Source organism: Adiantum capillus-veneris, chromosome 25 (assembly GCF_014529385.1).
Source record: "Adiantum capillus-veneris isolate H3 chromosome 25, ASM1452938v2, whole genome shotgun sequence".
NCBI classification, from domain to species: domain Eukaryota; kingdom Viridiplantae; phylum Streptophyta; class Polypodiopsida; order Polypodiales; family Pteridaceae; genus Adiantum; species Adiantum capillus-veneris.
The window spans coordinates 4852707-4996885 of record NC_140955.1 but is presented as its reverse complement, the minus strand read 5'-3'; the positions used below and the strand labels follow the sequence as shown (position 1 = coordinate 4996885).

The 144179-nt window shown below is 42.3% G+C and overlaps 4 protein-coding genes across 4 annotated transcripts; 3 read left to right on the top strand and 1 right to left on the bottom strand.

Annotated features, from left to right (window-relative positions):
• Window positions 1–13946: 13946 nt before the first annotated feature.
• LOC147424352 (uncharacterized) lies at window positions 13947–14468 on the bottom strand. The gene has a single exon (XM_086500861.1). It carries the CDS (start codon window positions 14466–14468, stop codon window positions 13947–13949), a length of 522 nt encoding a protein of 173 aa, XP_086356987.1.
• Window positions 14469–62645: 48177 nt separating this feature from the next.
• LOC147424351 (uncharacterized) lies at window positions 62646–63311 on the top strand. The gene has a single exon (XM_086499408.1). It carries the CDS (start codon window positions 62646–62648, stop codon window positions 63309–63311), a length of 666 nt encoding a protein of 221 aa, XP_086355534.1.
• Window positions 63312–65044: 1733 nt separating this feature from the next.
• On the top strand, window positions 65045–119392 carry LOC147424349 (uncharacterized). Its single transcript, XM_086500821.1, has 10 exons — window positions 65045–65584; window positions 66076–66234; window positions 66325–66372; window positions 66464–66523; window positions 66856–66942; window positions 67088–67192; window positions 67866–67979; window positions 117910–118010; window positions 118645–118756; window positions 118850–119392. Exons 1-10 carry the CDS (start codon window positions 65099–65101, stop codon window positions 118964–118966), a joined length of 1389 nt encoding a protein of 462 aa, XP_086356947.1. The 5' UTR covers window positions 65045–65098; the 3' UTR covers window positions 118967–119392.
• LOC147424350 (uncharacterized) lies at window positions 75833–77139 on the top strand. The gene has a single exon (XM_086500444.1). It carries the CDS (start codon window positions 76387–76389, stop codon window positions 77137–77139), a length of 753 nt encoding a protein of 250 aa, XP_086356570.1. The 5' UTR covers window positions 75833–76386.
• Window positions 119393–144179: the final 24787 nt, after the last annotated feature.

The window sequence follows — 144179 nt, the reverse complement described above, 5'->3', positions numbered from 1 at the left end:
TTGTCATTAGAAGGTCGAGTAGGTGATTTGACACCCACCTAGTTGTTTCCATGCGCCTGCGGGTCAAGCTCCGTCCTCGTCTGACAAATTCTGTTGTTGGTTGAGTTCTCGCTATTTAGCTTCCGCTAGCGGCGTAACCGCCTTAACACACACACTCTCACACTCTCTCTCTCTCACACACGTACACACACACACACACACACACAAGGAGATGGTGAAGGAGAAGGTGGAGATGGAGCAAGAGCAGCTTCTATTGCACAATGAGAGAATGAGTAAAAATTAGGTTTAGTGGCTTTTATATGAGCTCACCCCATTCACACTTGGGCGCCCATACTTAGCCAACTAACTCCTTGAATATTCCAGTTAGAGTGCGCCTGTCATCGGCGATCACCCTTACCCTGTTCCTATTGGTCCGACAAGCCCGGTACATGACTCTAAATAATACAACGTTTATAGATCATAGGGTGTCCGTGTGCCGTGAGGGTTAACATGCCCCCCTTCCTGATGTAGATTCCGTCCTCGGAAGCTATCCAGTTGAAGCTCGTTCGTCGAGATGGGAGAGCAGTCGACATGGATGTGCGTAGTCTTCTTCAATCACTGCAAAATCAAACAACATTGCCACAATAATTGCATTCTCATATACAATTAAAAATCATATGCAATAGACAGACAAATTGATTGGTAACAGAATTTTAGACAATTTGTCAGCAATAAACATTAAATTGCAATATAATCAAATGCATAAACAGTTGTAAAGGTAAAAAATTAAACAAGTCCGGGGTCGCTAATTTAACGGTCAAAAGGCACTAGAGCTCGACTATTAATACCATGGGTAACTTCTCAATTTTTATTGGTCAATTAAGTTGTTTAATCGCGAGAGCCAAGTATTTGATGTTCGAGGGCTGACTAGAGGCTATACCTAGAAGACCTTGTAGTTAAGCTACGATAAAAGGAATTTCTCATGAAATCATCGCCTGACTGATTACCTTTTCTTTGACCCCCCAAAGTCTTTTCACATTGATTCAATTTTGATGTGTGTGGTTATTTTGTATGCCTTGGGTTTTTTGCTTTTCAAGGAAAAGCGCCCACGCTGGGAACCTCTAGGGCTCTAGTACCATAGGCGATACATGTGAGTGAAGTACCAATTTAAGTAGGGATTTCTTTTCCAGCTTAAAATTTTACATTGTGGCACTTTGATTTTTTTGTTGGTTCATTTTCAGCATTTTAATTTTGTAACTTTGGGGGGTCATATAACACTGTTACCCTCCCCAAGCTCATCACATTAGTAAACTCCCTTTATAATACTTAAGCTAAAGGTCAATAGGGTTAAGCCCACTAGAAAGTTCTAGTACATTTCACACAATGCTGCCTAAATCGGATTAAGAACCTAAGTAACCATTGCGTATTAGGAAGGCATTCCTTATGGTATTAAGAGAAGATTTCTAATACCTAGCTTGGTCAAACTAGATTAGTCGGACTGCTTGATTTTTAAACCTAGACAAGTGATTATGACAAAACATTACATTGAATTAAATGTTTGATACTAAGCAAATGCGCTGAATATTATGCTACCAATCACAATCAAAGCAGACAAACATGGATGCAAAAAGATAAGGGCAATGTTAATGGACATAAAACACATGTTTGTGTTGATGATCGCGCTTGATTTGAAGTGTGAACGAGAGAAAGGTTCCATGAAGGTCCAAATCCTATCAATAGCAACACGCTCCTGTACACACTAGGAAACAAAAGGAATACCTCCAGGAGGCACATTAGTGGGAAAAGGTACCAACACTTATTGAACACAACAAAAAACATAAGGAACCCTAACCTAATTATTTGCACTCCCCCTAAAGAGTCAAGGGAATAGGATATTGTAGAGGTTGGGGGGAAACCCTAAGGCTAAACCCCTATCCTCGTCCTCGAGATAAACAAAGTCATCATCCATGAGACCATATGTGCCATCCGTGTAGTCATGTAAATTTTCTTCTTCATCATAGGTGCCCATGTTTACTAAGAAGGTCACTAGACGCCTATAGTCATCTTGGTCAAAAGGATAGGCTTGTGCAATCAGAGAAACGCTCTCTACTAAGTATGGATCATACGTGGTCAAGAGACGTATCAGCCATTCTAACTCCTCAAAATTTCTCTCACATGCTAGCGTACCTATCAAATCCCATTCACATGCAAGCACTGGAAAGACCATGTGAAATATTTGTGAAAAGTAACGAGGGTACCTCTCACCCAAGGCAGGAGTGGATGACTCTAGCGTACTATCCATATCTGTACACGCAAATAGATGATGGTTAGAGTGCAAATATTACAAGGGTCGTTTTCTTGTGCATAATTTGTTTTTTATGATTTGTGTGATGGCTCTTGCTCTTTTACTTTTTTATCTTGTTTTTGTGAGTATAAGGCTTTATATATACATTCCCTAAGATCGGAGATTAAGAGGTCAGGGAGAAAGGTTGAGAGGGAAGCAAGTGAATGATGGATGTCCATAAACACTCCCCCCTTCGTTGGGTAGATCATACCGTTTGAAATGAGCTTGTCACCCTTTGAAACCAATTGTTCCAGTTGGTAATAGGTGAGGATTTTTGCCATTAGTTTTCTATTACCCTAGGTGCCTCGTCAAGTTGCAAGGGTGGTAAGGTACTCTCCCAGGATCGAACTTGAAGTGGTTCATCAGGTGATTCTGGAACACTGGGAGGTGTGGATTCTTTTGTAGCTTCATTGAGGTCCATTACTATAGATGGAGGCTGTGTAGAAGCTTTTACCTCTATGGATGTATTACATGAGGAGCTAGAAGCTTCATGGAACTCCCCCCTTCCTGAGCTAGGTGGAATAAATTGGGTTTGCCTTGGAGCCCAAACTAGCTCTGGACTAGGTGTGTAGCATTCTGTGATCTTTCCCTTCCCACGGTCTGCCATTGGCTTTAGCGTTACAATGTTTGACTCATATGGGTTTGTTGTCGATAGGGAAGGACACATCTTACGTTTAGGTACCCAAATTTGCTCATTTCCATCATAGTATCCTTGGGCTTTTAATAGTCGTTTAGGAATCCAGCGCCACGTTTTCTTACATTTCTTGGAGCGAGTGGGATGTTTCTTACGAGGCTTCTGTTTTTTAGCATCAGCCATGGTTACTAAAGAAGCTTTAGGGACCCACTTGTATAATTTCTTTGTTATATTAGGATGGTTCTTGTGTGTCTCAAGCTTTCTTTCAACTACATCAGTTGAAGATCTAGAGAGTTGGGCTATGGGGACGTATGGTTCAACCTCCTGGACATGCAATGTCTTGGGTTTTATTTCCTTAGGCAATATCTCAGGGACTATGGCTTGAGTGGTAGGGATAAGAGTTGGTTTTTGCGTTGTGACACCCCCAGTCCCCCAATCAATAGTGCATTTGGTGGCTATCATCCACGTGCGTCCTAGGTTTATATTACCCTCCATAGTTCCAGTAGGCATGACCAAAAAGTCTTGAGCTACAATTCCATTGTCATAACTGACAGAAGTGTGCCAGATTCCAAAAACCGTAGTTTTTTTCTTGTTGACACCCTTGACTTGGATAATACTCTCAGATAGAGGTGGCTTCCCTAACTGACACCACACCCCATAGGATAGCAGATTATATTTAGCACCCGTGTCCAATAAGGCGTTATATAGCACTTTTCCATAGGCACTATTTAACTCAATAGGGTATCGTAGAGGTGTGTCAGAGTCCAACCAATCCTCTTCGATTTCCACGTGGAATGCATTTGTGACTCCAAGGTTAGCCTCTCGTTTTTTTCTTATACGTTGTTGTCGCTCCTTAGCCTCAGCTTGAGCTTGTATCTTGTTTAACTCGGTTTGTGCTTTGGCGGCCTTCTTTTGATGAATGGCCCGTAGTTCTTCTTGGCTTAAAGGATCATAATATCTTTTGAATTTACTCCCATTGAGGAATCCAATGGTTTCAACTCCATCAAGAGTTTCCACACGAAAGGGTACCTTGTGGGGTAATTTCACATACTCTATATGGTCCTTTACCAGCATATTTCAACTTTTTCTTCTCTTTACGTACTCCATACATAAGGACTTTATCACCAACTTTGATGTCCTTGTCCTTCACATGGCGATCAAACCACTTCTTTCTCCTATCCTTTTCCACAAGAGCATTTTGCACCGCCAACTGTCTCTCTTTGTCTAGCTTTTCTAAGATATACAAACGCTCGGTTAAGGGGTTACCATTCCATCCCTCTTGCGAAGCTACCCTAAGACTAGGAATGACAAACTCCCAAGGCATAACCGCTTCTTGGCCGTATACCATTTTGAATGGCGTACAATTAATAGCCACTTTATAAGCAGTACGATAAGCCCATAGAGCAGATGTCAACTTCAAATCCCAATCAGTGCGATGAGCTTCTACCGTCTTGGTTAAAATAGAGATTAGAGTCTTGTTGGTGCTCTCGGCTTGTCCATTAGCTTGCGGGTAATAAGGTGTAGACTTATGGTGGGATATCATAAAGGTCGTGGTAAGCTCTCTTATTACCTCATTTATAAAATGGGTACCATTATCACTAACAATTTCAAAAGGGCAACCAAATTCTGTGATAATGTTCTCAAAAAGAAACTTATCTGTTGTCCTCGCGTCAGCTTTTTGTGAAGCCTTAGCTTCAGCCCACTTTGTTACATAGTCCGTAGCAACTAGAATATATCGAGATTGAGTGTTGCGAGGTGCGGGACTAATTGGACCTACAAAGTCTAAGCCCCATTTTTCAAATGGTTGGGTTACTTTAATAGGATGTAAGGGCATTCTCTCTTTGCGTTGTGTGGTCTTGTAACGTTGGCACTCATCACACCCTTTTGTAAAAAGTGATGCATCCTTAAATAAAGTTGGCCACCAATAGCCTGATTGCAGCACCTTTCTAGCAGTCAGGTCTCCTGAAAAATGTCCTCCTGCTATGCCCATATGTGCTTCTTGCAAGATATACAAATATTCATCCTCGCGGGCACAACGCCTAAGAATATCGTCCTTGCCTAGTCTATACAGAGTTCCGGCAATCAAACAATATGGTTCACATTCTTTTACTAGCCTTCGAGCGATATCCTTACGAAGTTCCTTGGGTGGAAAACCATTAACTAAAAAGTTAACAATGTTCTCACTCCATTCAGGCATAGTCTCAACTATGAATAGGGAAGTATCGGGTAATTCATCATCAACTCCTGTAGGGGCTTCACCATTGGGTATGCGAGACAAATGATCAGCCATGACGTGCCTTTTACCGGGTCTCACTACAATCGTGAAATCAAACTCCAGAAGAATTAACAACCATCGTGTGATTCTTCCTGTGGAGCATGGCTTGTTTACCAGATACAGCAACGCTTGATGATCCACATAAAATACAAACTTGTTTGCCAGAAGGTAGTAGCGAAATTTCTTTACTGCATAAACCATTGCTAAACCTTCTCGCTCTGTAGTGGTGTAGTTCCTTTCAGCATCGTTCAATTGACGGCTTGCAAAGCTAATGGGATAGTCCAATTTATGTTCTCCTGGTTGAGTGAGAACACACCCAATAGCAAAGTTTGATGCATCAATATGCACATCGAAAATGACATCCCAGTTAGGTGTCCTTAAAATCGGAGCACTTGCTAGTGTTTTCTTCAATTGTTCATAGGCCTGGTCACACTCTTCAATCCATTTAAATTCAATGAGAAGCTTGTACAAAGGATGTGCTATCTCAACGAAAAATAAAATAAACCGTCGATAATAACCCACGTGTCCCATGAACCTTTGAACTCCCTTGTAATTGGTTGGTGGTGGTAACTCTAGAATCACTTTAATTTTGCTCTCATCGGTTGAGATACCATTCTTAGATACTATATGCCCTAAAATAACTCCATGCTTGACCCAAAATTGGTATTTGAACGGGTTCAATGAGATACGATATAACCTACACTTTTCAAACACCTTTCGCAAACATGATAGATGTTCTTTCCAAGAAGAGTAAACACAAAGGTCGTCTAAGAAAGCTTCACAAAACTCTCTCAAATATTCTTTAAAAGCAGTGTTTATTAATCGTTGGAATGAAGCAGGGGCATTTGTTAAGCCAAAAGCCATCACACGAAATGCAAACATGCCAAATTCTGTGATGAAGGCAGTTTTAGCTTGGTCCTCTAGCGCTATCGTGATTTGGTTGTAGCCTGAGTACCCATCTAGAAAGCTATAAGCTTCCTTGCCTGCAACTCTTTGGAGTACATGTTCGGAATATGGTAGGGGGTAATGGTCTCTTCTAGTAGCTGCATTAACTTTTTTGAGGTCCACGCACACCCTGAGTTTCCCATTCTTTTTTGGCACGATAACTATTGGAGACACCCATTCAGAGTGTTCAATAGGATATATGAACCCACATTTGATAAGCTTTTCTAGTTCTTCTTGAATGATCTTTGCGTACTTAGGATTCATCGGGTAGGGTCTTTGTTGTACGGGCTTCGCAGTGCTAATCATAGGGATTGTATGTTGGACCACAGAAGGTGGAACACCTTTCATATCATGGTATGTCCAAGCGAATACGTCCTTGAATTCCTTGAGAAGCTCTTTGAGGACCGCCTCTTCAACTTCTGTGAGGTCTTGGGCAATAAAAACAGGTTTTGATTCTTCACCGGGGTCGGCTAATTCTATTTCTTTAACTATTGCCGGACCATCATAGATTCCATTATTCCCATCGATAGGTATTCTTTGGGCTTTTGTGTACACAACCTTTGCTTCCCCTGTGGTGTAAGATTTGAAATGTTCTGGTGCAGGATGCAAGTCTGTGGATTCTGGTTGTGCTTTGGTCTGTGCTTCCATTTCTGCTTTCTTGTGTTGTCGAGCTAACTCTTGGTTTTGATGCCTCCTTGCAGTGCGGCTCAACTTTGGCTTGTCTATGATCTCTAATTGGGCTATGTCATGGGGTCGTGGTCTACACCACATAACATTTTGGAGATATTCACCCCAATCGTCTGCCAATTTACGATGAGCGTCACATGCTCCTATATAACTGAGCCATTCTGCTCAGGATCTCTTCTTTTTTATCCTAGCACATACATTGGCTCGATATCGACGCCTCTTAAAGTTTTTCTTTTTCTTATTTGAGACCTGATTTTGATTTGCATTTAGATCTGGCTCACTAAAGGAGTCCTCGTTGGTGTCCTCTTCACTCTCGGAGGAGCTATCATCGGTTGATGTGCTCGGTCCTTCCGAATGTTTTGACTCTGAACTTGTTCCACTCTCTAATTCATGAGATTCAGAATCCGTTTCACTCTGGGAGTCAATGTCTGAGTCGTGTTGGTCAAAGTCTTCTATTGAGCTATCGGTGTCACTGTCAGATTGGTCTACAATTGCCTTGCCCTTAGAAGATGCATGTATGGCACTTATCATGTTCAGAGGTGCAATTTGTGGTACCTCTTCCCCCTCTGGTGTGACCCAAGTGGTTCCTCTATTTCCCCAGGTATCTATGGTTGCAGCTAGGTGTACCCAGTCTACGTTGTCTGATTCCGTCATACCCGGTAATACATCCATGTAAGGAGAATCTTGGCCAATGTCTGTATCCTTCTTACAAGTGTAACAATATTGTAGTGGGGCCGAGTGAACTGTGGTGTCAGAGCGATGATCAATAATGGTTTTACTCCCTAAGGGGTGTACCTTACCAGTCACCAAATCCACTCTAAGGACAGAGTCTTGGAATTGCAAATAGACATGATTTTTAGACCAATCATGAACCATTTGTGCTTCCCTCATGAATGGTCGTCCTAAAATCATTTCATATGACATAAGGTGTTTAGAGAAATCCATTACAATGAACGTATGTCGTACCTTGTGTCCTAGAACTTTGATCTTAAGATCCTTGAGCATCCCCATAGGTTTGGCTATGGTACCATTTGCCATCTTTACCACAATGTTAGTAACACTGAGGCGGGGTTTTCCCATGGATTCCCAACAATCTTTTGTAACGATGCTAACTCCCGCACCACCATCAAGAATTCCCTTTATAGTTAATCCCTTGGTAGTGATGGGTAGGGTCGCATTAGACTCGTCGCCTTCAAAATACTACCCTAATTCGTTAATGGGTACCTCGATCACAGACTCGTGTCCATCTAACTCAAGTGATTGCACATGGTTTTCCTCATCAATCATAATCGAGTCAGGCCTACTTGGTTGCGCAAACTGCGGTAATCCCGTTCGTAGCTCTCTGTTAAGGAATGCTCGAAGTGCAAGGAATAACTCAGGATCTCCATACAGCTTTGCTATGATCCTGGTTCGGACCTCAGAAGACATGAAGTCCACTAGTTTGGCAACATTCATTGGCATTTTGCAGGGTGTAGGTCCTTGACTAGGAACTGGTGAGGATGGAATCTCATATTCCTCAATGGGATCAGGTATTCCTTCGTTAAACATCCTTTCCAACAAGAAAGGTGTATGCTCTGATGTCCCGTCCTCACTCCCTTCTTGGATGATACTAGATATGGCTAACGGTCTATGGTTCATGTGGGGTGGATGAACTTGCGTGGGAAACACTGTGTCATGAATTTTGACATGCATGGGTTCTGGTTCTAGTTTCCTTTGAGTCTCCTCCACTAAACCTCTTAGATGTTTCACCTACTCAATCTCGTCTACTGGGTTTGGGTACGTCCCAATCTTCTTTTTACGATTCTTCCCTTTTTGCCCCTGCGGTTTATCTTGGGGGTCTTGGATTGGATTTGGAAACACTTGTGGCGTTTTCAGAGGCTCTTTATGGTTTCCTTTTATTCGGTTTTCATTTGGTTCCATGTTACGGTTTTCTTGGTCCGTCTTTCCCTTTGTGGTATTGGTTCTAGTCTCCATTGTCTCGACTGAATCTGAATCATCCTCGAGGTCATTCATATACACGGGGTCATCTCCTGTTCCTATGTTTGTTTTGGAACTTGGCTTTGAATTTCCCGTATTCTGCGACCTCTTCCTTCGTGTCTTCTTTTTCTTTGCTTGGATAACTGACGCGATATCTCTCTCTTCGAGGATATGGCCTGGCCCTTGAAGCATGGACCGTGTAATCGCATAAGCGGGTGCGACGGGTGGTATTAGCGATGTCACACTAGCAATTTCGACCAAATTTAGGGGTGTGATTTTAGGCGCATTTGGGTTATAGGGGCATTGGGCAATCAAGTGATCTATGCCACAACGATTACATGTGAGTATTTGCATTGCAGACGTGCTCCCTTGATTCATTTGCATCTGTGCAGCATTCTTTTGCAGCCTAATAGGGCACTCCGCTGCCCGATGTGGTCCACCACACTTGTAGCATTGAAGAGGTGGCCTCCTAGCCTGGGTGTTGATATTTTGACCTCTAGATGCGAGAGCAGCAGCTTGATAAACCGGCTTGACTTGCCCCCAACAATCTTCCATGTAGTATATAGGACACTCTTCCAATATATCAAGTCCGTAGGCAATACTAGTGTCTGTTTCCTCCTCACAGCCATCTGCATAAGCATTAGATGGCTCGCAACCCACTTGGTTCATAGGGGCGACTCTTGGATGCGGGGGCTGCGGTCCTAGCACAGGAGGTGGTAGCGGTGTAGCTTGTACAACATTTTGAGATCTAGGGACCATGTGTTGTGGTAGTTGCTCAACAGGTGGAGCAGGCATCAATACAGGAGCTCGAGGTGCATCCGTCCAGGCTACAGGTGGTCTATTTGCCATCATACGTTTGATCATTAAACAATCCTTAGCTTGGTGACCATACCTACCACATGCGTTGCAAGTTCCATTAAATTTTACTCTAAACGTAGGGCACTCACTAGTGCTATGTGGACCCAAGCAAATGGAACACCATTGTTGCTCCCTTCTTGGATACATGTGACTATTTTGAGGGGGTCGATTATCCTTAAGAGACTCTTGGATTGCCTTGGTGAGGTCTGTCAAGAATGTCTCAAATACCTTTGGCTCATTGGCAATGGGCTTTGCAGTCATGGGTTCATACTCAATGGCTTGTGAGCTAGTGGATCTCGTGTCAGTAGACACCCTCATGCCTGCTATCATCAAGTTGTCCTCTAATTGGATTGCATTGGCAGTGACATCTTCCCAGGTTGTGATACCTCTAATCACTAGTCCATTATAGATTCCTTCATTCCTCAACCCTCGAATGAATCGATCAAGCAGTTGGTTATTGTTGAAGCGCTCATTTACAGGGCAGCGAGAGTTTAAGTGCTTTAGACGACTAATGAAGTCCCTTACTGACTCTCCTTCCTTACGTTCGGCCTTCTGTAGCTGAGATGCTACACCCCAAAGCACACCTTCTCGTATGTACTCCTTTCAAAACAACCTTCGAAGGGTAGGGTAGATTGTTTTCTCGTCCACCCTTAGGGTTCTATACCAATCTCTAGCCTTCCCACTTAATGTCAAGCTTAAGGCATTGCACTTATGTAGTTCGTTGCGTTCCCCTAAGGAATCACATACTTGTTCAAACACTTCAATGTGTTTTCTAGCATCTTCGTCCCCATTGAATTTTTGCGTGAGTTTGGCAATTTGTACTGCCTTACTTCTAGGCTCTCTATCAGATGCATGCCGCATATTTTTCGCGATAGATCGACCTATGGTTTGAGCAAACGCTGCCAAGTCACCTATGTGAGGAGGCAGGGCCGGTGGAGGTACTCTTGGAATCATATGTGGGAGAGGGACGGGTACCGGTCTTGGCATATGTGTGGATGATGCAGGATATGGAACAGAACCGGGCATAGGTCCACTCGGATAAGGGCTAGGGAGCGGCACTCGAGGAGCATAAACAAGTGGTACAATCGGAGGTGTGGGGGCCATGTGTGCATAAGGGGCTAGAGGCACATACGGTCGAGGCCCCATATTAGGTACTACGACACTAGGTAGTGGCACTTCGCTAACCGTAGATGTCATCGGTACATTCTCTGTCAGGCCTATCCCTGGAGTGAGCACTGTGTTCCTTAATAGAGGGTTGAGCCAAGTTAGGGAAGCTAAAGTTGTCGCTCGGAGGCTCAGATTGCATAGAGACCCCAGGTGAAATGACGTAAGATGGGTCCATGGGGCTCATTAGAGAAGTCTCCATTTGTGATAGAGTAGGCTGTTGAGCCTTGCTCGTATCCAGAAATCTCATGGGGCCAGTTGAGAGTATATTTACCCCTCGGTTTTGCCTTTCTGATTGAATAATGCCATGGATAACATTACAGATCATTTTCTGTTGATCTTCGATGCTCGTGGCACTAGAGGTGGATTGTACAATCTCTATCCATCCTACATGGTAGGAGTGGCCAGAGTGTAGATCCGTCAACACCTCAGTGTGGAGGTCGTATGTCCAATGGTCATTAATGAACAATCCTTCTAGAGTCGACGTGTTAACGGTTTCTTGTGAGGTAGAAGCAATGTTGCTCCCCGTGGTTTTACTTGTCACCAACGGTACTCTAGAGGGAACTTCTGAAGGAGGCAGCTCAACAGGGCCTTGTTGGTAAGAAGTTGGAAGGATATCCACATGGACACTCTTTGGGGGTGTAGGGTCCACGTGCGATGTGAAAGGAGAGTCCACTTCCCCACCCCCTTCGTGTGCTTCATTTGCATCAGGTTCCGAGCGAGTAGCTCTACCTAATGTTTCCATGAAACGGCTAAACATACTAGTACTAGGCTGTGGAGCTTCGGGAGGTGCATGGCCTTCTCTCTCAGTGTTTTGGGTAGGGTATGCTTCCATGATTTCTGAGTCGGAGGAGGAATCACTAGCGGCTATTTTAGGGTCTTGGGTGGTGCTACCTTGTGTCCCCACTGAGGGTCTAGAGCCTATCGTGGATGGGTAATGGGTGTCCGTATGAACAGAGGCACCCTCAATATTCTCGTGTTCTAGCACCCGCCCAGAGCGTAAGTGCATGTGCTTTTGATACCCTAAGGTGTCAAAAAGCTGCTCTAGGAGGCCTTGTGACTAGTTTTTTGCGTGTTTTTTGTTCGTTTTTTTGATAGATTTTTTAGAGCGTGTCGTGGAATGGGCCGTGTGATAGCTCGAAATGAGCGTATCGCTAGGAGGGACGCGCTATGCTTTACAACCCATCGTTTGGTTCTATTTTGCTCCAGAAAAGCCCGAAACAGTCTTTTCCTAGCTGGGGAACTAGGCTCCAAATAGCAAGTCTAAGGGTGCAAGTGGGAAGAGAAGGGAGGAGAGTGGAGGACTTGCCCCACATGCTCTCATTCCCTCTTGAGGGGGTAGGGTATATATATAAGAGTGAGTCTAGTATATATCATAAGACTGAGGACTGAGGCCTGGGCCTAGGCTTAGGCTTGGGCTTGGGCTTGGGAAACGATCCCGATCAAAATTTTAGTGATCCCCCCAGTCACTCACGCTTTTCGATTTTTTCCCGTCCGTTTTTATAACCTCCCCCTCGCTAAATTTATTTTCTTTTTTTTTGCTTTTATTGCTTTTCCTATTTCTTATGCTAGCAGACAATTGAATATGGTAGAGAGAAACTACACAACCACAGAAAGAGAAGGATTAGGGATGATCTATGTCGTAAAAAATTATAGATATTACCTATTAGCTAACAAATTTGTGTTCTTTGTGGACCACCAATCCTTATTGTACTTGGTCAACAAGCCATGCAACACAGGAAGAATAGTGAGATGGTTCATAATTCTTTTGGAATTTGATTTCATTGTAGTTGTGAAAAACATCAAAGAGCAGATCATTTGTCAAGAGTTATATCTGGAGAACCACCAAAGGGAGTAGATGATGATCTACTGGATGCATATCTGTTCTCCATGGAAATGGTATCTCGATGGTCGAAAAACATGGTATCCTTGATGACCATAGCTCAAGTTTTTTTTTTTGGATATTGTTTGGTACGCGTTTTGGTGCGCGTTGACCTCACCTAATTATTTACAGTCCCACCTACCTACTGACCTGCTAATCACTGGTTCACCTAATTACTAACCTACTTAATTAACTAACTGTGCGCCTACCTGTGCACAAACCAGAAAACACAGAAAATGCAGAAAATTGAAACTTGACAGAACTGTGCAGTGCAAACCAGAAAATGCAGAAAACGCAGAAACGCAAGAAATCCAGTCAACAACATTGTGTCTTTCTCTACTGTTTTTGCATAACAACAATAATCAAACTTAATCCGCGCCTTTCCTACATAAAAAATAGCTTCAATACAATTTACAGGTCGCCATTGGAGCTTCACGCGCAGCAGCTCCCCGGCAATGGCGCCAAAAATGTCACGGCTAGGGACTTGCTACGCGCCGTGTGCGAGCCACAAAGGCTCCTAGCACACAGTCATACAACAGACAAGCTCACAAGAAAGAACGGTGTGTCACTCACCTTCCTGCGTAGTTGCGAATGAAGGATTCCCGCGCCGCGAAGAAGAGGGAGACGCCGCTACGCCGCGCTCAACCGCCTCGCCGCTGTCGTGCCGCCGCAACGCTCGATCACACACACACTCTCACACTCTCTCTCTCTCTCTCACACGTACACACACACAAGGAGATGGTGAAGGAGAAGGTGGAGATGGAGCAAGAGCAGCTTCTATTGCACAATGAGAGAATGAGTAAAAATTAGGTTTAGTGGCTTTTATATGAGCTCGCCCCATTCACACTTGGGCGCCCATACATAGCCAACTAACTCCTTGAATATTCCAGTTAGAGTGCGCCTGTCATCGGCGATCACCCTTACCCGTTAGAGTGCGCCTGTCATCGGCGATCACCCTTACCCTGTTCCTATTGGTCCGACAAGCCCGGTACCTGACTCTAAATAATACAACGTTTATAGATCATAGGGTGTCCGTGTGCTGTGAGGGTTAACATATAGTGAAGCATGTAGGGAACACCAATTCTCAATTAAGCTTGAGAGTAAATTATTTATCAAGAGTCAGTTTCTCTTCCAAAAAAAATCAACGTCTTCTATTGATGTAAGAATACCAATGGCCTTATTACAAAATGTTGTAGTAACCCTAATCCTCAGGTATATATTTGAAGCTGTGATATTCTTGGGCACTCTTTAGGAAGAAGCGCGGAGGATTTTCTATAGGGGCTAATAGTCGATAAGTGGCGGGGAGTTGTGGTAATCCTGTTGTCCATCCCTTGCCCGAGAAGTGGCTAGTTCTTCCTATAACAACCACTCGGTCTTTTGGAACGACTGCAATGACCTTGTCATAGACCCACCGATTGAGGTTGACGCTTCCATCTGCCACCATTGCTTTGACATCGGTTGGCCAAAAGGTATAGTAATGGACCAGCCTTAGCTCCTCGCACCATTTGATGTGATGAAGATCATTATTTAAATTCCCTAAGCTTCCAGCCCTGATGGTAAAAGTACTCCCACGAAACCACCAAGCTCGAGACCATCCTCGTTGGGTTCGAAAACGTGGCGGAGTGGTTGATATCTCAAGGATCCTCTTGACTGATGCCCGAAAGTCGTAGTCATTTGATCGGCACGCAGACATGTTAATGATGTTGAACACCTGAAATCGCATGTATGCCTCATGCTGATCCTGAAACGTGTCATATATAAATACGTAAGAATATAAGATCATTTTAATAGCGTAATTTAGAAACAAAAGTAGCATTAGTGGAAAAAAAACACATTCCTCCCCTACATTCCCCCCTTAACGTTGGGTTAACCTCTGTTTATCCTTGGCTCTGATACCAACTGTAAGGTCCCCGTCCTAAAAGATCGGGGCGACTTGGAAGATAGCCTTCTTTATCCTCTAAATTTGTTGACGACACCCTACTCCGATAATGCGAAGCAAGGATACGAGCAACGAAAGAGAAGAAGACTTCCACCTGATGTGTTCGTAGTTACAAGACTCTACGCCACAAGCCAGGTCGATGAGGTTAAAGGTTCTATGGACTCTGGATCCTACATTATAAGAGAAGAAAATCCCTTTCACATATTAAGGATTCAAAAACAACGCCTTTTTCCCTGCGTTTAAGAGGCACAGCCGCCATCCTTAATTCCAAAATATGACAAGAGATAAATCTATAACTAACTAAGACAAAGTGAAAAGTACTTGACTAATCGAGTCCACCCATCCTTGACCGGCAACCTGAGCCGGTCCCCACTTTCCACACCGCACTCACCCGTTCTTTTAATGTTATCTAATTACTACCACGACATATACAACAATGTTCCTTAATTAATTCTTAACACAAGTTCTTTAGTACAATCCTTTCAAACATCATCAAACAATTCTTCCATAACCAGAGTTAAAGAATTCTATAATCCGCAAAAAAAAAGAGTCTTTAGTTTCTATACAAGTTTTGTCGCTAACCACGGACTTTCTCTGTCTAACCGACAGAGCCTTTGCAAAGGTTTTTCCTAATCGCTAACCGCGAGATGCGCATACTTCCCTTTTGCTAACCGCAAGGCATCTTGCTACCCTCAAGGCATCTTGCTAACCGCAAGGTAAAAGAAAGAAAGTTGATGACCTCAACTTTAATTTTCGCTAACCGCGAGTTCCATCTGGAAACAAGATTTTCTTTCAGTATTTCATATTCCAAATGTTTCTTTCAACAAGATCAATCAAAATCATATTCTCAAACCATAATCAACAATATTTCTAAACAATAACAGTTTATAAAAACAATACTTTTACTACTTTATGAAACATATGCTTGTTTCATGTGATTGAACAATCACGTTTCCGGTCGGTTTAAGGTAAGGTTAGATCTAAGTTCATCTTACCGGTCAACATGAATACCATGCATAATTATAAATTTGTTTTACCGGATTTGGAGCGTGTGCGGCTAACTCCTATGTTGGTGGTTGGACGGCTTCGACTTCTTCTTCAATTGATGCTTCCGCATGAGGTACATTCGAAGTTGACACCTTTCTTCCCACCTTCCTTGGTGGTGCAACGGCATGGGCGTCCTTAGAACTTCACATTACACGCTTCGGAGCCATAGCTTCGGAATGGAGAAAAGAAAAGCTCGTTGTTGGAGAGAGAGAGAGAGAGAGAGAGAGAGAGAGAGTGTGTGTTCACAAATCGGGTGACGGCACGTCAACGATTGGAGATGGAGATGGCTTGAAGGTGAGAGGTTAAGGGAGAGAGGCTTCCTCCGGCGCTTCGTTGCGAGAGAGCTTCCGCTTCTGTAGATGTGTGTGTTCAAAGTGAAAGGAGAAGGGTCCTTTATATAGGCACTAGGGGGGTGCTAAAAATACTGAGAGGTTTCAAGAATAGGAGAAGGAAAAGCTCGCACGTCGTCGCGGCCTCTAAAAAAAATAATTAAAAAAAAATTATTATTATTATTAAAAAAAAAAAAAAAAAAATTTGGCGTTCGCGAATCCTATGCGCGATTTTAAAAAGCTCTATACTTACAAGTTCCCATTCTATTTTGAAAGAGATAAGAAAGAAGTATCTTAATTTTGACTCACCTCTCTTTCTCTCCTAAACATACTATCTCTAAGCTTTTTCTTCACACATAGATTAGGTTCCCACATAAACCTATGGTTCCACCTAAAGAAAGATCATAAATAAATGGATTCTGAACCCGATTTTCAATCCGATTGCTCTTATAAACTCATGATGACTCACAAAATTGAGAATCTCAATTACTTTGCAAAATATCTGAAATGATTTATATGGATAAATGTTGGGTACATTACATTTATGTGTTTCATTTTGGAATGAAACATGGGATTCTTTGCTAAAGCAATGGCACTCTAACTATCACAATACAACACTGGAATCTACTAACCCTTGTCCAGAGATCACTAAATGTGCCAAGCACAATGCTTCCTTATGGGCCTCTAATGTTGCAATGTACTCAGTCTTTGTAGTGGAAGAGAACATAAAATTTTGAGGACATGATCTTCAAGATATATCAGTGCTTGCAAATAAGAAAATATAGCTAGATGTAGACTTCTGTTATCTACATTTCTTGCATAATTTTTATCTACTATTCAACAATGAATGCATCACTGTTCTCAAAGCATAAGCATTGTCATCTTACCTTTCAAGTACTTGAGGATATGTTTCATTAGATCCCAATGTTTTTTATCAGGGTTGGCCATGTAATGGTTCACCTCTCCCATTGTGAATGCAATGTTTGGCCTCGTTTAGCCATCATAGCATACATGAGACTGTCCACTATTGAGGAATGTGGAATCTTAGCCGTCTTGGCCTTCTCAACATCAAACTTAGGAGAATCGTTCTTGCTAAGTTTCAAATACGGTGGCATAAGGGTACTTAGATGCCTTCCCCAACTTCTCCCAAATCCTTCATGGAAAAAGTCCAACTCAACATTTGCTTCAGATTTGAAACCTCATAAGTGTTTTCCTTGGTGATTAGCATGTCATTGACATATAACACTAGAAGAATAAACTATCCATCACGGAGCTTCTTTGTGTATAAGTAGTGATCTTCATGTCTCCATTTATATCCAAGAGGCTGCATGAAAGCATCAAATTTTTGATACCATTACTTGGAACCTTACGTTAAATCATACAAAGATTTCTTGAATCTACATACAAGCTCTTCTTTTCTTAGCTTAACAAACCCTTTAAGTTACTTCATGTACATATTTTCTTTGAGATCTCCATGAGGTAAATCAGTCTTCACATCCATTTGGACTAATTCCAAGTCCTATAGAGCCACTAGTCCAAGCACCATATGTAAAGTAGTCATAGGGAAAATATTTCATTAAAATCTATATCTTTCGATGACTTGAACCTTTAACCACGAGCCTAGCTTTGTACTTAGGGTTTGTATCTCATGACATTACTTTTTCTTGCAAACCCAAAGATGCTTAAATGATCATAGTATGGTTTCACTCAGCTACAAAGATAAAATCATCTTTTACATAAGACGCGTGGATGGAGTAAAGAGTACCATGCTTGTAACTTTTGAGAACCACAAGATTACCTTTCTTTATCATCCAAGAATTACCTAAAGACTATAGTGTACCCCAAATCAGCTAGCTGTCAGTCGATATCAAGCTCTTTGCTAGCTCAGGTACATGTTTGACATTACATATAAAATCTAAATCATTATCCCATACCAATTTGACATCTCCGACACAAACTATATCAAGCGCACAAGAGTCTCCAAGCTTCACCATTCCTTGGGTTTTTCCATAAGTAGAGAATAAATCTTTATGTGGTATAAGTTAGAAGCTCACACTAGAATCAATGACCCAATTATGTGCAAAAGTGGCATCTTGTGCGATTTCCTACAAATCTCTTTAGTGACTAGACTACTGACTACATCATTGTAGACCAACTTACCCTTAGGTAAATAATTACTTATGGCTTTGCAAAAAGTGTCCCTTGAGGAAGGTAGAGAGCATAATTAGAAGATAGGCAGCAACTCTTCATCAACATAGAGTCCCTATGGTGTCAACTTATTGAAGATTATGTTGAACTCATTAAAGTGTCCAAAAATGGTGCCATATTTTTTCATATGGAACTCATATATGTTCTTTCTCAAGTATACTTTAGTACTTCCACTTTTTCTCTCACACATACAACACAATTTATTCCATAGGGGGCTTTAGAAGTAACTTCCTTAACAACGGAGAAATACACTAACTCTGCAAGGTGTAGACAAATAGTGGATCCAGCTTTGGCATCAAGCACTTTTCCATGTACATTTTGTTGGGGTGGTAAAGCCCAATGTGCCGCGTCTAAGTGTTGGGCGGTCGGAGACTATTGGGAACTAACATTGACCATTCATTCTACATAAAAGAATAAGGACTCATAACCCTAACACTATTGTGTTTGGAGTCCACCCAAACTTGTGTTTCATCTCTTCTCCATTGCTGCACACACACACACGCGCGCGCGTGCACACGCGCGTGCACTTCAACTAGTATGAGGGCTCAGGGATTGGGAGCACCATTGGAGCTCAGAGGGAGGCAGACGGAGAAGAAGTAAAAAATGCAACATGTTTTTGCAGATTTGTTTTGGCCTACCAAAACGTCTTCATTTAAGCCGATTCCTTTCACGCATATCCGGTTTTTTGTCCTCTTCAACTTTGCAGAAGAAAGTTTTCTCAAATCTTCACCAATTTTGAGATACGTCACTCAGACTGCCTGTAGGTCGTGAAGTAGAAGCTGCAGATTTTTACAGATCTATTTTGACCAATAAAAATAGCTTATTTCATGTCCATTCCCATTGTCCCCAACCTTTTTTGCATGGTCTACAACTTTGCAAAAGGAAGTTTCTGCAAATTTTGTACAGTTTGAGAGATATTTAGTTCAAACAGCAGGGTCATCTACCTTCGTGGGTTCTTCTATGTACAAGTTTTCATTACATACTCTTTCTGCAATCTCTATCACATGCATATTTGATGTAAAGTCTTGAGGGTCTGTTAAATCAGACAAACCGCCACAGCAGTTACAGAAAAGGGTTTATGTGGTTGATATACGATCTTATGCGGTTATGTATTGTGATGGAAATATGCAAAGCCTATTGTTGAGCGTTGTGGTAAGGTTTTATTGAGCTGGGGGATTCTCAAATGTGGAGATCCTCTCAGTGATACAGGTTTTGGAGCGAGCCCCCGACATCCCCATAGTTTTGGCGTCGACATAGGATGTATGTTTATGTGGTTAGTGCAGTATTGGTGTGCATCTGCTGACCCGCCATTGTTGGCATTGCTTTCATCTTTATGCGTATAAGTTTGACAGTGTTTAGTTGGTCAGAGACACTCTTCTAGAGTTGGAGACATTGACAGTGACAGTTCTTTGAGATTCTATCTTGCCGGTTCAACCACTTTGATTAGCGTTTCAGTCATTGTACACATTTGTTTTGGGTTCAGAAGTTAGTTTTGCAGGGGTGACTCTGTCGAAAAATTTCAGGTTTTCTATCATCTTCTTTAGTGCAGTGGATCTATTACTTTTGTTCCTTGTTGAGTGATGGCTTCATCATTGGAGAACTCTTTGTTCAACATTGAGAAGTTCAATGCAGCCTGTAAAGGTCGTGTTCGTCTTGGCAATGATTTTGCTTGCGACATAGTTGGTGTCGGCGATGTACAACTGAAATTTCCGAATGGTTCTTCATTCATGCTCATGAATGTGAGACATGTGCCGAAGCTTACCAAAAGCTTGATTAGTACATGACAATTGGATGACGCAGGATATTACTGCACATTTGGTGATAGTTCGTGGAAGATCACCAAAGTTTCTTTAATGGTGGCACATGGTTCAAAGTCTAGGACTTTGGACATGCTACATATCCAATGTTAAAAACCATGTAATTTGTGTAACCGAGCAGCCAAGTGTTTCTTTGTGGCATCGTCGGCGGTTAGGACATATGCCTCAAAAGGGAATGAAAATCTTGTCTTTTTTTCGTTATGTTCCTGGCTTCAATTTCTGAGACTTTTCAGTTTGTGAACATTGTTTTTATGGTAAACAAACACAGTCACCACACAAAAGGGGAAGCACTCTAAAAAGTGAGCCATTAGAGTTAGTGCATAGTGATGTTTGTGGACCTATGCCTAACGTATCCATGGGAGGTTCATTGTACTTTGTTACATTCATTGATGACTTCTCAAGGAAAGTGTGGGATATCCTCTCAGGAAGAAGGATGAAGTTCTTTCAAAATTTTAGAATTTTGTGGCATTAGTGGAGAATCATTCTGGCAAGAAAGTCAAGTGCTTAAGGTCATGGTGAGTATGCCACTAAAACTTTTTAAATTTTTTGTGATTCCAAAGGCAACAAAAGAGAGTTGACTGCTCCATATAACCCTCCACAAAATTGTGTTGCTGAGAGGATAAACTGTACCATACAAGAGAAGTTACATAGCATGTTGTCTAATGCAGAGTTGCCTAATGGATTTTGAGCGGAAGCGTTAGCAACTGCTTTCCATCTTATTAATAGATCTCCTAACAAGGCTTTAGATGAGAAGGTACCTGAAGAGCTTTGGTATGGGAAGCCACCTTCTTACAAGCATCTTAGAGTCTTTGGCTGTGAAGCGTATTGTCATGTTCCAAAGGAGTTTCGAAGCAAGTTGTCTCCTAAGTCAAAGAAATGCATATTTCTTGTCTATGGCAACCTTGGCGAGATGGGATTTTGGTTATGGGATCCTGAAGCTAAAAAGATAGTTTGCATTAATGATGTATACTTCAATGAAGAAAAGATGCATAAGAAGCCTGTGCATACAGTGGAGGTTAGGAGAGTTATCTTCCAAGAAGATGGAATTGTCCAGGGCTGAAGTGCCTAATGTCAGACAGCAAGTACAGAATCCTCCTGTAGTACAAGATGTTGCTAAGGGACAACACGCTCAAGCAGTTATTAGAAGGTCTACCAGAGTTTCAAGGCCTCCTGATATATTTACTCCCTCATTGGACTACATTATGTTGACAGATTGCGGAGAGCCTTCCTGCTATAAGGAAGCCATGTTGATGGAAGACAAGGAAAAGTGGGAGAAGGCTATGCAATCAGAAATGGGCTCGTTGCATAAGAATCAAACTTGGAAGTTGGTTCAGTTGCCTAAAGGTAAAAAGGCATTACCATGCAAATGGATGTATAAGCAGAAAATTACACCTCATGATAAAAAACCCAAGTACAAGGCACGACTTGTTGATAAAGGATTTAAGCAGCAGCAGAGTATTGACTTTGATGAGATCTTTTCTCCGGTTGTCAAGATGACTACTCTGTGGTGTGTACTTGCATTGTTTCCTAAAGACGACATGAACTTGACCAGATGGATGTCGAGATGGCGTTCTTGCATGGTGATCTTCAAGAAGAAGTTTATATGCAGCAACCAGAAGGTTTTGTTGAGAAGGGCAATGAAAACTTGGTGTGTCAGTTAGAAAAGACTCTTTATGGTCTAAAACAATCATCAAGGGAGTGGTATCGTAAATTCTACTCATTCATGCTCTCTCAAGGCTACAAACATAGCGATATGGACCATTGCCTCTACACTAAGCGAGCTAAAGATAGTAGTTTGCTGATTTTGGTCCTTTATGTGGATGATATGTTAATTGCCGAGAAATGCAGGGATGAGATTTCAACCTTGAAGTCAGAGTTACATGCAAACTTTGAAATGAAAGACATGGGTGAATCAAGCCATATCCTTGGCATGCGCATTAAGTGAGATAGATGCAAGAAATTGGTCTATTTGTTTCAATCTGAGTACATTGCTAAAGTGCTCAAATGTTTCAATATGGAGACGGGGAAGGCATTGAGTACTCCATTGCCTCCATATGTGAAACTTTCTAAAAATGATTGCCCTAAGTCTAAAGAGGAAAAGGCTAAAATGGCACAAGTGCCTTATTCATCCGAGTTGGGAGTTTGATGTATGCTATGATTGCTACATGTCCTAATATTGCTTTTATAATGGGAGTTATTAGCATATATATATCAAATCCACGCAAGAAACATTGGGAGGCAGTGAAAGGGTTATGCGATATTTGAATGGTACAAAAGACATGTGCATTTGCTTTGGAAGAAAGGAAGCATGTGTAATTGGTTACACGGATGCAGATTATGCAGGAGACTTGGACAAGAGAAGGTCCACTTTGGGCTATGTTTTTGAATTCATTGAAGGTGCAGTTTCATGGCGATCCCGTTTGCAAGATTGTGTTACCTTGTCTACTATAGAGGCTGAATATGTTGCAGCTTCAAAAGCTTTCAAGGAAGCTATATGGCTTGATCGGCTGGTGGGAGACTTGGGAATCAATGTTGAGATGCCTGTGTTACATTATGATAGCCAAAGTGCTATACAATTGGCAAAGAATCCAGTGTTTCATGCAAAGACAAAGCATGTGGATGTGAAGTATCACTTCATTCGTGAGGTGCTTGAGGACAAGTGATTGCAGCTTGCCAAGATTCACACCACTGAAAACCCTGTTGATCTTTGAACAAAGGGCTTACCTTCAGATCGGTTTGCACATTGTCAGGCACTCATGGGCATTGGGTAGATGATCATGGTCATTGTCTACCTATATTGTATGTATATATACATTGTCACCCCAGCTTAAAGGCACATTGTCCTTTAAGTGGGAGGTTGTTGGGGTGGTAAAGCCCAATGTGTCGCGCCTAAGTGTTGGGAGTCCAGAGACTACCGGGAACTAACACTGACCATTCATTCTACATAAAAGAATAAGGACTCATAACCCTAACACTATTGTGTTTGGAGTCCACCCAAACCTGTGTCTCATCTCTTCTCCATTGTTGCACGCACACACACACACACACACACGCTCTCGCACGCGCACTTTACATCCATGTAGCCATTTCCCAATTGGTGCTCAAACAGTGGCTCCAACTGATCTTTCTGGATCAAAATGTCCCGAATCTTCTTTTTCCATATGAAAAAAATTGTGCCATCAAACTTCTTGATGTTATAGATGTATTTCTCAAAAGAAGAGGCCATAATTGCAAGAGGTGAACACTATGTCAAGAAGAGGACCAAATTTATGGCAAGCATCCTATGTGATAGATAGCATATTGAACTTTAACTTACATTTATTGCCACTCACATAGATGAATAAACAATATTAGAGAGAGAGAGAAAGAGAGATGTGTTACCTTACCTTAACTAGGAAGATTATATCATGCGTGTACGCGGTCAATGGATATTTTAAAAGGAAGGTTTTCATTAGCATTACATTAACCTTGAAAAAATGAAACATTAAAATGTTCAGTCACCCACAACATGGAAAGATGATTTTTTTTCATCAAAACTGGCCACACTAAAAAGACATATACATGTAAAACAAAACTAATGTTTCATCATTGGGAAATACAAAATGAGTATAGGATGATTGCCATAAAAGGTTGCCACAAATGTATCTATGCTCCCCAAAGGCATGCCTATCTAACCTAATCATCTCTAGAGTAGGTGTACATGTTGAGGCTCATATATGTTCTTTCCCTTGACAATGCATTGAATATTAGTGCTTCCCCAATAATTGGCTAATGGATAAATATATTCTCGTTTTGAGTTAAACCTAAAACACGTAGAAATACAAAATTTAGGTGTCTGCATTCAAGACAGGACCACCTTCATGCCACACACTTTGTGAAGTCTAGACACATGCACAATGGCTCATTGCAGATCTACAACCCGTACAAGAAGGATAGACTAAGGTCAAGGGAGATTTGGTATTAAGCTATGATAACACTCTTGAAAATCAGTATACACCTCTACAAAAATTGTAAAGCGATGAATTGGACTATATGTTGTCCAACATGTAAGCGACAATGATGCCTACAAACTATGTGAATACTACAATAGCAAAAGAAGAAGAGACGACTACTTATACTTTGAGTGGGAATGCTCCAAAATTGGATGAGACTTAATCCTTGATGAGATCATCAAGGGATACATGAGCTAAATTTGAACCTAAAAAACTTGAAGAAAAGATGGTGGCACCTAAAAATAGTGCACCAAACCAAGTGCAGCCTCAATAGAAGATAGCAGGTTTTGGCCCTAAAAGAAACTATATATGGTGTGATGATGATGATGATCATGACCAAAAAGACTATAAAGACTTTCGTGATGCCTATAAGAAGAACTTAATGTTTTGGAAGGACATGAAGATACATTCAATCCAAACAGGTTACCTCTTCAAACCAATTTTCACCAAGGTGGTATGAAAAAGATTATGGAGGAGTTGTTAGCCAGTTCCTCTATCGAATGAGCATCAACATATGGCCTAATGGTTAATGATAGCGGCTCAGATGATGAATCTAAGTGTGAAAAAGCTCTTTGGCTCTCTTCCATGAAGACCAAAGACAAGGGGAAGGTTGCACATGAAACCCTACACTAAGGTAGGGAACTGCACTAGGAAAACAATGTGGTGGGAATATCGAGTTGTTTCTCTCTCTGTATGTGCCTACATTGCAAAAGCACAAACACAAGAAGCAGTTGTGGAGGAGAAGAGGAAAGGGAAGGTGATACTCCTAGCACATCCAAGAGGGTAACAAGGGCTAGCGACAAGAAAGAAGAAGAACCAAAGAATACTCCAAAGGTTGAGATGTGTGATGCTCAGAAGAACAAGAAGTCATGGAAACCTCGAGGGCCTGCTTATAAGTTGAAGTCGCAGATAGAGATTACAAGAGATTTGCATATGATTTTTAAGGAGAGAATTCTCAACATCAAGGTGGAGCTAAATCTAAGGGAACTTTTCAGCATAGCAAAGCCTCAATTTCATGCAAAATACATCGATGTTGTGAAGTAGACATAGTGCCAGAGAACGCCCACTTCTAACTATTTATGAATAAATGGTTGTTCCGTGTGGGAGTATCCGAAGGCATCCAAGGTCCATCTCCCCCCCTAGGCACCATATTCACGGTGCTCAATTCGTCCTCTACACTCTTTATCTTTATCCTCAATCAGTCCATTGCATGGTTAACCTTTTTCTCACTTGCCTTTTCTATTATTGCTTTTGTGTACACTTGTTGGACATACAAGAAGTCTTTTCTAGCTCTAGCTACCTTATTCCTCAAATAAAGATGTAGGTCCCTAACCTTGGCAAAAAGAATGAACTTTTCCCATTACCTGTTGTCAAAATGTAGAGGAGTGCTAATGTGAGAGCATGGCCTGCGTTTCACAGCTGTGGAGATACTTTGTGCATGACACTCCAACTCCTCATCACCCAGGTCAACAAGATTTTCCATGACCGGGGATGCCAATTGTTAATTGTCTTCCATTTTTTTTGGTGACCATCATGGTATCCCTTCTCATGAAAATTTTGCAAGTGCTATGAGCATCAAACTCTGCCCAATGAAAGATGGCCTTTGAGTGTGCTGACACTATTGCAAGACTAATTTCTTGACAAATCCCTTTGCAAAATCAAATGTAATCTCTATATTAGTTGGTGACTTTGGTAAACTATGTGATGGAAGAGTAGGATTTTGGAATACATGTTGTGACGTATATAGCTACATTTCATGCATTATTGATTGCTATCGTTGGCTTGCCCAAATGAAGTAAACCAGTGTGCATATGTGACGTGCTCCCATTTGACAAGCTTGGGGTATGCATCTTCCATCAAAAGGCCGTATGCAGTATGGAAATCCACCATTATTAGGTAGAACTTTGTTTGCAGTGGACAAAAAACTTTCAACAACTGAATTTATGAACACACATGCAATTCTAGACCCATACACAGATAGACATGTATAGATGCGAACGAACACACGTGCGTGCATGCACGCACACACACACACACACACACACACACACACTTCAAAATCACAAGCACGTAGGCAATAGAACAACATGTAGAAGTAGAGCACTTAGGGGTGCACCTCAAACAATGTTAGTGTACCATGTGTGTTCAAAAGGAGGTATTTCAATTTAGAAACTTTATTTTATTTGAACCATTTTACTAATAAATGAGAAAAGGCTCATAAGTTTAACAAGAAAAAGGGATCGTTTTATTGCCTCACAACATGTAAGTATAAGGGTTTCTTTGATACAATTTGAATGCGGTGGTATAGATTGTTTCTTATAAGTGCACCACTTGAGGTAGAGCATGCACAGAGAGGGGAAGACGATGTCAAAGGAAAACAAAGTATGATTCCTACTAATTCAATGGTGGTTTTTATTAGTGTGGAATTTAGAGGCAACCTCACCTTCTTTTGAGGGGATGCAGAAGAAGGTTTGATTGGGTCTTTGCTTGCGTGAAGCTTTCTATGACGTGGTAGCTTCTCACAAGAGGAGTCATTAGTAGGTTTCTCCCTCAAAATACTGTCTTCGAGGCCATGAGAATCAATTTCTTTGCTAGCTTTCCTTAGGGATGCTTCTTTCCCCTTGCATACAAAGTGTGTGTTGGGTTAATGGCCAATATGGCTAGACACATCCATACTAGCTCACAACTAATCTTATTCATATATTAAATATGATCAAGGAGTTAGTGGTGCTATCTCACTACAGACTCCACCATACATTGTGTGGTCCTCCTTACTGCATGAATGCATCTCTCCTCACACTTTTTCAATTGCCATCAAATCTTGGATGAGGCTTGGTTATGACAATACTCTCCTTTCTTGAGTGACCTCCCTCTCCAATCAAAGCTCAGGCCTGCAGCCTTAAGTGAAGTACACACAAAGATAATTGAAATAAAATTCTACTATGTGTATTGTGCAGAGAGTGTAGCAGGTGAAGAGCTCACACAAAGGCAATTGAGAGGCATAAGGACCAGATTGAAGGTGAGTCCGAGAGTTGAGCATTTTTGTCCTTTTTTGCTTCCGCACGCACACTTTCAAGGCGAGTTTTGGTTTTAATTTCTATGGCAACAATGCTCATCATCTTGAGAGTATTCCTATCAATCATCTTGGGGTTTTACCTACCTTTCCAAGCTGTTTCCTCCCTCAAAATCTCCATTTGCATAGCACATCAAAAGGTAGTTTTTTGATAGCTATTTTGGAGCTAAGATGAGCCTATACATCACCAAAGCAAGAGGTGAAGACAACTACTCGGCATCGGATTTGGACATGGCGAAGGAGTCTTTTGGCATTGATACACAAATAGAATCAATTCTTGTTGACATGTAGGTACAAGTGGTTTGTCCTAGAGGATCAAACCCAAATTCGACATCAATAGTACAGGTTTATTAGGTTGGGAGCATCATTCTTTGCTTTGCTCAGTGTCACCGGCATGTAGTGAATTCTCTGTTTATTTTGAGAGATTCTTTGATTGGCTATATGTGTTCTTTTGGTGTACGTATGCCATGTGTTTATCATTGACAAAATGATTTGCTATAGCCATAATTAGCTTCATGTTATTGGCTTACAAGGACTGCTAGATATACGTACAAGTTTCCAAATCCACTTTGGCAGGGTTTTGCATGAGTTTATGTTTTTCAGTAGGAGTATGGATATTTTTGTGTGTCTATAGCAAGCACTTTTAAGTACTATGAACTCTTTTAAGAGCGAGATCCGTACTGGGATTGGACATTACTGCTTGCATTACTTGGCACTTGTTTGTGCATAATTTTTTGCTATTATTAGTAGTGATTATACTTTTATGTACATTGTGTTGCGGTTTCTACCCTAGTATGCTTTTTTTGAGGCATTCTTCGGCACTCTCTCACACACACACACACACACTCAATCAACTATACAACATATTAGGATACAAAGAATTAGCAATATGTTGACAAAATCAATTGCATAAACACATAGAATAGAGGGCAGTGAGAGAGAGAGAGGGAGAACATGCACAAGAATGGCCCAATATTAAACTCAAAGTGCACAACATAAGTCTCTTTGCACTTTAGTATTTGATAATTTTATTAAAGTAATGTGCCAATTCTAAGCCCCTATTTACACACATGTCATTCTCATCCACATATTTATAAGAGGTGCTTCCCATAAGCATCATTTTTAAACTAACTTATTGAAAGCTAAGCTATGTACAAACCAATTTATCGGGTGGTAGCCATGATGGCACGTGCAACAAAATGATGAGGGTACTCCACAAATCTCCTTCAGCTCCATCTCCGATTCAATCATCCATACATTAGCTAAACTAGAAACAACAATGAAAGCAAGCAATTATAAAGAAGTCCAGCTATCCCTATTTACATGATGATACTAAACCACACCGCCTTTCCAAGCATTCCAAGTCCACCACTCAAGAGGACGGACAAAATCATGATATTGAGCGTGCAAGCAATAGCAATTGAGGACAATTGCTCATAAAAGAAATCAAGTAGCCAATGAATGATGGAAGATGGAGAGATGATTAGGAAAATCTCAAAGGAAATTTTTAGGCATTCAATGGGCATCTTCTCTAGGGTGACCTTCAAATGCTAAGAGATATCTTTTATAAACTTTTCCAGTGTGAGTAATGGAAGTTTCTTGATCTAAGATAGTATCAAGGATAAGTCTTTCTTCTTGGACAACAAGGAATGGTAGTTCATCATAGATTGGATTAGGTGGTAGGGGTCCTTTAAATGTTCTCAATAAAATAAAATGAAATGCATTGTGTAGGTCCTCCTGAGAAGGCAACCCAAGTTTAATTGAAACATCATTGATGACATATGAGATGCAAAAATGTCTATAAAGCAAGGAGAAAGTTTAAGAAAATCATTAGTATCAACACTTTGAATCCTACTCTTTTCAATTCTCAACATAACATAATCTCCTTCTTTGAAACATAATTCTGGCAGTGCTTGTTTGTATGCGTAATGTATTTTACTTACCAGAGTAAATAGATTGGAAATCAAGATCAAAATAAGTAGCAATTGGAACAAAGTTAGACAATTGAGGAGCTGATGTAAGAAGTGAATGCCCATAAAGAACTATAGAAGGTGATTTCCTAGTGGTAGAATGTGTGGCGTCTTTATATGAGAATTGCAAAATGCAAAATGTGTACGTAATCATTCCATTTTTTTATGTTGTGATTGCACATAACAACCCAATGATAGTGTGGTATGTCACCAATTTGTCCATTAGATTCAAGACAAGAAAATGATGTGAACTCAAGTGTAGTGCCCATATTTTCAAAATAGTCCAAAATGCACTACAAAACTTTGGATCATAATTTTAGGTAAACCATGATGTGGAAAAATAGATTTTAAATACAAGAGTGCAACGTGATGTGGAGTGAGAGTTTTGTTACATGGAATGACATATACTTGCTTATTTTGAAGATCAATCACTATCCACATCATATCATGCTTATGTGCAGTAAGAGGAAAACCATTATTCTCAAGGTTTTTCAGGAATAGGCAGTGGATGCAAAAAACCTAAACTCTTACAGGCAGTTAACTTAAATCTTTTGAAAAATGAAACAAGGTTCAACATACTTCTTAATGTCAATGTGCCTAGTAGACCAAAAGAAATCACGACACATGTTTTGATAAGTAACAGCCAAACCTCAATGACCAATATATGTTGGTTTATGAAATTCTTCAATGATCATGAGACAAAATGGTTATGCAACACAAAGCTTTTGCTTGAATACAAAAAATGATCTTAAACGGTGTACTCTAAAAATGAACATGTATCATGCTAGTCATGTGCAGCCATGTAATCTAAATTCTTCATCATGTGCTTTGTATTAGGCATGCATGCAAATGATATACTTTCAAGGATAGACAAATAATTAAGAGAGGATCTTCTTCTCAAAGCATCATCCACAACATTTTCTTTCCCAGGTTGGTATCGAATAATAGGCTAAAATCTCTGTATGAAAGAGGTCCACTTCATGTATCTATTGGAACTTAAAGGCTAAGAGAGCAGATACTTGAGGCTTTGTTGATCCATTTTAATGAAATAATTAAGACCTGTTAAGTAATGTTTTCAAATTTTAAGTACATGTACGACAACTATGAGTTCCGTGTCATAAGTACTACTATAGATAGTTTTAAAAGGTTTAAACTTTTGACTTTCAAAAGCACTTGGGTTGCTATCTTTGCATAAGTGTAGCACCTATACCTTTTTTACTAGCATCTATCACAACAACAAAAAATAGACAAGAAGAATTGACTCTTGTTAAGAAAGGTGTATTGGTTAATGACTCTTTCAAAGCTTGATAAAATTGGTCATACAAGTCGTTCCAAAAATAAAGTGTGGTTTTCTTCAACAACATGAGAGAATTTTCCTTGTATGCAAAATTCTTGCAAATTTTTTATAATAACTAAATAAGCCAAGAAATTATCTCACTTCATGCAGATTTCTAGGAATGTTGATAGCCTCAATTTTTGTGAAGATCCACATGAATTCCATCTTTAGAGATTATATGCCCAAAAAAACCAATTTCATATTGAAAGAAAGAGCTCTTTTCAAGATTCAAATACAATTCATTCTCCACAACAAATAAAAAAATATGTGTAAGATGCTCTTTGGGTTCATCCATAGACTTACTAAAAACCAATATGTCATCAAAGAAAGAAATTACAAATCTTAATGATCAATGAAAATGTGATTCATCATACATGTGAAAGCAGCACAAACATTGGTTAACCCTAGTGGCATCACAAGAAATTCACAGTGCCATGCTCGAGTTCTAAATGCAATTTTGTAAATGTCTTCTTGTACCATTTTGACTTGGTGATATTTTTTTGAGGTCTAGTTTACTAAAGATGATAGATCCTTTTAGTTTGTCTAAAAGGTTATCTACGTGAGGAATAGAGAATCTATTTTTGATTGAAATCTTATTCAAGTTTTGGTAGTCTATACACATACCAAAGTTCTTCTTGACATCTTAAATGAATATTTTATGTGATGAAACCTCCATAAAGATGTCATTTGGAAAGAGAGAGGTGAGTGTCCTACACTCCTTGTCCTAGAAAAAATCAACAATGCATGTACCATGTGTTGGGTTTCAAGCCCGTGGCCGGTTATGACTGAGCGAGTGACCACCCACTTATTATTTGGTTCATAAAGATAATAAGGATTGTGAGAGCTATCCTCTCAAGAGCTCCACCAAAGGGTTTGTGTACTGTGTTCTTCCATTCCCCCTTCTCCTTCCCTCTCTTTCACACTCCGCACTAGCTTCATCAATTGGTATCAGAGCTTAGGGCACCCGACTCGAGCCCCGGCATCTCTCGCTCCCTACCCGCATGTGCTCAAACCCCAAGCAAAGGAGGAGCATTCAAGATGCTGCAGAGGAAATCAATTCTGAGATTGGGAGCTTGAATAGGAGAAGAGCCTCACAAAGAAGCATCTTCTTGGATGCAATCAAATCCATCAATCGGCCAAAGCAGAACCAGGAGCAGTTGAGAAGACACACATTGTGTCTGTGTAGGGGCAACTAGGCTTGTGGGCATCTGCAACAAAAAAAATAAGGGAGAACTCGGGTAGCAAGGAGAGAGAAACCAAGGCTAATCCGAAGCAAATTGAAGGCTTGGTCAATAGGGCTTCAACCCAAGCAGTCGGTGAGCAACAAGGAGATAGAGAGAGAATCGAGCAAGCAGGAGGTGGGTCATACAGAGCAAGAATTGAGCATTAGAGCCGAAGTAGAGAGCATCGACGGCTGTTTGGTAGTGATCTTGGCCGGGCATCAGAGGCTTCAAATACACAGTAGATCATGAGCTTGCGAGCAGGGAGAGATTCCAGCATTGCACACCCTTGCAGGGCCGAGCAGGTGGGGAATTACATTCAAACACCCAGATGCAGTCAGACAGTCAGAGTGTGTTACAGAGAAAGTAATTTTTTTTTATAAAAAAGATTGATCCTTAAACAAACTTTGTGTGTGCAAGGGTGCAATCCCGTGACGGCCATGACTTACCCTCCCCCCAATCCTCTGACACCCCGACTAGGCGATTTCTCAACCGCTCACACCCGGGCAACTTGAGTAGAGAGACTGAGTTTGAAAGTAGACGATCGAGAGAGACATAAAATTTCAGCCCTCTTTGTGTGTGAAGAGAGAGAAAGCGAGAAGATTTGTGAGAGACATTTTTCTCGAGAGAAACAAAGTGAGAGAGATAGAGGGAGGCAGAGAGAGAGAGAGAGCACGTTGACAGCGGCTTCAAGCATTGACGACCTTGACCTCGGTGCGCCTACGACTATTTGGCTACCCACTCCCGTCCGGCGCGACAGGAGACGACATTGAAATCGGTGATTAGAGCCGTTTCGACACCGATTTTTGCGTTTTGGCATCGTATTTGCATTACTCCCATTATGGGCAGGTTTTCGACATCCGACTTGACACCGATTTCACGCGGATGATATTTTCTCGCGATCGACCGCTGCACTTGCCACACACACGGGTGAGGTGCCACTACCATAGAGGAGTTATACCTGACATTGGCACCGAGCGCACTGATCGCGCTGTACATCACGATTTTCGGCTACAACACCTTTGGCGGCTACACGCAAATTACAAGTTACATGGGGCTTTTTAGCCTGTTTACACACAAATTCTCCAGGTTTCCAGACACAACGCTTTTTCATGCGATTTCAACAATCTTTTCGACAACAGTTTCTCTGCGAACAGATGCATTGACAGATGCATTTTTGTGTGAGCACATCTACTGCTACTGAGCTCTTGTGAGAGCAGATATCCCCACAGGGATCACTTATACTGCATGCAGCAGTTCTTGGTGTCTATTTCAGCCCGGTTCACCCGTGTATGTTGAGTTGCGGACACTACCCATTGTACTTCGTGTGGAGCCATTTTTAGGCTAGCTTGGCAGTTTTCCCAACTATTTCTGAGACTCAGGCCGGAAGAGCCCTTTTAGAGACTCTGGCTAGTCCTTTTGTGTATGCATTAGCCTTTGTAGGGTCGATAGCGTCAGCTTTTCTTTGAACTGGGGTATTCTCAAATGCTGAGATACCTTCGGTGATACAGGTAGCTGGAGTTCCCCTTTACGGTACCCTCACCATATGACATGTATCTGAATGGTTTTTTTTGCTTTTGACACCTAGTTGACGGTCACACAGCAATGGTTTTGTGCGGTATATGCCCAATGATTGTTATTTTGAGTAGTTTATGCGTTTTTGAGTTGAATTCTGACTCCTCATACAAAGGAGACTCTGCCAGATTTTTCTCGCAAGTCTGTCTTATGCATTCTTGGCAGTTCTAGTTGTTCTTATGCAGTGATTGTACTACATTTTGGTTTGAGTTTTTCTCTTATTCTAGGGGAAACTCTACTAAAATTATCCCAGGCAATTCACCATAAGTTTTTGGCTACATTCTCTTAATCATGGCTGTGAGTAGTGCTTCCAAAAGAGAAGAGTACTACATCAAAAAGTTTGATGGCTCAAACTTTGTCATTTGGTGGCAGCGTACGCAAGATGTTTTGATCAACAAAGGCTTGATCGCACCCTTGCGTGAAAGAAGAGAAAATCTATACACTAATGATGAGTGGGATGTTTTGAATGAGCGTGCTATGGCGACCCATTCACATGCACCTTGGTGAATCCATTTACTTTATCATAATGGATAAGACCAATGCCAAAGATTTGTGGGATGCTCTTTGTCAGGCTTGGGATGACAACAACGCCTAAAACAGGGTTTTCATAATGAAGAAATTGATGCGCATGAACGTGAAAGAAGTCAGTAATGTTAGTTCTCATTTGAACGAGTTCAACAACGTGTTTTCACAACTTACTTCAAAAGGCCTCAATATCAATGATGAAATGAAGGCTATTTTCTTGCTATGTTCGCTACCATTGTCATGGGATACTTTCAACACAACCATAAGTAATTGTGTACCCAATGGCAAGCTAGATTTCAGTAGTATTGTTGGTGCGTTGCTTACTGAGATGTCAATCTCTTGATGCAAGTGGGCATGGTGATGCATATGTGGCTAGTGGAAATCGTGACAAAAGGGAATTTCAAAAGTAGCGTGGTCATAGCCGCGGTCCTTCACAAGATCACATGCAAGGTCGTAGCAAGAGTCGCGGTAAAGACATGCGAAATGTAGAGTGTTGCTACTGCCATAAAAAGGGACACTTAAAGAAAGATTGTCACACAATGCAGCGTGGTAAGGGCAAAGAGAAATCAAAGTCTAACAAACATAAAATCAGTGTGAAGATTGAAGAGCTTAATGTGGTTGAGTCTCTAGCCATTGAAAAAGTTTCTGAAGTATCAAATGATGTGTTAATTTTCACATAGAATTTGAGTCTTGATGCATTGTTAGCTTATGATAAGTGTTATGCGCAGAACTGGATTGTGGACTCAGATGCTAGCTTTTGTGTGACTCCTCACAAAGAGTGATTCTCTACGTACATTACCATGCATGGAACTGTGAAGCTAGGCAATTCTTATGAGCTTGATATATGCGGTGTGGGTAGCATCGGGTTCTCTATGCGTTATGGCAGTGAATTTATGCTACATAATCTCAGACATGTACCCAAATTGACAAAGAGTTTGATGTTAGTTGGACAACTGGATGATTTGGGTTACACTACCATATTTGCTCATGGTTCTTGGATCATCAAAAAGGAAAACCTGATCATGCTTAAAGGCCAGAAGTTTGGCTCATTGTACTCACTTTATGTGTCTTCTGTGAAAGAGAATTCTATTTGTGTAGCTGAGCTTCCGTCTACAGAGTTGTGGCATAGCCAGCTAGGACATATGAGTCAAAAGGGAATGAAAGTCTTGCAGTGTTCTGATTATATCCCTGTGTTAGATTACTCTAACTTCTCTTTATGTGAGCATTGTATCTATGGCAATCAAACTAGGTTGACATCAGTGCCTTTGGACAAAGAGTTAGGAAGTCCTCTAGATCTCACACATTGCGACTTGTCCGGACCTATGCCAATCAAGTCTCTAGGGGGAGTGCCAATCAAGTCTCTAGGGGGAGTGTTACTTTCTAACATTCATAGACGACTCTACTAGAAAGGTGTGGGTTTATCTCTTGAAGCAAAAGAGTGACGTCTTTAGTGTCTTTCAGAAGTTCTTAGCATTAGTCGAGAACCAATTGGGTAGAAAGCTTAAAGCTTTGTAGAGTGACAATGGAGGCGAGTACATCTCCTCCGAGTTCAAGGACTTTTGAGGACAGTTTTCCACTCCTACACACCCACCCAAAACGGTGTGGCTGAGAGGATGAATAGAACCATTCAGGAATGGGTTACTTCTATGTTGTCTACGACTAACTTACCTCAAGAATTTTGGGGAGAAGCTGTTACGGCGGCTACTTACTTGATCAATCGGTCACGTAGTACACCACTAAAGTATAAGGTTCTGCAAGACATGTGGATGGGCAAAGAGCCCTTTTATGACAGATTATGTTTATTTGGGTGTGAGGCGTTCTCACATGTGTCAAAAGCGCTTAGACAAAAGTTGGACCCCAAATCACACAAGTGCATCTTCATTGGATATGGTGTAGACGAAGAGATGGGATATCATCTCTAGCACCTGGAATCTAAGAAGGTCATATGCAGACCACAGGTGATATTCAACGAGTCTAAGATACATAAAAGCCAGTGAAAGACATTGAGTATCGCAAAGTTTGGTTTGAGGATGGTTCCTCGCTGCTAGTTACACATAATGTTGGACGTGCTAGTGATGTACCTTCCACTAGTACACACACACATGTTGCTCAGAGAGAGCGCAATCTAGAAGTTAGGCACTTTGGAGATCTGCTCGTACATCTTGTGCACATGAGCGTTTTGAGCGAGGATTAGACTACTTGCTAGTCACTGATTTCGGTGAACCCACTTGCTACAAAGAGGCCATTCAAATGGATGATAGCGTAAAGTGGGAATAAGCTATGCAATCTGAGTACAACTTGATTTTAGCCAATGAAACTTGGGAATTGACAAATTTACCTATGGGTAAACAGGCATTTCCATGCAAATGGGTGTACAAGAAGAAGTATATCACAGATGATCCCGAGCCTAAGTATAAGGCCAGATTGGTTGCTAAAGGGTTCAAGCAAAACGAAAGGCGTGGATTTCGATGAAATATTTTCTCTAGTGGTCAAGATGACTACATTGCATCTTGTGCTTAGTCTAGTAGCCATCGAGGACTTGGAATTGGTCCAAATGGATGTGAAGACAACGTTTCTTCATGGGGACCTTGAAGAAGATGTTTACATGAAACAACCAGAAGGTTTTGCAATAAAGCCTAAGAAGCCAACAAGGGTAGAGTTGGTGTGTAGACTCAAAAAAGCTTTGAATGGATCAAAGAAGGCTCAAGGCAATGGTACATCAAGTTTGATAAGTACATTCAGTCCTAGGGTTACATGCGGAGCCAAAAGGATCATTGCTTGTACACAAAGAGGTTGAATCATGGTTCCCTCATCATTCTCATTTTGTACATGGATAATATGCTCATAGACGGGAAGTCAAAAGATGAGATTGCACTTCTCAAGGATGCCTTAAGCAAGCAGTTTGCTATGAAAGATTTAGGTGATGCACATCACTTTCTTGGTATGTGTATAAAGTGAGATCACAAACGTGGTATACTTGAACTTTTGCAGGAAGAGTATATTCACAAGGTCTTGCAACGTTTTTAATATGCAAGGGAGGAAAGCATTGAGTACCCCTATGGCTGGCTGCATATGAAAAACTTAGCAAGCATGATTGTCCCAAATCGGATGCTGAAAGGAAGAGATGGAAAAGGTGTTGTATTCTTCGGCAGTTGGCAGTCTCACGTTTGCCATGGTTAGCACACAATCAAACATTGCATATGCAGTGGGAGTGGTCAGCACGTTTATGGAAAATCCAAGCAGAAAGCATTGGGAAGCACTGAAACACACATCTTGAGATATGTCAAGGGCTCAACTGGCAAGTGCTTACGCTTTGGGAACATTGATGCATCCATAGTTAGATACACTGATTTGGATTATGCAGGTTGTGTGGACGCTAGGCGATCCACATCTAGCTACGTTGTCTTGTTCATTGAAGTTGTAGTTTTTTGGAGGTCATGTATCCAGCATTACACTTCATCTTCCACCACTAAGGATATTAAAGTTTCTAGTTCCACTAAGGAAGCTATGTGGTTATCCCTTCTAGTGGGAGATTTTGGCATACACCAGACTCCACTGCTACATTGTGACAATCAGAGTGCGATTGCGTTAGCAAAGAACCCTGTGTTTCACTCCAAGTCAAAACACATAGAGGTCAGGTATCATGTGGTACGGGATATTTTGGCTAGCAAACGCATTAAGTTAGTCAAAGTTCACACAGATGAAAACCCAGTGGATGCTCTAACAAAGAGCCTAGCCTCAGAGCGGTTCGCACATTGCATAGAGATGATGGGCGTAGGGTGAAGCTACAATCATGCTTCACGGTTTTGTATATTTGTACATAGTAGCCGCTCCATTCTTTAGCCATTTGGGCCATGTTGGCCTTCAAGTGGGGGATTGTTGGGTTTTAGGCCCCTGGCAGGTTATGACCGGGCGACCACCCACTTATTATTTGGTTCATAAAGATAATAAGGAGTGTGAGAGCTATTCTCTCACAAGCTCCACCAAAGGGTTTATGTACTGTGTTCTTCCCTTCCCCCTTCTCCTTCCCTCTCTTGCACACTCCGCACTAGCTTCATCACCATGAATAGTACATAAGCACCATTAGCCTATAGCCCCACCGTAAGACCCTTGCCCATAGGTTGATTGATCCATCTTAACACTTTAGACACTTGCGCCATGAGCAAGAATCATTGTGATATTCTAGGAACCTTGTCCTCGATGTATCATTTAATGGAATACATGCCATGCATGTACCATAGAGCATAGCGACTGAATGCTTAATTGTATAATGATAAGAAATAGGCAAAAAAAAATTCATAGGAATTCATTTGCTATGATTTATAACCATGCATAAGAGAAAACATAATCTATTGTGTGCATACGAGTCGTTGTTGGTCCATAGAGAGAAAGTAATTGCCTAGAAGAAGATATCAATATCCAAAACATAAAATAAATATAGGAATAAATAAACATCATTCAAAAAATAAAGTGTAAAAATGCATATATCCTTGTGCAAAAAATCATAGGCACCCTTGTGCATACTTTGCATATCTTAACAAGAAACTCAAGTTTCAAAACATACAAAAATCACTGCATTTTGTCATCGTCTACATGCTCTTTGCATGGAATGTCATAAGCTTCATGCACTTTGCAAGGCCTTGCTCTTTCGATTTATTCACTTTGAATGGTACGCCATGATCAGAGAATTGGAAAAATAAATGCCTTGATTGTTTGAAAAGTCACAAAAAGGCTCATTGCTTCACCAACTATGCTATGGATGTCAAAACATAGGTGCACCTTTGCACATAACCCGAGATTGTATCACTGATCTTATCGAGCAATAATCTGCAAAATTTCATTAAAAAAATCTATGAGCTTGTATGTAGAAAGGAAAACATGGGTCCTTTCTCCTCATGCATATATCTTTGTTCTTCCTTGTGTCCAAGCTCCTCCAAAAGGGTGACAAGGGCCTTTTAAACTTGCTTTGCATCATCCGCGTAAAGACCGTGTATGGATCCTTACTCCTTGAAATTTGAACAATGCTTTGCATAATGCCTTGCATGCCTTTTTTCAACTTGCTCATCGTGCCTTGATATGGGCTTTACATAGCCATAACTCCTCGACTTCAAACTTCTCCTTTGTGCATGGCTTTGCATAGACTTTGTATGCAATCATGGAAAAATCAATCTTCTCTGTCAATAGCTATGAAAGCCCAAAAGTGCATTTTTGTACCACTTGTTAGTTTACACAAAATAACTCTATTGGTGTAGAATCTAAGAAAACATTGTTCTACAAAGCTGGAGACCATGATGAATGCAATATCTATAGTAGGTTGAATTATTAGGATTACCTTCTATATGTAGATATTTTAGATCTTGAGAAGATTTGCAAAGTATAGAGAGAGACATTCTCCTCCTTCCTATGCCATAGCTCTGATATCAATGTGAGACTTTGGGTTATGGCATACAACTCTCCGCCCATTCGACACCTTCCTACACCATAGCTCTGATATCAATGTGTTTGGGTTATGGCATACAACTCTCCACCCATTCGACACCTATATAGCTCTTGCTATGAAAGGTTCCTTGGCATGCCATGAGGTCTTATAGTCCCTTGCCCCATTATTGCCTAAGACCCTTGCCCTCACACACAAATGGTCTACAAATGAACACTTAACAAGGTCATTAACCACTCAAAACTCACAATGTCCATTGAATATGAATAGTCATGATATGATGGAAGCCACTAAGAGACCTTTTATAAGATGGGAACACACAATTTCCATTGCATGCAATGAGAATGAGCAGATTACTCTTTTCTAGACAACATAATAAATTCTTATAGCATTCCATCTTCAAAGGGAATTTGTAATGGAAATGGCCTATGAACTTTGAGATTAGCGGAATTAGGAATTTAGATTAAGCACTTTTGTGAGGTTACTTTGTGAGCATAGTGGGTGAACTTAATTGATGGTAGCAATATAAACATGGTACTTAGTTAACTTGGCTTGAACAATACTTTTGCAAGAGAGAGAGAGAGTTTAGAGAACATGAAAAAAATTGAGGACCGGATTGATACAAAGTCGCCCCCCCCTCCAATAGGCATTTGTAATATAGTTTCTCCCGTCAAGAGAGACTTGGTACAATACAATCTTTGTCTTCCTTGTGACCTTGGTGATGCAATGAAGATGGAAAGCTTCATGCATCACAAGCATAACATAAACTTTGTAGAAAGCATTAACTATCCCAAGCCTCAGTCCCAAGGCCTCAAACACCTTCAGAGGTGGAGAGAGCTAGCGGGGAATGAGGGTAGAGAAGAGGAAGAAGAAACATTCCACAGGAGAAAGAAATAGTTCCTCACTTATCATCACTCTTCTTGCTAGCATACATAATAGCATAGTAATGAAGATGGAGAAGATGGCAAGCTTAAGCATTGAAGCATGGCTCTTGGTTGGATTTGCATTCCATAGCCAAGAGTGTTGGTGTAGGCTCTTACTTCTCACAAGCTTGGAGAAGAAGGTGGAGTTCCTCTACTTTCACCAAGTAAGAATGAATCCACAAAATGAGTGTGCGTGTGGTGTATATCCCCCCAGCACCCCCCTTGCTTGCTTGGGGCGCGTTGTAGCTTTTACACATGTTTCAAGCTCATTGGACCCCTCTTCCCCCTAGCCAATCACATGCAACATGCATTCAAGTACATGGGTAGTCTTTGGACAAGTGTCCTCCTTACCCCTTAGAGAGAGAGAGAGAGAGCTTGAAAATATCTAGATATTTGTTGGATGGAGCTAGAAGCTCATTGGGCCCCTCTTTAGCCCAACCAATAGCGTTCAAGCACACCATGTGGTTAAGCATAGGGAGAGTCTGACATGTGTCCCATGTGCCCTTTGAAAAAGGGGTGCCCTTTGGGTGAGTGGAAACTTAAGTTAAAGATTCCCCTAACTTTGGGACTTTCATGCATAGGAAGCTTCTCAAGCACCTTCCTCATTAAGTTTGTAGGGTCTCTTTTTGACTCAAGCACCTTACCCCCCATGTATGGGAAGCTTCTCAAGGACCTTCCTCATTAAGTTTGCAGGGGCTCTTTTTGACTCAAGCACCTTACCCCCCATGTATGGGAAGCTTCTCAAGCACCTTCCTCATTAAGTGTGTAGGGTCTCTTTTTTACTCAAGCACCTTACCCCCCATTAAGTATGACAAGCACCTCAAGTACCTTAGTCATCAAGCATGACAAGCACCTCAAGCACCTTAGTCATCAAGCACGCACCTTAGTCATCAAGCACAACGAGCACCTCAAGCTTAGGTCGGGTTCCCACCTCAAGCTCAGCCCTAGCTTGCCTAAGTTCAAATGACTTTTAACGCTAACCATTGGAGGTCTTTAATGAAGCTAACCCTAAGGTCTTTTAAGCTCCATTAGATGCATGTTGCTCTTTGATAGACTACCTCCTTTTGGACCCCTATTGAGATGCAACCATCTCTCCTTTTGGTCCCGTGTTGACATAGGTCTAGAACCACATGTCTCTATTCTAACTCTTGTGCCCGTTTATTCTCCCACATTAAATGATCAGTTTAATATGAGAAAATCATTTGGTATAGTTAGATATTATATTTTATGACATTACCTCTCTCTTGAAATCATAGTCGTCCTCGACTATGAGGTAAAAGAGATAAAGCCATAGTCATTAGTCGATTGGTCTTAGCGCGTAGAGGATCCCTTTTTACCCTACGATATCGTTCCAAGATGGATGACTAATCCATTTGGTGCTTGGGAGACATAGTTGCCGTAAGCATGTCTGCTCTTTACTCCATATCATACTTCCAAAGTAGGGTGACAAGCTCTACTTGGTGTGTGGGAGACGTCGTCACCACAAACATGATTCTAAGCATGCATACTTCTTAAATTTTTGCACAATAAAAAGAGAACTAGTCTTATAAGACAAAAACATTGTTCATTTAAAATGCATTTTCATATGCTTACTTTAAGGCATGATTGTAAGGATTGACAAGGTTCATATTATCCTTAAGCTAGGTTCTTTGCATCCATCTAGCATCTTTAAAAGAATAATTCTTAAACTTAATAAGATATCGTCAGATAATCTTACCGTTTCTTAATACCTTGTCTTCATGTCATAGGATGGACTCAGGTTGAACTACTTCTTCTCGATCTTCGATTTTTGGAGGGTGTGCAACTAATTCTTCTTTTGGTGGCATTCCTTTGTAAGGCTTACGTAGGCTCTCATGGAAAACATTCTGCAGCATGAGCCAATGGTTGGGAAACTTTAAGTGATAAGCCATCTCATTGATTGGCTTAAGAATTTAAAAAGAACCATAGTATCTTTTTGCTAGTTTAGCATAATACTCTTGGTGGCCCAAAGGATTCTTGCTCATAGTATGCCTTAGATGAGCCTTGAGAAATTTTAGCAAGACCCAATCATTTTACTTAAAGGCTAAGGCTCTTTTGTGCTTATTAGCAGCAACCCTTTTTGTCTTTTCTGTGAGATGGATATAACCCCTTTAATCTTTGGAAAAGATTCTTGTAGGTCTCGGCTATATTCATCAGCAGCGAAGATCTTCCTATGTACTTTAGCATACTCTATAAGAGTTAGGTACTTCTATCATTGAGAACATTGATCTACTTTCATGACATAGGCTTTTAGTATATCAAGAATCATTAGATTAGTTATTTCACTTTGGTCATCCGTTTGTGGATGATAGGCAAAAGGAGAAATTTAGTCTACTTCCTAGATTCTCAAAGAGACCCTTCTAGAACTTACTGGTCATTCTAGGATCTTTGTCCGACACTATGGGTGTTGGAAAGCCATGATGCTTGAAAATTTGAAATCTGAAGAGGGTTGCCATTTGATGTGCCTTAATAGTCTTTTTGACAGGCATAGAGTGTGTTTGCTTGTTAAGCCTGTCGACTGAAAGTTGCTTCCCTTGATCAAATTTCAACTTTTGGTATACCACACATTTTGAAACATACTCTTGTATGTTTACTTTTCATGGTAGACCAGCAGAAATACATTTCTACTGCTCGAAGATAGACTATCGAATCCCTTTTTGCCCCGCATAAGGAGAAGTATGGGATTCATACATGAATTCCTTATTGTATGGATGAGTAACACATAGCCTATTGCCGTTTGGAAGATAACCATCCTTCAAGGTGAATGGTTCTTTTTTCTTCCCTAATGCAACGACTGTAATTACATACTTAAAGTCTCGGTCAGTAGCATACTCATCTATCATAAAAGATAGATCATTGATATAGACACCTCATTTACCCTTGGTCGTTGTGAAAGTGCATCGACCACTTGATTGTGCTTGCCAACAATGAAAGCAATATGAAATTTAAATTGCAAAAGAAAATTTGCCCACCTCATTTGTTTGTCGGAGAGCTTGCTTTGCGTCATGAAGTTCTTGAGGCTTTGTGATCCATTCGTAGGATGAATGGAGTCCCCAAGAGATAGTGTTTCCACGTGTTTAGGGCATATATAATAGCTAGTAGCTCTTTTTCGTATTTGCCCAATACTCACTTATCGAAGTTGAGTCTTTGACTCTCATATGCTATGGCATGCCCTTCTTGAAGCAAAATAGCTCCAAGGCAATATCCACAAGCATTACATTGGACCTCAAATGGCTTTGAGAGATCTAGTAGTGTGAGCACACGTTGAGAGATAAGATTCTCCTTAAGCTTCTTCAAAAGATTCTTGCACTTTTGCAGTCCATGAATACTTAACGTTCTTTTTTGTTAAGTCATGTAATGGGCACACATACTTACAAAGTTTCGTACCCCTTGTAGATTCTTTGGATTAGGCCATCTTTTTATTACCTCTAACTTTGTTGCATCCATACAGGTGCCATCTTTAGAGATAATGTGACCTAAGTGTTGAATCTCTTGTAGGAAAAATTCACTTTTCTTTTCCCTTTTTCCACAAATTCATGCACTTGCCTCATGATCTCCTCTTGTTGAGCTTGTGAAAATCGATAAAGAGGCTTGTTAGGTAGTGAGCTTCCTGGTAGGAGCTCAATTGCATGGTCATCATCCCTCATTTTAGAGGTAGCTCACTAGGGATGTCATCAATCAAAACATCTTGGGATCCATTTAGGAAATTAGACAACTCTAATTCCTATTGATTCACTTTATTGCAAGGATATGGTGTTTCCCGACTCATTAGCATCTATGTACATGCTCTTTTCCCTATAGGTGAAGTAGATTCTCCTTTCAAGGAAATTCATGTCTCATGTTTGAGAGGGGAGATAAAGAAATCCTTTTTGTCCACATAGCTTTGGACATGAAGCCTCAATTTTTCAATTAAGAGAGTAACTGAGATGTCTTGTCCCTTGATAAATCCATCGGCTTTTAATGTATCTCCCATCTTGTGGGCTTGTATGCCTAGCTTAGTGGTCAACTCCGTGGATATGAAGTTGTGAGTTGAACTAGGGTCATACAAAATAAAGGCATCATGCTCTTGCATCTTTCCCCAAGCATAGGAAAGGAGAAATCCTTGGCAATGAGCATCCTCTTTTGGAGCTTCAAACATAGAGGCTCTAGGAGTCTCATTGCGGGCAATTCTCTTGGGGCAAGGACGATAACCATGGCCTTGCTCTCCACACTTAAAACATTTGTGGTCCTTACAAAAAGCTTCTAGCTCTTTAGGAGAGAGCTTATATTTACCTTTGTAAACTCCCTTCTCCTTGGATCGATTGTTGTTGTTGTTGTTGTTGGAATGGCCTTGGTAAGAATTTTAAGCATTGGTTTTCCTCTTGGCATCACGTTTGTCTTTATTTTCCATGGGCTTGACATTCCATCTAGCCCCTTGTTAGAAATTGATGCGCAAAGCAACCATGGTGTGGTGGATTACTTTGGTGATAGAACTAGGCTGTTGATAGTTGACATACTCGGCTATGTCTTTGGGTAATCCCGCACAGAATTGTTGCTTTTTCTCGGCAAAGTTTGTCTTTTGAAAGACAGTAGCCTTGAGATGTAAATCCCAAAACTTGTCCACATATTTGTGGATAGACTCATGAGAGAGAAGCTTTCAACTTCACCAATTGGTAAGCACTTTGTCCTTTGCATCACTTGCAAGGAATTGCTTCATGATGGAAACTCGTAAAGTTTTTCATGTCATTGGGGCTTCGTCGTTGCCACAAAGGCTAGCCCACCATCGACAAGCCGATTTTTGGAAGTGCATAGCTACATGGCATAGATTGGAGGACTCCGTGAAGCCCTTGTCTCCAAAGGCCGCATCAAATTGTTGGATGAAGGCCAATACTTTGTCGGTAGCACCAAAGGTGCCATCATAGGTGAGAAAAGAGATACTCTTTCCTCCCTCTTTGAACTTCTTGAGCTTTTGTGACCTTTGCCATGTAGGGTAAGATTTGCGATGTCCTCCCCTCTTGTATTCTCTAGGAGAATAGCCAGAGCTTTCATCGAAAGAGGAGGAAGGCAAAGAAGAAGGAGAAGAGGGTGACCTCTTTCTTGCTCTTTTCTTCCTTTGTTTCCTCTCTTCCCTTTTGGAGTGACGAGGAGAAGGACTATGGGTTAACCGTTTCCTCTTGGGAGGAGTTGGCGATCGTTTAGTCGGCCATCTTCGTGGAGCCACATCTTTGCAGGAATTTAGGGATTCATTACTTTCTTAATCTTTGGATTCCTCCTCTCGTATGGGAGAGAGTCTTCTTTTGGGGGTCTCATCAAGAGGCCTCCTAAGCTCTCTCTCCTCTTGGAGAGGAAAGGAAATCCCTTAAGCACGAAGTTGTTGTAACTTCGGCTTGCAAAGCGGGGTTGCCCATAGCTTGTTGCAACCTAGTGACAAGATAATTAACAAACATGGGGGCATCATCATTAGCACCTTTATGTGCAAAATCCTTCATTCTACTCTCTGGGTTATTGTCAGCCATGTTAATTGAACTTATGTGTTTACTTAGTGTATGCTTTGACAATTCAAAACCTAAGTTGCTACTCTTCTTAGCCTTTGAAAATAGGCACTTAAGTATCTACACCCACGGCTCGAATTGGTTAATTATAGAGAGTAGTGGAGTGAAAGTTGCCGAGGCATAGCTCCTTTTGGACGTCTTATGGCTCAATAATGGTGAAGCCGTAGGCAAGTCTAAAAAGACTCCATTATTAAGACCAAAGCTCCCGAGGTGTGCACCATATCCCACTAGTGGGCTCAACAAAACCGATAATAGATCCGAGTCCCACTTACCCTAATATAATTAACAAGATCAACCATTAATAGGCTACTTAAGGACCTCTCTTCTTAAGAAAGAAAAGAGAAACCAAATGCTCTGATACCAATGTCATGGAAATGGCCTATGAACTTTGAGAGTAGTAGAATTAGTAATTTAGATTAAGCACTTTCGCGAGGTTACTTTGTGAGCATAGCGGGTGAACTTAATTGATGGTAGCAACATAAACATGGTACTTAGTTAACTTGGCCTGAACAACACTTCTGCAAGAGAGAGAGTTTAGAGAACATGACAACAATTGAGGACCGGATTCATACGGAGCTGGTCCCCCCTCCAATAGGCATTTGTATTATAGTTTCTCCCATCAAGAGAGACTTGGTACAATACAATCTTAGTCTTCCTTGTGACCTTGGTGATGCAATGAAGATGGAAAGCTTCATGCATCACAAGCATAACATAAACTTTGTAGAAAGCATTAACTATCCCAAGCCTTAGTCCCAAGGCCTCAAAACACCTTCGAAGGTGGAGAGAGCTAGTGGGGAATGAGGGTAGGAAAGAGGGAGAAGAAACATTCCATAGGAGAAAGAAATAGTTTCTCACTTATCATCACTCTTCTTGCTAGCATACATAATAGCATAGTAATGAAGATGGAGAAGATGGCAAGCTTAAGCATTGAAGCATGGCTCTTGGTTGGATTTGCATTCCATAGCCAAGAGTGTTGGTGTAGGCTCTTACTTCTCACAAGCTCGGAGAAGAAGGTGGAGTTCCTCTACTTTCAGCAAGTGAGAATGAATCCACAAAATGAGTGTGTGTGTGTGTGTGGTGTATATCCCCTCAACACCCCTCTTGCTTGCTTGGGGCGAGTTGTAGCTTTTACACATGTTTCAAGCTCATTGGAGCCCTCTCCCCCCTAGCCAATCACATGCAACATGCATTCAAGTACATGGGTAGTCTTTGGACAAGTGTCCTCCTTAACCCTTACAGAGAGAGAGAGAGAGAGAGCTTGAAAATATCTAAATATTTGTTGGATGGAGCTAGAAGCTCATTGGACCCCTCTTTAGCCCAACCAATAGCATTCAAGCACACCATGTGGTTAAGCATAGGGAGAGTCTGACACGTGTCCCATGTGCACTTTGAAAAAGGGGTGCCCTTTGGGTGAGTGGAAAGTTAAGTCAAAGATTCCCCTAACTTTGGGACTTTCATGCATAGGAAGCTTCTCAAGCACCTGAAGGGGATCGGGGAGCGCCACAGACGGAGAGTGAGAGAGAGAAGGAGACACACGACACACAGATATGGGTGGGGAGACTCAAAGAGTGAGCAGCCCCCTATACACTTATGCTATGTATAAGGTATACAAGTCAGTGGGCGTCCAGACTCTGGGCGGCCGGGCAAGGCACAGGCGCCTATACCCCAACAACCTCCCACTTAAAGGCGACTGTGCCTTTAAGCAAGGGAACATAGTCTAAATACTACAAAAGGTGAGAGAAAACCGCTCTCAACCGATGCCCACTAGCTGGCTGTGATCGTGTGCATCCGGCTGTCCTGCTCCAATGTAAGTCCATACACCACCAGAAATACCGCACACGTATTGCAAGTATGTACGCAATACCTGCATATCTCCCTCGTGCACTATGCCATCATCAGTCAACAAACGACTGACAACCCCAACTGCAAATGCTCCCACTGCAGCTGCGATATCCGGTCTCAAGATCAACATCTCATACATGAGACCACCGAATGCTGATGCAATGCTAGCGGGCCCTGCTAGCTCTACGGAGCATGCATCAACATATATATCCCTGGCAATAGGCATCTCTGACTGACAAGGCGTGTCAGCCACATGCATCTCCTGACTGTCTGCAAAAGACGCATCAACCTGTCGTGCAACCTCAAAGCAAACCAGCTGCTCTAGGTGTTTGCTGGAAGACATATCCTGCACAACTATATCCCCATGCTCACTGTCGAACATAGAAAGGAATGACTGCATAATCGCTGACATCTCAGCCTCCTCTGCAATCATCCACTGTAAACATGACCACTCAATCTGCTGTGACTCACTAGAGCTCTCATGCTCCAACTCCGTATGCATAGACTCTTGCACAACGTCCTCCTGTCGTGACTCACTAGAGCAAGACCGCTCTACCTGTCTATCCTGCATAGAAGTATCTCGCACAACTAACTCTCTGCTTTGCTCAGTCACTAGCAAAGCATGCATGTCTGACTCTGTCACCTCTCTGTGTGACTGCTCAAGTCGTGCCCCAACTGTGTGCACAACGAGCTCACTACTCTGCACCCCATGCAAAGCACCCTGCAACCCATGAGCAAAAGAGACTCGCCTGCTCTCTCGCTTTCTATGTGGCTACATGATCACAGAGACAAAACCGTCTCTCCCGTGATCCACATGCAATGGGTAACTTGTACCACTCCTGGCACCTCTCGCAATCACTAGCGAACCCAAATGCATCACAAAATCTCGCTCTCGTAGCGAAATCTGACATCCACAATCTCTAAGCTGACCAATCGAGATCAAACTCACTGTCAAATCTGGTACATAGCGCACATGTCGTAACAAGTAAGATGCACCACTCGGTAATGACAGTCTCACATCTCCTGCACCTGCTATCGCATGCACTGATCCATCGGTCAAACGTACACTGCCAAGCATCCCGCTAGAATAGCTACAAAACCATGCACGATGCGGCGTGACATGAAACATAGCATCTGCGTCTAGCAACCACTGCGAAGGGAGTGTACTATCCACATGTATAGCATCTCGTGCATAGCTCGAGGTAAAAGTGACATCCCCATCAGTAGTATACTCCGACACTACATGTGCCTCAACTGTCAAAGCAACTGAGTCCATGGCATCACTACATACATCTCTGAGACTGCCATGTCTCCTACGATGTCGCATATGACGAAAACAACGCCGTCTAACGTGTCCAGAATGACCACAATACCAACATGTCACCTGTCGGCGTGCTCGTGAATGTACATGTCTCACACGAGTCCGTGATGACTCAGATCTATCATACATATCATGTAATCTGCGCCAAAGTGCTCGAAGTAGTCTCATACATAACAAGAGCATATAAAGATTCCGCAAGGTGCAAAGAGAGCGTAGATAGTGCCATCTCCTCTAGCTCCTGCCACTGATCGTCAGACATGTTTGAAGGTCTACCTGCATCACCACTCAATGGTCGATGCAACTCTTGCTGTGTCAATGCATCAAGCATACACTCTCTCCATGCTGCAAAGTCTGACCCATCAAACACGCGCATCTGTGAGAGGTCACAATCTGATCGATCACCTGTCTCTGCCATGAGCACAAGTAGCAAGCTAGATAGCAAAACCACCTCACCAACAACACCTGGAAACTGTCTACAAATATGGCCAGAAACACAATGTAAAACCTGTGAGACACACTCCAAAATAGAGCTCCCGCAATGTCAATACAAGCCTCACATGCTCTAGTATCACACTGCAATCTGTGAGCTAATCACCAAGCCCACACTGTGCGGTATCAATGCATACACACGCACAAATCTCCCACCTGCAGAGAACACCGCACGCAAATGCTGAGTGCAACCTGCAATCTCTACCTAGATCGCATAAATGATACGCATAAAACTCCTGGGAAAATTTTGCCAGAGTTTCGACGCACAATGGCTATCAACACAAAATAACCATTGTCCTGCAAGCTCAATACAATGAGCAATCAATGCGCATCAAACTACACTCAACATACATGCATAAGCTCTGCAAAACTATGGCAAACAATGCTCGAGATCACAAGACTCTCCCACCGAGCAAACCACTGTCTCAAGCAAAGAAAGATACACAACTCCTCACTCTTGCGAGAGTGGATACAAAAACACAAAACTGTGTCCAAACTGACAAAACCTGTCAAAGTGAGAGTAAACACTCGATCACAAACTATGGCGAGAATCTGGAAAAAATCCGACAGAATTTCCCCTGAAAACTGAGCAAAAAACTCAAGTACAATCTCTACCATAAACCATAACACTACTCAATGCCAATGAGTAGAAATGCTAAAATGGCTCCACATTTTCACATACAATGGCAATCCGCACTCAACGTACATCAACGGAGTGACTGCGTATAAGAAAACGCCAAAAGATTTGCAATCCGGAAACTTGATCAATGCGAAAACAATGCTCTCAAGAGAGCTTACCGGCACTTGAAAGTGCTCGCCAAAATGCATATATAATGGGCATCAACCATTTGCCATAACCATATGCAAACCATCCGCAAAGACCATGAATCCAAGCACAACATCACTGCCAAAGTATGTTGTGAAAACCAGTGAAAGAAGCTCCACCTGTGTGCTCCAAAAACCTGCGTCTCTCAAGAGACCGCTTCGGTGGTGTGTAAACGCCTCCGTACTTCGTTGCCCAAGTCTACCAAAAAACCCTCAAACCACAAGCTTAACACAAGCTGCAATTGCATCTTCAGCTCAGAATTTATGCACTCAACTTCAAGCATCTCCCGTGCTTCCAAAAGTGCATCAAACTCGCACACAATGCGACAACAGAAAATCTAGAATTTCTGTATACAGTCAGTCTGAGCTGAATATCAGCATAACGGTGAGGAATTTGCAAAAAGTTTCTTCTGCAAAGTTGTAGACCACGTCGAAACGGATGGGTGCAAGAGGACAGAATTCTCAGATCTGCATTCTACAAGGAGAAAAACGAATCTGAAAACTGTGCTGCTACGCACACAGTTTTAGGGCAGCACCCTCACTTACACACAATCTTCCACACTCCTTTCTGAGCTTCCACAAGAGCATACATCACTCTCAACTGAGCTCACAAGCTCCCATTGCATTCTCACAAAGCTTCCAAGATTTCTTAATCTCTCTACCGTCGAGAGCGAGCGAGCTATCGCTTCGAAGCTCTCAAAGCCGTCGTGCTCTCCACGGTCACCATAGTTCTGATACCAATTGAAGGGGATCGGGGAGCACCACAGACGGAGAGTGAGAGAGAGAAGGAGACACACGACTCACAGATATGGGTGGGGAGACTCAAAGAGTGAGCAGCCCCCTATACACTTATGCTATGTATAAGGTATACAAGTCAGTGGGCGCCTAAACTCTGGGCGACCGGGCAAGGCACAAGCGCCTATACCCCAACAGCATCTTCCTCATTAAGTTTATGGGTCTCTTTTTGACTCAAGCACCTTACCCCCCATGTATGGGAAGCTTCTCAAGGACCTTCCTCATTAAGTTTGTAGGGGCTCTTTTTGACTCAAGCACCTTACCCCCCATGTATGGGAAGCTTCTCAAGCACCTTCCTCATAAAGTGTGTAGGGTCTCTTTTTAACTCAAGCACCTTACCCCCCATTAAGTATGACAAGCACCTCAAGTACCTTAGTCATCAAGCATGACAAGCACCTCAAGCACCTTAGTCATCAAGCACGCACCTTAGTCATCAAACACGACAAGCACCTCCAGCTTAGGTCGGGTTCCCACCTCAAGCTCAGCCCTAGCTTGCCTAAGATCAAAGGACTTTTAACGCTAACCATTGGAGGTCTTTAATGAAGCTAACCCTAAGGTCTTTTAAGCTCCATTAGATGCACGTTGCTCTTTGATAGACTACCTCCTTTTGGACCCCTATTAAGATGTAACCATCTCTCCTCTTGGTCCCCTATTGAGGTAAGTCTAGAAGCACTTATTGCACATTGCTCTTTGATAGACCATCTCCTTTTGGACCCCTATTGAGATGCAACCATCTCTCCTTTTGGTCCCGCGTTGAGATAGGTGTAGAAGCACATGTCTCTATTCTAACTCTTGTTCTCGTTTATTCTCCCACATTAAATGATCATTTTAATATGAGAAAATCATTTGGTATAGTTAGATATTATATTTTATGACAGAATTAGCTACTTCCTTTTTTGTTAACCAAGATATATTGCTTCCAAGTTTCATTCGAGGCTTAAGCTTGCACGTGTTTTGCAACTCAAGAGAAACATGAGAGATCATTTGGAGAGAACATACCACAACAAGTGCATTGCACTTCAAGAGCAACATAAGGCATCCAAAAATTTCAAGACTTCACATTCTTTTGAAAACAATATGGTTATAATGTCATGGTTTCAAAAATAGAATGACTCGTCTCAGACTTCCCAATGACCATTGAAATTAGATACTCAATGATATGACTAAAGCACTAAGCAAACTTCACTAAGCACTAAGCACCCTTCAATAAGGTGAGAAAATCTTGCACGTGTTTGCAATTTAAGAGCAAGATGAGAGATCATTTGGAGAAGACGTAAGACATCAAGTTCATTGCACTTCAAGAGCAACATAAGGCATCCAAATTTTGCAAGGCTTAATCTTTTGAACACAATATGGTTATAGATGTATGTATTCAAAATAGAATGGTAAGACTAGACTCCAAATTCAAAATGGCCATTGAATATTAGTAGTTAATGATATGACGGAAGCCATTGAGGCCACTAAGCAACCTTTCATAAGGCAAGAACACAAGATAATCTAAGGATGCAATGATAATAAGTAGATTTCTCTTTTCTAAACAACATACTAAAATCTAATAGCATTCCATATTCGAAGTAAATTAGACACTCCCTTTTTTTCTCAGCCAGCATCTATTTTTGCCAAGTTTCATTTGAGGCCCAAGCTTTCACATGTTTTGCGCTTCAAGGGCAACATGAGACATCCAAAATTTGCAAGATTTCAAATTATTTTGAGCAGCACAATACCGTAATGATGTGGTTTCAAAGATAGAATGGCAAGATAAGATTGGACCAGACTGGCATGTCTTCATAATAACAAGAAAACCAAAGAGTCAATAGGTTGGAGCTAGACCTATGTGTATCATGAGAACATGAATTTGAGATTAGTTTGTCATGAGCTCAAGATCTCAAAAAATAGGCAAGATATGCAGTTTTGTAGTGAATCTTATAAAAACCCTCAAAGAAAATCATACGTGAGCAAGGACTATATGTGAAAGCACTCCATTCAAAGGTAGGAACAAAAATATCTTTTTGGATTTCTAAAAGAAGCCTTAGTGTTGAGTCCAGTTAGGCATCCTTCCAATGTTTTCAGTGCCAACGATGGAAACTCATCTTAAATGTTGATGGAGTTTGTCAAGTGGGTCCCTTTCATTTCATAGCCTTACAGGGCTTTTTAAGACTTTGCCTTGTTTATTTTTTTTGTCCTTGCTCATCTTATATTATTTTCAACATGAACACACAATTTATACTTGTTCTTTTTTCTTAGGATGGGACTACGTTGCTTTTATTTTGTGTACCTTTTTATTTTTAAAGCTTTTAAAGAGTAAAGAGCTTTTTTTACAGAAACAAGCGATTGTGACTCTCTCTCTCTCTCTCTCTCTCTCTCTCTCTATATATATATATATATATATATATATATATATATATATATATATATATATATATATATATATATATATATATATATATATATATATATATAATACTTTTATTTTCCTCATATCTTGATTTCCTTTTTGGAAAGCCATCGTGAAATCTCACCTTGGTTTTTTTGTATTAGGATTCAAGGTCGAGTTGTTAAAAACTTTTCTTTATAGCATCATCATCACCTTTACTTGTTGATAAAACTTGTGATTAGTGTTGATGATGCCTTTTATTTGAAGGAAAAAATAAAAAAAAATAATGATAACTCACACATTGCTTAAAGGAGTGATAAAACATCTACAAAGATTCCTCTAATAAAGCCCAAAGCCAAAATTTTGCCTAATGGCTTCAAAAAAAATAAAAGGTCAAAAACTCAAAGTGTTCAAAAAAAATTTTAAAAATCTAGGTTTAGTGTAATGTCACCTACAAATGGTGGGATTAGACTAAACCTACATAGAGGAGTCGTGCCGATATGATTTCATGACCTTGCATAGCGCAAGAAAACTTTGCCTACATAATGCAATGAAATTCTAAAGAAAAGGAAATGCTAAAAGAAAGGTAATGCAGAAGAAATGCACTATACACTTCTTTTGCATGGAGATGAAATGTCTTTTGACTTTCCATTTTATTGGGCTTTTCATTTCCTATGAATTTTCATTTTCATGGGGCTTTTCGTTTCCTATACTTACCCTTCACTTATGCATTTGAAATGTTTTGAAAGAATTTTTATTTTTTTTTGAGATTGGGGCCCCTATTGGCCTTATTTCTAACATGGTCATTACAAATCAGAGGGATGCACTATCTATGTCCGTTTTTCAATATCGATACACAAAGTGAAGAGTATATAGAGAGATATTTTAACACGTAGTATGCTTAATGAAGTTATACACATACCAGGTTGCTTGACAACAAACACAAACCAAATAAGATAAGTCTCCATGTTCCAATGATAAGAGCAAAGGTTCTATGCTTAATAAAACGAGTAATTTCTATTAAAGAAAACACATGTGAGAATGCGATTTTGATCAACGCTCACATCCATTGTTTTAAAGCAACACTATGCCACATGCTTGCCTTGCATGTTACTTGCCTTATGAATTTCAGTAAGGGTGTCCAACATTCTTTACTATGTTTATTTCAACTATCCCAATCTTTCACCAACCAAACCCTTCCGATATGACTTTTTGCAAGTAGAGACTCCATGTATTGCACCAATCATTTCTAAAAAATATATTCTCTAAGAAAGAGACTGGTGGAGAGAAAAGGCCACTACAAACTACTAGTGATATTCAAAAATGTGACTTTGGCTAAAATCAAAACATTGCGTTGTGTGTGTGTGTCTGAGAGAGAGAGAGAGAGAGAGAGAGAGAGAGAGAGAGGCTGCTTGCAAAAAAAGCAAGAGCTTGACTCTAGGAAAGAGATTAGAATAACACTCCACACCCAAAACAAAAAACTTCTTGAGAGCTAGAGAGGGTCAATACTTTCTACAGTGGAGAAAAGAAGAAGAAGGGAGATTTTAATGTCGTAAGAACTATCTTAAGAGACCTCAAAGATCTATTTGATGGCTCCTGAACTCAAGGCTTGGTGTGTGTGGGGAAGGAGAGAGAGAGAGAGAGAGAGAGAGAGAGAGAGAAGAAAACATTTTAGGTCACCTAGCTGACAAATAATACATAGAAAGCAACCAAATTATCAAATAGCAAAGCTTTCCCTAAAGTTGCAATTCAAAGTAAATAGAATAGTTCACGAAAGTAGATGACACATATGCATCATCTTTCAAAACTATATGCCACCTCATAAATGAAGCACATGTTGAAAACTTGCAATAACTATTCTCACTTTCCTTTAAAGTTTCGAGGACAAAATTATAGTGATCGATTCCTACAAACAAAGATATGGTGGCTACAAGAATGTGAGCTTGGACAAAATTAAAAATACATAAAAAGCTCATGCTTCAAAGACCACTATGATTTTAACTTGATTGATTACTTGTTGTGGTGGATCTCCTCGATGGTAGCTAATGCTCTAAAAAGAGATAATATCAAAGAGTTGTTGCTATATCCTCCTCAATATGTAATGTTTTTTCTGAAGGAGTACGAGCGGAAGTGCGACGCGAGAGAGAGTGCGAGAAGAAGAGCACGACGATATGGTGAACTCGCTCTACTGTAATGTGTAGAGCATAGTGAGTTCTTATTAGGTTTTTACAAAAGAACATGTGTACATACCTGGCGGGGCGCCCACTAACCTGGGCGACCACATTGGGCTTTATACCCCAACAACCTCCCACTTAAAGTCCAATGTGGTACTTTAAGTGTGAGAGAAGCTACTATACAAGCTAATATACAAGAGATGTAGAGAAGTGATGTACTACCCTACACCTAACTGCTTGCGAAAATGCGCAAAGCTCTCTGAGGGAAGTCCTTTTGTAAGTAGATTAGCAGGATTTTCTGTGGTGTGAACTTTGACAAGCTGAAGTTGCTTATCCTCGAGCATTTCCCTGATGAAATGATACTTCACATCCACATGCTTTGTCTTTGAGTGATAAACTGGATTGCGAGCCAATTGTATAGCACTTTGACTATCACAATATAACACATGCATCTCTTCTTTGATTCCCAAATCTGTTACTAGTCGATTAAGCCAAATTGATTCTTTGCATGCCTCTGATGCTGCAACATATTCAGCCTCTGTAGTAGACTGAGTAACACAATCTTGTAATCTAGAACGCCATGATACTGCTCCACCAGCCAATGTAAAGACATACCCTGACGTAGACCTTCGGTTGTCTAAGTCACCTGCATAATCTGAGTCTGTAAAACCCTTGACACTTAGCTCCTGACTCCCATAGCATATACGCATACTCTTTGTAGCTTTCAGGTATCTCAATATTCCTTTCACTGCCTCCCAATGTTTCTTGCCTGGGTTTGACATGTATCGACTTACTACTCCCACTGCAAATGCAATGTCTGGGCGAGTAGCAATCATTGCATACATCAAACTACCCACTGCAGACGCATATGGAATCTTATCCATTTCAGCCTGTTCTTCCTCAGACACAGGACAATCTTGTTTGCTAAGTTTCACATATGGTGGCAATGGAACACTCAGTGCCTTTCCCTTCTCCACATTGAAACGTTGCAAAACCTTGTCAATATACTCTGTTTGAGATAACCAAATCAACTTCTTTGATCTGTCTCTCTCAATGCGCATACCAAGTATATGACTTGCCTCACCCATGTCTTTCATGTCAAACGATTTTGCCATCTTTGACTTCAAAGCTGAAATTTCTTCCAAGTGCTTGCCAGCAATCAACATGTCATCCACATACAAAATAAGGATCAGCCAACTACCATCCTTAGCCTTCTTTGTATATAGACAGTGATCGAACTCACTACGTTTGTAGCCTTGAGAAAGCATAAACTTGTGGAATTTATGGTACCAAGCCCTCGGTGATTGTTTTAAGCCATAAAGACTCTTTAACAACTGGCATACCCAATGTTCCTTGCCTTTCTCAACAAACCCTTCTGGCTGCTGCATGTAAATTTCCACATCTAAATCACCATGCAAGAACGCTGTCTTGACATCCATTTGGTGCAACACCAAATCTAATATGGCACCAATGCAAGAAAGCATCTCAATGTAGTTATCTTGACCACCGGAGAGAAGACTTCATCAAAGTCAATGCCTTGTTCTTGTTTAAAGCCCTTGGCAACAAGCCTTGCTTTGTACTTTGGCTGACTATCATGAGCGGTGATCTTATACCTGTAAACCCATTTACAGGGTGGAGCCTTTTTGCCCCGTGATAATTTAACTAGCGTCCATGTCTGGTTTTTATGCAGAGCTGTCATCTCTGACTGCATGGCCAATTGCCAATTCCCGGAGTCCTTCATTTGCACTGCTTCCTTGTAACATGAAGGCTCATTGCAATCAGTCATCATAACATAGTTCATAGATGGAACAAACCTATCAGGAGGTCGCGTGACACGTCCAGATCTACGCACAATAGGTGGCTCAGGCTCAGCCACAACCTGTGGTTCCACTCTATCCTGTCCTTGCTCCTCTTGAGCCCTGACATTTTGTCTTGCACGTGCAGGTCCATCTTCTTGGAAGACAACTCTTCTAATCTCCTCAACCCTCTCTAGTTTAGAATGATATTTGGATTCATTAAAGTGAACATCATTGCTGCGGACAAACTTTCTGGATTCGGGATCCCAAAGTCTGTACCCCATCTCACCAGAATTACCATAGCCTAGAAAGATGCACTTTCTACTCTTTGGCTCAAGTTTGTTCCTAAATTCCTTTGGAACGTGAGTATATGCCTCACAGCCAAAGACTCTGAGATGCTTGTATGAGGGCACCTTGCCTAACCATACCATCTCTGGCACTGAATCCTTCTGCAAAACCCTGCTAGGAGATCTATTTACAAGATGAACAGCTGTTGATACAGCTTCAGCCCAAAACCCATTTGGCAGCTGTGCATTAGACAACATACTTCTGACCTTCTCTTGTATGGTCCTATTCATCCTCTCAGCAACACCATTTTGAGGAGGATTGTAAGGAGCAGTAAGTTCACGTTTTATAACTTTTGACTCACAAAAGTCCTGAAAGGCCTTTGAAACATACTCTCCACCATTGTCAGTGCGTAAGCATTTAAGCTTCTTGCCACTCTGATTCTCCACAAGTGTCACAAACGTTTTGAAAACACTAAACGCTTCATCCTTGTGCTTGAGAAAGTAAACCCATACTTTCCTCGAGTAATCATCTATAAATGTCATAAAGTAAGAAGCTCCCCCTAGAGATAGGTTAGACATAGGTCCACACAAATCACTATGAACAAGTGCCAACTGTGTATCTCTTCTACTGCTTCTATGCTTATGTGGCTGCTGTGTTTGCTTACCATACAGACAATGTTCACAGAATTCAAAATCATTAAATGAAAAGCCAGGCAAATAACCAGAACGAGACAAGATTTCCATTCCCTTCTTGGACATATGTCCTAACCGGCTATGCCACAAAGAAACGTTCGGCTGCTTGGTTACATTGATTACATTTTTAGAGACATTTGATACATAAATCATGTAAAGTCCTCCAGACTTTACTCCATGTGCTACTGTCATAGAACCCTTGGATATCTTCCACATGTTCTGTCCAAAAGTGGTGACGTAGCCAGCATCATCAAGTAAACCTGTGCTGATCAAGCTCTTTGTAATTGCGGGAACATGTCTCACATTCTTCAGTGTGAAAGAAGAGCCATTTGGAAACTTCAATTGAACATCTCCAACACCTAAGATCTCACATGTCTGCCCATTGCCTAGCCGAACATGATCTTTAGTGGTCACATAAGAGGTAAACCACTCCTTGTTTGGAGACACATGAAGTGATGCCTCTGAGTCTATAATCCAGTCACTCAGTGCATTTCCATCAAATGATGTAAGAAGAGCTGAGTCCATTGTATTCTTCAAGAAGTAGATGTCTCTTGACACTAGACTGTCATCCTCTGCAACAGTGTTTGTCACATTTATTTCTTGAATCTTCACTGAGGACTTGTTCGTCTCACCATGGTCTTCAGCTTTCTCTTTGCCTTTTTCTGCTTTCCATTCTCTGCAGTCTCTTTTCATGTGACCCTTCTTGCCACAATGGTAGCATTCTATGTCACTGTTGCCTTTAGCACTGCGGGACTTGCTACGAGACTGATTCCTCTTTCCACCTTTGTACTTTTCTTTGGTCCTTCCCGTGACAACTAAGGTTGTTCCTTTGCCTTTGTCCATTGTCTTTCTATTGATTTCTTCAGTAAGAAGACTTCCTTCTACACCTGCTATGTTCAAACCATCTGGAGGTGCAGAATTACTCAACGCTGTGCGAAAAGTGTCCCAACTTTCCGGCAATGTGATCAACACGAACATAGCTCTAATAGGTTCATCAAACTTGACACCTTGAGCTGACAACTGACTGTAGATTGTATTGAATTCATTCAGATGATTGGACATAGGTGTCCCTTCTTTCATCTTCAAGTCAACAAGCTTCTTAAGCCAGTATATCTGTGAAGCTGCACTCTACTTCTCATAAAGATCACTCAGCTTTAACCATGCTTGATAAGCCGACATCTCGTCTGCTACATTGAAGTAAACGCTTTCTGCCAAAGTCAGCATAATGGTAGAAAGTGCCAATTCATCCATTTCGCTCCATTCATCTTCGTCCATATCTTCTGGTTTTATCCCCTTGAGCTTTATAGGTTTTATCTGCTTCTTTTGTACCAACACGTGCCAAATCTGCTTCTTCCACAATGGGAAATTGGTTCCATCCAGCTTCTTGATATTGTAAAGAGCAGTGTCCTGTGATCCAGCCATAGCTACGCTTCATAGTGGTTTACTTTCATGGGAAAAATTCGGCAGAGTTTCCCCTGTAAACTGACCTCTGAACCAATATCAACCTGTCAAATGAACCAAGAAAGCTTCAGATTCTGCATAAATTTCGGCAGAGTCTCCTTTGTAAAATGGCTCTGGTGTACTCAAAAAACAGACCAAAAACAACTCAAAAAACACTGTCTCTGACACTGTAAGCTGCGGGTAAACCTGTCCTGCACCTGTACTGTCTCTCACTGTCCTGTAAGCATAGACTACGACAATGCCTCAACGGTAGTAAAGCAAAGATGCAATCCCAATTGTCTAACTCACAGTCAATACATCCTAGCTGCCTATCTAAGGGTGCTCGAGGGATCGCTCCAAGACCTGTATCACCGAAAGGATCTCAACATTCGAGAATCCCCCAACTCAATAAAACCTCACTCGACCCTCAACAAAGGCTGCAGTAAATCTGACAGTACATCGACTTCCCACAAAGTCATACATCCACAAATTTCCCACTGTATGCTGTAACCGCTGCTGCGGTTGTTTGCTGCGTGACTCACAACCAGCAAACCCTCAACAAACATACATCATCTCTGACAATACATCCCATGTGGAAGTACCTGCAATGTCAGGATGAAATCTGGAATATCAAGCAGCAAACACAAGCTACCTGATGAACTAGTGGATGTCACCTACAGTCTGTGTAGATGCGCCCGTGTCGTATGTGACATGTCTCCAAGAACTGTGAGCCGTCCTTCGATGTGTAGACAACAACAAATCAACACTCTGGGAGTGTCGATATCCTCAGCACCTGCAGTCGTAGGCCGAAAACCCCAAATTTGCAGAGTCGAATCTGTACCCGCCGAGACCACGTAGTCGAAAATGGCCTGTGCAGACCTTTGTCGAAGCCGAACGGTGGCCGAGATGACCTCAGGATTTGGGGCCGTGTCTTCGCCTGTCGAATTTCACTCCAATCTGAGCTGGTGACTCTAGCCTCCTACAGTGCTGCCTTGAGCCTCGATCTGAGCTCTGATACCAGTTGAAGGAGTACAAGCGGAAGTGCGACGTGAGAGAGTGCGAGAAGAAGAGCACGACGATATGGTGAACTCGCTCTACTGTAATGTGTAGAGCATAGTGAGTTCTTATTAGGTTTTTACAAAAGAACATGTGTGCATACCTGGCAGCCCGCCCACTTACCTGGGCGACCACATTGGGCTTTATACCCCAACATTTTCTCCCTTTGCCACACCGAACACCACTTCATTCAGTAGATAAAGTGGACCACTATTGTAAGGGAGTAACTTGTCATTTAGATGACAACGTATATCTATATTTAGTTCCCGGAAGAAGGCCTGGATTGCTATATACTTTCCAAACAAATTTCCAAAGAGTAATAGAATAACATGCATCCAATGCTCCTACAAAGTAGTAATCTACCCTCTCTGTTGCACTTCCATCCGCTATGCAAAATCTCTCAAACTTCTAAGTAGCTAAGAGGATGAGTTTGTATATCACCACATTGAAAGTAAACCCACACATTCTAGCATCATATTATGGATTAAATTATTTTTTGGCCATCTTTTATTGCAAGCTTCAGGGAAATAGCAATATGTATCATCTTTGTTGTTGGAGTGATAATGACCACTATGCTTAGGTGGATTAGTGGAATAGAACTCAGACCCAATTCTATCAAGTGAAAGAGGGGGGGGGGGGGGGGGTGGCATCATATGAGGAGAAGCCATAAGGGATGGACACCCTTGCTTGCGGAGGGGTGGGTGTAGATAGAGGGAGGTGCACCCATAGAAGGGGGAGATAGGGCTGTGGGAGTGGAGGAAGCCAACAAGGATGGAGTGAAAGAAGAGGTCTCCTTGAAGAGGATGGAGAGAGGGTGATGGCCCAACGGCCCTGCAAAAGAGGGGAGGAGGAATAGATGAATGAGGATGTGGAGTCCACTACTACTTACAATCTCTCTCTCACACACACATACACGCATCTCTGGTCACATAGACATCATCTCTCTCTCTCTCTCTCTCTCTCTCTCTCACACACACACACACACACACACACACACACACACACACACACACACACACACAAATTACACTCGTCACATAGTCCATATCTCTCTCTCTCTCTCTCTCTCTCTCTCTCTCTCTCTCTCTCTCTCTCTCTCTCTCTCTCTCTCGTGCACGTGCACACACACACACAAATTACACTCGTGACATAGTCCATCTCTCTCTCTCTGTGTGTGTGTGTGTGTGTGTGTGTGTGTGTGTGTGTGTGTGTGTGTGTGTGTGCTCACACTGTAAGAGGCTAATGGTAGAGCTCTCTCTCTCTCTCTCTCTTACCCTAGCCGCTTCTCTTTCCCCCTGCTCCCAAGTCTTCCCCAGGGCGAGGGGCTGCCCTGTGGGGGGGCGTTAGCCATAGCTTGCCCCCACTCCAGTCTGCTCAACTCAGAAACGCCCGCTTTGCTCTGGTTTCAGATTTACACGACCTGCAAAGCTCGCCTTGCACGACATACAGATCTCGGCCCTGGTCGTTTCGGCCCTGCTGGTCTCAGCCCTGCTCGTCGATTGCACCCTGCTTCTTCTTTCGATTACACAGGCAGGGGATGATTCTTGCACAAGCTTCGACCCCGATTTAGGCTTGCATTAAACAGGCTGGGGATGATTCTTGCACAAGTTTCGACCCTTGCATCCCCAAGCCCAAGCCCACAGTTCTCTGTCTCTCAGGCATACAAAGCCTAAACTAAGCAGGGATTCCCACAAAACTTCAGTTTGGTGGGTGCACTCAATAACAAGAAGATTAGCATCGGAAGAATGACGACCAAAACCAACACTCCGAAGAGCTTTGTGAAAACACGACCAAGCTTTGCTGCTGTCCTAGCAGCGCCAAGCAAATTTGACCGAATCGAACGCCTTCAATCAGATCTCGATCGCGTCATGGAAGAAAATCGCGACCTCAAAGCTCGCCTTTGCAAGCTTGAGGCGCGATTTGATTCCATGGGCGATCTCGCCACCAATAAAGTGAAAGAAGTCGAAGCCAAGGCCATCGAAACCCACTCGGCAACCCTTGCGAAGGTGAAGACATGTGTGACAGTAGAGCTTCGAGAACAACGACTCCAAGCAGAAAATACCCTCAAGATCCGCATCGGTGGGCTACCTCAAGCATGGGAAACAACCGAGCTCGACTTCTTGGAACGCATCAACTTCCTCAACGAAACTCTCGAGCCGATCAAGGTCGACCACAATGCAATAAGTCGTATCACTTGGAGAGGCCCTAACCTACCTATACCAAGTGGACATGCCATCCTTGAATTCGAAAGTAGGGAATGTCGGCTCAAGCTTCTCCAACAATCACGTCTTCTCAAGGACACCAAGTTTTGGATCGCAGAAGAACTCACCCCGCTACAACTCAAACGCAAAAGTGAAGAGCTCAAGAAGGTACATGAAGCCCGCAAACAAGGCAAATGGGCAGTCTACCGAGGTGGTAAAGCCATCATCCAGGAGTTTCGAAAACCCAAATCAGCTCTCCCCACAGCTGATCCCTCTTACGTTTTTGTCCTTTTCATTTTTCATCTTTCCAATGGACCCTCAGTCCTTAACTGATATGTATTTAGTGCGATCTGTTACAAACGTCACCGTTGTAATGTTTGTTTTTGGTCCCACGGGTCATATCTGACCTCCGTGGACGATAATTGAATCTATCTATCTATCTCTCTCTCTCTCTCTCTCTCTCTCTCTCTCTCTCTCTCTCTCTCTCTCTCTCTCTCTCTCTCTCTCTCTCTCGTACATCCGCTGTCAACTATCAATGATTGTAAAATTATTCAAAATATAAGTGTTCAAATTTCATGCGCTTCTATGAGGGTACGACAGTGTTCGTAAAAAACAAATTTCACAAACATGCAAATTTCCGTTTACTGAAGATTCAAAAAGGAAATGTTTTAAAATAACCAATATTTTCTACAATTTAACTCTATTTTCTTAAATCTTTCAATCGGACTTCCTCCTTCCTCCCCTCTAGTGTTAGGGAAAAGTGTGCCTTAGCTTAGTCTTGAGCAGGTTGAAAAATCAAAATAGCAGGTTGAAGCTGGAAATATATAAGAAAATAGAATTAAATCTCAAAAAATTTGGTTATTTTTGAAAATTTCCTCTTTGAATCTATCGTAAAGGGAATTTTGTATGTCCGAACGCTGCGAGTCTCCTCCCTTCAACCGACTATTGTGATTTTTAACCGGCTCAAGGCTAAGCTGAGGCACACTTTTCCCGAACACTCATATGATTCTGAAGTATTTGTCGACGCGGCCACTATGGCGTATTCACTCTTCTCTCTCTCTCTCTCTCTCTCTCTCTCTCTCTCTCTCTCTAGCGTAAACTCGTGGCTCGCCCGCCCGCCCGCCCGCCTTGGAGTTTGCTGAGTAGATGGGAGCTAGACGGGGGGTGGGTGGGTGGGATTGGAGTCACATTGGTTTATGACTGGCCCTACTCCCTCTCTATACTACTACTGCACGTGCGCGGTGTGCGCGTTGTCTCATGCTTCCTACCGAAAGCCAACATCTATTGACATGCGGACTCTTTGCGTTGTCCGCTGGCTTAAGGGGGACACTAACCGGATTAAACTCTTGTTGGCACATGGCCGGGGAGGGGGCCGGAATCCCTTCCCCCATTATTATTAGTATTTCCCGTTGCGGCCACTACGACATATTCATAGCATACGTCGTGGCTCACTCGTCTGCCTCGGAGTTTGCAAAGTAGATGGGAGCTCGTCCGCAACAAGGGGGGTTCGAGTCACATAGGTTAACACTGGCCCTATTGCACGCACACACTAAGGCGCTCTCTCTCTCTCTCTATACTACTACTGCATGTGCACACTGTGAGTTTTCTCATGCTCCCTCTCAGAAGCTAGCATCTGTTGACATGCGGCCTCTCTGTGGTGTCCGCCTGTGTCTCCAGGCTCTAGGGGACACTGACCAGATTAAACTCTTACTGACATGTGGCCGGGGGAGGGTTCCATAATCCCTTCCCCCCTTATTATTAACTAGTACAGCCAACAGCCTTCGACCACCTCTCTCTCTCTCTCTTTTCACGCAAGCCCGTCTCTCTTTCATTGAGCGCACTCAGGTGTAGACGAAACTGTCGGGGTTAAGCTGGAGCATGGAGCTTGCGGCACGTGTTAGAGGGGGGGTAGACCGAAATCCCTCCCCCTTTTATAGTAGTATAGATTGTTAGCATTATTAGGTCTCTCGAATCTCGAAAAATTAAGAAGTCTTCAAAACATCTTGAGTGTATAACTAAAGGGTGAGTTTAAAAAATCAAAAGACCTATGGAAGTGAAAAGTCAAAAGACTTTTTGTGTGCACATGGAAAGTTTGTTGGAGCTTGCAGCGAAGAAGAATAATGGATAGTAGCGATGGCGGGGACTGTAAGCTCGACAGCCATGTGGGAAACCCCGTTGCTTTGCCTTTAGCCCGGGAAATCTATCCTTCTTCTTCTTCAGAAGCTCTCGAGGAATCTTCAAAATTAAGCTCTGCTTGCGAGCAAGCTGGGTCTTGCCATACTCCATCAGCAGACGGCTCTTCCTGTGTTTTTTTAGCATCACATGATCGCCCATTGGAAGACCTATCACGTCCTTGTCCTGAACAATGCTTACCAGACCTAGGAAGCTCATTGACCATGGCATCCTTAAGCATTGAACAAGCACATTGTTCATCTGTAGAAGCTTCTTCATTGCATCTTGCAGATGTCGCCCCTACAGAACAGCTATGGCAAGAGCCTTGTACACAAAGAGCCCCCTCTTTGTCGGAAGGGGACTGTTGTTTAGAAGAACCTTTGTCTTCTAGCTCAGCGAGTCAATTATCAGACGGAGTTATTCTGGAAGAAGAGGTATGCATGGCTATCTTTAAAGCAATATTTTTGACTGTAATGGGGCAGGCTCGCCAGAGAATATCATCATTTATCTGGAAGTCAATTACTTAGTGCAGGGATATATCCTTTGAAATTTTGTCCTGAGATGCATTAGCAGTTCCATTTTATAGATGCAGATTGTCTATGTGCAAATTGCTCACAATTATCTTATGTAATTGTATGTCTCACAACAATTTTATAGTTGCAGAGTGTCTTTGTGCAAATGCTCACAATTATCTATGTAATTGTACATATCGTTTGCGCATAAGTACTGTTGTTACAGTTACGTCTATCCGAAAATCAAATTCCATAGGCTTAGCAGGCTACTATATGATCTAAGCCTTTTATTACCTAGGTACTGTCGATAACTGTGCCCACCAGCCCTTAAATGACAAGCATGCTCTCCCAGATTGACACAAAAATGCCTGCTAATTGTGGAATTGGATGGTGTTTTATGTTTTGACAAACAGGATTCTCCTTGTAATGTGCAAGGACCAGAACTTTCTGATGATGACAAGAGGGAGATGATCACAGAAATATGCAAAGGAGTCTCTGTCCTTTCTTTTAGGTCTGAAGCTCTTGGGGGTTCTTGTTATGTGTATTTGGTCGGCACAGCTCATGTCTCCGAGGTTCTTACCATCTGAGAAGCTTTTGAAGTGTTATATATTCTACTTTGCTGGTTTTGAGATAAAGGGATTGCTCCCCTTGTTTTTGGGCAGGAGTCTTGTAGAGAGGTTCAAGCAGCAGTTCAGTTCTTGAAGCCTCAGGTAATGGAGGTGTTAACATCCAAGCTGTATTCTGATCATATGATTGATTGACAAACAATGACCATTCTGATCTTGACCATGGATGTGATAGGTGGTCTTTTTGGAGCTATGTCAGAAGCGAACATCTGTTTTACAAAGAACACCTTTTGTGGTAATACAACTAGTGTCATATGTTTCTGTATAATCAAAGTCTTACCCTCGTTCTGGGTGTGTGAGCAATTGTTTGGAGTTATAAGTGGTCTCACCATGGTTGGCTTATTGCTTACCTGTCTTATTGATGTGTAAATTGAACTTGGGAATGCATTTGTGCACTCAGAGGTAGTGCGCTATTGGACACTGACCAGAATAGCAATGATTTATTGAGTCTAGGGTATAATGGTTCTGTAGATGAGGCTAACAGAGTGTGAGTTCTTTGTTATGTGCATGGTTGAATTTTTATATTTGTATTGTGACTTTATATGGTCTTATTATTTTGTTTTGAAGGTGCCAACGGTGTCAGATATGATCTCAACTTGGAAACAGAGAAAGACTAACTTGCTAGGGATAGTCTACAGCTGGTTTTTAGCCAAGGTATGCACTGGTGTACCTGAAATCAAGAAAGGTACAGGCAGAGTGCTTGGCGTGCTTACTTGTTTCCTCACAAATGCAGCAGAAGATTTTCCACCTTCGTTTTGTGCTAAGCAGGCTACTTTTCTCAGTATATTAACTCCTGCAGGTGGCAGCTAAATTGGATGTACGCCCAGGAGCTGAGTTTCGAGCTGCATACGAAGAGGCTTTAGCTTGTGGTGCTAAAGTGATTCTTGGTGACCGAGATATTGAGGTAATTAATTCAAGGCCGCCTGTTGTAAGGCTTATGGCATGAACCTGCAGTCTACCTGCAAGTGTTTAAGACTGCATGCTGAAACTTAATTTTTATTTGTGTACTGACTGTATCAAAGAAACCCAAAAAACTTTGTCATTAGATGATGTCTATGTGGAATAGTATAAGAAATACCAAGGTGTCTAGTAGCTTAGCACTTATTGTTCCATGACCAAAAGAATTAGGTAGTTCGAATGAAGAACTTGTGGGAATATCTCGTGAAGCTAAAAGCTCTGTGATAGTCTTAGGTGTCAAATTTCAAAGCACATGGTTCGTAAGTTTAGAGTGTCTACTACTTTATGGTATCAGGGAGTTTGAATGAGGAACTTGTAATTATATCTCGTGAAGCTAAAAGCAATGTGATTAAAGTCTTGGGTGTTGAATGTCCTAGCACATGGCTCATAAGTTCAGAGTGCCTAGTATTTGTTGGAGGGAAGCAATCCATTATTGTTTGCGTCATAAAGGACTGTAGGCCCTTTTTTTGGGATTCCTGGGCCTGTTAAAATATTTGATCAATGAATTGAAGCTATGCAGTTTTGACTTGCGAGGCACCTTAAGTCACTGGTTTTGATTGGAAGTTCAGCTATTTTGGTTATGGAGATTTTTGCATTGAATTATGCCAGCTCTTTTGCAGGTGACGTTAAGGAGGACTTGGGGCAAGATGAGTGCATGGTACAAAACCAAGTTTATCTTTGTCTTACTTTACCAATCTATATTTCTACCTAAGGCAGATCAGTTGAATGAGCTGGTAACTTTCTTTTAACATCTTCAGGCTTTAGTTGCTGCTGTTATTCAGGTTATACTTATGCAGTTTATTATCATAGGTGCAAGATCTTTGTGTTTTTCAGGCTTGATTTTGGCTAATCGGTTTAGTTGTTGCAAGGGAGGTATAAGTTTTAACCGTGATTTCTATTCCTTAGCTTGGTTTCAGTCGTTTTTTGGGAACTTGGATATCTAGTCTTATCCTTTGTGCCTTGTTCTATTCCTTAGCTTGGTTTCAGTCGTTTTTGGGAAGTTGGATAGCTAATGTTATCCTTTGTGTGTAAACCTCCAAGCTTGAACACCCTTACTGTCACGTGCACATAAGCTTGATGTGCCATGTGGATCTGCTTTGAATCAAGCCAATTGGCAGACTCGGTAAGCCCAGGGGATTATGTACCAGCATCGTTGTGAGCCTGCTTGCAACCCTTGGCGAGTCTGCCAGTTGGCAGACTCGGTAAGCCTAGGGTTACACCACCGTTGCTTCGCCATTTTGTATGGCTAGTGATTGTCCCGGGCTGGCCACCCATCGCACATCATGTAGATTGCATGGGCGGACACTTTAGCACGAGTTCGGCCAGTCATTTTGTGAGCCTGGCTGGGTGCACACATTTTTAGCCATTTTTGGGCTTTTATGTTTTTTGCACCAGTTACACATTTTACCCTACCTCAACCTAACATTCTATAAATAAAATGGTTAGGGTCTTGTAGTCATTCATTGTGTATTGAGAGCATCATTTGCAGAGCACTTGTGTTTCTAGTGTTCTCTCTCTCTCTCTCTCTCTCTCTCTCTCTCTCTCTCTCTCTCTCTCTCTCTCTCTCTCTCTCCAACGTTTCCGGCGCGCATGGCTCACACCCTCTCTGCAGCTCACTCTCACATGGTATCAATCGCTAGAACTTGGAGCATCTGCATCGATCTCCCTACCAAGGCCTATCGCTAGCAATCTGCAACTTTCCATCGCGAGAGCTTGCAGTTTTCAACCTAGCGTTTTTTGAACCATCAATGTTTTTGGTTTTCAGCCTTGTGTTTTTGCATCTGCCGGCCCGGATTTGCATCCTCGCTTCTAGCGCTCCCTCTCTGCAGCAAGAATCAAGATTGCACGAACCACCATATTTTGCCTAGCATTTTTCTGAGGCCAGATCTGCGTTTTTTGGTCATCTAGCGTTTTTGAAGACCTGCTGCATTTTCATTACTACGCAAACCTTGTGCACCCAAGGAAGCGGCTTTTACCTGCCTGGAGTGTCTTCTATTGCGAGGAACTTGCAGATCTACACGTATTGTCAGATATCCCCTGAAATCGGCACTATTTTTGGCATTGATAACTTGTTGTTTTTACTTTGTTTTTCAGCCCCTCGATGGCTGAGAAGTGCGAGAACCCCCTCCTTTGACACTCTGCGACGCTCCCATACCGATCGATGGCGTACAGTCACGTTGAAATCTTTGTTACAACATCGTTTTCAACACCCTTTGTAGCATTTTTTGGGCGGACAGCATGCTGTATTTTTGCTTTTTGTGCGGTTGATCCCTCCCTTGCTCGTCAGGACACCATCCTGTGGTTGTCTAAGCGGTTGTTTTGGACTGCTACAACATTGGAGATGATGCCTTTATCGGCGACTTGCGATCTTATCGATCTACCTCTGGGACTACTCTTTTGAGCACGCGACATATTGACTCCAAAGCAAAAGGGACAACAATAGTCCTAGAAGGGGGCCACGACGTCTTCTATGACTACGGCCACTTTCACTTCTGCGACTACGTCGGCATCTACCAACGCAACATCCAACAATGATGCCCTCACCCAGTTTGCTGAGGAGAAGAAGTTGGATTTACACAACTATTCTGTGTGGAGGATACGAGTTTGCACAATCATTGCCTACCATCGACTTTGGGAACGGTTGAATGATTTCACCCATTCAGCTACAAAGCCTACCCTTCCCATCGCCACTCAGGACTAGATCGACGAGTGGTTGGATCAGGACATATGAGTCTTCATCTTTCTTATGATGAACCTCTCGGACCGCATCACGAAGGAAGAGGAGCATGCACATCCATTGTGGAGACGGATTCTTGACCAATTTGAGGAGACCTCATTTGCCAGACAAACCACACTTGAACGAGAGTTGTACAATGTCCAGTTTAAGGATTTCAACTCACTCGATGGGTTAACCCATCTTCTAATTGTGCTAGGGGTATCTGGGCGTGCTTGCTTGAATCTATATTCGTTTGCTATGCCAAACATAATATACATTCCTTGTGGAATATCTTGTGAACACATTGCGCATCGACTATTGTTTTGCATAAAACGAATAAGACAAACTAAATGATAATAGTGACCACATGTCAATGTATAGTACCCACTCCATCCATCAAAATTCTTGTAGCAAACTGGACATTGGGAAGATGAGGATGCAATCTGAAGTAGATGAGGGGACCAACTCCGGATGCAAGACAAGGTGGCTGATGTGTGTCCCTTGTACAGGTGTTGGATTCACTCGCTGTGTTAGGGTTTGAACGTCTTGACTTAAGCGGTGAATGCTTTTCTCCATCCAGACTTGTGAGGGTTGCGGTGTTTGGGTGGCTATAGAAAGACGTGTTATTTCTGCATCTTTCTCAGCTAACTGTCGTGTAAATATCCTTCTCTTTCTTTAATTGTAGGTCGGCGCCTTCCACTATCAATGCCAGCTCATCTCGGGTGAAAGTGACACAACTCTCCCTTAAATCATGAGTGGCAACAGTTGTCTCCTTTGACGAGAAGTCTACTGGTCGCTGTTGCACAAAGTGAACATATAATATTTTGGCAAAATATAGCGCACAATCTACATTGTGCAGGGGATGGCCATAAACCTCCAAATAAATCCTCTCAGCGTTATCTTTGATACCATCATGCGTGCACTTCGAAACCTTCCACCTTCCTTTCTTGATCTCTGCATCCTCACATAGCCATATTGTCTTTATCATGTCCTTTGTCACTTCTTTATTGATCTCTTTCCACTGCATATGGTTTGGATTTGCCCACTTTGAGAGTCGGCGAGCAGTACGCGTCGCTTGTTGTGCCGACATGCTGTGTGCCAGAGACTTCATATGCTGAAATGATTAAAAGCCGCTTGTTGTTGATCATCAAGCAATGATTGGGTGCCAATATCTTGTTCTTGATCGACCATTTTCTCTTAGAGCTGCAGTCAACAGAGTGACAAATATTTAATATCATTGGCAAATATATATTCTCACTCATTGGGACACTGCGCGGAATCCACTAAAAACCACCTTTTCAAATGCGACTAATTGAACCATAAGGCAAATTTGAAATATTGACAGTTAAATGACAAATTTGAAATGATTAAAGATAATTGACTAAAGATAATTGACTCAATTAGGTGAACCACTTCAAACTAGATAATACACTTCAATAAAAATTTGAATATACTTGACAAGACATGTATATCATAAAAATGTTTAAATCGGATAAAATGATGGTGCAAGTTCAACAAGTGGACGTTGCACAGGATTAGGGTCTGTCTTTAAATGTTCTTTGAAAAAACATCAACATGTCAGAAGCATTTCTTCTTTGGTCCCGATCTTTTAACTTCATCCAACAATCTACTTTAATTCGAATAGCTCTCATAACATCTTCGTCCAGGTGGTGAAAAACATCGTCTGGAAAATAAAATTTTCTGGCTGCACTCCAAAAATCTGTCAGTATGTCGAATAGGTAGCCCAATGCATAAATGTCGCTGGCTTTTGAGTATGCATCTGCGCACCGTGGATCGTATAGTTCGGGAGCAATTCACGGTCGCTTAGCCATCTCGGCGTTCCTTGCTCTGTGCATTCAAAACTGCTTCGTCCGACTGTGCGGTGACAAATAATTATTTGATACGCGCTTAGCAAGTGTTCTCAACATCATACCCCAATCAATGATACCGACGCGGAGTTTATTGGCGCGAGTAAAGTCCAACATTAGGTTGAACGGGTGCAGGTCACTGTGCACTATACCGGTTTGGTGGGCAGCTGCAACGCCGTCGATTAAGGCATGACAAATTGCCGGCATCTGCTCGATCACTGCTTTGACCCGCATCGTGTCTATCTCGCTTACAGGGTTGTTTGCTACAGGCAATGACCTCCAGCCATGTTGTAGCCTGTGCATGTGTCGTCTGAACAATCCGTGAGCGAACGGTAAGTGGCACATCATGTCGTCCACGGTACCCCCATTGTAGTTTGGAAATATCGTGATCCAAGGAGACTCTGTAGTAAACCCAATGCACCTTACAATGGAGGGGTGAAGCGTTTGCATTCCCTGCTCTGTCTGAAAGCTGTCAAATTTTGCCTCACTTCCTCCCTTGTAACATTTTCCCACATATGTAATGTGGTCTGGAAAAAATGAGATGCCTTTGACAGTGTACAATGTGCACACTCCGAAGGAGCCGGCTCCAATCCTCATACCTTCTACCAAGGCTTCGTGAGGGATGCCGACAAGATGAGCGCACTTTGCATTCAAAGCAGTGCGCATGATTGTGCTGGTGCCGTTGGCATCGGATCGACCTCCCAAAGCTGCTTATGCATCTTGTGCCATCTTCAATCTCTTGGATAAAGCTACTTGGTCCTGCGCTTTCACACGCTTCATCACTACCTTCTGTTCTTCCCACAATTTATCCCAGAGCTCTAACTTTGACAGGTCGCAAGCAGGTGGGATATCTTCCTTTAAGTCTCTGCAACATACTTTCATATTGCCCAACACTGTCCTGACTTTATGGTGGGGGTCAAATTCTCGTATCCCAGCTGGACTCAACAACTCGTATTGGCCTTCAAGTCGCAATCTACGCTCTGTGTTCTCCCATATAGCGCTCGTGATATCTTTGATGTAGACATCGCTTTCACTAATCTGCTGTATGCGGTCAGCTGCACATGATGAGATTGCCAAAATACATTCTTTACGAATGGCACGCATAATACATTTCTTTTGATCTGGCGTCATATTTGCACTGGACAATACAAAAACAGCATATCAAATACAAATTCATGGTTGCGAATGACAATACTACTCTCACACTATCTCAGGTAAACTCTTAACCACCACTTGAAGACTTTAACAAATGTTATGGAAATATTGATAAAAATTGAATATAATCTTCACTTAAAATTGCAATCTGTTACACGTGTAAAAAGCAATTCAAACAAATGGTTTATAAGAACTTAATTCAGATCAAACAATACATGTTAACGATCTTTAACATTTCAGCATATATTGAATTTTGTAACTTATATTTTTTTCCGTGCGCACATACTAATTCAAACAAAGCACACACCGACTTAAATCTTCAAAACATTTAAAACATTGGAAGTATACAAATTGGACTAGCAAATTGTGTTCACACACTTTTTTACATAGCATTTATGTAAATGTAGCAATCAAAAAGCGACGATAATTGATGCTCTTTAAAAAGATATAAAAGAATATTTAACATGCAAATTGTATGTATTTAGATTTTTGCAGAGAATGTAAATGAAGCATTAAAACTAGCGATAATGCTTGAGAGTCTTTTAAAAAGATTAAAAACGAATATTAAACATGCAATTTGTGTGCAAATATTTTTTTACTTGTAATTTATATAAATGGAACATTTAAAATAGCGATGATTGATAAATAAAGTATTTTATATAAATGACACATTTAAAATAGCTATGATTGATGAATAAAATATTCTATATAAATGGAACATTTAAAATAGTGATGATTAATGAATAAAGTATTCTATATAAATAGAACATTTAAAATAGCGATGATTGATGAATAAAGTATTCTTTTGAATATGATTAGCTAGTATATAATTTCAAATGGACAGTTAAAAACAACAAAATCAAACAATTCATACATTTTGTATATGAAATACTCTTCACAGTCGCGTTACCGACCAAGTATTTCATATACTTAATATTTAAAAAATGATTTGTACATGCATATACAAATTATATGACGTTCGTACGGCTGGGTTAACGACTTGAATGCCACATTTATGGAAAAACATATGCTTCTAACAAACGACACTCTATTAGCTGCGTTACCGACCGAGTGCCGCCTGAATCTAAGGAAAAACAATGGTCTACATACGAACATCTCTTAGCCGCGTTACCGACCGATACCCATATGTTTTTTGGGAAAGGGGAAGGGAAGTTGACTTACCATAAGGATATTAGATTCGCCGCATTATCGACGTAGTACCCAAACAGTAAGCCAATACTTACCACAAGGACACCATCTTCCCCGCGTCACCGAGGTGATGCCCCCGTGATAAGCACTGTTCCGGAGAACAGCTTACACACACACTCCCATTGTGTGGTAAGGTACCTTATTACTGCCGCGCACTACGACAAAAGGCAGGCTACCACACAACGTACACACACACACAACACATACTTGGATCGTGTGGTCAGGTACTCTGCTGCTGTCGCGCACTGCGACGTAGAGCACACTCCCACATGACCCCCTTTCTCTCTCTCTCCTCTCTCCTCTCGACGTACCTGCAAAGGTGGCGCAAGCTCTCTCTCTCTCTCTCTCTCTCTCTCTCTCTCTCTCTCTCTCTCTCTCTCAAAAGGCGAAAGCGGTAATGCACCCAGCGGGCCCGATCTGGCCCGCGTATATATAACGCAAATAGCCCACCGGGCTTTTTTGCTTCCCCGACGGGTCCGCAGGGGAAATAATAAAACCCGCCGGGCCCGCCGGGGAAACAAAAAAGCCTGGCGGGGGTTTTGTGGGTTTGCAAGTCATCCTAAACCGGTTTCTGTGTGATCATGTAAATGTGTCAATAAGACCTTGTGATCACACAAAATTTGACGTAATTACGTAAATATTAAATTCCTGGTTCCAATAGGGGATTTGTTCATGTTGAGTTTTGGGGCCGTTATGTTGTCGAAATTTTGCCAGAACAGGTATGTTCTAGTTGGATACAGGTGAAGATCCCCAGGACTCTAGTTTTGTAACTTTACCCTCTAAAGGAATAAAGAAATACCGAAAGGGGCGCCAATTTTTGGGGCCTACAGGTTGTCGACGTTATTCGGAGCATTCTAGCTTCCGAGCGGTGTATGTTGAAGTGTTAATTTCCGTCACAGGTTTTATTTGCAAGTTTCTCTATGTCCTAAAGTCTAAAGTAAAGTTTCGGGTGAAAGCCTACGTTTACTGCCCTACGGGCCGGTTTCAGTGATAGAAACTCAGCTCGTTGGTTTTGTAGAGTACGTTCAAAGCATGAATGACCTCTATACAAATGTGCACCTACTCTTGGGCACTGACGACGTGAGTAGGGACGTCATAGCTATTGTCCAAGCTATGCATGATAAAGGTGATAATTTTATTCTTCCTGTTTGGATAAGGAGTGAAGTTGAGGTCACATATTGTCAAGTTTGGATCTTTGTACTTCTTTAGTTAGTTGTTTCCTCTTCTTCGTAGGTTTGTACTGGTATTCATTTTTCGATTTCGTATTTAGCTTACGTTAGGACTTAAGAATTTGTTCCTTTAGAGGTTGTGTGAAGTTTGACTTTCTAGGATTAAGGTTTTAAGATGTCTTTTCCTTTTTTGTTTAAAGTTGAGTACTTGTTTTAAGTTTTAGCCAAGTAAACTGTGTCAACTTATTTTGCGTGTCCCTTTTCTAAAAACATTTTTACGTTAATAATGTTCTGTTTTATCTAGTTTTGTTTCATAGCAAATAAAGTGATTTAGGGATTTTTTTTGATTTTTTTTTTCCCTCTCTTGTGTCCCTTGCTTTTATAGTTTTATGAGTGCTTTATTCCCTCTTATAATTCGTGAGTTTAGACTATTCTGAACTTATGAAGGTATATCTCTCTCTCTCTCTCTCTCTCTCTCTCTCTCTCTCTCTCTCTCTCTCTCTCTCTCTCTCTCTGTTCGACCTAGCCGTTTCTCTCTTCTTTCTACTCAGCCTCCCCCTGGGCGGGGGGCTGCTCTGTGGGGGGGCATCAAGCCCTAGCTCGCCCCCTCCCTCCCAACTCAGATCGAACCGGCCTGGTCCCGGCTCACCCTGCGCGGCCTGGTCTCGGCTTCCTGCGCGACCTGGCCCTACGTGGTCATCTGCGACCTTGCCCGATTCCGCCTCTGTCAACCTGCTCGGCAACCTGCCTTGCCCAATTCCGCCCCCGTCAGGCAGTTCTGCTCGGTGGTGCCCTGCTCCATTTCGCATTCGGCAACCCGCCTTACCTCACCTTATGAACCGAACCGCCTTAACCTTTTACCTAAGGGGTTTGTGTACCTAAGGGTCTGTGTGAGTGAAGGTGATTCTCACCCTTGCCTTCTGACCTCAACCACAAGAAAGTCGGCCTTAACCCTGACCTAAGGTGACTGTCTCGAGAAGGAGATTGATTCGAGAAGGTCCCAAGCAACTCACCCTTGGCATCCATGGCTACCCGGGCCTCGTCCCGAGGTAAGCTCAGCTTCGCTGGAGTCGTAGCAACACCTCCCAAGGCAGACAACATCACCCGCCTCCAAGCCGAAGTCGAAAACCTCCGTAAGGAGAATGACAAGCTGAAACAAAGGCTTACAGTTTTCGAAGCTCGGCTTGCTACAATAGAGAATCGCAAGGAGGAGGAGCTGAAGCAGATCGAAAACAAGCTCACGAAGGCAAAAGAAGAAGTAGAGACGACCGTCACAAAGGAGGTCAAAACTCAAATACAAGAGGTAATCTCTCACAGACTCGAAGATCGCGTGGCCTCCACATTACATGAACAGCAACGGCAAGAGGAAATCGCCCTCAATGTTCGCATTGGAGGGCTCCCAAGCGATTGGAAAGGGGAGGGAGATCTCAGTCACGAGTCATTTGCCCGCATCCAATCCGCAATCCCCATGGTACAGTGTGATCCGGCAACCCTCACTTCTCTTACACACGAACCTCGCACCAATCATGCAATCTACACCTTCAAAACCAAGGCGGACCGAATCAAATTTCTTGAGCAATCAAGGCTTCTCAAGGACACCAAAATATGGTTTGCAGAAGATCTTACACCTGCACAACTCAAGCAAAAGAAAGTAGAACTACAAAAGGTGCGAGAAGCGCGCGCAGCAGGGAAATGGGCAGTCTACCGAAGAGGTAAAGCCATTATTCAAGAGTTTCGCACTCCCAAACCCGCTCCCTTCACACCCCTTTCTGCATAGATTTTATTCATCTTATTATCTCTCACCTTCTTTTTGGACCCTCAGTCCTTAACTGAGATGTATCCCCAAAACCCCCCACGTTTGTAATGTTTTGCCTTGGGTCCCATAGGTCATATTTGACCTCCGTGGACGATAATACAATCTATCTATCTATCTATCTCTCTCTCTCCAGCGTTTCTGGCGCGTGTGGCTCACACCCTCTTTGCTACTCACCCTCACAATAACCCTCTTTGCATACATGATTGTACAATGGGTAGTTGGGCAACCAGCGGCGTTAGTTAGTTAGTAGTTTACACTATAGTACGTGTGTTCACCATCATGTACCGACCGAAATCCTGAAGCATGATGTCTGTGAGCATCTGCATGGCTTGCCCTGTGTGCCTGTACAACTGCAGATCCAACTGCAACACTTGGCTCAAACAATTTTTAAAGGATTTTTAAAGGTTTTACTTCTAGGCGAAACTTGAGGTCGGGCAAACCGTCCAAACAAGTATTTAAGGAGCCCTTAGGGGCCTCACTTTCAGAAGTGGCAGGAGATAGCAGCACCCAGACCTGCCCTTCCACTGGCATTTTACAACGATAAGGTAGCCATCTACCTGCCTTGCATTTGCAGATATGAAGGCAGCCAGTCAGCGAGTTGCTCAGCCCTACCTTTGGCCATTGCAAGCAATCCTTTTGCAGCCACTTTGGTCATGAATACAACCCCTGAAACACCAGCCAGACCTGCGGTTTTGGGAAGGCTGACCAGCTCTACCCCCGGTGACATATCTGGGAACTTTCCATCTCAGAAGATGGTCCAACACAGTGTCTCCATTTGCATTTCGACAAAATGCAAGGCAGCCTTTGAAGAAGCCTCAGAGCAGCCCGAGAAGCAGGAGAAAGCAGACCAGTCCTAGAACTTACAGAATTCAGCCAAATGGAACCTAGATCTAGCACCTGGAAGCTCTTCCGACCGGCCCCAAGAGTTGTCTCATTGCAGAAGCTACCTGGAACCATCGTGTAGAGCGAAATGGGGGCCTCAGAGAGAGTGGACAGCCCGAGTCCTCATTCAGTTGGATGATCGATCTACATTGACGGGATCGTCATCATTGCATGCATGGAAGTGTCTGCACGGTGTATGACTGCCCATAATGTATGGGTGTACGGTCTGATGGCCGAACATACTCAAATACAGGCTGCCTTTTTTAAACTTATCATTGCAGACATTGCCTTGAGTCTTTGTTCTTAGTGCTCATATTCACGAGTCTTTACGGAGTTCCTTAGCCCTAGTTATGGTCCTAAGTCATGAAGTAATTTGGAAATTTATTTGATGGTTTTTAATATTATTTCAAATTAATTACCGTAAGATATAAACTACAATACAATGTATTTTTTGCATCATATGATCGTATGATTGTATGAGCATCAAGTTACGGTTCTTGTAAACATCGTTTGTGCAATGAAGCAAATACTAATTTTATGACGGAGTGGGGGTCCTTGAGAGGGTTGGTTGAACCCCATTGCGGTGTGATTTCCCTCTTTGTCTCTCATGGGTATAACCTTAACCTCTCTCTATCTCTTATCTCTTTACAAGATCAAGGAACTTATCATGAGCAAAGAACCAAAGAGTAGTAGCACAATCAGGCAAGTTTTGGTTAGTGTGATTCTAACTCATTGTCAATTTTATTATTCACTGCGCCATATATTGTGTAATGGAAATGACCTATGAACTTTGAGAATAGCGGAATTAAGAGAATTAGAGTGAGCATTTGTGTGAGGTTACTTTGAGAACATAGAGGGTGAACTTAATTGATGGTAGTAACATAAACATAGTACTTAATCAACTTGGCATGAACAATACTTTTGCAAGAGAGTGTATTAGAGAACATGACAATAGTTGAGGACCGGATTTACTTGGAGCCGGTCCCCTCCAAAAGGCGTTTGTATTATAGATTCTCCCATCAAAAGAGACTTGGTACAATACAATCTTTGTGTTCCTTGTGACCTAGGTGATGCAATGAAGATGGAAAGCTTCATGTATCACGAGCATAACATAAACTTTGTAAAAAAGCATTAATTATCCCAAGCCTCAGTTCCAAGGCCTCAAACACCTCCGAAGGTGGAGAGAGCTAGCGGGGAATGAGAGTAGGGAAGAGAAAGAAGAATCATTTATAGGAGAAAGAAATAGTTCCGTACTTATCATCACACTTCTTGCTTAGCATAGCATAATAGCATAGTAATGAAGATGAAGAGGATGGCAAGCTTAAGCATTGAAGCATGGCTCTTGGTTGGATTTGCATTCCATAGCCAAGAGTGTTGGTGTAGACTCCCAACTGCTCAACAAGCTTGGAGAGGAGATAGAGCTCTTGCACTTTGCACTTTACACAATGAGAGTGTGTATGTGTGTGTGTCTGGAGGAGAGTATACCCCCTCTCATGCTTGGTCCACCCCTCTCTCTCTTGTATCATTTAATTATATTATTTGGACACGTGTCCTCTTTTTCTTCTTTGAGAGAAAGAACTTAATTATTTATTTTTATGAATCTTAATTCTCATTGCACCCCTTTAAAGCCTATCCAATAGGATTCAAGCACATCATGAGGGCCAAATGGGGAGGATCTAGTGTCTTTTATGCTTCTTAAGATATCATGTTTGAATTGAACACTTCAAGCACCTTAGTCATTTAAGCATGAAAATCATTTATGCCTCTTGAAAGATCATGTTTGAATTGAACTTTTAAGAACCTTAGTCATTTAAGCATGAGAAAGATCTCAAGTTTGGGCAACGTTTCCACAAACACCTTAAGCACCTTAGTTAGCAAGCAAGACAAGTACCTCATGCTTGGGTAGGACTCCCACCTCAAGGTCAGCTCTAGCTTGCTTAAGGTCAAAGGATTTTTTAACACTAACTTTTGGAGGTCTTTAATGAAGCTAACCCTAAGGTCTTTAAGCTCCATTAGGTAGCATTACTCTTTAACAGACCATCTCTCATTTGGACCCCTTAAGCCTTGGCCCCGTGTTAAGACAGATCCATAAGCACATGTCTATATTATAACCCTTGTTCCCGTTTATTCTCCCACATTAAATGATCAATTTAATATGAGAAAATTATAGGGTTGGTTAGATATTAGTTTTTATGACATTATTTGTCTCTTGAAATCATAGTCGTCCTCGACTATGAGGTAGAAGAGATAAAGTCTTAGTCATTAGTCTACGTTTCTTAGCGGATAGAGGATCCCTTTTCACCCTATGACATCATTCCAGAATGGATGACTAGTTCATTTGGTGCTTGGGAGACGTAGCTGCCGCAAGCATGTCTGCTCTTTAGTCTATATCATACTCCCGAAGTAGAGTGACAAATTCTACTTGGTGTTTGAGAGACGTCGTCATCACAAACATGATTCTAAGCATGCATACTATTTAAATTTGTGCACAAAAGAGGATTAGTCTTATAAGACAAAAATATTGTTTATTTAGAAAGCATTTACATTTGCTTACTCTAGTGTAGCATTGTAAGCATTGACAAGGTTCATACTATCCTTAAGCTGTATTCCTTGCATCCATCTAGCATCTTCAAAAGGATAATTTTTGAACTTAATAAGATATCGTTGGATAATCTTACCATGTCGTAGTACCTTGTCTTCGTGTCGAAGAATCGATTCGGGCTGCAACACCTCTTCTTGATCTTCGATCTCTGGCGGATCCTCAATTATTGGTCCCTTTGGTGGCTAGCCTTTGTAAGGCTTAAGTAGGCTCACACGAAAAGCATTGTGTATGAGCTAATGATTGGGCAACTTGAGTTGATAAGCCATGTCATTGATTGGCTTCAAGATTTGAAAAGGACCATAGTATCTTTTTGCTAGTTAGCATAATACTTTTGATGGTCCGTAGGATTTTTACCCATCGTTTGCCTCAATCGAGCCTTGGGAAACTTAAGTAAGACCCAATTATTTTCTTTGAATGTTAAAGCTCTTCTGTGCTTGTCAGCAGTAGCTTTTTGCCTTTGTTGAGAGATGGATATAGCCTCCTTAATCTTTTGAAAAGATTTTTGTAGGTCACAACTATACTCATCAACAGCGAAGATCTTCCCATGTACTTTTAAGTAGCAAGGGACTTTTAGATCTTCCCTCTATGATCTCAGAAGGTGCTTTTCCCGTAGTAGTATGGACAGTATTATGGTACGCATACTCTACAAGAGATAAGTACTTCTCCCATTGTGAGCGTTGATCTACTTTTGTAACATAAGTCTTTAGTAGTATCGTAAGATTGGCTATCTCACTTGGCCATCCATTTGTGGGTGATAGGTCGAAGAGAAATTCAATCTTGTACCTAGATTTTCAAAGAGACCTTTCCAGAAATTATTGGTCATTCTAAGATCTCTATCTGACACGATGGATGTTGGCAATCCATGGTGTTTGAAAATCTGAGATATGAAGAGGGTCAGGGTCAGTAGCTTATTCATCTATCATAGAAGATAGATCATTGTGAGTTGCTATAGACATTGCATTAACTTTTGGTCGTCGTGAAAGTGCATCGGCCACTTGATTGTGGTTACCAGCAATGTGAGCAATATGAAAATAGAATTGCGAAAGAAAATTTGCCCACCTCATTTGTTTGTCGGAAAGCTTGGTTTGCGTCATGAAGTACTTGAGACTTTGGTGGTCTCTTTGTAAAATGAATGGAGTCCCCAATAAATAGTGCTTCCATGCGTTAGGGCATGTAGAACAGCTAAAAGCTCTTTCTCATAAATTCCCAAGACCCGTTCATCCGTATTGAGTCTTCGGCTCTCATATGCTATGGCATGCCCTTCTTGAAGCAAGACTGCTTCAAGGGAATCACCACAAGCATCACATTGGACCTCTAATGGCTTTGAGAGATCCGGAAGCATGAGGACTGGTTGGGAGGTATGCTTCTTTTTCAGCTTGTCAAAACCATTTTGCTCCTTAGCAGTCCATGAATACTTAACGTTCTTCTTTGTTAAGTCATGTAATGGTCCTGTTATTTGAGAAAATTTTGCTATGAAGCGTCTATAGTATGCACACATACCAATAAAGCTTCTTAGCTCATGTAGATTCCTTGGATTAGGCCATGCTTTTATTACCTCTTAACTTCGATGGATCCATACGAATACCATCTTGAGAGATAATATGACCTAAGAATTGAATCTTTTGAAGGAAAAATTCGCTTTTCTTTTGGTTGAGAAAAAGATCGTTCTCCCTCAATGCTTGAAAATCACTTGGACATGTTGCTTGTGTTCCTTCAAGGACTTGAAGTAGATGATGATATCATCGAAGAATACTTCAGTGAACTTGCGGTAGGATCTAAAATATTTTCTCTATCAAATGATTGAATGTGGCTGGTGCATTAGTCAAGCCAAAAGGTATAACTAGATACTCATAAAGACCAAACGGTTGTACGAAACGAGGTCTTTAGGATACCTTCATCCACTATCCTTATTTGATGATAGCCACTTTTAAGGTCAATCTTACTCAAGGAGGTAGAGCCTTGTAGCTTATCAAACATATCTTGTACCCGAGACACGGGAAATCTGTTTTCGATAGTGATATAGTTTAGTGCTCGATAGTCCATACACATACGGTATGTACCATGTTTCTTTTGCACTAAAAGGACTGGAGAACAAAAGGGAGAGGAGCTGGGCCTCACCATCCCTTTGTCTACCGATTCTTGTACTTGCCTCATGATCTCCTCTTGTTGAGCTTGGGAAACTCAATAAGGAGGCTTGTTAGAAGGTGAGCTTCCTGGTAGGAGCTCAATTCAATGGTCATTATCCCCTCGTTTTGGGAGTAAGTCCATAGGGATATCATCGATAAAAACATCTTGGAATCCATTTAGAAAAGTAGACAAGTCTAATTCTTCTTGATTCCTACCATTTTAATTTGATAAATAATTAGCGTCATTAGTGGATTCTTTGACAAAAATCATGTACGTAGAAAACGAGCTTTTCATTGACTTATCAAAAGCCGGTGAATTTACAAGTGGTATAGTACGACCAGACTTATTAGCATCTATATACATGCTCTTTCCCCTACAGGTGAAGTAGATTCTCCTTTCAGGGAACTTCAAGTTGATAGCCATGCGGTTGAACCATGGTGCCCCTAGGATAGCATCCTCATGTTGGAGAGGAGAGATGAAAAAGTCTTCTTTGTCGACATAGCTTCGGACATGAAGCCTCAACTTCCCAATGAAGGGAGTAACGGATGCTTGCTGTCCCTTGAAAGCTGTGTCAGTAGTTACAGTATCTCCCATCTCAAAAACTTGAATGCCAAACTTGGTGGCCAACTCCGTTGATGTGAAGTTGTGAGTAGAGCAAGGGTCAAACAAGATGAAGGCATCATGTTCCCTTACCTTTCTCCAAGCATAGGAGAGAGAGGTGATCCTTTGCAATGAGCATCCTCTTTTGTAGCTTCAATGGTGGAAGCTCTAAGAGTCTCACTGCGGGCATTTCTCTTGGGGCAAGAACGATAGCCATGTCCTTGCTCCCCACACTTAAAACACTTATGGTCCTTGCGAAAAGCTTCAAGTTCTTTAGGAGAGAGTTTGTTTTTACCTTTGTAAACTCCCTTCTCCTTGGACGAATTGTTGTTGTTGTTGTTGTTATTGGAATTACTTTGGGAAGAATTTTGGGCATTGGTTTTCCTCTTTGCATCACTTTTGTCTTTGTTTTTCGTGGGCTTGACAATTCCGTCTAGCCCCTTGTTGGAAATTGATGCAGGAAGCAACTGTGGTGTAGTGGATTACTTCAGTGATAGAACCAGGCCGTTGGGAGTTGACATACTCGGCCATTTCTTCAGGTAATCCCGCACAAAATTATTGCTTTTGCTCGGCGAATTCTATCTTTTGGAAGATAGTAGCCTTGAGATGTAAATCACAAAACTTTTCCACATATTTGTGAATAGACTTAGGGAAGAGAAGCTTCAAACTGCGCCATTCGGTAAGTACTTTGTCCTTTTGCATGGCTTGCAAGGAATTGCTTCATGATGGAAACTCGTAGAGTTTTCCATGTCTTTGGGGCTTCGCTGTTGCCACGAAGGCTAGCCCACCATTGACGATCTGATTTTTGGAAATGCATAGCTACATGGCGTAGCTTGGAGGACTCGTGAAGCCCTCGTCTCCAAAGGCCGCATCAAATTGTTGGATGAAGGCCAGTACTTTGTCGGTGGCACCAAAGGTGCCATCATAGGTGAGAAAAAATACTCTTTCCTCCCTCTTTGTACTTCTTGAGCTTTTGTGACCTTCTCCATGCAGGGTATGATTTGCGATGTCCTCCCCTCTTGTATTCTCTAGGAATGAAGGCAAGTACTTTGTCGGTGGCACCAAAGGTGCCATCATAGGTGAGAAAAAATACTCTTTCCTCCCTCTTTGTACTTCTTGAGCTTTTGTGACCTTCTCCATGTAGGGCATGATTTGCGATGTCCTCCTCTCTTGTATTCTCTAGGAGAAGAGCCATAACTTTCGTTGGAAGAGGAGGAAGGTGAAGGAGGAGGAGAAGAGGGTGACCCCTGTCTTGACCTTTTCTTCCTTTTTTTTCTCTCTTCTCTTTTGGAGCGACGAGGAGAACTGTGTGTTGACCGTTTCCTCTTGGGAGGAGTTGACGATCGTTTAGACCGCCGTTTTCGTGGAGCCACATCTTCAGAGGAACTTAGGGATTCATTACTTTCTCGTTCTTTGGATTCCTCCTCTCGTATGGGAGAGAGTCTTCTTTTGGGGGTCTCATCAAGAGGCCTCCTAAGCCCTCTCTCCTCTTGGAGAGGAAGGAAAATCCCATAAGCACGAAGCTGTTGAGTAACTTCGGCTTGCAAAGTAGGGTTGCCTATAGCTTGCTGCAACCTAGTAACAAGATAATTGACAAACATGGAGGCATCATCATTAGCACCTTCATGTGCAAAATCAAAGTTATCAATGTTCATTCTATACTCTTGGTTATTGTCAGCCATGCTAATTATACTTATGTGTTTACTTAGTGTATTCTTTGGGAATTCAAAACCTTAGTTGCTACTTCTCTTAGCCTTTGAAAATAAGCACTTAAGATCTACACCCATGGCTCGAATTGGTTAATAACAGAGAGTAGTGGAGTAGGTTTAATATTGTAGAATTGCCGAGGGCTAGCTCCTTTCGGACATCTTATGGCTCAATAATGGTAAAGCCATAGGCAAGTCTAAAAAGACCCCATTATTAAGACCAAACCTCCACTAGATCCCACATAGTGGGCTCAACGAAACCGATAATAGATCCCAATTCCACTTACCCTAACATAATTAACAAATTCAACCATTAATAGGCTACTTAAGGATCTCTCTTCTTAAGCAAGAAAAGAAAAACCAAATGCTCTGATACCAATGTAATGGAAATGGCCTATGAACTTTGAGAATAGCGGAATTAAGAGAATTAGAGTGAGCATTTTTGTGAGGTTACTTTGAGAACATAGAGGGTGAACTTAATTGATGGTAGCAACATAAATATAGTACTTAGTTAACTTGGCATGAACAATACTTTTGCAAGAGAGAGTATTAGAGAACATGACAATAGTTGAGGACCGGATTTATTTGGAGCCGGCCTTCCTCCAAAAGGCGTTTGTATTATAAATTCTCCCATCAAGAGAGACTTGGTACAATACAATCTTCGTGTTCCTTGTGACCTAGGTGATGCAATGAAGATGGAATGCTTCATGCATCACGAGCATAACATAAACTTTGCAAAAAAGCATTAACTATGACACAAGGCGGGCACCACGTGCCAACAGAAAAGAATAGACTGAACAGACTTTTAGCACTTCAATAACAACTGAACTGAAAGAGAGAGACGACACGCGACACAGAGTGGCGAAATTCCACCCCAGAGAGTATTGGCCTCGAACCTTGGCGCTCCTTTCGGTATTTCTTTATATTGCATCATCAAAGTACAAGCGGGTACCCAGACTTCGCACCTTCTCAGGAAGCATGCCAGAGAATGAGCCCTAGCCTCATATTTAAAGTCCCTTGGCCTGAAAAGCAGTTACAGTAAAAAGCCTCTAAAACTCAAAAGCTTCTAGTCCAAAAGCAAAGCCAAAAAGCTGCCAGCGTAAATCACGGAAATCCGTAGAGCCTGCCACGTCATCAGTCAGCACAATTTTCGGAAATCTCCATGCTGTCCTTAGGGTTAGGGTTTCTAGAATTAGGGTTTGCAAGTTTTAGGGTTAGGGTTTTCAAAATTAGGGTTTCAGCAGTTAGGGTTTTTCGGCAAAAATTAGGGTTAGGGTTTCTGCTCTCGGGCAACCACGTCATCACTTTGTGACACTTCTTCTGTTACTTGTTCTTCTTAGGGTTTAGGCCCCTCGGCCACATCTGTAAGTTGGCTCCATTCTTTAGGCTTTGACACGTCAGCAGTTTGTTACAAACTATCCCGTGTCTCAGTTCCAAGGCCTCAAACACCTCTGAAGGTGGAGAGAGCTAGCGGGGAATGTGTCATGTGTACATCTAACCCTATGTGTACGTGCACAAGCTTCTTCATGACAAGGGTTGGGTTCAGTTCAGTTCGCCTAGCTTAGGAAGTGTTATGGCACTTTTGTGAGTCTGTTCGCAGACCGTGCATGTCCAGACACTTAGAGTACATACATATCCTCTGGTTGCACACAGCATGATCATCAGCTTTCCATCAGAACCCATTAGGAGCATTTTTACAGTGCAGAGACCTATTTTCCCTATTTTAGCCAATTTTCACTTATTATTTTTAAGTGACTTTTGTTGGGAATTGGGTAGGGCAATTTAGCCATGCAAGTATATAAGAAACCCTAGCGCTAGCACTTTTTGGCAGAAGAGGCAGCAGGAACCGTGTGTTCAAGAGGCACCTTCTCAGCAAGACTCCCCAACAACAAACCTAGCGTTTTTGCCAACAGCAAAAACCTAGCGTTTTTCATCGACAGCAACCCCTGGCGTTTTTGCATGGCAGATCAACCTCGGAAGTAGCAGACCACAGCAGGACACCTAGCGTTTTTGCATCTGCACAACATTCAGCCCTAGCGATTTTGCATTAGCATGACAGCCTAGCGTTTTGCAGATTCTCCGCGACAAGACCACAAGTTGCTTCAGCGTTTTCAGTTTTCAGCAGTCAGACACCGCAGTAGAAGTCCCAAACCTCGCAGACCTCACCTCCCCGCAACAGATCCTCGCCGCACGGTCAAATCAGCCACAATTTACATGTCAGCCCAGAAAACACAAATTTCAGCATCTGCGTTTTCAGCACGTCGTCGTCGCATCGTCGTCATCGACATAGAATCAGAATTCAGCAGATAAAGATTTGCAGATTTCAGCCATTAGCGTTTTCAGATTTCAGCCCGTCTCGTCATCGTCCTCATCGTCGTCGACATCGTGGGCAAGTCCAAGCATTGTAGAGATTTGTGCAATCAATAGTAGACCGCTCTCGCCATAGAGAGTGGGGCCTTCAGAGGAGGGTTTGACAACTTTTTGGTGTCGTATTCTTCTCTCTCTATCTCTCAGTCTCAGCACCTTCATTCACAGTGTTTATCCACTTTGTTTATGATCACTTGCACTCTCTCACGAAAGAACGGAAGGCTCTCCCTTCCGTAAGTAAAAGGAACCTTGAACACAATTTGGAGCACTCATCTTGAGCAAAGTTCAACATTCACATCCGCTGCATCTTACATTGGTATCAGAGCTTTGGCAGTGTTCTGTATCACTCAAGGAAAGAACCACAAGAACCACATATTTTTTTTGCTTGTTGGGGTTGCACGTATCCCAAGTTCTCTTGGGCGTGTCGATTCCTAATCGTGTTTTTGAAGAGTGACAGGAAACCCAAGAAAGAAGGGCTTGTCCAGCCTCCCCTTGTGCCTCTTTTCACTCATTGAGAGCGGACCGTGCACTTAGTGGCCGGCCAATCGACGTGAGGTGGGAAAGAGCAACCTTGGTGTGAGCGCAAGGCCGCTAAGGGGTGCGCCTGCGGGAAAGAGAAGAGCTCGGGTAAGAGAAGATCCTTCTCTAACACAGATTGCATGCTAAAGAAGAACCTTAAGACCCTCAAGACCCTCAAGAACCTCAAGACTCCAAAACCTTAAGAACCTCAAGACTCAAAAACCCAAGAACCCAAGACCCACAAGACCTCAAGTTTCTCGTGAACTTAAGAACCCAAGACTTCAATGGATGGTCATTATCCGAAGCGGAATGGATACTTCTCATGGAGGTGATGAGCATGGCAGTGGCGAAGAAGAATTTTCCCCACCAGGAGGTTTTTCTGACCCTCCCCCTTCCCCATGTACGCCACGCATTGCACCAAATCCTATGGAGGCTTTGGTCAAGTCGATGTTGGACATGATGGTACAACAAAGTAGAAACGAGAAGTGTGGCACGAAGAAAGAATGGCAGCCATGAACGTGAGTGCGAGCAAGTGTGCTTGGCGGCCACAGAAAGAAACACAGAATTGGATCGCGAGCACGAAGAAAGAATAGCCGAATTGGATCGCGCACGCAAAGAAAGATGGTTAGAGCATGAAGCGCAGACAGACCAACGCGTACAAGAGTTTGTCCTACTATTCTCTAATGTGCAGGCGCAGATTAAACAGATTCAGGAGAAGGAGACTCTCTTAGCCTTTGCTTCTCCAAAGCACGACACACATCATGAGCTGCATGATAATGATAAGCATGATGATTTGCATGATCAAGATGTGATTATCGAGCATGATGGTTTGCATGATCAAGATGTGATTATTCACGAGCATGATGATTTGCAGGATAATGATGTGATTGTTCACGAGGATGATGGTTTAGTTGATACTTTGTCTAGTGAGGCTAACCTCATTGCATATTCGATAGATCACAAAGAACCAATCTCGACTCTCGAGTCGAGGTCCAAAGAACCCCCACAGGAAGTACTATGTGTTCGAATGATTTGTCAGCACGCATTGTTCGAGTGTTTCATTCGTGATGCTTTCCTATATTTTAGTCACCGTTCTTATGTGATCCCTTTTCACAGGCATGCCATATTGCACGATGAACACGATTCACTCATGAATGAGCACGGATGTATGCGGATTACTCATGAAAAGCTGAAATGTTTGCACCCAAGGAATTCACATTTCATGTCTCTTCCTTGGCATGACACAGTATCAGAAAGAGCACAAGAAGGATTGAGCATCAAGCATGGCATTTCCCTTGTGATTTGCCACAATTGATTGATTTAGATCAGAAAGTCATGATTCGATTCTATTGTTTGCGTGTGCTTGACGAACGGTATGGCACCTCGTCTATATGTTCATCTACATTGCATGCACAGTCTTTAAAGAAGACTAGAATTTTTCCAGTCACTTTACGTGGAATGGGTATGTTCATGTTTTGTGTTGGAAGTGATTTAAGGAATTTTATCCTCGGAGATTCTTGGAAAAGGTAGACGCATGACTATAGACGAAGTTAAAGCATTGCAAGAGCCACAGATGACTTTGTATCGCTTTCGGTGCGGCCCAAAGAAGCAAGCGTTGCACACCTTTATGAAGTTGAAGTATCGCATGACCCACGCATCAGAGTGGGCCGGCGAAGAGTCCTTTCGAGGATTCCAGATGCTGTTGGCGATGTCTGTCGACGCCGTACAATTCGGTATCAGTATCTCACTTTGAAAAGGAGGGGATGTCACGTGCACATCTAACCCTATGTGTACGTGGACAAGCTACTGCATGACAAGGATTCAATTCAGTTCAGTTAGCCTAGCTTAGGAAGTGTTCTGGCACTTTTGTGAGTCTGTTCGCAGACAGTGCATGTCCAGACATTTAGAGTAGATGCATATCCTTTGGTTGCACACAACATGATCATCAGATTTCCATCAGAATAGTGCATAGACCTATTTTCCCTATTTTAGCCAATTTTCACTTATTATTTTTAAGTGACTTTTGTTGGGAACTGGTAGGGCAATTTAGCCATGCAAGTATATAAGAAACCCTAGCGCTAGCACTTTCTGGCAGAAGAGCAGCAGGAACCGTGTGTTCAACAGACACCTTCTCAGCAAGACTCCCCAACAACAAACCTAGCGTCAACAGAAGCCTAGCGTTTTTCATCTACAGCAGCCCCTGGCGTTTTTGCATGGCAGATCAACCTTGGCAGTAGGAGACCACAACAGGACACCTAGCGTTTTTGCATCTGCACAACATTCAGCCCTAGCGTTTTTGCATCAGCATGACAGCCTAGCGTTTTGCAAATTCTCCCCAACAAGACCACAAGTTGCACTGGCGTTTTCAGTTTTCAGCAGATAGACACCGCAGTAGAAGTCCCAAACCTCGCAGATCTCACCTCCCCGCAGCAGATCCTCGCCGCATGGTCAGATCAGCCACAATTTACAGTTTCAGCCCAGAAAATGCAGATTTCAGCATCTGTGTTTTCAGCGTGTCGTCGTCGCATCGCCATCGTCACCGACATAGAATCAGAATTCAGCAGATAAAGATTTGCAGATTTCAGCCATTAACGTTTTCAGATTTCAGCTCGTCTCGTCGTCGTCCTCATCGTCGTCGACATCACCGGCAAGTCCAAGCATTGTAGAGATTTGTGCAATCAATAGTAGACCGCTCTCGATATAGAGAGTGGGGCCTACGGAGGAGGGTTTGACAACTTTTTGTGTCGTATTCTTTTCTCTCTATCTCTCAGTCTTAGCACCTTCATTCACAGTGTTTATCCACTTTGTTTGTGATCACTTGTACTCTCTCACTAAAGGAACGGAAGGCTCTCCCTTCCGTAAGTAAAAGGAACCTTGAGCACAGTTCGGAGCACTCATCTTGAGCAAGGTTCAACATTCACATCCGCTGCACCTTACAAAATGAGGGTAGGGAAGAGAAAGAAGAATCATGCATAGGAGAAAGAAATAGTTCCTTACTTATCATCACTCTTCTTGCTTAGCATAACATAATAGCATAGTAATGAAGATGAAGAAGATGACAAGCTTAAGCATTGAAGCATGGCTCTTGGTTGGATTTGCATTCCATAGCCAAGAGTGTTGGTGTAGGCTCTCAATTGCTCAACAAGCTTGGAGAGGAGATGGAGCTCTTGCACTTTGCACTTCACACAATGAGAGTGTGTGTGTGTGTGGGGGGGGGGGGGGGGGGGAGAGTATACCCCCTCTCATGCTTGGTCCACCCCCCTCTCTCTCTCTCTTGTATTATTTAATTATAACATTTGGACATGTGTCCTCTTTTTCTCTTTGAGAGAAAGAACTTAATTATTTATTTTTATGCATCTAAATTCTCATCATATCCCTTTAAAGCCTATCCAATAGGATTCAAGCACATCACGAGGGCCAAATGTGGAGAATCTTGACATGTGTCTTTCATGCTTCTTAAGATATCATGTTTGAATTGATCACTTCAAGCACCTTAGTTATTTAAGCATGAAAATTGTTTATGCCTCTCTTGGTTTGAATTGAACACTGTAAGGACCTTAGTCATTTAAGCATGAGAAACACCTTAAGCTTGGGCAAGGTTCCCACAAACACCTTAAGCACATTAGTTAGCAAGCACGCCAAGCACCTCATGCTTGGGTAGGACTCTCACCTCAAGGTCAGCCCTAGTTTGCTTAAGGTCAAAGGACTTTTTAACACTAACTTTGAGAGGTCTTTAATGAAGCTAACCCTAAGGTCTTTAAGCTCCATTAGGTAGCATTGCTCTTTAACAGACCATCTCTCATTTGGACCCCTTTAACTTTGGCCCTGTGTTAAGCCAGATCCATAAGCACATGTCCATATTCTAACCCTTGTTTCTGTTTATTTTCCCACCTTAAATGATGAGTTTAATATGGGAAAATCATTTAGATTGGTTAGATATTAGTTTTTATGACATATTGGTACTAGAGCTCTCTCTCTTGATTATTGCATTAACTATCTCGCGTTCGAGTGTTGTCTGCTAATGAATCCCCAAAGAATACTTCTCCCACCCTAGAAAGTGCGGGGCATGCGGCTATGATAAGAGTGCACACCTTGAGCGTAGAAAAAACTTTTTATTGGGTGTTTTGCATTGTTCATGTGCGAGGGGGTGGATAGTGCCTTGGAGGGCAATAAGTTATGTCACAAACTGCTGACGTGTCAACCATGGAAGACCAAGGGGTTAGGTCTCCTTGGTCCTAACCTTAGCCAAATTGCAGTTCCTGGCCGAGGGGCCTAAACTTTAGCAAAAGAAAGACGCAGAAGAAGAAAATATCACCTTGTTGAAGATGGCCGAGGTACTTAAACCCCAAAGAGGGTCAATATTAAAAATCCTAATCCTACCAACTTGTGATTGGGAGAGTTTTCAAAAACATGTACAACCATCTGATGTTGATCCTGTGCAATCGCCTCTGCCACCACCTCCCTCCCACCACCTGGATATAACGGTTAGAGTCTTTATGCCTACCCCTACTATCTATATTTTGGCTTGGAGGATGGGGGATCTACAATATATTATTTCACCTTTTAAGGTGTGAAAGATAGAAAGAAAGCGTTACAATTCCTATAGTAGTTTAACATCTATGCCTTGAGGAACTACATGGAAGAATCAAAGATTTCTTGAGCCGCAGGTTTTCTCAAGGAAAATTCTATGCAGTGGTGGTGTTCTATAGCTACCAAGCCGCATACTCCAAGGACTCAGCAATTTTTGCGCGGAGCCACATGACATCCCAATTTGAAGTATAGCTTATGGCAGACTAGGTAACCTGAAAATACTTTTCATAGAGACTATTGAAGACTACAACCAATGTCACGTGACACATCCAACCCTATGTGTCCGTGGACAAGCTACAGCATGATGAGGGTTCAGTCAGTCCAGCCAGTCTAGATTAGAAGTGATCTGGCACTTTTGTGAGTCTATTCGTAGACCGTGCATGCCCAGTCACTTAGTATGATGCACATCCTCTGGTTGAACACAACATGATCATCAGAATTCCCATCAGAATCCATTAGAATCAGTTAGGGGCATTTTCCAGTGCATTTAGCCTATTTTTCCTATTTTTGATATTTTTCACTTATTATTTTAAGTGACTTTCCAACAAAAGTAGGTAGGGCAAATTGAGTAAGTTTGTATATAAGCAAACTAGAGCTAGCACTATTTGGCAGAAGAGGCAGCAGGAGCACATGCTCAACAGGCACCTTCTCAGCAGGACCCCAAGAACTTATAGCTTTTTTGCTCCACAGCAACTTAGCTAGCGTTTTTGGACAAGACACAGTAGATTAGCCAGCGTTTTGCTCTTGTAGATCCCTGGCGACAAGACCACAACATATCAGCCTAGTGTTTTTGCATTTGCAGAACCGTAGCGACAAAACCACCATTTTCAGCCCTAGCGTTTTTTGCATCTGCCAACAACTTCAGCGTTTTGCAGATCTATCGCGACAGAATCAGGCACAAGAACAGCGTTTTCAGTTTTCAGCCTTTAGACATCGCAGGTCATCACTCCAAGCGGAATGGATACTTTGCTTGGAGGTGATGAGCATGAGAGAGGCGAAGAAGAATTTTCCGCACCAGGAAGTTTTTCCAACCCTCCCCGTTCCCCATCTACGTCAAGGATTTCACTAACTCCTATGGAGGAGTTGGACCAAGAAAGAGAAGCAGACAGAAAGGCCTACGAAGAAGAAATGGCGGCCGTAGATCGTGAATACGAAGAAAGCATGGCAGCCATAGAGCGTCAGTACGACTTGGAAGAAAAAGAAAGTGAAGCCAAATTTGATCGAGAGAACAAAGCAAGACAAGCAGAATTTGATCGAGAGAACAAAGTAAGACAAGCAGAATTTGATCGGGAGAACAAAGCCCTCAAAGAAAAGAGCGACCAACACATGAAAGAGTTCTTGCGACTCTTTTCTCAAGTTCAGGCACAAATGCAAGAGATTCTGGAAAAGGAGACTCTCTTAGTCTCTTCTTCTCCAAAGCATGACACACAAGATTTGCATGATTATGAGAAGCATGATGAATTGAATGACGACGATTTCCATGATGATTTGAATGCCAATGATTTGCATGATGATTTGGATGACAATGACAAGCATGATGATTTGCATGATCAAGATGTGATTTCTCACAAGCATGATGAGTTGCATGAAGATAATGTGATTGTTCACAAGGATGATGTGTTAGTGGATGCTTTTTCTAGCGAAGCTAACCTTGTTGTAGATTCGATCAATGATGAAGAACCGATCTTGGCTTTCGAGTCGAGGTCCAAAGAACCCCCATAGAACGATTCGATCATTCAGGAAGAACCGATCTTGGCTCTCGAGCCTAGGTCCAAAGAACCCTCACAGGGAGAATTTTCAGCCATGGAGATTCTTGAAGAAGAAAGAAGCATGACACTCGACAAAGTTGAAGCATTGAAGGAGCCACAGAAGACTTTGTGTCGCTTTCGGTGCGGCCCAAAGAAGCAAGCGTTGCAGACCTTTATGAAGTTCAAGTACCGCATGACCCATACATCAGGGTGGGCCGGCGAAGAGTCCCTTCCAGGATTTCGGATGCTATTGGCGATCTCCCTCGACGCCATACAGTTCGGTACCAGAACCTCACTTTGAAAAGGAGGGGATGCCACGTGACACATCCAACCCTATGTGTCCGTGGACAAGCTACAGCATGATCAGGGTTCAGTCAGTCCAGCCAATCTAGATTAGAAGTGATCTGGCACTTTGGTGAGTCTATTCGTAGACCGTGCATTCCCAGTCACTTAGTATAGATGCATATCCTCTTGTTGCACACAGCATGATCATCAGAATTCCCATCAGAATCCATTAGAATCAGTTAGGGGAATTTTCCAGTGCATTTAGCCTATTTTCCCTGTTTTGACATTTTTCACTTATTATCTTTAAGTGACTTTCCAACAAAAGTAGGTAAGGCAAATTGAGTAAGTTTGTATATAAGCAAACTAGAGCTAGCACTATTTGGCAGAAGAGGCACAGGAGCATATGCTCAACAGGCACCTTCTCAGCAGGACCCCAAGAACTTCTAGCGTTTTTGCTCCACAGCAACTTGGCTAGCGTTTTTGGACAAGACAGCAGATCAACCAGCGTTTTGCTCTTGCAGATCCCTGGCGACAAGACCATAGTAGATCAGCCTAGCGTTTTTGCATTTGCAGAACCGCGGCGACAGAAACACCATTTTCAGCCCTAGCGTTTTTTGCATCTGCCAACAACCTCAGCGTTCTGCAGATCTATCGCGACAGAATCAGCCACAAGACCAGCGTTTTCAGTTTTCAGCCTTTAGACATCGCAGGTCAAGTCCCGAACCTCGCAGATCTCACCTTCCCGCAGCAGTTCCTCGCCGCACGGTCAGTTTCCGCAAGGTTTACAGTTTCAGCCCGGAAAACGCAGATTTCAGCATCTGCCTTTTCAGCGCGTCGTCGTCGCATCGTCGCCATCGACATCGCCATCGACATAGAGTCATAATTCAGCAGATAGAAGATTAGCAGATTTCAGTCCATAGCGTTTTTGGACAGCAGATAGAAGACCACAGCTTTCAGCCCTAAAGTTGTCGTCATCCCCGTCGTCGTCACCGGCATAGTCCCAAGTTGCATTAGTCCATTGCATCCGGATTGTACCACTTTGTGCAATCATAAGTAGACCACTCTCGCCGACGAGAGTGGGGCCTTCGGAGGAGGGTTTTACGTCGTCTCTGGTGTCGTATCTCTCTTCTCTCTATCTCTCAGTCTCATACACTTGCACGCACAGTGTCCATTCACTTTGTTTGTGATCATAGCATTCTCTCATTAAGAACGGAAGGCTCTACCTTCCATAAGGACAAAAGGAACCTTGAGCACAGTTCAGAGCACTCATCTTGAGCAAAGCGCAAACAATCATTCCGATGCACCTAACAACCAAAGGTTTCTTGATGTGTACCTGTCGGTGTCTTTCTTCAAGATGATAACCTTGCAGGTTGTCGGCGTCTGCTCGGGGCATTCTAGCTTCCGAGCTGTGTGTGTATTCAAGTGTTAATTCCCGTAGCAGGTTTCCTTTGCACGTTCTCTCTGTGTGTGTCTAAAGTAAAGAATTTCGGGTGAAAGCCAACGCCTACCGCCCTATGGGCCGGTTACATGGTTCCGTTGTCGGGACATCAATCACTTTTTCCTTAAAGAGTGAGCCTAGATTGTTTTGGGTAAAGACACAGAGTGCAAGAACGCGGGGATTGCACTATGGCCGACTAGGGGAAGGGCATTATGGAAGAGGGTTCCTCTCTAAAGGACAGGCAGGAGATCCCTATGGTTTCGAGATTGGCGAGAGCTCACGGCCACGTCAGTCTGTACCTCCTGTCAATGTGAATGTCCCTCCAGTAGTACAGGGCTTTATGACTGGGCAACTTGAGGATGATGCGTTCAAGACTCAGTTAGTTGCCGCAGTGAATGTCTTTTCGCAGCTGGTGCAGAATCCAAGGTTTATGGAGTTCTTGCAAGCGCCACCAGTGCAACAACAAAATAGGCAACCTTACGCCACGTACGGAGCTTGTTGATGCTCAAGCCCAAGTACTTCATGCGGCTCAGGAGGAAAGGGAACACTCGCATGTTGCGGAGTCAGGGGCTCCAAAATAGGTTCCTCCTGTGCTTGAACAGGTGGCTAGAGCGCCTATTCCACAGGTTATGCCAGTTCAGCCCGCCACCTTTCAGAGCCAGCATGCTGTTTGAATGGACAGGGAACTGGATACCAGGCTATGCACTTAGTTTTTCCACCACCCACGGTACAGCCTGGGTATTTCGGAGGTGGATCAGTGTTCCAAAGTATGGTTGGTTATGCGCCTGGAAGTCAGCCGTACATGCCAGGAACAATGTTCGGGGGTATGCAAGGCATCATGCCAAACCCCATGTATGGTAGTATCGGCATGCAGCAAGGTTTTCACTGCAACCAAGGCCAGTTTGGGGTGCCACAGGGTCATTTTGGCATGGCTGGTTTTTCTGGACAGCAGCCAGATATCGCACCTCTGACGCAAAATGTGAATGGCCAAGATTTGCCGATCATGCCTATTACAGTGCCCATGTTGCAGACCATCCCTTATGACAACTTGGGGGCACTAGAGAAGCCGAAGGCTTACAAAGAAGGTGGTGCAGCTGTAAAGTTCAGTACCTTCAGTGGTTTCGAAGATAAGACAAAGGCCCTCACTTTCTTCGAGCAGTTTGATACAGCTTACGCGGGAGGGAATTTCACAGAGGCCTCGAAGGTCAGGAAAGCTGCCACTTTCTTAAAGGACAATGCGCTTACATGGTGGACGACATTGTTAAAGCAAGGACAGGCACCCGCCACTTGGGTTTACTTCAAGCAAATGTTTGCATATGCTTGGTTGTCAAATGAATTTGAAGCCGACGTCATGACAGATTGGCACCAGCTTACTTCAGCTTCGTGCAAGAGCTTGCTGGAGTACAATAGGTGGTTTTGTAAAGTGTTACTCTCAGTGACCTCCTACAGATTTGTGCCATTGACAGAGCAGATAGAGAAGTACTGTCGTGGGCTGCCTAAAGGGCTTCGCGATTACTGTACAAAGAATAGAGTGGCTACCCTCACTCAGCTTATGGAAGTTGCGAACACTGGTCTTGCCTTGTTGAAAGGAGAGGACAGTGGATTTCGGAGCAGTGGCAAAGGAGGGCAGCAAAATAAAAATTCAGCGAAGAAGCCCTTTGTGAAAACGGCTCCTGATGTGTCACAGGGGTCAGAAAAGGCCACCAAAGATAATGATTCAGCCAGGACTTCTGGAGCGCAGGCAAAGAAACTGAAAAGGAAGCCTTTTGTGCGCAAGTCGCTCGAGGAAAAGAAGGTCCTAATGGCTGAGAACAAATGCTTTATATGCGAGCAGCCTGGTCACTTTTCTATCAATTGTCCACAAAGGAAAAGACCAGCTGACTCAGAGGATAAAGAAGACCAGAAAGGCAAGAAGCCTAAACCCATGGCAGGTTTAGTGCCAGACATGGTGGGTGACAGGCCCAGCACAAATGCCAGTGAGTTATGCAGGGCATGGGGTAAAGTTATGGATCAGACGGCACTCATCTTCTTTGATCTAAGTGCCAAAGCCAACTTTATCTCACCAGAGTTAGCTATGAAGCTGGGCATCAAAGCTGAAGAGATGGGGTACATAGTAGAGGCAGGGTTGGCATGTCCTGGCTACTCGAGTGTGTTACTCCCATCATTGGAAAACTGCGTCTGCATATTCAGTCGTATGTGGACACTGAAGAGTTCTACATCATGCCGCTGGAAGGTTGTGACGCCTTGTTGGGGATCCCGTGGATGTTCTGAGTGCATGGAGTCTTGGATGCCTACAACAAAAAGATCACTGTACAGCATAGGGGCAAAACTCACATCTTGGATGTAAAGCTTAAAGGAGAGTCAGTCCCTATTTTATCTGCTTCTGCTATCACTTCTGTAATAAAGAATCATCTTTCTGTGTACTTGATTTTTGCATGTGATGTCTCAGATAGTGATCAGTCAAATTTATCTGTGTTAGATAAAGAAAGGTCAACATTTTTGCAAAAGTTTAGTGACTGTTTTTCTGATTCATTACCGTCGCAATTGCCGCCAGAGAGACTTGAGGACCATCGGATAGATTTGGTGCCAGGGTGTAGCCCACCAAATAGATCTCCCTATAGGGTTAGTGCGGCGCAACAGAAAGAGATTATGGGCCAGGTTGAGGAGTTATTAGAGAAGAGGCCGATTCAGCCTAGTTCTTCACCCTTTTGCTCCCTAGTGCTCCTAGTGCAGAAGAAGGATGGCTCATGGCGCATGTGTATTGATTACCATGCGTTGAATAAGAATACCATCAAGAATAGGTTTCCTATTCCTAGAATTGATGATATTCTCGATCGTTTAGAGGGTGCTGCAATTTTCAGCAGGATAGACCTTAAGAGTGGGTACCATCAGATTCGTATAAGGCTAGAGGATGTGCACAAGACTGCGTTTAGAACGACATTTGGTCTTTATGAGTTTCTAGTGATGCCGTTTGGGCTAACAAATGCTCCTGCCACGTTCAACAGAATGATGGACCGGATTTTCCGCTCGCATCAACAGTTTGTTGGAACGTTCTTCGATGACATGATAGTGTATTTGAAGAATAAAGAGGAGCATAGGCGTCACTTGACCATTGTGTTCGAAGAGCTGCGTAGTCACATGTTACTTGTCAATCCTAAGAAAAGTGAATTCTTCCTCGAAGAGATCCACTTTCTGGGCCACATAGTCTCAAAGGATGGTGTTAGAATGGATCCCGCAAAGGTCGAAGCTATCAAGACATGGCCAGACTTGAAGACTGTGCACGATGTCAGAAGCTTCTTGGGATTGTGTTCCTACTATAGAAGGTTTATCAGAAATTTTGCAGAGATAGCATCGCCTCTTCACGCTTTGCAAAAGAAAGAGGTCACTTGTAGATGGACCCAAAAAGAGATTTCAGCTTTTAGTCTCTTAAAGGAAAAGTTGACTTTAGATCCAGTAATTGTTTTGCCAGATCTCAGGAAGTCATTTGTGGTCCAGTGTGACGCGTGTGGTAGTAGCATCGGAGCAGTGCTAATGCAAGATGGACGGGCAGTAGCTTATGAAAGCCGAATTTTGCAAGGGCCAGAGAGGACTATGTAAGTCTATGAGAAAGAGCTCTTGGCTGTGATTCATGCGCTTTCTAGCTGGAAGCACTACCTCTTGGGTACTGATTTTGTTGTCCAAACAGATCATCAGACCTTGCGATACTTCTTGACACAGTCAAAGTTATCCGAAAAGCATGTGCGATGGGCAAACATTCTTTCCATGTTCCACTTCCAGATTATGCATGTGGAAGGCAAGAAGAATGTTGTGGCTGATGCGTTATCAAGAAAGCCACAAATTTCAACTGTGTCAATTCCTTATCATCATGAGTTAGATGACATAAAGGAACAATATACTGCTGATGAAGATTTTGCAAGGATCTTTGAACAGTTACAAGAGGGGCAACATCACGAGCACTACCTCCTCAGAGATGGTTTTATGATGACGCATGGCAGACTTTGTGTCACTAGGCCACTGCGGCATAAGGTCATCGAAGAGAGTCATGTCCCACCGTATGCAGGGCATCGTGGCATTGATGCAACAGTTAAAGCGGTAGAGACATTCTTCTATTGGCCTACCTTGAGGAGAGATGTGGATGCCTTTGTGCAAGCATGCATAGTTTGCCAAAAGATCAAGTTTAACAGGGAAAAGGCACCAGGGTTGTTACAACCACTGCCGATTCTGGATAAGCCATGGGAAAGCATTGCTATTGACTTTATCTTTGATCTTCCAAGAACGCCAACAGGGAATGATGGTATATGGACCATTATTTGCAGGTTCAGTAAGCAGGCCCATTTTATCCCTGTCAGGAAGAAGATAAAATGGCACGCTTGTTCATGTACAATGTGTTTAAGTACCATGGTATGCCACAATCGATTATCAATGATCGTGATCCTCGCATGACCAGTTTGTTCTGGAGAGGATTGTTTGAGAACATGGGCACTACGCTCAAGTTCTCTTCTTTGTTTCATCCACAAATTGATGGACAGTCAGAAGAGGCTAATTCCAATGTCTTAGATCTCTTGAAATGCTATGTGTCAGATAATAAGGGCAAGTGGGAACAGTATTTGCCTATGCTTGAGTATGCGTACAATAATACGGTGCATTCGTCTACTGGCAAAGCACCTTTTGAGATTGTTGAAGGCGGCAAAAAGGTTTCTCCCATTTTGCATACAAAGGACAAGATCTTTGAGGCAGATTGATATGTTGAGAACATGGATGAGATGTATAAGAAGATTAAAGTTGCCTTGGAGAAGACTCAGGCAAAGCGGAAAAAGGCTGCTGATCGTCACCGTCGTGAATTGTTGTTATCACCTGGTGATTGGGTTCTGTTAAGGTTCGAAAAGGCAAGGTTAAAGAAGATGAAGGGCAAGGAACAACTGTTTCCTAAGCTCAACATGCGTTACTATGGGCCTTTTCAAGTGCTTGACAAGATCAACGATGTGGCTTACAGGCTGAAATTACCCGATGCGTAGAAGATTCATAATGCGTTTCACGTGAGTCTTCTAAAACCCTTCGTGGGTGATGTGCCAGAAGATATGCCAGATGAGGATCAGCCAGAAGTTGAGGAACTTGATGAGATCCTAGTACCTGAGCAAGTTTTGGCACATAAGGACAGAAAAGTTAAAGGACAAGTTGCAAGACGCTATTTGGTGAAGTTCAAGAACTGTCCACCTATGGATGCAAAGTGGATGGAAGAGCATGAACTGTTAGAGTCACCAAATGTATTGCAGCTTTACCTTGAAGCCTTTGGGTTACAACCTACTTATGCCCCAACCCAACGTGTGCAAAGGAGGGGTAATGATAGAGCTAGTACATCAAATGTACATATGAATTCAGTGTAATAGATGGAAATGACAAAAGTATGAAGGCCTCATTAAGTCATTTGTATCTATGTGTTATGACCTTTCTTGCGGATACATGCGATGATAAAAGAGTGTTGATAGCACAAGATCATCAGTGGCGTGTATCTATGGTATGCAATCGAGGACGTTTGCGATTTCAAGAGGGGGGTATGTCACGAGGACGTGGCAATTGCTAACTTTGGTTGTTGGTTTCTTTCTAAGGGGTTTTGTTTTATTTTTGAGACCCTCTTCTTGAAGTAGCAAACGGTCGGACATTGTATGGCCAATGTGAACGGTAGTTTCACCCGCAGATGGGTAGTGGTCGGCACTGGAATTTGTATGGCAAGAGGATGTCTAGGCTCATAGCAAGATCATGTAGGTCCCCCCGTCGCACTTAGCAAGTTGGTGGATACTAGGAAGTGAACTCAATAAAGGCCTAAAGTCAAGGTGTGACTATCAACAAAAAAGTATCCGACAGTTGGGCCACATTGCACGTTTGGATGCGGTCCAAATGAGGATAGATGGTCACATGACCACAGGGAGCCCAACAGAATCATTTCCTAAAATTTAGGGAACTGCTATTTTGGGCCGTGAAATGTGTTCGCGTCATTACCTCCGGTATGACTAGGGGAACGCTTTACAACTCTGCCGCGAAGTCAACTGATGCGTCGGTTGAGATATTTTGAAGTGGCAAACCCGAAACGGGCAAATGCTTGTAAATGTGCAAGTGTCAGTTTTTCATGGACTTGCCTTCTATAGGAAAAAATGCATTGAATTTTAAGCCGGGAGAGGGCTTCATTTGCAATTTGTCACAGGTTAAGAGCTATGGAGTGCTTCCTTTCTCTCTTATATACAGTGTGGTGCTAGGAGTGATGCCCTGCACGCTACACACTGCTCTCTCTTTCCCCTACGTGCAATTATGTGATGCCCCACAAGAGGGCTCCTCATTTGACTGATGTACAGCTGTGTGGGTTCATGCTTTTGTGCTGAGGCAAGAGCCTCCTTGAGCAGGAATAGGGGTAGCTGACTGCTACTCCAAAGTAGGCACCGGTGAGGGTCATAACCTCACCGTACAGGTGCAAAATCAGCGCTGTGTATGCGCTGTAAATTGACTGTTTTTCAGCCATACGGACGCCATGACCATTGGGAATTGTGCCCCACTGGTAGAGGACAGCTAGGGGACTGTTTGGGGCTGAAAACAGGGCAAAAACCAGTAAATACAGCGTGCTGAATTTACTGTTGTTGGGCAGGATTCAGAGGGTATACGCCAGTAGAAGCGAGTTCTAGCAGGGGAATTGATTTCGTGCAAGTTTTGGGGCTGTTATGCTACCGAAATTTGGCCAAATCAGGTAGTATCTTGTGGGATAGAGGTGAAAGATTCCCGGGACTCTTCTTTGTAATTTACCCTCCTAAAGAATAAAGAAATACCGAAAGGGGCGCCAATTTTGGGCCTACAGGTTGTCGGCGTCTACTCGGGGCATTCTAGCTTCCAAGCCGTGTGTGTATTCAAGTGTTAATTCCCGTAGCAGGTTTCCTTTGCACGTTCTCTCTGTGTGCGTCTAAAGTAAAGAATTTCGGGTGAAAGCCAACGCCTACCGCCCTACGGGCCAGTTACACATCACCTCTAAACGAAGTATCCATTCCGCTTCGAGTGATGACCATCCACTGAAGTCTTGGGTTCTTAAGTTCACGAGGAACTTGGGTTCTTGGGGGTCTGGGTTCTTGGGTGTCTTGAGGGTCTTGAGGTTCTTCTTTTGCTTGCAATCTGTGTTAGAGAAGGATCTTCACTTCACCCGAGTTCTGCTCTTTTCCGCGGGCGCACCCCTTCGCGGCCTTGCGCTCACACCAAGGTTGCTTTCTCCCACCTCACGTCGATTGGCCGGCCGCTAAGTGCACGTTCCGCTCCAATGAGTGAAAAGAGGCACAAGGGGAGGCTGGACAAGCCCTTCTTTCCTGGGATTCTTGTCACTCTTCAAAAACACGATTGGGAATGGACACGCCCAAGTGAACTTGGGTTCGTGCGACCTCAACAAGCAAAAAAATTTTCTGTGGATTCTTGTGGTTCTTTCCTTGAGTCATACAGAACACTGTCAAAGCTCTGATACCAATGTAAGGTGCAGCGGAATGAATGTTTGAACTTTGCTCAAGATGAGTGCTCCGAACTGTGCTCAAGGTTCCTTTTCGTTCTTATGGAGAGTAGAGCCTTCCGTTCTTAATGAGAGAGTGCAATGATCACAACAAAGTGGATGGACACTGTGCGTGCAAGTGTATGAGACTGAGAGATAGAGAGAGAAGAGAAATACGACACTAGAGACGTTGTAAAACCCTCCTCCGAAGGCCCCACTCTCATCGGCGAGAGTGGTCTACTATTGATTGCACAAACTGGTACAAACTGAATGCATGTGACTGATGCAAGTCTAGGCTAGGTTGATGTCGACGATGGGGATGACGAGACCGATCTAAGGGCTGAAATCTGCTGTCCTTCTACGGCTGTCCAAAAATGCTAATGGCTGAATTCTGCTGCGGCTGAAAACGCCATGGAAAACGCTGCCCTTGCTGGTCTTTGTGGCTGGTCTTTATGGCTGAAACTGTTGGTGCTTATCTGCTGAAATCCGGTGATGCCAATGCTGAAAACGCCATGCACAGGGAGGGCAATCTGGCTCCAAAAACGCTAGGGCTGGAATTCTGGAAAACGTTATATGATGGGAACTTCTTAGCGATGAGGCTAGGATGAAAACGCTAGGGCTGATGTGGAGGGAAAATGTCACCAGCGTGTGACTACTATCTATCCTTTTTTGTTGATTTCTTTCTTATTATCTATTTACTTTCACTTTTTGGAAACACCCCTCGGGAAATCTAACTGCCCTGCATTGCATAGCTAGTGTGGAACTGTCAAGAGGGAGTCCAGGCCTGAGGGCAAGAGAGCACTAAGGTTGGACAAGGACTATGGTTAGCCAAGTGGGGTCATTGACTAGCCAAAGTGGAATCCTTTGCTACAGAGGCTACATTTCAGTTCTGGATGTGGCCGCAGTGTACAAAGAGGGTCGGATGACCTAGAAAGATACAATGGCAGCATCTCCTAAAATTTAGGGAACTGCTATTTTGGGACCTGAAAATGTGTTGACGTCATTACCTCCGGAATGACAAGGGGAACATTTTCTTACTCTGCCGTGAAGTCAACTGGGCAACCGGTTGGGATATTTTTAGACGGCAACCCCGAAACGGGAAAATGCTTATAAATGTGCCAAGTGGCACCTTCTGGTGCACTTGCCTCATGCAACAAGAAGTGGCACTGAATTTAGGAGGGGGAGAGCCTCATTTTCAGATTTGTCACAGGTTAAGAGCTATGAAGTGCTTGCTTTCCCTCTTATGCACAGTACGGTGCCAGGAGTGATGCCCTGCACGCTACGCACTGCCCTCTCTCTCCCCTTTGGCAGTATGTTATGCCCCTCTAGTGGGCTCTTCATTTGACCAATGTACAGTTGTGTGGGTTCATGCGCGATTGCCGAGGCAAGAGCCTCTTGCACAGGTACTGGATTAGCTAGCGGCTAATCCCCCCGCAGGTACATGTGAATTCGGAGAGGTTTCACGCCAGAAATCTCATCCGATTCAAAGGGCAACTAGCCCTACAGGTGCGGGAGCTCGAGGAGTTGCTACGGATGCGACCGGCACGCGAAACGGAGCCCAAAGCAGTAAATTACAGCCTGCTGTGTATTTTTGCAGGTTTAGGGTTTTGGCCCTAAACGGACCCTAATACCCCCAGGAGGTTCGGGGACGCAAGGGGACCGCTGTACAAGCGATCTGGCGCATTTTCAGGGCTGAAAACAGAGAATTCAGCGTGCTGCAGATTCTCGCCAGGTTTTGCAAAGAAGTGCCCGTATGTGTCGGGAAAGTCAGTCAATGCGTGGGAATACTGACTGTGAAGGGTCCTAGTACAGTTATGCTACCGAAATCAGGCCGGAACAGTTGAAATTCAGCCAAGTTTGTGCGGGGCAGCTTGTAGGGATCCACAACATTTATTCCCTCTTTTGAACAATAAAGAAATACCGAAAGGGGCGCCTAAGTTAGGGGCCAGTCTGGTGTCGGTCTTCTCATACAGGTGCATTCTAGCATCTGTATCCCATTCCCCTCTCTTGTGTCACTATAGCGCAGGTAAAATAGACGACTAATAATGGGTGAAAGCTAAATCAAGGTTTGAAGTAAAGTCTACCGCCCTTTTTGGATTGTACAGGCCGGTTTCATGGTTCCATTGACGGGATTAAATCACTTTTTCCCATAGAAGTGAGCCTTGGTCAGTTTAGGCTTGAAGACATAGGGGATCATAGACCAGACACAGGGAATAGAAATTATGGCTGACAGACCAGATGATGTGACTGAAGAGGTTTCCTCTTCACAGGGTCAACAGACACATGAAGTGGGTGAGTCCTCAAGACCACCACAGACAGATGACGACATATTCAGAACCCAGTTGGCTACTGCTGTGGCTATGTTCACACAAGTAATGCAGAATCCGAGGTTTTTAGCCTTTCTGCAACCTCCTGTTCCGTCTCAGCAAGTTGGGTCACTGGATCATATTCAAAAGCCTGTTAAGGCTCGAGCACATGTGATTCATACCGCACAGTCAATGGAAACACCTGTACACTTGACGGAGAACATGCAGTCTCCATAACCTATGCCTAAGGTGCAAGAACAGGTGGCTGAGATGCCAATCTTTCAAGCTGTACCAGTTCAGCCCGCCACCTTTCAGCAGCCTATAGCTGGTTCTAATGGGCAGGGAAGCAACCTACAGGCTATGCAACAAGTGTTTCCACCACCTTCAGTACACCCTGGCTATTTTGGAGGTGGATCGGTATTCCAGAGCATGGCTGGTCATGCACCTGGAAATCAGTTTTACACGCCAGGAACAGTGTTCGGGGGTGCTCAAACGATGATGCCTAACCCCATGTACAGTGTCATGGGTATGCAACCAGGGTTTCAGAGCACTCAGGGCCAATTTGGGATGCCACAGGCAAATTTTGGTATGGCTGGAATTACAAATCAGCAGCCAAATATGGCATTTCCAGGTCAAGTTAATAGCGGCCAAGGAACACAGATGAACCCTAATAGTGTTCCCATGTTTCAGTCACTTCCATATGACAATTTAACGCCGCTGGAGAGGCCAACTCCGTACAAAGAAGGTGGCAAAGGTGTGTCATTCACGACCTTTACAGGGTTTGATGACAGGAAGAAGGTTCTCTCATTCCTCCAGCAGTTTGACAAGGCCTATGCAGGGGGAAACTTTACAGAGGCTTCAAAGGTCCGCAAGGTAGCCACTTTCTTGACAGGGAATGCGGGACAATGGTGGACAACTTTATTGCTTCAAGGGCAAGCTCCGTCCACATGGATTTACTTTAAGCAGATTTTTGCAGCAGCATGGTTATCTGATGATTTCGAAGCAGATGTCATGACAGAATGGCACCTACTAAATGCTGCCACTTGCAGAAATTTGGATGATTATAATCGGAAGTTTTGGAAAGCTCTACTTCCAGTAACTTCCTATAGGTTTGTGCCATTGACAGAACAGATTGAAAAATACTGTTGTGGCCTACCCAAAGGATTGAGAAAATACTGCACGAAGACAAAAGTCACTACTTTGACGCAGCTCATCGAGGTAGCAAACACTGGCAATGGTTTGCTCAAGGGAGAAGATTGTGAATTTAACACTGGCGTCAAGGCAGGATCAGGCAAGAAAAATTCAGCCAAGAAGCACGTTCCCAATGAGGCTCCTAAAGGGACTCAGGAGTCAGCCAACGCAGGGAAAGATAAAGCTACGGCTGAATCAGAAAAAGGACCAACAAAGAAATGGAAAAGACGTTTTCCTCGCAAGTCAGAAGAGCAAAAGAAGGTCCTGAGGACAGAGAACAAATGCTTTATATGTGAGCAGCCTGGCCACATTGCTTACAACTGTCCTACAAAGAAAAGGCCAGCTGATTCTGATGACAAGGAAGACAAGAAAGGAAAGAAGCCCATGGCTGGTCTAGTGCCAGATATGGTGGGCGACAAGCCAAATTCAGATGCAAGTGAGCTTTGCAGAGCATGGGGAAAGGTCAGGGATCAAACAGTGCTCATCTTCTTTGATCCAGGTGCCAAAGCCAACTTCATTTCCCCAGAATTGGCTTCAAAGTTGGGAATCAGACCTGAAGAGATGGGGTATACAGCAGAGGCAGGTTTGGCATGTCCTGGCCATACAGAGGCTGTGACACCCATCATTGGAAAGTTGCGTCTACATATCCAGTCCTATGTAGATGCTGAAGAATTTTACATCATGCCACTGGACGGATGTGATGTGTTGTTAGGTATTCCTTGGTTGTTTCGTGTACAGGGAATCATGGATGCCTACAACAAAAAGATCACTGTACAGAGTAGGGGAAAGACTCACATTCTGGATGTAAAGCTTAAAGGGGAGTCTATTCCCACTGTATCAGCTTCTGCTATTACTTCTGTAATGAAAAAGCATCTTTCGGCGTACTTGGTTTTTGCACGTGAAGTGTCAGATTGTGATGAATCAAATTTATCTGTGCTAGATAAAGAACGGTCAATGTTTTTACAACAGTATAGTGACTGCTTTTCCGATTAATTACCGTCTCAATTACCGCCAGAGAGACCCGAGGACCATGCGATAGATTTGGTGCCAGGCAGTGGCCCACCAAATAAGCCTCCGTACAGGGTTAGTGCGGCTCAACAGAAAGAGATAATGGGCCAAGTACAGGAGCTGTTAGAAAAGGGGCTGATTTAGCCCAGTTCATCTCCATTCTGCTCTCCAGTGTTGTTGGTGCAGAAAAAGGATGGCTCATGGCGTATGTGCATTGACTACCGTGCACTGAACAAGAATACCATCAAGAATAGGTTCCCTATACCTAGAATTGATGATATTATGGACAAATTAGAAGGAGCAGCTATGTTTAGCAGGATAGATCTAAAGAGTGGGTACCATCAGATCCGCATTAGATCAGAGGATGTGCACAAGACTGCTTTTAGAACAACGTTTGGCCTTTACGAATTTTTAGTGATGCCCTTTGGTCTCACAAATGCTCCTGCTACGTTCAATAGGATGATGGACAGAATTTTCCGTCCACACCAGTAGTTTGTTGGTACATTCTTCGATGACATGATAGTCTACTCAAAGAATGAAGAGGAGCATAGGCATCACTTGGCCATTGTGTTCAAAGAGCTACGTAGTCATAGGTTGCTCATCAATGCAAAGAAAAGTGAGTTTTTTCTGGAAGAGATTCACTTTCTGGGACACATTGTCTCAAAGGATGGTGTCAGAATGGATCTTGCAAAAGTTGAAGCGATCAAGTCATGGCCAAATTTGAAGACGGTGCATGATGTCCGAAGTTTCTTGGGACTATGCTCCTATTACAGAAGGTTTATCCGAAATTTCGTTGAGATTGCTTCACCTTTACATGCTCTTCAAAAGAAGGCAGTCACCTTTAGATGGACACAGAAAGAGATTTCAGCTTTTAATCTCTTAAAGGAAAAGATGACTTCGGATCCAGTCATTGTGTTGCCAGATCTTAGGAAGTCATTTGTGGTCCAGTGTGACGCATGTGGTAGTAGCATTGGTGCAGTGCTAATGCAAGATGGCAGGGTAGTAGCCTATGAGAGCAGAATTTTGCAAGGGCCAGAGATGACCATGCAGGTCTATGAGAAAGAGTTACTGGCTGTGATTCATGCGCTCTTAAGTTGGAAACACTACCTGCTAGGTGCAGACTTTGTTGTCCAAACGGACCATCAGACCTTGCGGTACTTCTTGACACAGACAAAGTTATCTGAGAAGCATATGCGATGGGCAAATATCTTGTCCATGTTCCATTTTCAGATTGTGCATGTGGAAGGCAAGAAGAACGTTGTGGCTGATGCCTTGTCAAGGAAGCCACAAATTTCACCTGTGTCAATTCCTTATCATCATGAACTTGATGATATGAGAGAACAGTATGAAAATGAAGAAGATTTTGCAAGGGTCTTTGAGCAGCTAATGGATGGACAACGTCATGAACACTATCTTCTCAAAGATGGGTTCATGATGATGCATGGCAGATTGTGTCACAAAGCCATTGCGACGCAAAGTTATGGAAGAGAGTCATGTCCCACCGTATGCAGGGCATCGTGGTATCGATGCTACAGTTAAAGCGGTTGAGACATTCTTCTATTGGCCTACATTGAGAAGGGATGTGGATGCCTTTGTGCGAGAATGCCTAATATGCCAAAAGGTCAAGTTTGACAGGTAGAAGGCACCAGGGTTATTGCAACCACTACCTATTCCAGATAAACCATGGGAAAGTATTGCTATTGATTTTATCTTTGATCTTCCGAGAACGCAGACAGGAAACGATGGTATTTGGACCATTATTTGCAGATTTAGCAAACAGGCTCATTTTATTCCTGTCAGGAAGAAGATAAAGCTAGATCAGATGGCACGCTTGTTTATGAGCAATATTTTCAAGTATCATGGCATGCCACAGTCGATTGTTAGCGACCGTGATCCACGCATGACAAGTTTGTTCTGGAGAGGTTTGTTTGAGAATATGGGCACCACGCTCAAATTCTCTTCGTCATTTCATCCTCAAACAGATGGGCAGTCAGAAGAGGCAAATTCTACTGTCCTAGATCTGCTGAAGTGTTATGTGTCAGAGCATAAAGGAAAGTGGGAGCAGTATTTGCCATTGGTGGAGTATGCATACAATAATACAGTGCATTCATCAACTGGCAAGGCACCTTTGAGATAGTTGAAGGTGGCAAGAAAGTTCCTCCCATACTGCATACAAAGGACAAGATATTTGAAGCAGATAAGTATGTTCAGGACATGGATGAAATGTACAAGAAGGTCAAAGTGGCCTTAGAAAAGACTCAGGCAAAGCAAAAGAAAGCAGCCGATCGTTACCGTCGTGAAGTGGTATATTCACTTGGTGATTGGGTGCTTTTACGCTTTGAAAAGGCAAGGTTAAAGAAGATGAAGGGCAAGGAAAGACTGTTTCCAAAGCTCAACATGCGTTACTATGGGCCTTTTCAAGTGTGCGACATAATCAGTGATGTTGTATATAGGCTGAAATTGCCTGACAGTTGGAAGATTCACAATGCGTTTCATGTGAGTCTTCTCAGACCCTATGTGGGTGATGTGCCAGAAGATATGCCAGCTGAAGATCAGCCGGAAGTCGAGGAACTTGACGAGATCTTGGTCCCTGAACAGATTTTGGCACACAAAGAAAGGAAAGTGAAAAGCAAGGTTGCTAGGTGTTACTTGGTAAAGTTCAGAAGCTATCCACCAATGGATGCTAAGTGGATGGAAGAAGGTGAACTTGCAGAGTCACCAACTGTGTTATCACTTTACCTGGAAGCCTTCGATTTGCAACCTACCTTGACCTCTTGAGTTTCAAAGCTAAATGGATTGTCAGTGTGACAATGGCTTCTGAAACAAATGATGTACATGGTATTTAAAGTGAGCTCAAATCAAATACCTGTTACATGAATGTTAGAGCTGTACAGATTGTTAGTTTGGCAATTGCTCTTATGGAATGTCCAAAAGTTTGGTTAGTGCTATAGAAGTTAGTATTTCTTGTCAGTTTGTCAAGGATACAATGATTGCTTCTATTGAAGAGTACATGTGTAACTGCATTCTTAAACTGTCGGTTTGGGTATGCTCGAAAGTGTTACGGGATCCAATGTGTACTATAAGACAGTGGCAAAATGTGCAGCTACCATTTTGTCATTGGAAAGTTAGTGACTCAAAGCAATGGCAGAGTGCGAAGCTACCACTATGTCATTGGGACAGGGTTCACACGCAGGCAATACATGAGTCGACGAGGTGTTGAATACACTAGGGTTGACAATGAGCATGTATGTGTCGTATATGTGTCGACAGGTGTTGAATACATCAGTGTTGACAGTAAGCATGTACGACATAGATGCAAACGAGGACGTTTGAGATTTCAAGAGGGGGGTATGTCACCAGCGTGTGACTACTATCTATCCTTTTTGTTGATTTCTTTCTTATTATCTATTTACTTTCACTTTTTGGAAACACCCCTCGGGAAATCTAACTGCCCTACATTGCATAGCTAGTGTGGAACTGTCCAGAGGGAGTCCAGGCCTGAGGGCAAGAGAGCACTAAGGTTGGACAAGGACTATGGTTAGCCAAGTGGGGTCATTGACTAGCCAAAGTGGAATCCTTTGCTACAGAGGCTACATTTTAGTTCTGGATATGGCCGCAATGTACAAAGAGGGTCTGATGACCTAGAAAGATACAATGGCAACATCTCCTAAAATTTAGGGAACTGCTATTTTGGGACCTGAAAATGTGTTGACGTCATTACCTCCGGAATGACAAGGGGAACATTTTCTTACTCTGCCGTGAAGTCAACTGGGCAACCGGTTGGGATATTTTTAGACAGCAACCCCGAAACGGGAAAATGCTTATAAATGTGCCAAGTGGCACCTTCTGGTGCACTTGCCTCATGCAACAAGAAGTGGCGCTGAATTTAGGAGGGGGAGAGCCTCATTTTCAGATTTGTCACAGGTTAAGAGCTATGGAGTGCTTGCTTTCCCTCTTATGCACAGTGCGGTGCCAGGAGTGATGCCCTGCACGCTACGCACTGCCCTCTCTCTCCCCTTTGGCAGTATGTTATGCCCCTCTAGTGGGCTCTTCATTTGACCAATGTACAGTTGTGTGGGTTCATGCGCGATTGCCGAGGCAAGAGCCTCTTGCACAGGTACTGGATTAGCTAGCGGCTAATCCCCCCGCAGGTACATGTGAATTCGGAGAGGTTTCACGCCAGAAATCTCGTCCGATTCAAAGGGCAACTAGCCCTACAGGTGCGGGAGCTCGAGGACTTGCTACGGATGCGACCGGCACGCGAAACGGAGCCCAAAGCAGTAAATTACAGCCTGCTGTGTATTTTTGCAGGTTTAGGGTTTTGGCCCTAAACGGACCCTAATACCCCCAGGAGGTTCGGGGACGCAAGGGGACCGCTGTACAGGCGATCTGGCGCATTTTCAGGGCTGAAAACAGAGAATTCAGCGTGCTGCAGATTCTCGCCAGGTTTTGCAAAGTGCCCGTATACGTCGGGAAAGTCAGTCAATGCGTGGGAATACTGACTGTGAAGGGTCCTAGTACAGTTATGTTACCGAAATCAGGCCGGAACAGTTGAAATTCAGCCAAGTTTGTGCGGGGCAGCTTGTAGGGATCCACAGCATTTATTCCCTCTTTTGAACAATAAAGAAATACCGAAAGGGGCGCTTAAGTTAGGGGCCAATCTGGTGTCGGTCTTCTCATACAAGTGCATTCTAGCATCTGTATCCCATTCCCCTCTCTTGTGTCACTATAGCGCAGGTAAAATAGACGACTAATAATGGGTGAAAGCTAAGTCAAGGTTTGAAGTAAAGTCTACCGCCCTTTTTGGATTGTACAGGCCGGTTACAGAAAACGCTACCATGGGGGATCTTTGCTTGGAGGAAAAATCGCCACCAAGGGGTTCTTGCTTGAGAAGTTGCCTGTTGAGCGGTGAAGCTCCTGCTGCCTCTTCTGCCAATTAGTGCTAGTCTAGGTTTGCTTATATACAAACTTACTCAATTTGCCCTACCTATTTCCAACAAAAGTCACATAAAAATAATAAGTGAAAAATGTAAAAAATAGGTAAAATAGGCTAAATGCACTGGAAAATTTCCCTGAAGGATTCTGATGGGAATGCTTATGACATGCTGTGTGCAACCAGAGGATATGCATCTACACTAAGTGACTCGGCATGCACGGTCTGCGAACACTCACAAAAGTGCCAGATTTAGACTGACTGGACTGACTGAACCCTTGTTGTGCTGTAGCTTGTCCACGGACACATTGGGTTGGATGTGTCACGTGACACTTTCCCACCGAAAATTTGTCCTATTCTTCATTCTGCTCTTCAATGCTCGTACCCGATTTTAACTTTTCTTTGCATGTCCACCGAGGGATGTTTTCTCTGTTAGATTCTCCACGAGAACCCATGTGTAATCTGGGATTCTTTATGGCTTATGCCTTGTAAGACAAAGCGATGAAGACGGGAGCGCGCTTGATGCGCGATGAAGTAAGGGTGGGAGTCGCTAATAAGTCCGGGGTTGGGACACGAAGATTCTTCAAGAACAATTACCAAAGTGGCCAAGTACTTTGTCTGCTCTTTGATAGGACTGGTATGTCTTGAGAAAAGCAGATGCTTGAAGCTCTGATACCATTGTTACAGACTTGGGCCTCCCAAGTCGAGTCTGGCACGACACTCGAGAGAATCACTTAATATACTTCACAACTTTAAAATGTGAGTCGACACGGCCCGGCGTAGTTACGTGCCCGAGGCACCTTTTGGTATTTCTTTTTATATTAATGCTTGAGCAAAGTACAACACCCGCGGGACCTCTGCTCTCAAACTTTGCGTCCAATTGCTTTGCAGAGCGAGGCCCTAAGGGTCTATTTCTTCTTACAAGGGATGCCCCAAAAGCAATTAAACCCAAAAGCAAATTGTCCCAAAAGCATCTGGTCCCAAAAACTACCAAAAAGCAATCAACACAATTTGCGGAAATCCGTACAACAGCCACGTTAGCATGTCAGCGCATAATGCGGAAATCCGTACTTATGCACGTGGTATCTGTCAGCGTAAATTCTGGGCCTGTTCGTATAGCTTGTTGCCACGTCAGCATCCGTAGTGCTTGTCATCTGGTCCTGCCCGGGTGGTCATGCACGTCATCTGTTTGTGACAATTCACCTAACGGGTGTGTCACGTGCATATGGCTCTGTGTGCCACATGGACATGCTTCATAGACTTCCAGAGCTAGTTTTCCCCATCTTCCTAGATAGGAGTCTAGAATCTTAGGAGGATTAGTTCCGGAAATTTTGTGAGCCTGTTCGCAGGACCTGCATGTCCGGATGGTCCATATTAGATTAGGTTTTCCAGTTTTGGAACCCTTTTGCATAAATGGTTTGTACACGCATTTTGACAGATGTTATTACACAACGGTGGGCATTTGGCATGACGTGCATGTAGTTTTAGGTTAGAGGAATCAATGAGCCATTCCCCGTGTCGATCGGATTCTCCGGTGGACAAATGTGCGACAGTTTCACCAAAAAACCTTGCCAAACTTATTAATAAATCATTTTTATGATTTATTGTGTTGGGTTGGGTCGACAGTTTGCCCTATCTAAGCCTTCGTAATTTTACGAGTCCAATTTCAGCCCAAAGGGAACGAGGCAGCCAAGCATTGGAGCAAGTTGCAGATCACCTAGCGCTAGCAGAAGAGCAGCCTAGCGTTTCCAAGCGTTTCCAGTTTTGAAATCAGCACCAGCGTTTTGCTGGAAATCGCCAGATCAGCACCAGCGTTTTCAGATCAGTGCTAGCATTTTTAGATCAGCACTAGCGTTTTCAAATCATCACCAGCATTTTCAGATCAGCAGCCAGCATTTTCAGATTTCAGCCCCTTCCGTTTGCCGGAAACGTCTTGGATCTGCCTTCGCCATCTCCCCGTTGCTGTCTGGTACTTCGGCAGTCCATCGAGCCTCTCCTCGGCCATTCCCTCGCTGGCATTGAGTGCTCCATTGCTTTCCATCATCGGCATCGTCGAGATCTGCGTTCTCAGCCCTTCATTTGTCACAAACTGATGACGTGGCGGTACTGCTCGGACACACATGTACGGCAGTTTGTTGACGTTGCAGAAGTGAACAGATGATGACGTGGCAGCAGTACGGATTTCCGTAATTTGCACTGACAGGCTGACGTGGCAAACAATATGGAATTCTGCAATTTGCACTGACTGTGCTGATGTGGCAGCCTGTACGGATTTTCATAAAATGTGTTGGCAGCTTTTTGGGTGCAACGCTTTTGGACCAGATGCTTTTGTGTTTACCGCTTTTTATTTAACTTCTTTTGAGGCCAAGGGCCTTTAAATACGTGCAAAAGGGCTCAGTCTCTGGCACTCTTCTGGGTGAAGGTGCAAAATGCGAGTATCGGCATTGTACTGAGTTCAAGTAATATAAAGAAATACCGAAAGGGGTGCCAAGGTTTGGGGCCAATACTCTCTGGGGTGGAATTCCGCCACTCCTTGTCGCGTGTGCTCTCTCTTTCAGTTCAGTTGTTATTGAAGTGCTAAAAGTCTGTTCAGTCTATCCTTTTCTATTGGCATGCGGTGCCTGTCTCGTGACAGCTGGTATCAGAGCTTCAGGCGCGTGCTTTTCTGAAAGCATACCGGTCCCACCAAAGAGCAGACAGAGCAAACTGGCGCTTCGAAAGTCTACTGGAATTTTATTTGAAGAATTTGTGTCCCAATTCCCGACTTGGGGTGCCCAAGGTCGTGACATCATTCCTCTAATATTGGGAGCGCAATTCAATCCCAGATCTACCCCTTGCTGGCCATCTGCAATTTCACATTGAGAAGGATCCAAAGGTGCATCAAATCAGCCCCGGAGGTGCCTCGTCTTGAGGAGTTACCACGGCGACAGTCATCATTCGAGTCTGTAGAGTGTGCACTTGAGGTATTTCACGTGTATACATTCCATTTACGCAATCTAAAGCAAATACCACATTGGCAACGGTGTGGGACTTGCCCAAAGATAGATATGTTCACCTAGCACTCGAGTCCTCTCGACAGTTAGCTATGCAGGGAGATACATCATGCTAGTATGGAGAGATGGCATCATGGTTTCAAGTACATGGGTTCAACATTGACAGATTGGCCCCCTTCTAGTACTCCCTGGATGCACCCTCTCTGACTCTTACACAGTCCGAGATCACCAAGCTCATCTGCCAGGACATGACCCAACTAGAACCAGGAGGACCTGTGTACAGCCAGCACAGGAGCTGGGCTCGAAGATAGCTTTCTATAGAGAGCATCTTCTCCAGCTTACTGAGGATGGTTTTGTGACGAGGCCCAGATACATGGATACCCAACTATCTCATGGGATACGATGTTGTAAGGTGCAGCAGAAGTGAATGCTTATAGTGCTCCGAACTGTTTTCAGGGGTTCCTTTTACTTACGGGAGGGAGAGCCTTCCGTTCTTAGAGAGAGAGTGCAAGTGCAATGATCACAAACAAAGTGAATGCTACTGTGAATGAAAGTGCTGAGAATGAGAGAGAAAGAGAAAAGAATACGACACCGGACGGTTCTCAAACCCTCCTCCAAGGGCCCCCCTCTCTATGGCGAGAGAGGTATATGCTATAGATTGCACAAATCTGGTACAATGGTCTAGATGCCATGGACTTTCCAACGATGTCGACGACGATGGACGGGCTGAAAACAGAAAACGCTAGGGCTGATATGCTGAAATCTGAAAGGGCTAATCTGTTGCGGGTAAGGTGAGATCTGTGAGGCTATGGGGCGATCTGCAAGTGTCGATGGTTGAAAACCAAAAATGCTGGCAGCGTTGCTGATTCGGAATGCCGGAGATTGAAAACGCTGGGCTAATATGCAAGTTGCAAAAACGCCAAGTGCTGGGATCTGAAAACGCTGGCTAATCTGGGAGATGCAAAAATGCCAGGAGTCTTGTTTGGCTGAAAATGTTGGGCTCTTTACCGGTCTACTGAGGAGAAGCACTGCAAGTTGGATAACTTGTTTTGTTGCCTCTTCTGCCTGTAGTGAGCACCCCCTCCTCTGCTTATATAGGTCAAACTTGCTGGGTCAAGCAGTCTTCCCTACAGCCCACGACCTTGGAAATTGGCATAATAAATAAATAAAATAATAAAAATGCCTGCAACTGAACTGCCCTAAAAATGCCATGGAAATTTGGGTGTACTGACTTGGACAATGCAAATGCTAGGTGCTACTGGGTTGTGCAATCAGAGGATATGCAACTACTCTGCCTGGACATGCATGGCCTGCGCACAGGCTCACAAAGGTGCTAGAACACTTCCTAGGCTAACCCGAACCCTAGACCTGGGATAGCTTGTCCACATGCACATAGGGTTAATTGTGCACGTGACATCCCCTTCTTTTTAAAGTGAGGTACTGGTACGGAGCTGCATGGCTTCCTTGTAGTCTACCAACAACTCTGGGTAGTCTTTGAAAAATCTTCGTCCACCCCCACGGTTTCGTGGGTTCTTCGATCTTTGAAATTCAAAAAGTACCATCTCATAGGTCATTTTGGCCTTTTGTAGACGTTAATATAACATTTCATTTCATCTCTCTCTCTCTCTCTCTCTCTCTCTCTCTCTCTCTCTCTCTCTCTCTCAAAGGTTAATGGAATTTGGTTTCTTGGGATTGTTTCCCAGGATGAGTGCTTCTCACTGTGGCTTTAATATTGTCCCTCTGAGTAAGAACATCTTCTTACCTCTGGCAGGTTATTGTGCACTTAACCTTGCTGGTTGTGGTCTTTTGCCTTGCTGTCTGTGATGCTGGTCATAACTCAGTGTTCTTGCTTTCAAGATGCAGGCCATTTGTTGCTAATCCTGTGGTCTCGGAATCAGTGACCTTTTTTTTTGGAAACATTTACAGATTGAAAAGCTGAAAGATGCTGACATTCTAACAATAGCTTTTGAAGAGCTCGGCAAGTTTTCCCCAACACTGATGGAGACGGTGATCACAGAACGGGATCTGTAAGTAGATTTTCTGTTTGAAAAGTATCATCTCTCTTTGTTGCATATCTGATCGCTGGATGCTAGTATAAGCCTTGTAAACATAAAGAACGTCTGGTGGCAAGGAGCCCAACTTGACCTGTGTGCCGCCATTAGGGCTTTGTTACTGACAAGAAATTGCCTTTATTTTTCTGATGAATTTCGTTTTTGGTAAATTAAAGTAAGGTGGACTTTTATGTTTATCTAAACATTTTTAAAGATTGTGTTTCAGTAGAAACACTGTTTAGTTATTTGAAGTGAAAGAAAACAACTTATCCACTTATCTATGATATGTCCTTAGAAAAAAGGTTTTTAAGGCATTTGGTGTTGATCTCTGGTCCAGCAGATCTCGGAAGAGCCAATGTGATTGCTTGCCCTGAATATAAAGATGAAACAGTTTTGCCAAGTCACGGTGTTGAAATTTTTTGTGCTTAACTGATTATGATCTGTTGTATCCGCGGAATACCTTTTCCCCTCCTCAAATTTGTGGCCACAGCTCACTGCAAAAAATTGACCACCACACTTGGAGCTGTTGTTGGCAGAGAGGATGTCTTTTGTGTTTACTATCCTTCAGAATATGTTTCTTGTGTGCACTCAATCACATTTTGCTATGCAGATTTATGACGGCAGCATTGCAAAAAATTGCCGAGCATCACTCGTCAATTGTTGCTGTTGTTGGCAGAGGACATGTTGCAGGGATAACCAAGTATTGGGGTCAGGACATACCTGTGAGTTTTCTGACTTGCTGATCATAGGTCTGCGTGATGTTTCCATCATGTAAGTCTCATCCTCTTTGCTTTCTTTTGTTTGTTGCCTGCCAGATACATACTCTCCTAGAAATTCCACAGAAAAGATCTCTACTGGGCTTAAGATTGAGAACGTACATGCTGATCATCCTTGTTGCTTTTGCAAGTGTTATTTTGTATGCCTTGCATTAATCAGGGTTATGATAAGAGTTCCTATTTCTTTTACTACTTGTATTTGAAAGGCCCTCAATTCTGGGGGAGAGGTTTGAGACCAGTAGCCTCTTTCTTTTGTGTGACTACTTTGTTGTGCCATGTGTCTCCTTGGATGAAGGCTTGACAGCTCTGACATTTGTCATATAAGCTCTCTTCAGTTTAGACCTCTCATGCAAGAAAACACGGATATAAATACAGAAGATAAGATATTTCCAATTGCAAGTCTTATTGTAGGGAATGTATGGAGTCCTCATTTGTAATTGTTCGGTTTCTACTTAGTTTGTGCAGCTGCCTGTGAAACTCTCAGCTGTAGTATGCAGTTTCTGATCTGGTTGCAAGGGCAACTAATTACTTTCAGAATTGTCATAAGACTTTGTCAAGCGTACTTTCTTGTTTGCAATTCAATGATAATTGTCCCCTGCCCCCCCCCCCCCTTCCCCTCTCTCTCTCTCTCTCTCTGTGAAAATGGTAGTTATATATTCTGTACAACAGACCTCTAGGGATGCTCAATGGGCCTATCTCTCAGAGGAAGTACAAACTGGAGCAGCACAGCATAAGTGCAAGCAATACATCACGGTAGGAAGAATGCAGTATGAACCACCCAGGTGGTACATAATACCATGTGATGTGTTCCTGATCCAAACTTCAAAATATTGAAGACCTCGCCCATATCCAAAGAAAAGTGTTATCTATGCTGCTCCACTGCCTTGGAGGAGCCTGCCGATGTATTCCACTGGGTGCGAAGAGTATGTTTGACCGGATAGATGTTAGGTAAGGCTGTGAGCACACAGAGCCTTCCACAAAATCATAATGCAATGCAGTTAATTGTGGGATGTCGACCGAACTTATGCACTTTGAGTGGAGCATATCAAGAGTGCCTTGTCTGTAAGTGGAAGATGTGAGCATGAAGACCGGATCTGTAGAACCCTCAAATAGACTCGGAAATTGCAATAGCCATGCAACCGTCCCCACGTCGCAAACCTGTTATTAATACCAACTCTGATAAGTAAATAACATACTGCCCACCAAACCCGTGTGTACAAAAGCAATGACATAGGGCCGACTCCTGTTGTGTAGTACATCGTTCGCATGCTGGGTGGTGGCCAGTATGTGCAGCCCAAGTGCCAACAGGAAGTCCTCGTGTGCAAACATCCACATGAAGCAGGATATTTGGCGGCCGACTCCGAGGCTTCAAATGCATGACCACAAATGTAATTGAAAAGCAGAGATGCGTTGTCGAGACTAGTGGCCAGAGGAGAGTGCTTGACTTCAAATGCATGACCACAATTGTAATGGTAAAGCAGGAGATGAGTTGTTGAGACTAGTGTCCAGTGGAGAGTGCTCTTCCCTTTGAAGGATCCGCCACCCATTGGGGACAATGTAGTGAGGTGGCACTGGAGAAATGCTACATAATACCAAGAGTTTTCCTTGCAAATTGATATATGTGGGACCTACACTCCTTAATATTGAATTATTGAACGTTTCATTATTCCAAGTGTTACCATGTAGTTTGAGCTATGGTTTTAGTAACTTGCCAATGGTGTCTCTTTGTCTTGGGAGGTCCATGAAGACCTTGACAACATAGAGAGGGAAACAAAGGGTGTCCTCACCACCTTGGAAGAAGAGCTATACATGCTCGTTATGTATTGTAGTGTGAAAAATCCCCTTTGCAAAATGCGGTCCTAAATCCCCAGTGTGTGTAGTGAGCTCCCTAGTGACCTAGACAAGAGGCCTTAATGGCTGCAATGAGTAGCATGTCACCCCTATTTAAGCAATGAAAGTAAAATTTTGGTCCTCCATATTTCTCTCTTGTATTTCTCAAAAGTATTGTGTCATTTAAAATCCAATGAACTTTTTATTTTTGCGTATTCTACTCGCAAAAATTATTTTCAATTGTGGCTGATGGGCAACCGATGGCTTCATAAAACTGACTTGATACATGAAGGTGCAAGAAATTCATTGTAACGTGTAGCCGAGCCTCTATCTAGATGTCACATGGCAATTGAAAGGGGGATTATAAAATTGTGAACTTTGATTTAGAGCTTTTGGGAAAATTATTTTAATGTAGATATACGTTCAGAAATTTTCAAATGAAAAATCTAAAATTGGAATAGAATTAAATTACAACTTTATCATGTATAATTTCTTCTTACACCATACTTGACTGTAGAATTCAATTCCATTAGTGCATTTGCCATCAACACAAATTCAAACGAAAAGTCCAAAATTGGAATACAATTAGCCTATACGATACCAAATTGGAGATGCAAGGTGGTGGCTCTGCTATCTATGACATCTTCATCCTGACGATGACGAGCATTGACTTGGTGGCCATGTGTCAATGTGAACTTCATTTTGGCATGGAGAATTTTCCACTATGATGGCCAAGATTTGCAGTCTCATGACCTTGAATCTTGATGGCAAAAGAAAGACATCCCAGAACCCAAGATTTTTTGTCTCTAAAATGGAGTATCAACAAGTTTCTTATCATCCCATCTCTAAATGATCTCTAAGTTTTGATCATTTGCCAAACATTTTTGAATGAAACGTTCACACATACGCATCTAGCTTGAAAGAGAGCATGCCACTTCAAAAAATAGGAAAGGTAATCATGTATATGTGAGGAACAGGGTATTAAGGGCAAGGCAACATTACACATGGACGGCTATCTCTCATGAGAGAGGGCAACCCATACAGGCTCTTTTGCCAATAAAAGGGGAGCTTATCATGGTATCAGAGCCTAGGGGAGCTAGGAATAGAAAGCTATTCTTAGTCTTTCTCTCTTTGTATCTTGTACCAACCTTTGTATCAGCTCTTACCCATTATATCTCCACACCCACATTGTGTTGTATTAGCCCCCATTCACTACATTCACCCCCTTACTCATATCCTACACAGTTCCAACTAGCTGCTTAGTTTACATCCAGCAGTTTAGGATTCTATAGTACCCCCTTTTTTCAGTACCCTTTTTTAAAGAAGTTTTTTTGGTACTCAAACATTGTATCCGTTGTAACTTGTAACCGTTTGGTCTCATTAGGTCAGTTTGGTCTTTTGAAGACATCGATATAACATTAAATTTTATTTCATTTCATTTTCTCCCTCTCTCTCAAGCCGTGGGCTGGACAATCGAGCTCTATGGGAACGAGGGCTTGAACAAAAGGGAGAAGCCATCTCAACCTGGAGCTTGAAGACCTTCTACAGGGTCGCTTGGCCATGCTAAGGATAAAACGCTTCTTCACCATCGTCACTAAGAGCGCAAGCCTGCACGCTGCCATAGCTTCTCCGCATGCAATTTGAATTAGGGTGTCCAAAATTGGTCCATAAACCCAAGCGTTCTTACCCACATGGCAGCCTCTACATCATGGGTTCCATTCTCCTTCATGAGCACTGAGTACCGATATAACTTAACTTGAGAGTACCATTTGAAAAACCCACTAGCAACAACCCCCATGGAGCAATACAAGTGTAATTTCATTTTTTTTCCCCCCAATATCACAAGCTCTGACAGTGTGCAAACTTAAAAAGGTGCTATCATTTTTTTAGTGTGCATACATAAGTCATTACTAGTATGTGACCCGCGCGATGCTGCGGCCAAGAAGAAGATGCTACAATCTTGATAAATATCCTCTCCCCCCCTCCCGAGGCGACATCCAAGTAGTCTCTATGTATGAGTGTTTCGTTGTGAAGCTCATGAGATCAAAAATATTTTTGAGTGGTATTATGGTTTTCCATCATCTATCGTATTTCTTTCAATCATTTAATCATTTGTAATGTAAAGTCAACTTCTTATGACAATGAAAAGTGCAAAGACAATTGAACCACAACTAACGTATGTGACCAACAGTGATACATAGCAGAAAATACTCCCATCAATGCCATTTAATCTCTTAAATCTATGGCGGAACTTTAGTTTTACTCACTCATTTATGCATACAAAGTAAGCTAAAAAAGCATTTGTAATGGTTGCAATTTATGAAAGCATCTGTAACACAAATATAAAAATCTAGAAGAAAAGGCAACGCCTAATTTTGACATTCTCAATGTCTTTTTTGAAAACAAATAACTCCAAATGTGATGCCAATGGACCTGCAAACAACAAAATATGTAATTCAAACTGACATTGTATATTCCATGCAAAATATCAAAACTATTAGAGAATGAATGAAACAGGAGTGGCATACCATTATCATACAAAGGATGCCTTGGTGGAGTCGTAGTTGGTGGCAGATAATAACTGTAACAATAGCCAAATTCCCTATACCTATCATACATTGTCCACCCTTCTTGCAAATGAAATCCCACAAACTCTATCGTCCACCATTGATTTGATTCTTCCACAAGGTTTATATCATATACGCATTGTGGATGCACATCATAATGTTCAATGGATTGCTCCATGATTTCTAATGCAAAACGTTCCATAAGAGGAACTCTATTGCTTACAAACATAAAACAAACTTCAACCATATACATATCATCATTGCACCCAAAGACCTACTAAAAATAATATAACATGCATTACCCTTGTCTGAAGTCGTTTACAATGGTCATGACAATCTCATGGGATTTGAAAGGCGCTACCCAATTATTTGGGACTGTAGAAAGCATACCAATTCTACAAAAGTAACAAAATATCTATCATAAACCCAATTCTACAAATGTTACAAAGAGATTCAAACAGTATAAAAAATAACATGGAATCTGTCGAGCTTTTGAGTACGCCGTCTCGATCCTGAAGCTCAACTTACCAAAGAGTACCATATCCTAGGCATGCAAACACAGATACAGTACTTGAAGCCTCTTCTTTAATGACCTTACATTTTTCTACTCACAAAGGTAGTACTTCACATTGTTTTGATGCAAAGATCATCTAAACGAAAACCTAAAATATTAGGCTAAGTAAACTCTACACCTTTATGTTATGCACACAAAGCAACACGACCATAAAGCCAAACAAAAAAACATGGTCATTACATAACTCTACCAACATAGTTCAAAGCAATGTATGCTTTAGTACATCACACAAAAGTAAGTGCTTGAATTATTCATAGTAGCCACCAAGAATGAAGGCACTTATATGGTACGGGCATCAGAAGCTCGAGCCATCTTTGTCATTAGCGCATTCATTTGGTTCAAGTGGACTTTGAGCCTCGTCACCTCTCCTTCAAGAGCACGAACTTGCTCCTTAAGTGCATCAATCTGAATTTGGCATTCCCTTACGGTCAAGTATCAATTCTGTACCGATTCAAATTTTTGTTGCTCTAGGCGTACCAGCATGTTAGACTGGTTCTGCTTAATGCGAGTCATTCCGTCATCAAAACGCTGTGTACATAAATACACCTCATTCTGAAGTTGTAAAAATTATTGGCCATTGGTTTGTTGAGTCACATCTAAAAGAGCCTCTAAGTGCCTTTCAAATTCCAACTGCCTACACTCAGCACGAGCAAAGAACTCCCGCATTGCTACCAAGAGTTGCTCAATCCCATCATGTACTTCTCTTTGCTACTCGAACATTGGAAATCCTTGGAGGAGTGGCCTCAATTCCATCGGATCCAGTCTCAATGATGACGTTGGTATTAGTGTTTTTCATAACTGTACCATTAAACATCACGTCACAATGCATACAAAAGGTAAACTATGTTTTAACTACCACAAAGGGAGTAGACCCTTATGTAATATATGCTAAAAAACCAATGTTTAATCATGCCAAAAGAAGCGTATGCTACACAACGTCCAAGGTGCTCAAGTATAGCAAGAGTACGTGGAGATACTTTATAGGCTACCATATACGTCTTTGCAACGTACATGGTTTTCTCTCTACCTTAGTGTGTTTACCCCCCCCCCCCCCCCTCTCTCTCTCTCTCTCCTCCCCCCTCCCCATAGCGATAGACTTCCTCTACAAAATTGAGGATCAATGCATAAAATTGACATTCTTAAAAAACAATGCCTACAATAGGAACAAAATAGTCTATATGTAGAGAACAAATGTCTTTCGAAAAAAGACTCACTACATAGATAGCTAGAAAAATCACAATAAACATGAAGATCTTAACAAATGTATCAAGATATCTAAAGAAATATTTAATGACCATGGTTGAGTTCTCGATATAAGTGACAAAAATACAAACTCATTGAGGGACAATATTGTGCCACAAAAATAACCTATGAAGCAAAATTAAGGCAACTCGCTTCATCATGTAATTGACAATTGTATTGAAGTTTCTCCATCCCTAGATTAAGGACCGCTTTACCATCCCAAGGCTGATTATCTCTTGAATAAAACAATAAAAGTAGTGAAAAAAGAAAGATTTTTTTCACACAACGCAATCAAAGCACCAAACTCTAACACTTTGTACGTACTAGTTATTCTATCCACGTATGGCAATGGTAAGTGTGCAAGTTGTTTAGGCAAGTAAATTTGGTAGATGAGCTCAAAGAATCTGGAACTTTGAAGGTATTCGCAATCATTGGGAATGGAGTATCCTTCGTATGTCGCAATCCACTAAACATCATCTCGCTCCTTGGAGGAGACACACTCCTTCCTAACTAAGTACACACAGTACTCAATGTCGGATGAGTATGCCAAATTATGCAACAGGAAAGCATCGATTGATGGAAGTTTTCTACGATTCACAACACATTAGAATGGATCAAAACCATTCATCTTACTTTATGGTTAGCCAATTCGTACTTTCATGTGCACACACCTCATCTTGTAGTGTTCGCAAATGGTCTTGACAATTTTTGCGTGTGACAAAGGTGTACACTAAAAATGTGGCTCTGCTAAAGGAACAAAGAAGACTTCAAGGTTCAAAAATGAATACAATAAACATCACACAATGACTCAATGGAAAAAACATACCAGGATATGTATCATTTTCTATGTTTATATCAAAGGATACCTCAGAGATATACTTGTGTTGATCCATGACCTATACAACAAAGTGGAAACCCAAAGAAAAAGGCAATGAGAAGATGGGATGGAACACTCAAATGACAAAGTATGAAATGCCATGGAGAGAAAAGATGAAGTAATTCACAATATATAAATTGGAACACAAAATAGACAACAATGAGGAGAAAGAATGGTGGCATTGTTCAATATCTCTTTGTATACAATGTTCGTTGTTAATGCATTTCTGTCATTTGCATCAAAGTTTCCCACGAGAATCTTCACTCCAGTAGCTGAATGCGCACATGAGAGTGCAATGTATAATTGTCCATGAGTGAAGACTGGAGTCACCAAGTAAAGACCCACCAATGAAATGCTTTGGCCCTGTGACTTATTTATTGTCATGCAAAAAGCCAATCTGACTGGAAACTATCTCCGTCTAAGAACAAATGGAAAATCTGTACCAGAGTACACAAAACATATTCGAGGGATAAAAACCCTGGTCCCAACATGCGTACCTGCGATAACTTCTTCCTCTAAGAACCTTCCTTGAAATCCTTGCACACCAATCGTGTCCCACTGCATAGACCCCGACTTGGATCAAGGTTTCGTAGAAGAATTATGGGTGCATTCACCTTTAACTCCAAGCAATGTGTTGGGAATCCACCACCCAAGGTGAGACTATTCAAAAACTCCACGGAGTATAAGGGTGCATGTTACGTGGAGTTTCCCATCACAGAGTCAGCACTAAAGTATGTCACAACATTACCTTTCATTGCGTACAGGGCCTTAGCATTGAGACTATCAACCTTAGAGTTTTTTGGAGCAAGGATGGCGTGCTCTTTGAAGTATTCAGCGTGATCCACATCTTTATCCATTTATGAATAGATGCAACCTATCAATCCATCCACTAGAGATGAAGAAAGCACCATGTGATGGGGGATCACTATTCTACCTTCACCATTGCTTACCAAAGTCCCATTTCCTATATCTATGAGCCATTGTCTGTAGGTAGCATTTGCAACATCACCATCTCCCACATGTGCATGTTACATGTCAATATGAGAATCTTCACATATGGCCATAAGTGTGATCAATAGAGCTTAGCATCAACAATGTCAGCACGTGTTACCTTGAACACCATTGGCAAGATTTGTCTAAAATCCCCCCCAAGAAGTATCACCTTGCCCCCAAGAAGTATCTCGTAATGCATACCCTTCTGCAACCTGTGCACATTCATCCAAGGACTCATATCTCCTCTCCAATTTGTGTCGATAGTCATTAGTCAAAGACTGGCAAAATCTCTCCCATAAGTGATCAGGGGAGGAAGGCTCACAAAACAATAGGATTGTCTCAAACAAGTGCCTCAACTGCAAGCCTGTATGTGTACTGCAAGCTTCCTCCGTGCAAGCAAACCCTTCCCCATCATCCTCCAGGATACCTCTTGCAATGCATGCTGCCTTGAAGGTGGGGAACAATACACCGTTTAAAGAACACAAATCCTCAAATGATCTACATCCTTTACAAACAATCAAAAGCAGACGAACATAATACCGTTCACCCGTAGAGGGCTACACAAAATACATTTGACCAATGGTGTCTCCACGGCGTCTCCTTGTCCATTTTTTGGACCTCGAATTCCACACCTACTTCTGAGAAAAGTCAACGTATAAAGTATCATTTGCATCAGGATTATTTGAGTAACGGGCGAATCACTCTGTTAGGGTGGTCTTCTCAGCGGCCTCCCTTTGCAAGACATCATTAAGGTTGTCATTATCTCGAAATGTCACAGTTTGACCAGCCGGAACATGCACACTCAATCTCTGTACAACTGGTGCATCACTGTGTAAAGGAAAATAAAACATCCTCCAGCAAGCCTCAAAGATAGATACATAGCGGCCATCCATATACATATCTATCTCGTCAACATTCTTACAGTTGAAATCGTGGTGCATATCTCAACATTTATATGTGCGTTAAAAAGTGTCGATAATATAGGATTATATGGCACCACCCATTGATTATCAATAGTGGAACCCCTAACCTTGGCAGTGGAGCCATTGTTACGTCGCACATAAATGGGATAACCATTGTTATCCACAATTGTTTGCTCACAGAATGGTCGTGGATATCCTTTAATACATCGTTCGTCAACCAAACATAACAACCACGAAGCAAGCATAGTTCTGTATCAGCACGAACTTGTAGCCGATATGCATAGTAATTTCTTTGACTGGCACATTCTCGATTACTCAATGCATCCAAAGAAGCATGCACATCAGCATAAGGGACTTTGATATGCCATCCATCTTCTCCCCGAGGAAAGAGAAGAACATACAAAAGTGGCATGTACGATCTATGTAGATTTGATATCGTATGCAATCTTCCATCTCGACAATGAATCACAATGTCTCGATGACTAGTTGTTTGTAGATCCCCTTGACCTGGCATAATTCCAGCAACCTCATTGCCAACACGTATCAAATACTACTTGGAAGTATTTCTTTTCTCACAAATTTTCATTTTGATCTCGATACTAGGGCTATCACGTAACATTCTGCCAACATTATAGAAGGCATCCGCATATGGATTACATGATCGCATCATTATTGTCAATGCATTAACAGTAGACAAATTCAAACCATCAAGGCATTCATACGATTCTGAATGTTCATGCTTAGTATCATACACATACATCTGTGCAAATTTTGGAGTACCTTCTCCATGCGGCATCAAAGAACCAATTTGATGGTACATGCCACCATGAATATGGAAACAATATGCAGCAAATCTACCCGTCAATGTCTCATCAATGCTAGCCCCAAGAGATGCAAATGCCATCACACTATTGTAACTCCTGATGTTCCTTTTGAAAGATCTACTTGAAGCATCATTATTATTGAGTAGTCTCTCCAATATATCCGGTGGACTTTCAAGAGGAAAGAGAGAAACTTTCCCTCCCCTACAACAATATTTTCCAGTGGATGGTGTCAGCTTCCTTCATCTCACATTGCCAAGGCGTGCACCACAAAACTCACAACATGATGACATAGTCCCCATACGTTCTGTATGTAAAGACACATGTGTCAACGGCAACATGAAGAATGAACTCCTGCTATACACGGGTAGGTATGTAAAATGCAAGCAATGCCTCCAAGTGAGCTATCATGAACATACGGGGTGCGCTCCTCAGTTTGATCATCTATGAGAGGATAGAAGTGGCCATCATGTCAATGGCGTCGCTCTTGTATACTAGAGGTTCATTGCCTTGCCCATTGTCGATGATATCTTCTGGTTGCATCCAAACATGAGAGAGTGTGTTGTCTTCATCGATGATCTTGGAAGACAGTTGGCAAGTCTTGTGGAATGGTAACATCACCACGAAAACAACCCTCCACAAATGGAGAGGCTCCCTAACCATGACCATGGCCATTTGTGGTGAATGGCACGTATCCAATGCGTTGTACAACAGCCTGTCGACGTGCATGTGTACATGAGTGTTCACTCGAGGAGTTAGAAAGACAAAGGCATGTCTCCCCTATCATCATTGATGCTTTTGTTGAGCAAAAAACACCAACTATACAATAAGTACATTAGTTTTTGTTCGAAACCTCCAAAAGTAACCTCAAAATATTATCACCACAGTACAATATTGTTGGACTATTGCACACAAGGAAGAGAAGAGAAGGCACACTGCACATGAATTTAAAACTTATTACAAACCTCCTTTCGTAAGGTTTAATACACCTATCATTTCACGAGTTTCTCCATCTCTTCCTTAAGCAAGGGTTATTGAGACCTCACAAGACAGTCTCTGACCATCTTCTTATTGGCGATCAAAACCACCCCTTTGATGGGGTTCTCTTATGCCGCTGGACATTTTGATTTTAAAGACAGCATGCTTCAATGTAGTTAGGAAGGTTGAACAACCAAACTATGGCCCAAGTGTTAAGAGTGCATGTGAGTTTTATCCCCCAATTTGGCAGATTCTCGCTTCGTCTTCAAACAGGCCAGGTTGTTTTCTCAAATGTCTAAGGAGCAACATACATGTATAGGAGGGGGAGCCCTCAATAACAATAGCCATGAAATCCACAATTGACAGCAAGATTTCCAATTCATTGACGTTAAGACGTGTCAAGAGACCTCCCCTTACTCATGCAAACATTTCCTAGAACAACCCAAATGAGGCAATGGCTTGTCGAATTGTACGAGAGTAGCATGTGTGTAAAGAATGGAAGGGAGTATGAACAAAGTTTATAGCATCCAAGTGTCATCGACGAGTTTTTGGTAGTTTCTCATGGCTCCACCTTGCAATGGACTCATTCTTCCAATTTCCAGTGAAGAGATGGAAGGTTGTAAATTTCAAATTTTGTGGGTGGCAACGATACCCAAATATGTCAAAGTCATGGTTTTAATTTAGAAGTAAATCTCAAAATTTGTGGGTGGGATTGCGCTAAACCTAGGGTTTTGTCCGGCTGTGTGTGTGTGTGTGTGTGTGTGTGTGTGTGAGAGAGAGAGAGAGAGAGAGAGAGAGAGAGAGAGAGAGAGAGAGAGAGAGAGAGAGATTTAATTCTCAACATGTCTCAACTAAAACCCTAATGAGAGAGATATAGATCTTTAAATACATAGAAAGAACTACACACTACTCCAATATAATTTAGTAGTGAATCTCAAATTGGATTTTGTATGGATCTGACTTAGTGTGTGTGTGTGTGTGTGCGTGAGAGAGAGAGAGAGAGAGAGAGAGAGAGAGAGAGAGAGAGAGAGAGAGAGAGAGATGTGATTAATTCTCAATGCATCTCAATTAAAACCCCAATCATAGAGAGATAGATATATAAATACCAAGAAAGAGCCACAAACTACTTGAAAATATCATTTTTGCAAAAACAATAAATTTTCAAGGCAAACTAATTGGACAACTTGGATTTGTGCAAAAATCTAAGGTATTACCAAGATCTCTACCAAAAATGCCCAAAGTGTGACCCTAAAACTTAATGTCCTATTGGATCATAGTCAAGATTTTCACTTTTAATCGAAAAAATTACTCCTTATCGAAGAGGGCTCCTAGAGAGAGAGAGAGAGAGAGAGAGAGAGAGAGAGAGAGAGAGAGAGAGATATTTCAATGAAGTAATAATAACAAAAAAAGATGGGGAGAGAGTCTTAAACTCAAGATGTAATAATGTAGAGAGAGAGAGAGAGAGAGAGAGAGAGAGATGATAGGGTAGGAACGATACCCAAATGTGTAATTCAAAAAAATAGTTTTTTTACCCGCACGAGAGCGGGCTATGTGACACTTTCATGTGATCAAACATGCATCGAAAATCGTGTTCAAGGTTTTTAAAAAAAAAGATAAACAATACAGAAGTTGGATCACACAATGAATGGACGAAATTGGCAAGCAATGTTCTTTTTTTTGGCAATAAATACAAAATCAAAGCTTAAAATTGGCAAGCACCTTTTCTTTTTGCAGCAAATGTGAAATTGAAGAGTTCAACACTTACCTTGTGCCTCGACAGTGACTCCCGCTTGCAAAGCGCACCTGCCCTCACTCCCAAATACGGTTTTAGGCTACCTCGGCTTGCCCGCGACACCGATTTTAGCGTCCCTCGCCTTCTTTTTTTAAGCAATAAATATGGAATTAAAACATAGAAATGGAAAGCAACATTCTTGTACTTGCAATAAGTATAAAATTGAAGCGTTCTGCGCTTACCTCGTGCTCCGAAAGTGAGGACCACCTTGCAAAGACACTCGCCTTTGCTCCGATTGCAATTATATTTGTCTTCGCTTTTGCTCTCGCTCCACACCACCGCTGCGAGATTGAGTTAACGTTGTTTGGAATCGGGCTCACTGCACATGTACCTACTCTGTCAAAGGTATAATCACACAGACAGACACACACACACACACACACATACACACACTCTCTCTCTCTCTCCCAAGGTGAAACAATACAGTCTCTTGCAAAGCTTGAGTATGTGAAAATATTTCTCTAAACTCTCTCTCTCTCTCTCTCTCCCTCAACAATGGCCCAGACACACTATTAGATCCACCAGCATTGCAACAGTTTGGTCTCACAAGTCATTTTGTCCTTTTAAAGTTGTTTAATATATCTCTCTCTCTCTCTCTCTCACACACACACACACACACACACACACACACACAGACACACACACAACAATGGCCTCGACACTATTAGATCCACCAACATCGTATCTATTGGGTCTCATAGGTCATTTTGGTCTTTTACAAATGTTTAATATAACATTTCATTTTGTCTCTCTCTCTCTCTCTCTCTCTCTCTCTCTCTCTCTCTCTCTCTCACACACACACACACACACACACACACACACACACACACACACACACACACACACACACACACATGCACACACACACAACAATGGCCTCGACACTATTAGATCCACAAGCATCGTATCTATTGGGTCTCATAGGTCATTTTGGCCTTTTAAAGACGTTTCATATAACATATTATTTCATCAATCTCTCTCTCTCTCTCTCTGCCTGTTTAGTGTCTGGGACGACCTCTCTCTCTCTCTCTCTCTCTCTCTCTCTCTCTCTCTCTCTCTCTCTCTCTCTCTCTCTCACACACACACACACACACACACACACACACACACAACAATGGTGTAGGGAGGTGTTGTAGCACGACCTAATCGCAACCCACAAAATTGTCAAATCGTGGATCTCGTGGATCGGTAACCCGGCTAGGCTATGGAAGCATGAGCCTAAGATGTATAGACATAGAGGATTCAAGGGATCCTTTTACTCATCATAGAGAGAAGCCATGGAAAGGGCTTCCTCTAATCAACAACACATTCCTACTTACTAATCACTTTCACACAATCATGTGGTTGAAATTAACCTCTCACATCAATCACTCTATTCACAACTCTCAATCACACAACTACACAAGCATGCAATTAACATAACTACTCTGCATTAGTGTGTCCGTTCCGGCACAACCCCTCAGTACGACTATGTATTGATAGCCGTTTTTTTGGCTCTCATAAAATATTTCAAGAATCCACTTCACCCCACAAAAACACCCTAGCACAATGACTAGGCTCGTGCGTGCGTTTAGGGTTTTTATCATATTTTTTTTATCAAATCATTGAGCGAGTCATTGGGCTAGGAGACAAAAAAAATAAATTTATAATATTACGGTCCTCTTTACATGTAAATATTTTCTATCAAATAAAGGACCTAAGCATAAAGGGTTTTTTTCAAATTTTTTGTATTTATATAAATATATATTCCTAGGTGTGAGTTATCAGAACTAAGTATGTTAGCTTCCATCGCCTGTCATTCCTTATATATATTTTACTATCATTCTATTCCTTTCTCTACTCACACAAGCCTTGAAAAACCTTTATGTGACTTCATCGTAAAAATTCACCAATAACCTTATTGGCTCCGTCATATTTTTTTCAATCCCTCCCAGTTAAATATTCACAAGTAAATAGATTTCATCTTTAAATTCCATAAATCACTCAAAGTAGAGAATAATTGAGGTCCCTTCCCTCATGATTTTCCTCCTTTTATTTTATATATCTTTTTATCCCACAAGTATATATTATATTTGATACTTATCCTATACCATACATGTGTGCAAGCTCCTTGGCAATATTAGGTCATGGTTGATGTATGGGGGGACTCACTTGGAAGACTTCAAAGGAAAGAGGATCAAATAGTGGCCCACTTCAAGCTTTTTTAGGTGCAGCGAGGACAACTTTTTGCTTGAATTTTGGCACCTTCTTATCATCCCAATTTGAGGATACTTCCAAAATACAAAATGTAGCTCGTGAGCTGAAGTATTTTTCATAATATTTTTAGAAATTTTAAAGTCAAGAGCGATTTTACATGAAATTTATGGCCGACTTAAAAACTGCCACCTCATACACCAAAAAATCTTCCTATGTTCTCTCACCCTTCCTCAAACCTACTCACTCTTACACAATCCTCCCTCTCCTTCCCACTCCCAAACCTGCAACTTCCATGTCCTATCTCACCCTCTTCACCATTGCCACTTCTCTCACACCTCCATAGCCTTCATCCTCCATTTCTACACTCCTATGTGTTCCCCTTTCTCTCTACATATATGTCCATATTACCATATCCTCTTCAGCTTTCTGAAGAACTCCAAAAAATCAGCAAAAATCCAAGGATAACCTCCGCAAATGAAGGATTTTATCATAAATTATCCAAGGTTTCAAGATAACATAGCTTCATCGACATGTGCAACTTCGCCATGCTGACTGCTTCTTCTACTGGTGCTGTAAAGAGGGCAATGTCAACTTCTCCAAAACTTCAACCTCTCTTTACAAGCTTATCCTTTCTCTAGCTTTGCTCATCATATATCTCACCATTTGGTGAATGATTTTGTAAATGTTTTTTAGTGATTACCACTAACCACTAACAACTAACCACTAACCTTATTGTAAAAATGCACCTCTACTATTTATTAGAGGAGACACTCCCAAATTATTCACTCAATCCTCTCTCCTTTCATCCTCAATAATTCTCTTCCCTTGAGTCCACATCCATGTGACTCAAAGGATAAGAGAGACCCACCCTCATTTAAAAAATAAAAATATGCATAATCTTTGATTTCTTCAAATAAACTTGATTAGGTCTAATTCTAATCGGGGCTTCTAAAACCTATAAATAGAGCCCTTGTCTCCCTTGTAAATGATCACATGATCACACTACCCACACCATTATCCACACATAACACACCACTCTTCAAGCCTAGTTGTGTAGAGTGTGTGCATTGTGAGTGCTCTATTCCATCACTACACATAGGTGCATAGAGAAGCTTGAAGTTAGTTATGCCATCTAGAGGAGTGGAGTGATGCCATACGCTTCATCACACTTGTAGCTTACTCTTGTGCATAAATAAAATTTATAGTTTTGGGTGCAATTGATGCAACAACTACAACTCTTCTCTCCAAATTGACTTGATAAGTTGGCTCATCAGGTGGTTGAAGGTATATTGTCATTGAAATCTGTTGTGCCATTTCATGTTTGGTGGTTTGAGGGCTTGTTGAATTGTTTGCCTAAAAGTAAATTGTAAGAGGGTGCTCGGTGAGAGGGCTCCCGTGACCCTAAGACAATTTGTGTATTGGCAACAATGTCAAGTTTTGTGTTGTCTCTCTGTTTCTCACCAAGCTTTATGTGCATCTAGTCTTTAAGGCTAAGTCTAAGTTGCTCAAGTTGATTTGTGCTCTTTACCTCTCTCTGGTGTGGTGAATGTTTGTGTTTGGTGTGTGTGGCTATCTTGCATTCCCCTCCCTTTGTGTATTTTAGTACAAGGAGATATCACATGCATCCTAGTTCGCATCTACAACTAGGTGGTGCCCTTTTCTTGTTTGGTTTCTGGATGTGGGTTGTTGTCTTTGATTGTGCTTTCCTCAACCGTAATTGAACAACACGGGAGCCTTGAAGGGTGTTTCGAGGCCGCTCTTCTTGTTGCCCGCCCCGGACCGCCTGAATTTTGGTGCCCCCACTGAGGACGGCTTGTGTATTTTTGTGTAGGATCAACCTTTAGCATAATCAAGTAGCTTGCATGAATCACAAGAATTTGTATGATCCTTTTATTCGCATTGCAAGGCAAAAGGTGCACATAATTGTTAGTACTAAGTTGCAATTTCAACGAGTAGTTCGTAGAATTTTGTGCCCTCTTAGGTTGGCCGAGATAAACGCTTCATTAAATCCTTTTATTTTGCCTCTCATTAGGTACGACCTTAGTTTGGACGTCTATATTTTTGTTTTGTTTTGAGAATTAGGTCATGCATAGACCATGGATAATGGCCTAGGAGTAGAGGTTTCCCCCTTCCATTTCACTCCGCACATTAGATTAAACATTGCAATTAGTAGAAAATTCCATTTTCAACAACGTATTGTGTTCATGTTTGGTGCCCAAAGAGTAGGAGAAATTCTTGCGTCACCAAACCCTATCATCCTACCTTTTATTGATTATCATAGGTCATTTGATGTGAATATTTTTATTTTGTTGTAGAATAGATTGCAATTTAGAAAATATTATTGTGTAAATCTTTTAAAGAAAGAAAAAACAAAAACGTGCGTCACTTTGAAATCAATTCAATGGAGAGCCAATGCCAAATGTCTGGATATCCTCTTTTCTTTGGAGAGCCTGAAGAGGATGCAGAATTATTTTTAACAAATTTCAAGATGTCTTGCCGTATCAAGAGGATAGTAATTGATCAAGAACGTGTAGAAATGTTTGAGGTGGTCCTTAGAAAAGATACTAGCACTTGGTTTGACTCTTTGCCTGAGGAAGTTAAGGGGAATTACACAAAAGTTTTGAATCGTTTCAAGAAATACTTCTTTGATCCGCAAAACACTCAAAAATTATGGCAAGACATTGTTTCTCATAAGCAAAAAGACTTAGATGACTACTACTTGTACATGCAAGAAGTTTCTACGTCTTTGGGCTTTATGGATATGAAATGTGGCTAACCCTCGTGATGGTGCAGAATTTCTAAAGAAGGAGAGGTTCATAGCTGGACACATGCCCAAATGAATGAGGATATTACACCTGTGCTAGATTGCTATATCAAAGGAAAACTAGTTAGGAAGGGTCTAGTGGATGGGGGCACACAAATTTGCATCATGACAGAGGACCTTATGCAGAGACTAGGCATGCACATTCATGAGACGCCTGAAATCAAAGTGAAAATGGCAAATAATAGCAAGGCTAGGTGTTTGGGAGTTTGTAAGAATGTTTCTATGGAAGCTTTTGGCATTAAGAAGGCTATTGATTTCTATGTTATTTCTACAAGGGGAAATGGCTATCCATTTATCCTAGGTAGACCGTGGCTAATGAGGATGCGAGATTTGCAGGATTGGGAAAGCGGAAAGTTGATTTACAGGAATGACAATCACAAGAAGGTTGTCTTTGACATGAAGGAGCAACGTCAAGAGGAGTTCCAGGAGGAATCTTCTCAAAGTGAAATCGGGAATGATTGGACCGATGACCCTCGGAAGAAGAAAGCAGTGGTAGCACTACGGAGGAGGAGTCATCCATTGAAGTCATGGGTGTAAGTTTTAGGCCAACTAACAAAGAGACATCTTGCCAAGGTTTGAAAGAGGCCCGGGGAGGTCACCTAATAAAAATGTAACCTATCACGTGAGTTCAACAGAAGGGTATTTAAAGTTCTTGAAACTTACAGAAATATATATATAGAAGGGCATTATTTTTTGAAATTTGAAAAAAACTTACAGATTTTAAAAGAAAAGGTTACATTATATTCTTAACAAAATTCACAGATAAGGGGATTTATAAACATGTCTTGAATGCACGTGATATGGTAGTTTTACACATAGTGAACCCCCCGAGGAAAGAGGTAGGCCCCCAGGAGAACCAAAGTTTGCGTGATGAAGAAATTCTAGATGGTATTTGTCAAAGACTCTTGCTTGGGAGGAAAGAGAGAAATTCAAAAGTGTGCTAAGAAAGTTCCCTAGGCTTTTTGCTAAAGATTACACAGATGGACGTGGAGTGGATGCCATTCAACACAAGATCGAGCTAAAGCCATAGGCCAAACCTAAAGCACAAAAACTACAAAGGTTAGGAGTCATCAAGGAGCAAGCACTACTCAAAGAGGTGAGGAAGCTTCTAGCAGCAGGGTTCATCTACCCCGTAGAAAATTATGAGTGGGTCTCTCTAGTTATGGTCACTCCGAAAAAGAATGGCAAGTGGAGGGTATGTGTCAATTATCGTCCACTCAACAAGGCAACAAAAAGGGATCACTTTCCCCTCCCATTTCAAGATGAGATTCTTAATGAGGTAGCATGTAAAGAAAAGTACAGGGTTTGATGGCTACTCTGGTTACTTTCAAATAGGTATTGCATTGGAGGATCAATTAAAAACAACCTTCATCACCCCTTGGGGTTGTTTTGCTTTTAGAGTCATGCCGTTTGGTTTGACAAATGAACCAGCAACGTTTCAACGATTCATGAACATGGTGTTTCAAGCATTCTTTGGGAAGTCTATTAGAGTATTCATAGATGATTTTTGCATCTATAGCTCTAAATAATTGCATCTACAGAAGGTAGAATAAGGCTTGAAGAAGCTATATGATATGGGAGGTCAACTCAATTCCGACAAGTGCCACATAGGTGAGGATGAAGTGATCTTGCTTGGTCACAAGGTTTCTTCCAAAGGCATTGAGGTGGATCCAGCAAAGGCAAAATCTCTCATTGAGCGACCATCACCAAAGAGACTTAAGGAGGTAATTTCATTTATTCAAAATGTGAAGTACATGTCACGCTTCGTTCACTTGGCATCGGAGTTACTTCACCCCCTCCAAAAGTTGACACAACATGTAGAGTTTGCATGGTCTGATGAGCTTGAAGAGTCCTTTTCTTGTATAAAAATGGTTTTGGCAGAACTATTGACGCTCATGCCTCCACGTTGGAAGTTTACATTCTTTATTAGCTCAAGTGTGGGTAAGGAGACATTGGATGCAGTATTGTTGCAGCAAGATCCTCATAACACTAGGATGCGGCCTGTCTACTTTGCTAGCCGGGTCATGAATGCACTTGAAAAGGATTACACAGAAGCAGAATCTATGATGCTTTCTCTTGTCTTTGCAGTGAGAAAGTTTAGATCCTACCTCCTACCAAAACCCTTTATCATAATCACTACTGAAAACTTGTTTCCTTGGGTGTCATCTGAAATGACACTAAGTCCCAAGATTTCAAAACGGATCATGAAATTGCAAGAGTTCCAATACTCTTTTAGAGTAGAAGATAGTGTACGTGCACAATTAGGAGGGATTCTCACCTATAGAGTGCATGAAAGGGACATCAAGGTGCCTGAAGTGAAAACCCTACCCTTACCACCACCAAGGCATTTACCTAATGCATTCACCTTGTTCTTTGATGGAGCATTTAAGAAGGCTACAGGAAAAGCAGGGGGAGGGCTTGTGTTGCTTGATTCAAATGGTGAGGTTGTTATGAAAGAGCATGTGAATTTACTCGATTCCACGAGCAACAATGAAGCAGAGTACGACATACTAATCCATGGTTTGCAGATGTGTGTTGCTCAAAAGATACGGCGTCTCATGATAAAAGGGGCTTCTCATTGTGAAGCAAATTCTAGGTATTTGGGCTTGTAAGAATGAAAGGTTAAGGCGAACGGTTCATGCCATCCGTAAACTCTTCAATCAATTTAAAGAAGTACAATTGTATCATATTCCTAGGAAACAAACTGAAGATGCTGATTTGCTTGCCCAAAAAGCAGTTGCATGTGTTGAGAGTGAAGTGCAGATCATCATGGCAGCAATAGTGATAAAGCAACCAAGGTACCAGGGGATGGAGTCATTGGTTCCCATTGTGAGCTACATTTTAGAGGGCGAGTTTCCAGAGGGCTTCACAAAGGCTCAAAAGCGGAGGCTCATTAAGAAGGCGAGTTCGTATTTGTTTTTGGAAGGTGCCCTCTACCAAAGGGGAAAAGATCAAGTTTGTAGGAGAATACCAACAACCAAGGAGATTCCAGCCATTCTTGAAGGTTTGCATGAGGAAATGTGTGGTGGTCATTTTGCATAGGAACTCACTGCAAAAAGATTTTGCTTGCCGGGTATGTTTGGCCAAGATTGCACATTGATGTTCAACATTGGTGTAAAAGTTGCCACAATTGTCAGATTAATGGAAACAAGTGTCTGTTACACGGTCCACGTCAGCTAGTCCTTGCAAATGGTCCGTTTGAAAAATGGGGCATTGATGATATGGGTCCATTGCCTAGGACTAAAAATGGAAAATTGTATATCTTGGTGGCCATAGACTACATGACTAGGTGGGTAGAAGCTCAAAGTGTGGCAAGAGTAAATGAGAGGACAATTAGCAAGTTTGTGTACACTCACATTTGTTGTAGATTTGGCACACTTTTGGAGATCGTTTCTGATAATGGTCCAGGATTTAGGAAGGGCTTGCTCACAGAAGTTTGTGACGAGCTTCACATTCTACATTGGCATAGCACACCCTACTATCCTCAGTCAAATGGTTTGGTAGAGAAGGCTAATGGCATCATTGCAGGAATCATCCGGAAGATGGTAAAGAACAAGACAAAGCTATGGGATGAATTCTTGGATGGAGAATTGTGAGCCTATCGGACTACCTACAAGGAAGCGACAGAGTTCACACCCTTCTACCTAGTCTATGGTCAAGAAGCTTTGCAACCCATCGAGCTCAACATTCCAACGATGCGACTTCATGGAAAGGTGGCACATGGCGAAGAAGCAACATGGGAAGATCGCCTTCTCACCCTCGCAGATCTAGAATGGAAACGGGCGGCAGCTTATGAGTGCTATAAAAGAAAGGCTACGCAAATAAAGGCCAAGATCGACAAAAAGGTGAAAGACAAAGGGATCAAGGAAGGCAATTTGGTGCTAAGGTACGATAATCGTCTTGACAATTGCTTTGATGTGAAGTTCAATACTAGATGGTAGGGTCCCTACATTGTAAAGAAGGCCTACTATTTATGCTACTATCAACTCATGGATTTGGATGGCAAGGAGCACCCCAAGAAGGTGAATGGGTATTGATTAAATCCTTACTTGAGTCAAGCTCTACCAGAGGATCTACAAGAGCAACGGTCAACTACAATACCATGTAAGTCTTTAAGCTTGGCACTACAAGATGAAGATTTGATTAAGGCACCAAATATGACGAAGGATCGAAAAACACTTTCATTGGAAGGTATATCTTTTGATTGTACATGAATTTACCATAATCTAGGGGAGGGCTAAATGATAGCCGTTTTTTCGGCTTTGATAAAATATTTCAAGATCCACTTCACCCCACAAAAGCACCCTAGCACAATGACTAGGCTCGCTTTTTCATTGTAAATAGTGTGCGTGCGTTAAGGGTTTTTATCACATTTTTTATCAAATCATTGAGCTAGGAGACAAAAAAAAAATAAATTTATAATATTACGGTCCTCTTTTCATGTAAATATTTTCTATCAAATAAAGGACCTAAGCATAAAGGGTTTTTTTTCATTTTTTTGTATTTATATAAATATATATTCCTAGGTGTGCGTTATCAGGCCTAAGTATGCTAGCTTCGATCGTGTGTCATTCCTTATACGTATTTTACTATCATTCTATTCCTTAAGCTCTACTCACACAAGCCTTGAAAAACCTTTATGTGACTTCGTCCTAAAAATTCACCAATAACCTTATCGGCTCCGTCATATTTTTTTCCATCCCTCCCAGTTAAATATTCACAAGTAAATAGATTTCATCTTTAAATAAATTCTATAAATCACTCAAAGTAGAGAATAATTGAGGGCCCCTTACCTCTTGATTTTCCTCCTTTTATTTTATATATTTTTTACCACCATGCATCCCATGTGTCCATTTTTCATGACTAGCTAGCCTATCTTTTTATCCCACAAGTATATATTATATTTGATACTTATCCTATACCATACATGTGTGCAAGCTCCTTGAAAATATTAGGTCATGGTTGATGTATGGGGGGCTCACTTGGAAGACAGCAAAGGAAAAAGAATCAAATAGTGGCCCACTTCAAGCTTTATTAGGTGCTGCAGGGACAACTTTTTGCTCGAGTTTTGGCACCTTCTTATGATCCAAATTTGAGGATACTTCCAAAAGACAAAATGTAGCTCGTGAGCTAAAGTATTTTTCATAATTGTTTTAGAAATTTTAAAGTCAAGGGAGATTTTACATGAAATTTATGGCCGACTTCAAAACTACCACCTCATACACCAAAAAATCTTCCCATGTTCTCTCACCCTTCCACACACCTACTCACTCTTACACACTCCTCCCTCTCCTTCTCACTCCCAAACCTGCAAATCCCATGTCCTATCTCACCCTCTTCACCATTGCCACTTCTCTCACACCTCCATAGCCTTCATCCTCCATTTCTACACCCCTATGTGTTTCCCTTTCTCTCTACATATATGTCCATATTATGACATCCTCTTCAGGTTTCTAAATAACTCCAAAAAATCAGCAAAAATCCAAGGTTAACCTCTACAAATGAAGGATTTTATCATGAATTATCCAAGGTTTCAAGATAACATAGCTTCATCAACCCGTGCAACTTCGCCATGCTAACCGCTTCTTCTATCGGTGCTGTAAAGAGGGGAATGTCAACTTCTCCAAAACTTCAACCTCTCTTTACAATCTATCCCTTCTCTAACTTTGCTCATCATATATCTCACCATTTGGTGAATGATTTTGTAAATATTTTGTCGTGATTACCACTAACCACTAAGCACTAACCTTATTGTAAAAATGCACCCTCTACTATCTATTAGAGTAGGCACTCCCAAATTATTTACTCAATACTCTCTCCTTTCATCCTCAATAATTCTCTTCCCTTGAGCCCACATCCATGTGACTCAAAACATAAGAGAGACCCAACCTCATTTAAAAAAAAAAAAATATTCATAATCTATGATTTCTTCAAATAAAATTGATTAGGTCTAATTCTAATCGGGGCTTCTAAAACCTATAAATAGAGCCTTTCTCTCCCTTGTAAATGATCACATGGTCACACTACCCACACCATTCTCGACACATAACACACCACTCTTCAAGCTTAGTTGTGTAGAGTGTGTGCATTGTGAGTGCTCTATTCCATCACTACACATAGGTGCATGGAGAAGCTTGAAGTTAGTTATGCCATCTAGAGGAGTGGAGAGATGCCATACTCTTCATCACACTTGTAGCCTACTCTTGTGCATAAATAAAATTTATATTTCTGGGTGCAATTGATGCAGCAACTACGACTCTTCTCTCCAAATTGACTTGATAAGTTGGCTCATCAGGTGGTTGAAGGTATATTGTCCTTGAAGTCCATTGTGCCATTTCATGCTCGGTGGTTTGAGGGCTTGTTGAATTGTTTGCCTAAAAGTCAATTATAAGAGGGTGCTTGGTGAGAGGGCTCCCGTGACCCTAAGACAATTTGCGTATTGGCAACAAGGTCAAGTTTTGTGTTGTCTCTCTGTTTCTCACCAAGCTTTGTGTGCATTTAGTCTTTAAGGCTAAGTCTGAGTTGCTCAAGTTGATTTGTGCTCTTTACCTCTCTCTGGTGTGGTGAATGTTTGTGTTTGGTGTGTGTGGCTATCTTGCATTCCCCTCCCTTTGTGTGTTTTAGTACAAGGAGATATCGCATGCATCCTAGTTCGCATCTACAACTAGGTGGTGCCCTTTTCTTGTTTGGTTTCTGGATGTGGGTTGTTGTCTTTGATTGTGCTTTCCCCAGCCCTAATTGATTAGCACGGGAGCCTTGAAGGGTGTTTCAAGGTTGCTCTTCTTGTTGCCCGCCCCGGACCGCCTCAGTATGCACACATACTAACCGTACACCTTGTAGAGAGAGATGAAGAGAAGGAAGGCATAGCCCTCACACACCATGGCCAATGGTGTGGATAGAATAGATTAACTCAAAAAAGGGATTAGGAGATCTACCAACACACTAATACAATCTCACTCCACATAATCAAACAAAGAAGACTAATAATAAAGAAAGTGTAATTGATTATTAGAAATCAAGAGCTACATGGGCATGGGAAGCCCATGATCCTCATGACCATCCACTCTACAAAGAGAAGAACTCACCCAAGAATGACGTCTCATTAAGCATAGGGCTCTTTTATAGCTTTGGGCCTCAAACCCTTCAACTATGGGATAAAGTTGAGCTCTTTAGCCTAGACTTATACAACTCTGGAACTCGTAAATGAGCCCAAGGCCCTATACAATGAAAAGGAAATATTGTGCACTATTGCACATCCATAGCTTGGTGCATAATTGGTGTAGCATGTGTTAGCCGATGCTAACATTCCCCCCTTTCTAATTTGGGGCATGTCCTCGTGTGCCGGTGAAGCAAGGCAGGATGACATAGTAGAAAGCAAGTCCATGGAATAAATGTTTAGCTGCAAAACATAAGAACAAGTAATGAGCATCAAAGGCCACCAAGAATGAATAAAACATGAAGCACAAATGAACAATCATGCAAACTGATTTTTTACTTCTAAAAGATGGGTCAATCATAGTAAAAAACTAGACAATATAAAGCAAAAAAAACACCTAAACTATTGTGAAGATTAAACCACTAGTAATTTCAATTTTATGCATGAAACACAAGAAATCAATTATGATCCTAGGCGAATGCAAGATCATAAACCTACTAGCCTAAAAACTATGTGAACAATCTTAATAAATCATTCCAGTCTATCATGTCTATGAGCTATAAAAAAGCTCCTAATCTATTAGTACATTGTCAAAG

What these genes read in the sequence shown, in the direction of transcription:
- LOC147424352 (XM_086500861.1), bottom strand. Translation starts at nt 14,468, where the DNA reads ATGCGATTTCAGGTGTTCAACATCATTAACATGTCTGCGTGCCGATCA.
- LOC147424351 (XM_086499408.1), top strand. Translation starts at nt 62,646, where the DNA reads ATGGAAGAAAATCGCGACCTCAAAGCTCGCCTTTGCAAGCTTGAGGCG.
- LOC147424349 (XM_086500821.1), top strand. Translation starts at nt 65,099, where the DNA reads ATGGATAGTAGCGATGGCGGGGACTGTAAGCTCGACAGCCATGTGGGA. An exon ending in TTCAGTTCTTGAAGCCTCAG is followed by an intron (nt 66,373 to 66,463) that starts GTAATGGAGGTG and finishes TGGATGTGATAG; the next exon opens with GTGGTCTTTTTGGAGCTATG. An exon ending in TACAAAGAACACCTTTTGTG is followed by an intron (nt 66,524 to 66,855) that starts GTAATACAACTA and finishes TTTGTTTTGAAG; the next exon opens with GTGCCAACGGTGTCAGATAT.
- LOC147424350 (XM_086500444.1), top strand. Translation starts at nt 76,387, where the DNA reads ATGGCTACCCGGGCCTCGTCCCGAGGTAAGCTCAGCTTCGCTGGAGTC.